At 42.2% G+C, this 115,195-nt stretch overlaps 2 protein-coding genes across 3 annotated transcripts; both read left to right on the top strand.

Moving 5' to 3' along the window:
• Nucleotides 1–15,599: 15,599 nt before the first annotated feature.
• Nucleotides 15,600–20,520, top strand: NOP10 (NOP10 ribonucleoprotein). Its single transcript, XM_060783013.2, has 2 exons — nt 15,600–15,758; nt 20,087–20,520. The coding sequence occupies exons 1-2, from the start codon at nt 15,705–15,707 to the stop codon at nt 20,225–20,227; spliced, it is 195 nt and encodes a 64-aa protein (XP_060638996.1). The 5' UTR covers nt 15,600–15,704; the 3' UTR covers nt 20,228–20,520.
• A 9,018-nt stretch (nt 20,521–29,538) lies between these two features.
• On the top strand, nt 29,539–112,002 carry SLC12A6 (solute carrier family 12 member 6). Of its 2 annotated transcripts, XM_067469794.1 has the most exons (26): nt 29,539–29,814; nt 33,777–34,936; nt 66,455–66,499; nt 75,740–75,837; nt 78,916–79,047; nt 81,134–81,280; nt 84,031–84,085; nt 85,511–85,641; nt 87,159–87,400; nt 87,668–87,882; nt 89,728–89,886; nt 91,704–91,802; nt 91,958–92,015; nt 92,830–93,004; nt 93,109–93,227; nt 93,307–93,405; nt 95,662–95,781; nt 97,318–97,422; nt 97,653–97,821; nt 102,007–102,202; nt 102,291–102,460; nt 105,138–105,269; nt 106,699–106,806; nt 106,916–107,100; nt 109,037–109,170; nt 110,492–112,002. In XM_067469794.1, exons 2-26 carry the CDS (start codon nt 34,690–34,692, stop codon nt 110,581–110,583), a joined length of 3,432 nt encoding a protein of 1,143 aa, XP_067325895.1. In that variant the 5' UTR covers nt 29,539–29,814; nt 33,777–34,689; the 3' UTR covers nt 110,584–112,002. The 2 variants fall into 2 exon arrangements, with proteins under 2 accessions (XP_067325895.1, XP_067325896.1); XM_067469795.1 differs by lacking the exon at nt 66,455–66,499.
• Nucleotides 112,003–115,195: the final 3,193 nt, after the last annotated feature.

Below are 115,195 nucleotides of genomic sequence, written 5' to 3'. Positions count from 1 at the left end.
TCTGACACTCTTTGGCACAAAATCTCTGTTTCCCAATTGCTGGTGCGAATGAGGGGCTAGGGAAGAAATGACTACAGATGTGGGCAGTTCTGTCTGACTGGTTCTCATGCCTTTGCTTCCAGAGGATGCCTTCATGGTCCGGCATGAAGCATCTTCTCCTTTGCCCTTACCACTGACCTCATCCTCTTCCTCAGACTGTGATGGAGTGGAGTCAGAATGAGAAGTGGGGTACATTGAGGGCTCCCTTTCTTCTTCAGTCAGTGCCAGGAGTCTCTTCTCTGTCAGCTGAAGGCAGAATGGAAAAGAGGGCATTATAAGCACAGCCTCCAGAATGCAATGGGCTAAATTTCACCCTAATGTTCATCTTCTGGGCATGTGTAGGATTTCATCTTTTGCAATTCACTACTAATGTCATATTATGAGCATGTGCAAAAACAGAGCAAATGTGGGATTCTGTACACAGCAAGAAATGTACCATATCCCCAAGTTATTTCATCATAATTCCCAGTGATTAATTTGATAGTTCCATTTAGGTGGTGACTAACATCGGGCAAATAAGATCAGTGCTATTGAGACAATGGGTTAAGGTTGTGGTTCTCGGCCTTCCTAATGCCGCGACCCCTTAATGCAGTTCCTCAAACTGTGGTGACCCCCAAACAAAAAAATATTTTAGTTGCTACTTCATAACTGTAATTTTGCTACTGTTATGAACTGTAATGTAAATATGTGATATGCAGGATGTATTTGACTACTGGTGGAGTTGGGAGAGGGGGGGATTAATTTTGTCATTTGGGAGTTGTAGTTGCTGGGATTTATAGTTCACCTAGAATCAAAGAGAATTATTTATTATTTATTTATTTGCTATATTTATATACCGCCCTTCTCAGCCTGCAGGCGACTCAGGGTGGTTTACAGTCAACACCAAAAACATAAAATACAATTAAAACAGTTAATTCAAATATAAAACCAGATAAAACAATCAATATCAAGAAAACATGTATTGGTTTGAGTCTCATAGTTAAAAGCATTATCCAATAGCGTTGTCTAGCCATTCCATTTCTTTTTTTCTATGTCTGTTATATTGCATCTGCAAACGCCTGCTCAAAGAGCCAAGTCTTGGCTTTCTTTCAGAATAATAAAAGGGAAGGGGCTGATCTAATATCCCTAGGGAGGGCATTCCATAGTCGAGGGGCCACCACTGAGAAGGCCCTGTCTCTCGTTCCTACCAAATGTACTTGTGACGAAGGCAGGATCGAGAGCAGGGCCTCCCGAGACGATCTTAACATCCTAGCTGGTTCATAGGAGGAGATGCGTTCTGAACTCCACCAATGATGGAACTGAACCAAACTTGGCACACATAACTCCTGTAAACAACAAAAAAGTACTGGAAGAGTTTGGTGAGCATTGACCTTTAATTTTGGAGTTGTAGTTCACCTACATCCAGAGAACACTGTGGACTCAAACAATGATGGATCTGGACCAAACTTGGCACGAATCCTCAATATGCCCAAATGTTAACACTGGTGGGGGTTGGGAAAAATAGAGCTTGACATTTAGGAGTTATGGTTGCTGGGATTTATAGTTCATGTACAATCAAAGAGCATTCTGAACCCCACCAATGATAGAATTGGGCCAAACTTCCCACACAGAACCACCATGACCAACAGAAAATACTGTGTTTTCTGATGGTCTTTGGTGACCCCTCTGATACCCTCTCACAATCCTGCAGGGGTCCTGACCCCCAAGTTGAGAAACACTGGGTTAAAGGGAAGTCCTACCATTTTTATTAAGCCAGCCAAATGCTGGCTTCTAAATAGGACTGGACAGTGAAGACTTCACATTATTCTGTCTCTGCTTGACTTCTTTCAACCTCATGTACAATAGATTGTTTTGACCCTGAGCTCCTTAGGTAGGAATTGCAATGGTCTGAGATCCAATGGCCATTGCAGTCTAAAGTGGCCACATGAATAGGGCAAAGTCATGGCACTGGAATGATCTCCTTTCCATGGTTCTTCAAAACACAGACCTTATACTCCTATTATACCTGGTTGGGTGTTAAGTTTAGCTCCTCCTCCAATTCTTCCACCAAAGCCAGGGGATCTTGGTTTTTCTCCGAAGACAGTAACCGAGACATGAATTGTGGATGGAGGACAGCTTCCACCTGTCAAAAAGGGGAAAAGGAAACATCATGGCTAACAGTTTACGAAAATCAGTCTGGACTTAAAGGGAGAAAAATACAGCTGTCTCAATTTGCTGTTAAAGTTCAGTAATTAATTTGCTAGGCAAATTGCAAGCTACTGTAGAGAATTGTTTGACTACAAAAGAATTTCCACCCTGACACAAGTCTCTCATACTATAGAAATATAACACATGGATACCATGGCTCCATCTTGTGAAATCCTGGGCTTTGTAGTTCCTTGGGGTATTTTCAATTCTTAGCCAACAACAAGTCCCAGGATGCCATACAAGGCAAATATTATAATCCACATTCAGCCATGTAAACTCACTGGGTTACTTTAGGCTAGGCCTGGCCTCCATGCCTTAGGGGAAGGCAGTAGCAAATCTCTGACTAAATCATGTCAAGAAATAATTGATATAATCACCGTGAGTTAGAATAGACTTGGAAACACCTAACAGCAACAGCAACAAATCAAGGCAACAGCTCATTACATGGCATTACATGTCTCAAGGTGTGGGTGTGGGTTTGCAATATCAATGATCTTTACAATTATTTTGCATATGTTCATAAACATTAGGGAGGTGCAATGCTGGCTCTCTAGATGTTGTTTACTTACAATATCCATCAGCATCACCAAATGCGAAGCACTACGAGTCCTAGAGTGCCTACCTCCAATATATACACATTGGGTGATTGGGGGCAGGGGCGGCTCAACCCATTACGCAAAGTAAGCATTTGCAGTATAGTTGATTTTGCCCAGGGGCGCTCTTGGGAGAAAATAGACCTTGACATATGCGAGTTGTAGTTACTGGGATGTATAGTTCACCTACAATCAAAAAGCATTCTGAACTCCACCAATGATGGAATTGAACCAAATATGGCACACAGAACTCCCATGACGAACAGAATATATATATATCAATGATTGGTGGGGGGGGGGGGCACCAAAATACTGTTTGCTTACCATTGAAAATTACCTAGGGCTGCCTCTGATTGGGGGCAAGTAGTTTGTTGAGTAACTTCCCTCACAGGACTGCTGAGAGACTATAATGGTTGGGTCCTCACACCCCACCTTCTCCACCTCCCACCTAACTATCCTTAAAGCAGTGTTTCTCAGCCTTCCTAATGCCACAACCCCTTAATGCAGTTCCTCATGTTGAGGTGACCCCAACCATAAAATTATTTTCGTTGCTACTTCATAACTGTAATTCTCATTCACTGGACCACATGTGGCACAAATACCCAATATCCCCAAATTTGAATACTGGTGGGATTGATTTTGTCATTTGGGAGTGGTAGTTGCTGGGATTTATGGTTAACCGATATTCAAAGAGCATTCTGAACTCCACCAATGATGGAATTGAACCAAACTTGGCACACAGAACTCCCATGAGCAACAGAAAATACTGGAAGGGTTTGGTGGGCATTGAGCTTGAGTTTTGGAGTTGTAGTTCAAATACATCCAAAGAGCACTGTGAACTCAAACAATGATGGATCTGGATCAAACTTTACATGAATACTCAATATGCCCAAATGTGAAGTTTTAGGAAAATAGACCTTGACATTTGGAAGTTGTAGTTACTGTGATTTATAGTTCACTTACAATCAAAGAGCATTCTGAACCTCAACAACAATAGAATTGGGCCAAACTTCCCACACAGAACCCCCATTCCTTGAAGGGACTAGCTGGCGTGAGCCTCCCTCCAGCCTCGCAAGCTCTCCCTCGCCTGGACATGTGCACCATGCTGCCACGTGCTGAGCATGCCTGCTCTCCCCTCCACATTGGAATCTCAGAAACAGCTCTCCTCCTGGTTGAGAAGCTGGCCAATCACAGCAGAGGAGGGCTTTTGGTGGGAGGATTCGACTTCTGTTTCCAAAATGTAAGGGAAGGACAGGTGGAGAAATCTTCAGCCTTTTCTGCCAATGGAGTTCCTAAGACCATCAGACATATATGTTTTTTGAAGGTCTTTGGCAACCCCTCTGAACACCCACCCCCACGACGACCCCCTTGCAGGGGGCCTGACCTTACAGGAAGGGCAAAAGAGGAAATATGGTTTATTGTTCCTCCAGAAAAATCTAAACTTATCACAATATTGTCCTGACAAACTCCAGGAATTGTGAATCCTTTGAAAACTCTCTTTCAGCTTTGTGGACTTTGTGTCTTTGTCTCACATTGAACTGGATTATCTGGCAATGTGGACTCAGATAATCCAGTTCAAAGTAGATACTGTAGATTTTCTGCCTTGATATTCTGGGTTATACGACTGTGTGGAAGGGCCCAGAGAAGCCAGGGAGATTTCATAAGACAATTTATGAAGCTCATCAGGCAGGAATTTCAAAATCCTCCTAAATCAAATTGCACTGCTGCCCTCTGCCGGGCTCTTGTTACCTTACAGACAAATTCTTCATCCTCACACAACTGGTCAATATACTGGGCCAGAGCAGGGTCTGGGAACGCCCCATCCTCCTGGCCTTGGGGGTCTTTGGATGCTTCTTGTTCTTTCTTCTCCTCGTCGTCTTCCTCCCAACTGGTGTCCAAGCCTTCCATGATCTCAGCATACTGGTGCACCGCCTCTGCAGGGATTTCCCGGGGAGCTCCTGTGGCAGAAGTGCTAGGTGGACGCCGCTGGCGACGCCGAGGCTGCCGGCTCTTGGAGGCTGATTTCTTGGGGATATAAACTTTAGGGGAGACATGGCAGGGTCATTATGGAGACAATCCCAACACACGCACATACAACCTTGGCTGGTGCAGTCAAACTATTGCTGACCAAATGCATACCTCCAACACTGCAAAATTGAGATGTTAGACACACACAATACTCTTGGAATAAGGAAATCATTTCTAAAAGAAAGGGAGATTTTATATTGATACAGAAATGAATCTGTCAGTCAGTTTCTCCACTGGGAGCTTTTGAGGGCCAAAGGTGTACATTATCCTTATTTATTTATTTATTTATTTATGACATTTATATGCCGCCCTTCTCACCCCAAAGGGGACTCAGAGTGCCTTACAAGATATATATACATACAATATATTACATATTAGCATAGTACAATATCAGTATTGTATATTACTATATTGTACTATACCATTATATTGTAATATTATTTGTAATATTACATGTAATATACATATATAATTGTAATATCATAGTATTAGTATTATATTGTATCACATTGTAATATTATAAATATTATATGTATAGGGCCCTCCAAGGTAATTTACCCGGCCCTCGCTCAGGGTCAACCTAAGTCTGAAATGACTTGAAAGCACACAACAACAACAATAGTCCTATCTCATCAGCCAAAAGCAGGCCCACACTTCCCACTGAAATACTAATAGGTTTATATTTATTGAAATTGTTCTTCATTTTAATTATTGTATTGTTTTAAAGTGTTTTTTGCACTACAAATAAGATATGTGCACTGTGCATAGAAATTCATTTTTTTCCCCAAATTATAATCCGGCCCTCCAACCGTTTGAGGGACTGTGACCTGGCCAGTGTAATGGTAGTTTGTAGGCCCCTGGTATATTATTATTATTATTATTATTAAATTTATTTGTACCCCGCGAGCATCTCCCGAAGGACTCGATGCGGCTTACACAGGCCGAAGCCACAAAACACAATACAATAGAAAACATAACAAGCAATAACAAAGCAAATCAACAATTAAGCAAAACAGCAATAACAATACATCAAGACATATTAAAACTGGTTCGGCCGGCGAAAGGGGTACAGGGTTAAAAGTGCTGAAATGGCAGGAGGGGCGTAGGAATTAAAGTACGGTGTGCAGCAATGTTAATTGTGCTAAAGTGCTACTAGGACTTGGGATGGGGATTCCTAATCCGAGAAGGCACAACGGAACAGCCAAGTTTTCAAATTCCTTCTGAAAACTGCTAATGTAGGGGCCTGTCGGAGATCTTTTGGAAGGGCGTTCCAGAGTCGGGGGGCCGCCACGGAGAAGGCCCTGTCCCGTGTCCCCACCAAGCGCGCTTGCGACGTAGGTGGGATCACGAGCAGGGCCTCCCCAGATGATCGAAGCGAGCGCGTGGGTTCGTAGATGGAGATGCGGTCACGCAGGTAGGGTGGTCCCAAACCGTTTAGGGCTTTGTAGGTGAGCACCTGCACCTTGAATTGGGCTCGGAAAATAAATGGCAGCCAGTGGAGCTCCTTAAACAGAGGGGTAGACCTCTCTTGATAATGAGCTCCAGTTAGCATCCTGGCTGCTGCCCGCTGAACCAATTGCAGTTTCCGAGCCGTCTTCAAGGGCAGCCCCACGTAGAACGCATTGCAGTAATCCATTCTAGAGGTGACCAAGGCGTGGACCACCCCGGCCAGGTCAGCCTTCACGAGGTATGGTCGCAGTTGGCGCACAAGTCTCAGTTGCGCAAAAGCCCTCCCAGATACCGCCGACACCTGAGCCTCAAGTGTAAGCGAAAAATCCAAGAGGACACCCAAACTGCGGACCTGTGGCTTTAGGGGGAGTGTAACCCCGTCCAACACAGGTGACCACCCTATACCCCGATCCGGTTTACGATCAACCAGGAGGACCTCTAATATTATATTATATTATATTATTAACATAGCACAAGAGACAAGGTGGAACTGTCCCCTGCCCCCCCTTTCACTCTGGCCCAGAGCGGCAGTTGGTGCTGCGGGGAGGGATCCCCAACTGAAGGACCTTAGGGCCCTTCCACACAGCTATATAACCCAGAATATCAAGGCAGAATAACCCGCAATATCTGCTTTAAACTGGATTGTCTGAGTCCACACTGCCATATATCCCAATTCAAAGCAGATAATGTGGGATTTTATTCAGCTGTGTAGAAGGGTACAAACTTGTCATAGCCAGTAAAATTTAAGCTAGTTAAAAGGCAACTATTTTTGCACATTTACATTTAAGGAGTTTAGAATAATGATTTAATCAGAGTCGGACAGTCTTATCTTAAATTACAGTTTTATGTAAATATTAAAAAAACATTTAATTTTATTGTTATCTATTTTTATTTTTATTTTTGAATTTCATCAGTAGCTGCTGCATTTCCCACCCTTGGTTTATACTCAAGTCACTAAATTTCCCCAGTTTTTGTGGTAAAATTAGGTGCCTCGGATTATGTTCAGGTTGGCTTATACTCGAGTATATACGGTAAGTATAATATTATCAATTATTTGAGAGAGAACCTTAGAGCTATGTAACTAGTTATGTTTACAAAATAAATTTCTAGGCACTATAAAAAATAAATTTAAGAAAGGATTGAGGGACTTGAGTATATTAAGGACAAAGAAAGATAAGGGGCGATGTGATAGCCATTCTTAAATATCTGACAAACTATCAAGTAGAATATTTGTTTTCTGCTGCATTCAAAAATGGATTCACATCACAATAAAAGAGATTCCTATTTAATATTAAGATGGATTCACCGGTGGTAAAAGCTATTCAATCATGAAACATACATATCAAAAGGTGGTGGACCTTCTGGGACTTCATAATCAGAGGTTAGATGGCCATTTGACAGAGACACTTGTATATTCCTACATGACAGGGATTTAGACTAGGATGCCCTTGGGGTACCCTTGCATATCCAGAATGCCTAATGAATAAGACTGTACCTTGCTGTTGCCCAGATTCAGGGGCAGGGGACATAGGTGGCTTGGTGGGCTTAGGAGCTGGAGCTTGGAACTGGGAGCAGTTGGCCAAGAGCTTCATCTTTTGGATTTGTTGTTCTTCTTCTGCTTCAAACTCCATGAACCTGAGAAAGACAAAGCCAGAGGACAGGACATTTTTCTTCTTCCATCTCATGCCATTGCTCCACATACGAGGGTTGAATGAAAAGTAATGCCTCCACCTTTGTTACTTGGGTTTGGATGGGAATATTTTAATAAATCAAACACAGAAATAATCCTTAGAATGTGCTCTTTAACTACCACTATTCACTTTTCCACATATTTATTTATCGTGTCAGGAGCAACCAGACAATTGTATTACATTTCTAACAGAACAAAACAAACAAACAAACAAACAAACAAACAGACAAAACACAAAGTTTGCAAGCTTGGTAGTTGATTAAATGTCCTTTGACCAGTAGCTGGCCACTTGGAGTGCCTCTTGTGTTGCTACAAGAAGGTCCTCCATTGTGCATGTGGCAGGGCTCAGGTTGCATTTCAGCAGGTGGTCAGTGGTTTGCTCTTCTCCACACTTTTCCACATAATCACCAGACAATTGGATACATTTCTGCTAACAATGAACAAGTTTTCTGAAGCCGCCACAGAAGAAGTCGACACTCTGTTTCCACAACCAGCGTCTCTCACACTTCCCTCATCCTGGGTACCCATCGTGCACAGATCTTCCGATAGCTAAGCAAAGCAATATTGAGATCCACGTGTCTCAATATTGTGAAATGCCGATTATGCTTGAAATTTCTTTCTGAGGGCTATGACGATCGTCCTGAATCAATCTGTCAACCTTTTGCATGTGACACTCAGTGGTTGCTGTCACTGGACGTCCAACTCTTTGTTTGTCATGCAAGTCAAATGTTCCCACCTCAACATCTTTAAACTTACTTGCTCAATGATGCACAGTACTCACATCAACCCAATCACCATAAACAGTTTGCATTCTCTGATGAATCTCCTTTGTGGTGACACCTTCTGCTGTCAAGAATTCAATGACTGCACGTTGCTTAAGTCACATTGACCAACCGTTTGCACAGGGTTCCATACTTTGCACTTTAACAACACAACCATTCAATGCTAAGGCTTCCAGTCAAATGGAACTGTAGAGGATCATCTACTGAACAAGCCAGTACCTGCCGCATACCAGTACTGCCATCTGTTGAGGAGTTATGAAGGTGGAGGCATTACTTTTCATTCAACCCTTATACAGATAAGCAACACCTTGTGGTGTGACATTAAAAGAGGAGCAAGGGTCAATACTCACTTTTCTGCCATCTCATAGAAGATCATGCGCTCAAAGTTGCTGCTGTGCTCCCACTCCTGTACGGCACGAGGCACTCCATCCTCCAAGGTCATGTCAGGACGAAGACGGGCCAAAGATCGGAGAACTGGGCTGTAGTGGTGGGATAATGAAAACATCTCACCCAAATTTTGTAATTCTGAAGAACAGCTTTACTGGGGATACCACTCACTTCCACATGATTCATGGCCTTCTCCAGCTTTGGCCATCATGACTCCCAGAGCATCTTCATCAGCCTTAGTTAAATGACCTGTTCTCACATGAGAGTATAACCTAGTGGTTACAGTGCTTAGATTTTTAAAAACTACTATTATTATACAGAACAATGAATAAAAAGGCAAAATGAGAAGGTGAACCCCAAATAGGTGCCAATTAATAATGCCAATTAATACTGTGTCGGCTTGAAATATCATTTTTCCTATAGATTGGCATCTGTAACCCTGACAAGTTTGAAATGCAAAGTGAAGCATAAAAACCACATTTTGGCATCTATTTGAAAACATTCCTTCCACGATCCAATTTAGCTCCATTAGCAGAATTGAAGCAAACAAGCCCCCTCCCTCCCAATGTATCAATTCAGGTTGTGGCCAAAGGCCCTTAATATCACTTGAAAGGGTGGCCTTTCCATCTCAACACAGTGCTTTGGATGACGCAAAGGTTCATCTACATCAGTATTTCTCAACCTTCCTAATGCTGCGACTCCTTAATACAGTTCCTCATGTTGTGGTGACCCCCAACCATGCAATTATTTTCATTGCTACTTCATAACTGTAATTTTGCAACTGTTGTGAATCGTAATGTAAATATCTGATATGCAGGATCTATTTTCATTCACTGGACCAAATTTGGCACAAATACCCGATATGCCAAAATTTGAATACTGGTGGGGTGGGGTGGGGGTTAATTTTGTCATTTGGGAGTTGTAGTTGCTGAGATTTATAGTAAACATACAATCAAAGAGCATTCTGAACTCCACCAACTCCACAATGGTGGATCTGGCCCAAACTTGGCACATATACTCAATATGCCCAAATGTTAACACCGGTGGATTTTGGGGAAAATAGACCTTGACATTTGGGAGTTGTAGTTGCTGGGATTTATAGTTCACCAACAATCAAAGTGTATTCTGAACCCCACTAATGACAGAATTGGGCCAAACTTCCCACACAGAACCCCCATAACCAACAGAAAATACTGTGTTTTCTGATGGCCTTTGGCGACCCCCCCTCAAGACCCCCCCAGGGGTCCTGACCCCCAGGTTGGGAAATGCTGAGCTACACTGTAGAATTAAGGCAGAACTACACCATTTTATAAGAGTTGTAATTGTACGAAGACTTTAGCCTTGTCTCCCAAAGAGTACTTGTGCGTCACCAAATTACAGATACTATGATTCCATGGCAGTTAAATTGGTGTCAACCTGCATTAATTCTACAATCCAGATGCACCCCAAGGTCAATGAGGAACTCAAGATGGACTAATAGATATTAATACTGCCTCACAGCCTGTCTACGTCCTTATTAGCTTTCTCCTGGCATATGGTCCTTGCCACCCAGAGTCTCACATGAAAAAACAGGCCAGAGCTTCGGCATCGGGCGTAGTGGGGAAATGACGTCTCGCCAAAGCCTTGTAGCGTTGCCAGCGCCGGTAATTTTCATAAACCCCCTTGGAAGTACAGGCAAAGGAAGTGTCATTGGAAGGCGGTGCTCGGGCAGGTGGCACAGTCTCCGGCACTCTTGGCTTCCTACCGCCCAGCTCCTCGCCAGCTTTGGTCAGCAACACTGTGCGAACGCCAGGACCTGGAAGTCCATCCCGGCGTTGGGCGGCCCAGCCCAGTGGCATCCCAGTGAGGAAGAACGTCTGAGTCCGAGGCATTTCCTCCGCACTGCCCACTATGGGTCCTTCTCTTTTCAGCTTGATGATCAGCTTGCTTCCTGGGGCATCGGCTGAGGTGACAAGTAGGGCAGCTCCAGGGAAGGCAGGCAGAAGCAGCGAGGGGGCACTAGGAGGGCAGGAAGAGAGGGCAGGGCCTGGAGGGTGGACCTGAGAAGACATGGCCTTAAGGGTGAAGGACCCTGAAGGAAAGAAGCTGGGGCCTGTCCTTGTACCGCCTGAAATTCTGATGTGAGAACGTTGGCAAAAAAACAAATTGGGGAAGAGGGATCTCTAGAGGATTCACAACACCACCATTTGGTTTCTAAGAAGATCCCACATTGTTGACGTGACTCTAAGGGCAAGGGTTGGATGATAACCATTCCAGAACTTGGACATCTTGAGAGTTCCATTGAAGGGAGGAAGTTAAAGTTTTTCTACAGACCTTTCCATGGTTTCTAGCTTCATACTGTTTTTTGAGCGCATACTATGGGAGATCATGAATTGGGTGAGTACATCTTACCACTATAATGAATGGGTGTTCCACTGGAGGTAAGCAGCATTCCCAAGTAGGACTTCCAACTTTTCTCCTGGGCTTTTAACAACTTGATGAGAGGAATAGATGATTGCTACAAAAAAGAAAAGGTCAGTAGATGATATATCCATACCATATTACATGTTATAGAGTGAGCCAAGGCACCCTTTCTGGGCATTGTTGGTTCTCCCTTTGACCGTGAAGATGTGTGGTGCATCTACTTGCTCTAAAACATGCCAGAATTACCTACCTCCCCTGATATCACGTCTCCCCAAAAATGGTGCCAAAGGTGACATGTGTCCCAAATGTGGTCAAAGACAAAACAGCAAGGGGTTAGCTACAGGAGTTGTTTATGACCACAGACTTGACTCGTGGTGTCTGCTCTGACATCGAGCAACTCATTGTAGGCCCAGTGTTATGCCACTGGAGGGCGAGGTACATCTATATTACAAGTTTAAACCAAGTTTAACTCTCATGGTGAATGTAATTTTGTGGAGATCGTTGTTATGCACCTGCAAGTTGACTCCAGCTTATGGTGACTCTGTTCTAGGATTTATTCAAAGGGGTTTGCCAGTGCCTTCCTCTGAAGCTGAGAGAGTGTGTCTTGCCAAGATCACAAACCGACTGAGAGAGGATTCCAATGGTGGTCTCTCCTTCCAACAGTAATATTATTTTAAATGGAAACATCTGGGAAACATTTAGAATAGGTTGCAGCAGTTTGCTTTAGCCTGAGCCCCTTCTACACTGCCATACCATCCAATTCAAAGCAGGTAATCTTGATTTTATATGGTAACACAGAAGGTGCCTTTGTCTATTGGGAAAGATTCTGTCTTTTCCTTTCCCACTTCTCAGGCCCCTTCTACATTGCAATATAACTTCCAGATTATCTGATTTGATAATCTGGATTATATGGCAGTGTAGAAGGGGCCAGAGTTATCTGGCAGTGTACTCTCACATAATCCAGTTCAAATTAGATAATCTGGATTATATGGCAGTGTAGAAGGGGCCTCAGTTAACTGAACGCAAACTATTTTTGACCTTTGAGCTCTCTTTGCATCAATTGAAGTAAGATGAAGACAAAGAGGGAAGAGAAAATGGGACATTTCAGAAGCTACTGGAATGACTGTGGATTAATTGGGGCCCCTTCTACACTGCCATATAAAATCCAGATTATCTGCTTTGAACTGGATTATGTGGCAGTGTAGACTCATATAATCACATTCAAAGCAGATAATGTGGATTATCTGATCTGATAATCTGAATTATATGGTAGTATAGAATGGGCCTGGGATTGTTCCTTCCAAATCAGGATAGTTTCAGAATATGGAATTGCACAAGTATATATTTTTTAAAGTATTAAGAAAAAGAAATGTCAAAAGCAAGCATTTTATAAAATTTTACTGTATTCTGTACTTTCTGTACCTGTAGGCCAAACTACAAACATTGAAGTTAAATGGTTAATGGATTTGTTCATATTTATTTGTTTACACTATTTATATTCTGCCCTTCTTACCCCACAGGGGACTCAGGGCAGATTACAATGTACACATTCAATACCAAAGACACACAACAGATATAGACAGACAGTCAGAGGCGATTTAACTTTTTCTGGTCACCAGGGGAGCTGTCTCTTTCATCGTCCATCTGCGACACTGATGAAGTACTTCCGCATTCCCCGCATGCTTTTGCTGGAGTGCTTTGCTGGAGTGTTTTTTATGGCCTTGTACATTTTGTTAAATTTGCCTCCACACACATAGGTGGTACCTATTTTTTCTACTTGACAGATGCAACTGTCTTTCGGGTTGCAAAGGTCAACAACAAGCTACACAATTGGTCGGAAGCTCACTCCGACTCAGGCTGGCTTCGAACTCATGACCTTGTCATCAGAAGTGATCTTAATGCAGCTGACACTCAAACACTGTGCCACAGTCCCGGTGCAGTGTCTTATTTGCTTGCTTTCTTTTCTCTATCCACTGTTTGGGACAACAAGCTGCGTCAAATAGAAACATGACCTGAGTAGATTTAGACAGAAAAAAGATATGTAATTTATATATAAATATGAAAAGTTTGTTTCTCCACACCCATCATGCAAAAAAAAAAAAAAAATCCTTAGGGATCTTCTAGACAAGAAAGAAATACAGTAGAGTCTTCCTTACCTAACATAAACGGGCCAGCAGAACGTCGGATAAGCGAAAATGTTGGATAATAAGGAGGAATTAAGGAAAAGCCTATTAAATGTCAAATTACAGTCAGAAGTCAGATTCAAAAAAGTTATAGTAGGAAAGTATCCATTCTACACAACCAATCAGAATGAGAGCAGAAAGAGGGAACAAAATAAATACATTCCAAACTGTCATTCAGGAGACATGGTTGAAAGGGAAGTCCCTCATCCTATACTAAACTAAGTGTTCCTCGTTGAGGACTTGAGACTTGGGCAGTGTGAGGCTGAATTCCAACACTGAGAATATAACTGTGTAAGAAATGTGTTTTCGCCATACACAGCATTGAGCCATAGCAGTTAAAGTGGTGTCAAACTACATTCATTCTACAGTATAGAGATGCACCCTAAGCTTGACTTGCCAAAAAAAAAAAACAAAGTCAAACTACGAGGGTTGAATGAAAAGTAATGCTTCCATCTTCGTAAGTCCTCAACAGATGGCAGTACTGGTATGCAGCAGGTACTGGCTTGTTCAGTAGATGATCCTCTACAGTTCCATTTTGGCGGGAAGCTTTAGCATTGAGCGGTTGTGTTGTTAAAGTGCGAAGTATGGAACCCTGCGCAGACAGTCGGTCAATGCGACTTAAGCAACGTGCAGTCATTGAATTCTTGACAGCAGAAGGTGCTACCCCAAAGGAGATTCCATAGAGAATGCAAGCTGTTTATGGTGGTTGTGTTGATGTGAGTACTGTGCATCATTGGGCAAGTAAGTTCAAAGATGTTGAGGTGGGAACATCTGACTTGCGTGACAAAGAGTTGGACGTCCTGTGACAGCAACCACCGAGTTTCACAAGCAAAAGGTTGAGATTGATTCAGGACGATCGCCGTATCACTCAGAGAGAAATTTCAAGCATAATCGCCATTTCACTAGACCGTGTGGATCACATTATTGCTTTGCTTGGCTATCGGAAGATCTGTGCATGATGGGTACCGGGATGAGAGAAGTGTGAGATGCTGGTTGCGGAAACGAGTGTCGACTTCTTCCGTGACAGTGTCAGAAAACTTGTCCATCGTTGGCAGAAATGTATCCAATGGTCTGGTGATTCTGTGGAAAAGTGAATAGTGGTAGTTAAAGAGCACATTCTAAGGATTATTTATGCGTTTCATAGAATGATAGAATCAAAGAGTTGGAAGAGACCTCATGGGCCATCCAGTCCAACCCCTGCCAAGAAGCAGGAATATTGCATTCAAATCACCCCTGACAGATGGCCATCCAGCCTCTGTTTAAAAGCTTCCAAAGAAGGAGCCTCCACCACACTCCGGGGCAGAGAGTTCCACTGCTGAACGGCTCTCACAGTCAGGAAGTTCTTCCTCATGTTCAGATGGAATCTCCTCTCTTGTAGTTTGAAGCCATTGTTTCTTGTCCTAGTCTCCAGGGCAGCAGAAAACAAGCTTGCTCCCTCCTCCCTGTGGCTTCCTCTCACATATTTATACATGGCTATCATATCTCCTCTCAGCCTTCTCTTCTTCAGGCTAAACATGCCCAGCTCCTTAAGCCGCTCCTCATAGGAGCCAAGCAACGAAGGTGGAGGCATTACTTTTCATTCAACCCTCCTACATTATTTCCAAAACAATTGGAAAACTTATTTAAAAACTGTTGAAAGGATTAGATGATGGGAGAATAAAAGGAATGCTAGATGAAAGACAGAAAGATGATCCTTTCAACAGGTAGAGAAACAGATTCCTTTTGCACGAGTGCATGTTTACAGTAGGAAAACTACAAATCCCAGCAGGCATTGGGCAAGAAAGGCGAAAGACTACAGCTCCCAGAATGCTCAGGGAAGTTTTCTTTTGTGCCTGTTCATTGGAGGATGGGAGGAAGAGGTGGAGTTTGTTTGCACGTGTTTTGCAGGAAGAGAAGGGAAAGGGAAATCGGTTTGGAATCCGAATCCTGTTGATAAGAATCGTTTGCTCCGGATTTTGCAGCTATGTTCCTGCAATTCTACTTGGATGAGCGAGGGGACAGGGTTTATACCCTCAAGGTAAGGGTTTTACATCCCTGGGGGTGTGTGAATGTTTGATTCTGGGTGCATCTGCACTGTGGAATTAATGCAGTTTGATACCACTTTAACTGCTATGGCTCAATGCTAGGAGTTGGAGTTGTTAGACTTCTATGCCAAAGAGTGCTGTTGTCTCACTAAACTAAGACTCCCAAGCATGGGCAAACTTGGGCCCTCCAGGTGTTTTGGACTTCAACTCCCACAATTCCTAGCAGCCGATAGGCTGCTAGGAATTGTGGGAGTTGAAGTCCAAAACACCTGGAGGGCCCAAGTTTGCCTATGCCAGTTCTATATCATTATACCACAGTCAGCCCTCCATATCCACAAATTTTGCATCCAAGGATTCAGCCTTTCACAGCTTGAAAATATTGCAAAATATCCAGAAAACAAAGCTTATTATTTGCCATTTTGCATATGGTAATTTCCAGTATAATTTAACCTTGAGTCACACCAACACAGCTGTATAAAATCCATATTGAACTGGATTATATGGCAGCGTGGACTCTGATAACCCCGTTTAAAGCCAATATTGTGTATCATCTGCCTTGATATTCTGGGTTATATAGCTGTGTGGAAGGACACCTAGAGATTTTAATTAAATCAGTAAATTATCAAATCCACAAATGTGGAAGGACAACTTGGAGTAAATCTTAAAGGCAAACGAAATCCATAGCTATAGGGAAACCATCAGAATGCCTCATTGTTGGGACTGTCTTCTATGGCAAATTCTCTCATGGCTAAACATTCCTGACTGTGAGAGCCGTTCAGCAGTGGAACTCTCTGCCCCGGAGCATGTTGGAGGCTCCTTTTTTGGAAGCTTTTAAAGAGAGGCTGGATGGCCATCTGTCAGGGGTGATTTTAATGCAATATTCCTGCTTCTTGGCAGGGGGTTGGACTGGATGGCCCATGAGGTCTCTTCCAACTCTTTGATTCTATGATTCTGTGATTTACTTTACTTCTAGGATCCTCCAAGCCAATGAGTGGACAGGTTTAAACGAGTCCATTGAGTCTGTAGCAATGGCAGGCTTACACCAATTCAGCGCCGTAATTGAATAGTTCCGATGTTTCAAAGATCAGATAATTCCCAGGTTCATCTATAAAAACACAATGGCTTGCCTTGTGTAGTACGTCCTGGGTTCCAAGTTTGCATGAAGTCTGTAAATAAATAGTTCAGATGGTTCAGCTGTCAGTTAAGGTAAAAGTTTTCCCCTGACATTAAATCCAGTTGTGTCCAACTCTGAGGGTTGGTGCTCATCTCAATTTCTAAGCCGAAGAGCCGGCATTGTCCATAGACATAGGGGTGTGGAGATGAGCACCACACCCCAAGGTCATGTGGCCGGAATGACTGCATGGAGTGCTGTTACCTTCCCGCAGAAGTGGTACCTATTTATTTATTTATATTTATCGTGTCAGGAATGAACCAAAACAGTTGTATTGCATTAAAAACAAACAAACAAAACACAAAGTTTGCAAGCTTGGTAGTTGTTTAAATGTCCTTTGATCAGTAGCTGACCTCTGGTGTTGCTGGAGGAAGGTCCTCCATTGTGCATGTGGCAGGGCTCAGGTTGCATTGCAGTAGGTGGTCTGTGGTTTGCTCTTCTACACACTCGCATGTGGTGGAGTCCACTTTGTGGCCCCATTTCTTAAGGTTGGCTCTGCATCTCATGGTGCCAGAGCGCAGTCTGATCAGCACCTTCCAAGTCGCCCAGTTTTCTGTGTGCCCAGGGGGGAGTCTCTCATTTGGTACCAGACATTGATTGAGGCTCTGGGTTTGAGCCTGCCGCTTTTGGACTCTCGCTTGCTGAGGTGTTCCAGCAAGTGTTTCTGCAGATCTTAGAAAACTATTTCTTTATTTAAGTCATTGGCATGCTGGCTGATACCCAAACAGGGGGTGGACCGGAGATGTCACTGCCTTAGTCCTTTCACTATTGGTTGCTACTCCCCGACGGATGTCAGGTGGTGCAATACCGGCTACACAGTGTAATTTCTCCAGTGGTGTAAGGAGCAGACACCCCATGATAATGAGCATGTCTCATTAAGAGCCGCATCCAATGGTGAGATGTGTTCCACACTGGGCATGCATACTCAGCAACAGAATAGCAAAGCACAAGGGCAGATGTCTTCACTGTATCTAGTTGTGATACCCAGGTACCAATTGATCTACTCACATTTGCATGTTTTCAACTGCTAGATAGGCAGAAGCTAGGGCTAACAGCAGGAGCTCACCCTGCTCAAACCGGCGTCCTTTTAATCAGCAAGTTCAGCAGCTCAACGGTTTAACCCACTGTGCCAGCTGTCGGTTATGCACCAATAAAAACACAATAAAGTTACTATCACACTTTATTGCTGAAATAGAGGGAAATTGATGCACAGAGTACAATGATTATAACAAAGAGCTTTGCAATATACACAGTGCAATAAATATTTGTGGAGCTTCCAGCAGCCAGTCAAAACTATCATTCTGAAGGCATTTAATTTTTTCATATTATTTTCAACCAATATTTATTTATTTATATATTTATTTACAGTATTTCTATACCGCTTTTCTCACTCCTAAGGGGACTCAAAGCGGTTTACACATAACTGGCAAAACTTCAATGCCATACATTGGACACTGACGTGATGCCAGTCCATAACAACCACAATAATAGAACAACAATTAAGCATAAATCATAATTAGACAGTACATAAGCAATCGTTAAAACAATAAATAATAAAAACAGTCTCGCCAGTCGTATTGTCATTCTAGTCCATGTCCTATAAACTCTACACACATCTAATCTACAAACATTAAAGAATGTTTTCAGTTCTCTGCTGAGCAGAAAAATTATTGCTAAAAATTTCTAGCAAAATGAAATTGTTCATGTCCTATAAAATACAGCATATACTAGCGTTGTACTTGCTCACATAATGTGATTAAATCATTGTCGTTTCTGAAGGTAATTCATGCACAGTACTGTTTTAACTGTGTTTGTTAATGTATTAATCTTAAGCAGTCTTAACCATTGTATAATTCACAGAAATCAATAATACACTTTAGCATAGAATATAATGTAGAATTACTTTATATGAGTTCTCCCTTACAATTAGTTCTGCCCCCTTATCTCACCCGGGGCTTTTTAAATCATTTTATGTACATGCGGCCCGCCCTCTGTCATTTTGTTATTATGTTTACTTCCTATGTTCTGTGTATATTGTTTTATATGCTTTGATGTTTTATTTTAATGTTATATTGTTTATTTTATTGCAATTTGTATTGTTATTTTGTAATTCTTGTTCGGGCTTGGCCCCATGTAAGCCGCTCCGATTCCCCATCGAGGAGATGGTGGCGGGGTATAAATAAAGATTATTATTATTCTTATTCTTATTTGTTCATATTCTGGTTTCTGCCCCCCCCCCCCCTCTGGTGGCACAGTGGGTTTAACCGCTGAGCTGTGGGACTTGCTGACCGAAAGGTTGGTTCAAATCCGGGGAGTGGGGTGAGCTCCCGCTATGGGCTCCAGCTTCTGCCAACCTAGCAGTTCAAAAACATGTAAATGTGAGTAGATCAATAGGTACCGCTTCTTCGAGAAGGTAACAGCACTCCATGCAGTCATGCTAGTCACATGACCTTGGAGTTGTCTATGCACCATGCCAGCTCTTCAGCTTAGAAATGGAGATGAGCACCACCCCCCAGAGTCGGACATGACTAAACTTAATGTCAGAGGAAACCTTTACCTTGATTCTGCTTTCTAGCTGACAACATGTTTATGGAGTAATGCTAGTCGAGATATTGTGGATGAGCTGTGAGTCATTGTTATATTTCAATTTATTTTGTAAAAAAATTATATTCCTCATGTCATATGATGTCAAGACGGGGTATGGTGAAATCCATTTAACCAAATGAAAAATCATAAAACAGTGAGAAATATTAAATAACTATTAAACAATGTAAGAAGTTGAATCAAGATAATGAAAATCAGTTCAGATTGTTTGAACCATTTTGAAACCATAACACACATACTGACTGGGAATATTTATTTATTTATTTATGACATTTATATGCCGCCCTTCTCACCCCAAAAGAGACTCAGAGCAACTTACAAGATATATATACATACAATATATTAAATTATTGGCGTAGTACAATATCAGTATTATATATTGCTATATTGTAGTACACTGTTGTATTGTAATATTATTAGTAATATTACATGTAATATAAAATATACAATTATATATAAAATATATAGTTCTTAGGCCTGGCATAGCTATGTTATGAGTATTATTTCCTCATAAATTGTTCTTCTTTTGCATCCTCTGTTTTGCAGAAAGTGGCTCCAGATGGCCAGCCGACATGCTCAGCCCATCCTGCCCGTTTCTCCCCGGATGACAAATATTCCCGACATCGGATCACTATCAAGAAACGCTTTGGTGTCCTGATGACCCAGCAACCTCGGCCTGTTGTGTAAAACTGTGAGCCGCGAATGCCAGCTGGAACCATTTGCAGCCTATCAAGACGAGATAAGCTTCTTCTGAAGCAGCCTTGAAGAAGCAGACACAGGAAACAACAACAGATAATGCTTTCTGCATTCCACTTTGTCCCTGGGACTTTTAGATTTCCAGTTCTGGTATTTTGAGACTCGGCTTCATTCCTGTTCATGAAATGCTTTGTGGTAGCCTATGCATTCAGATTGAATTCCTGAGTTGTACCTCTCTGTACAATCCTAAAAATAAAATAAAATCTTCCATCACTTTTCTTTCATATATACTTGCTTCTAGTATTTTTATTGTAGTTATATCCTACTTTTTGTCTTTCAAAAGCAGATAACAATGTTTTAAAAATGTACAAATTACAATCAGAAAATATAAACATTAAAATAGAATAAAAATATAAATATTAAAATAGAATTAAACATAGGTAAAGGTAAAGGTTTTCCCCTGACATTAAGTCCAGTCGTGTCTGTCTCTGGGGTGTGGTGCTCATCTCCATTTCTAAGCCGAAGAGCCGCCATTGTCCGTAGACACCTCCAAGGTCATGTGGCCGGCATGTATGGAGCACCGTTACCAGAGCGGTACCTATTGATCTACTCACATTTGCATGTTTTCGAACTGCTAGGTTGGCAGAAGCTGGGGCTGACAGGGAGCTCATGCCGCTCCCCAGATTCGAACCTGCGACCTTTCCGTCAACAAGTTAAGCAGCTCAGTGCTTTAACCCACTGTGTCACCGGGTTGAAGGTCTTTTTTTTTATCATGTCTGAAGTGACTTGAGAACATACTGCAAGTGACTTCTGGTGTGAGAGAACTGGCCATCTGCAGAGATATTGCCCAGGGGACACCGAGATGTGTTACCTGGGAGGCTTCTCTCATGTCCTCGCAAGCTAGAGCTGACAGACGGGAGCTCACCCCATCTCATGGATTTGAACCAGCCACCTTCAGGTCAGCAACTCAACCTTCAGGCCAGTACTTCAGCTGGCACAAGGGTTTAATCCATTGCACCACCATGGCTCCTAAAATCTACTAAAACACATAATAATAATAATAATAATAATAATAATAATAATAACAACACTTTATTTATACCCCGCTACCATCTCCCCAGGGACTTGGTGCGGCTTACATGAGGCCAAGCCCAAAATACAACAATACAACAAAATACAGCAATAATAACAACAATACAAGCCATTTAAAATAATAAAGCAATAACACATACATAAATGCCAATCAGTACCCCCTTTTCCCAGTCTTAAAAAATGTTCTTTGAAATACCATTGGAGTAGGAAGCTGAAGAAGACTAGATTTAACAAATTGTTTGGTGATTTTTGTAGGCTTAATAATATCTTCCCACTTCATCATAACTGCATTTACACAAGAGAATTAATGTAGTTTGATGCCACTTAAACTGCCATGGCTGAGTGTTGTTGCATCCTGCAGTCTTTGGCGAAGAAGATTCAAAAGACTTTGTAAAGCTAAAACTCCCACAATTACGTGGCATTGGGTCGTGATAGTGAAAGTAGTGTCAAACTGCATCCTTTCTACGATGCAGATTTACCCCAAATGCCCAATTTCAGGGGGAGGTAGCTGTGTAAGTCCGTTCCTGCAAAAAATGGCACGTTAAAAGCCAGCTAATGGTGTTCCGAAGAAGATTAAAAACTTGGATGTTCGAACAGGCATTTGGTTAATCAGTGCAATGAATGTGACGATTACAGGAATGGAAATATGGACGACGAATTTGGATCATGACTCTAGTGATGAGAAGCATTGTGTTGTTATTGTTGTGTAATACTGGATATTGTGCTTTTGTGTTTTAAATTGTATATTGTGACTGATTTTGCCCTTGTTGTAAACCGCGTTGAGTCACCAGTTAGGCTGAGAAACTGCGGTATACAAGTAAAGTAAAGTAAATAAATAAATAAATAAATTCATCAGAGATATGGAACATTGCTTCAGCAGATTAATTCCCATATAATTCATAAATAATTACTGTGGTAGCCTCATTTAATACATTTTGGAATCTATTTAGAATACCTTTTTAGAAAGCAAGTGTTACTTAAGCAATGCACTACGGATTTTATTTATTTATTTCAGGCATTTGTACCCCGTCTTTATCATCCCCAAGGGGGGCGGGGCTCAGGGCAGACAACCATTAGATGCCAAACATTAATTAAACAATCATAATTGAAACAACAATTAAAAACAATATAAACATTCAACATTTAAAATTTTAAATTCTTCCAGTTTAAAATCAGGATCCAAAATCAGTCCATTGCCGGTTGCATGTGTCGTTATTTATTTATTTATTTATTTACACTATTTCTATCTCACCCATTCTCATTCAAATCGCTGTACCTATTGCTCAAAGGCCAGGTTTTAAGTTTTTTCCCGAAATGTCAGGAGGAAGGGGGTAGATCTAAACTCGTTTGAGAGGGAATTCCACAGCCAAGGAGCCACCACTGAGAAGGCCCTGTCTCTTGTCCACACCAGTCGCACTTGCAAAGCTGGTGGGACCGAGAGCAGGGCCTCCCCCGATGATCTTAAACTCCTTGATGGTTTGTAGAATGAGATACAATCAGACAGGTAAACTGGGCTTGATTGAGTGCTGTGCATTATCTATATAAATTAAAATGTAATATTAGTTTGTGGGATTAACAGAACTCAAAAACCACTGGACGAATTGACACCAAATTTGGACACAAGACACCTAATAACCCAATGTATGTCCTTCACTCATAAAAACACGGAAAAACACAGCATAAGGGATTTAAAAAGCCAAAAAACCTCCCCCCAAAATTACATTACAACGCATGCGCAAAACCACACATATAGGCAAACACACATATACACACACATATATGCACACGCACACACAAAACACACAGAAAGGCAGAGGGAAGAAAGTGGGAGAGAAGGAGGGGAGAGAAAGAAGGAAAGAAAAAAGGGTAGAGAAAAGTAAGAGAAGGAAGGAGAGAAAGAGGGAGAGAACAGAAAGAAGGAGGGAAGGAGAGAAGGAAGGAAAGAAGGGTAGAGATGGAAGGAAGGAGAGAGGGAGGGAGGGAAGGAGAGAAGGAAGGAAAGCAAGAAGGGTAGAAAAGGAAGGAGTGAAGGAGGGAGAAAATGAGGGAGAGAAGAGAAAAGGAGGAAAGGAGAGAAGGAAGGAAAGAAGGGTAGAGATGGAAGGAAGGAGGGAGTGAAAGAGGGAAAGAAGGAGGGAAGGAGAGAAGGAACGAAAGAGAGAAGGAGGGAAGGAAGGAAAGAGACAAGGAAGGATGGAACCAAAGAGCAAAGGAAGTGAGAAAAGAAACAGAGAAGGAAGAAAGAAGAAAGGAAAGAAAAGGAGGGAGGAAAGGAAAGAGGGAGGGAAGGAAGGAAGGGTAGGAAAAAAGGAGAGAAAGAGGGAGGGAAGGTTGGCCACAGCAAAGTGTGGCGGGTACAGCTAGTTCCAAATATAAAGGGGTTCATGACTTCTGTGGCCTCAGCATTTGAAGAAGGAAAACTTGGGAGTTCACCAAATATGAACAATAATATAAACCTTTGTTCTCAGTTCGTTTGGCCTGTGCTTTTAAGGATGTCACTACTTTGCCCTTCTTTCTGAAAGACGATCTGCAGCCACTTCAAATTGTATCAAATGAAAGTGATGGCTTCCACTGGAAAAAAAAAGACAAAATAAGCATTATTTTGTGCATGTCAGAGAATATCAAGAAACAGTGGGTGGTAATGCTAGCCTTTTGCTTCAGTGGTTTATCCTTTTTTTGTCCAAATCAGGCCAGCATATCTTGTGATCTACTAGGTGAAGTAATGCTCATCAGTCATGTGCTGTAGCCTTTCGTGATTTTGATAAACAATTTTGCTATTTTCTCTGAGTGGAAAATCAAGTTATTAATTGGCAAGGCATTGCTACTGTATCACATGAGAAGATAATTTTAAAAAAAATCTTAGGAAAGTAGATAAAAAAGTTTAAAATCTAGGTTGTGCCTTTCCTTATATTACACTACAGTTCAGAATGACCCTCATATCCATTGGACCTATGGTTTTCACTATTGACCAAACTAAGACCTCTCTGTGCATTTTCTTGGTCTTCCAGTGCAACCTTATCATATTCCTGGGCCATAAGGCCTTCATTTCAATACAATTCACTAATTTGATTGTGTCTATCCATGCAAGAATGTATCCCTTGCATGTATTACATGTTGTATTATTTATGTTGCAATTCAGCCAAATGTGTCTTTCCAATTCCTAGTGACTCAGCCTAGGTTGGAACCAGAGAAGTAATATTAAGGTGACAGTTTAATTATTAATTCCATATTTTGTTATTTCTACCTCCCTCTGCATCATTTCCTGGGGATGTTTACGACTGCTCTGAGACCAAGGATAGCTCTTTAAAATGCCTCCTCCTTGTTCACATCCTGCCTGTAAAACCACAGAAGTGGGGAAGCCCATAAAAAGGCAATAAACAGTCTTCTGTTTATTTTGTGATGTGGAGGATACCTATCACAAGTCTGAATAGAGCACCTAACATGTCTTTTCATGCTGTTCAAAGTGAGAAAAACTTTTTTTTCAAAGAAAGCATGTAAACAATGGAACATACATCCTTCAGTAGGGAAATATTGAATGCTTGTGGCATGCTAGAAGCTGAATTATTCTTATAAATTAGGCATGGGCAAACTTCGGCCCTCCTGGTGTTTTGGACTTTAACTCCCACAACTCCTAACAGCCTACTATCTGATATAAATGATGCACATAGTCATTGCGTGACCGCATTTCTGTGTACGAACCCACATGATCCTTTCGATCATCTGGAGAGGCCCTGCTCGCGTTCCCACCCCCATCGCAGGTGTGATTGGTAGGGACGAGGGAGAGGGCTTTCTCGGTGGTGGCCCCTCGACTCTGGAACTCACTCCCCAAGGACATCAGGCATGCCCCAACTCTGGCAGTCTTTAGGAAGAGCCTGAAAACGTGGTTGTTCCAGTGTGCCTTCCCAGAATAAGGAAACTCCCAGCATTATGTCCTCTAATGCACTTTACTATGGATCTAGAAATGTCTGCATGCCCCATCCCTCTCTGAAAACTCTATCCTAGTTCATATTCATCTGTTAATGCTCGGCATTCTCTTTAAATTTTAATTATTGCATCTGGCCCAGCCATAGGTTTTAACTGTCGTTGTGTTATTGTTAATGTTTATTGCTTTTTTGTTATGAGTTTTATTTTATTGCTTTGTATTATTTGTTGTTATTGCTTTGTTATTGATGTGTTGTGGGCTCAGCCTCATGTAAGCCGCACCGAGTCCCTTGGGAGATGGTAGCAGGGTATAAATAACGTATTATTATTATTATTATTATTATTATTATTATTATTATTATTATTGCCCATGGGATGTAGGAGGCACACCTAGTTTCTTTCATTTCTGGCCCTAGTTTCTTTCATTTCTACTCATTTCTGAGTAGGCTAGAAGACTGCATGTCACCTGTATTTGTTTGTATTTTAACCAAATTTGGTTCAAAATATGGGGATGTTGGGACAGATCACTTAGAGTAGGGAGGAATGTGGCATAACTGATGTCCTCTGTGACTTCACAACCTCGGAGGATGCCTGGAATAGATGCAGATGAAACGTCAGGAGAGAATGCTTCTAGAACATGGCCATACAGCCCGAAAAACCTACAACAACCTTGTGTATATTTTGACAATTGAAACAGTTTTTATATCTGTACTAGCTATACCTGCTATGTGTTGCTGTGGCCAACCTTCCCTCGCTCTTTCTCTCCTCCTTTCTTTCTCTTCTTCCTTCCTTTCTTCCCTTATTTTCTTTCATTTTCTCCTCCCTTCCTTCTCTTCCTCTTCCCTTCCTTCCCTTTTCTTTCCCTTCCTCTTTCTCCCTTTTCTTCCTTCTCTACCTATTATTGGACTCCAACTCCCAGGAGTCCTCCCTTTTTTAATACGGGTAGCCAGATTTTGTTCCTTTTCATGGTTTCTTCCTTTCTGTTGAAATTACCCACATGCTTGTGGATTTCTATGTCAGGCTACGCAGAGAAGCCATTGAAACCCACAAGATTGTGGACAATTTCAACAGAAAGGAAGAAACCATGAAAAGGAACAAAATCTGGCTACCAGTATTAAAAAACTCAAAAATCACAACAGCAAAACAACAGAGAGGAAACCATCAGGCATCTCAAATCAAGGTGGTCAGTTGAAACATTCACACCTAGCTCCAGCAGACAAGAGTCCTTTGTCCCACCCTGGTCATTCCACAGATATATATATATATATATATATATATATATATATATATATATATATATCTGTGGAATGACCAGGGTGGGACAAAGGACTCTTGGTGGTCAGTTGAAACAGTCACACCTAGCTCCAGCAGACAAGAGTTCTTTGTCCCACCCTGGTCATTCCACAGATATATATATCAAATCACCTCTCAAAGAAAGATTCCCCCAGGCACTTCCAAGCCATTAAATGCTAATCAAGGTGGTCAGTTGAAACATTCACACCTAGCTCCAGCAGACAAGAGTCCTTTGTCCCACCCTGGTCATTCCACAGATATATATATATCAAATCACCTCTCAAAGAAAGATTCCCCCAGGCACTTCCAAGCCATTAAATGCTAATCAAGGTGGTCAGTTGAAACATTCACACCTAGCTCCAGCAGACAAGAGTCCTTTGTCCCACCCTGGTCATTCCACAGATATATATATCAAATCACCTCTCAAAGAAAGATTCCCCCAGGCACTTCCAATCCATTAAATGCTAATCAAGGTGGTCAGTTGAAACATTCACACCTAGCTCCAGCAGACAAGAGTCCTTTGTCCCACCCTGGTCATTCCACAGATATATATATCAAATCACCTCTCAAAGAAAGATTCCCCCAGGCACTTCCAATCCATTAAATGCTAATCAAGGTGGTCAGTTGAAACATTCACACCTAGCTCCAGCAGACAAGAGTCCTTTGTCCCACCCTGGTCATTCCACAGATATATATATCAAATCACCTCTCAAAGAAAGATTCCCCCAGGCACTTCCAATCCATTAAATGCTAATCAAGGTGGTCAGTTGAAACATTCACACCTAGCTCCAGCAGACAAGAGTCCTTTGTCCCACCCTGGTCATTCCACAGATATATATATCAAATCACCTCTCAAAGAAAGATTCCCCCAGGCACTTCCAAGCCATTAAATGCTAATCAAGGTGGTCAGTTGAAACATTCACACCTAGCTCCAGCAGACAAGAGTCCTTTGTCCCACCCTGGTCATTCCACAGATATATATATCAAATCACCTCTCAAAGAAAGATTCCCCCAGGCACTTCCAATCCATTAAATGCTAATCAAGGTGGTCAGTTGAAACATTCACACCTAGCTCCAGCAGACAAGAGTCCTTTGTCCCACCCTGGTCTTTCCACAGATATATAAACCCATTTTCCTACTTCCAACAGAACTCACTACCTCTGAGGATGCTTGCCACAGATGCAGGCGGAACGTCAGGAGAAAATGCCTCTAGAACATGTAGCAAAACCTACAACAACCCAAACATTTTTATTTACTTTTATAGGTTGTAGGCTTGGGCAATCCATGGTTCTAAATGGTTCTAAAGTACTTACAAAACTAAAGTTCTGGTGGTGAAAAATTTCAGAACTCTAACAAAACTTTCAAAATTTAATTATTATTTCATTATTGGTGATTTTAATGACAGAACCAATTAGGAACTGCCATTTATTATGAAATTTTGAGAGTTTTGTTAGAGTTCTGAAATTTTCACCACCAGAACTTTAGTTTTGTAAGTACTTTAGAACCATGGATTGCCCAAGCCTATAGGTTAGATAAAGGCCATCTATTTTTTGTAGGTGCTTTGAATAACTGTTTGTGTTTTCTCATTAACAGGGGACTCCTGCTCTACCCCACAACCTTTGTCTTGTGGGGTTCCTCAGGGTTCAATCCTGTCCCCCATGTTGTTTAACATCTACATGAAGCCGCTGGGCGAGATCATCCGGAGTTTCGGGGTGCGGTGTCATCTGTACGCAGATGATGTCCAACTCTGTCACTCCTTTCCACCTGCTACTAAGGAGGCTGTCGAAGTCCTGAACCGGTGCTTGGCCGCTGTGACGGTCTGGATGGGGGCGAACAAATTGAAATTGAATCCAGACAAGACAGAGGTGCTCCTGGTCAGTCGCAAGGCCGAACAGGGTATAGGGTTACAGCCTGTGTTAGACGGGGTCGCACTCCCCCTGAAGACACAGGTTCGCAGTTTGGGTGTGATCCTGGACTCATCGCTGAGCCTGGAGCCCCAGGTTTCGGCGGTGACCAGGGGAGCATTCGCACAGTTAAGACTCGTGCGCCAACTGCGACCGTACCTTGGGAAGTCTGACTTGGCCACGGTAGTCCACGCTCTGGTTACATCCCGTCTTGATTACTGCAACGCTCTCTACGTGGGGTTGCCTTTGAAGACGGCCCGGAAGCTCCAATTAGTCCAACGGGCGGCAGCCATGGTATTAACAGGGGCTGGGCGCAGGGAGCATACAACTCCTCTGCTGTACCAGCTCCACTGGCTGCCGATCAGCTACCGAGCCCAATTCAAAGTGCTGGTTTTGACCTTTAAAGCCCTAAACGGTTCTGGCCCTACATACCTATCCGAACGTATCTCGGCCTATCAGCCCACCAGGACCCTAAGATCTTCAGGAGAAGCCCTTCTCTCTATCCCACCTGCTTCACAGGTGCGGCTTGTGGGAACGAGAGATAGGGCCTTTTCTGTGGTGGCCCCCCGGCTTTGGAATGCCCTCCCTACTGAACTAAGATCAGCCACCTCGCTAATGGCATTTCGGAAAAAACTAAAAACTTGGATGTTTGTGCAAGTCTTCAATTGATTTTTGATGTGATGTTGTTTGACCATGGACTAGCAATCAAGGATAACGAATTGGACTACGATTTTAACGATGAGATCCGATCTGTATTGGTGGCCCAATACTATGTATGTTTTGTATGTATTCTTAATTTTAATCTATATGCTTAAAGTGAATTGTATATTTTAACATGTTGTAAACCGCAATGAGTCGCCGCATAGGCTGAGATATTGGCGGTATACAAGCGTACCAAATAAAATAAATAAATAAATAAATAAGTCTGTTTATGGCAACACCACTCTTCATTTACAGCATTTCCTTGGCCAGGATTAATACAGTATCCTCAATTGCCCCCTCAGAGAGTAAGAACTACAATTCCCAGCATCCCTAGCGCGTCCGTGGACCCTCTTTTGGCCGCCCCCCTCCCCTTTGTTTTCAAAGGGAAAATGAAGGGAGAAGCATCCAAGCAACAGTAGCGGCTCCTTGCTTGTGCGCATGCGCAAGAGGGAGAAGATGAGGACAAGCGAAAGCCAGGGGAAAGAAGAAAAAAAAAGAGAGAGTTCTGAGCCGCAGCAAGCAACCCGAGAGCAGCGGCTGGCCCGCGCGTGCGCACACGGAGGCGCGAGGGAAGCAAGCAAGCAAGCAAGCAAAGCGTGCGCGCGCGAGGCGCTCCTATTTAGAACGCCTGGGCAGAGGGAAAGCCAAGCTGCGCGCGCGGCTCAGGTAAACCCTTAACGGCTCCAGCCTTAACGGACTTTTCTCTCCCAGGGGCTTGCCTTCAGGGGTGGGCGGGGGCAAAGAAGGGAGCGAACGGAGAGCCCCGCGCATGCGCACTGCGCCCCCTTCCCCCCTTTCTGCATGATACACCTGTACTGTTCCCCTCTCTCTACCTTTGCTTTTCCCTGTCCTCTCCATGGTTCATCTCTTTATGGTTTTGTTTTGGCTTCTGGGGACCATTTCCACCCCCCAGTTCATTTTAAAACTAATAATTCTAACTTTACCTAGTATTTTTTTATTTTGTGTTGTATCCTATGTATTTTAATCTATGCATTATAACTCCTGAGAATGTGCAGAGTGCATGCCTCCTCAGTGATAATTGGGTTTTATATGTATTTTTTGACAGTGTTGTACCCCGCCTCGAGTCATGAAGGGGATAGCAAATTATTATTATTTTCAATAATCTATATAAGTACAAATGTAATGTTTGCTTATGAGATTAACATACCGTATATACTCGAGTATAAGCTGACCCGAATATAAGACGAGGCTTATATTCGGGAAAATGTATTGACTCGAATATAAGCCGAGGGTTGGAAATGCAGCAGCTACCAGTCAATTTCAAAATAAAACTAGATATCAATAAAAATACATTAATTTTAGTTACGAGACGTTAATGTGTTGTTATTGAGATGTCATTAGTTTGTATTTTATACTGTTAATGGTTTTAATATTGTATGTTGTTGGATGGCTTTTGCTCTTGTTGTGAACCGCGTTGAGTCGCCTACGGGCTGAGAAACTGCGGTATACAAGCAAAGTAAGTAAATAAATAAATAAATAATTAGACCGCACCTGGAATATTGTGTCCAATTCTGGGCACCGCAATTCAAGAGAGATATTGACAAGCTGGAATGTGTCCAGAGGAGAGCGACTAAAATGATCAAGGGTCTGGAGAACAAGCCCTATGAGGAGTGGCTTAAGGAGCTGGGCATGTTTATCCTGAAGAAGAGAAGGCTGAGATATGATAGCTATGTATAAATATGTGAGAGGAAGCCACAGGGAGGAGGGAGCAAGCTTGTTTTCTGCTTCCTTGGAGACTAGGACGCGAAACAATGGCTTCAAACTACAGGAGAGGAGATTCCATCTAAACACGAGGAAGAAATTCCTGACTGTAAGAGAACCCTAATAAGAATCTATACTGCAACAGAAACAACATAAGGAAAGGATAAGCTTGTACCTGAAGTAATCTATTAAAGAAAGAAACACATTTTGAAGGAGAATAAGTTTAAAACCTGTTTAGTGAAAGGAAGAGTTCTCTTAAGAGTTGTTTTATGAAATGTATTAATTGTAACCTGTGAAGAAATGTGCTTCTAAGAGCTAAGAAACATTGAAACTATCAAGCTTCTTCTATACTTCAATAAACTTGTTATAGTTTCTTCTAAAGTCAAGTCTCTGTTACAAATACGTCCAAGTTAAGCCACGCTACACATTGAAGAAAGACCAATTTAGTATTACAAGCCATTAGTTGTGTTATCAATTTAGTAAGTCCTTACAAAGTGGTGGCTCCTTTACAAACCGTTACAAACTGGTGGCCTCTTCATGGTTTAATACCCAGCATTTTTAATGTTGTGAAAGAAACTGTATTTGAGAAATATCAGTTTCTGTCATTGTCTTAACTACAATTTTGGAATATTTTAGAGATTTTTTTTTGAATACTCCTGTGTTTTCATACCCTTGGTTATTTTGTTTGTCTCTTTTCTTTGGATGCTCAAATTTTATGCTACTGTAATGCTAGATTCTAGTTCGAAGGAAAATTTGACACTTTGAATCCCATTTGGGAGGAAATTGTAGGTTATATGTGAAATGAGGAAGACAGAAAGGAGACTGAAGGAAAATTTGGTAACTTTGTGCCCCATTTGGGTGGAAAGTAGGATATAAGTCAAATGAATTTAAAAAAAAACCCTTTCATAGATACACCAATTTTGGTGCTCATTCTCACTCTTACATCATCATCTTGCTTGCCAGTGTCTTGTACATGTGCCTCCTTTTATGTGCTTGCTGTTTAAATTTGCTAAAGCAAATCCTTCTTTTTCTTTTAGCTTCCTGATTTCTGTGCATTTTGCTATTTTAAAAAAGACATCCTTACTGACTGACATTTTGGGTGCTTTAAAAGCAATAGTGTAACCCGTTTGGTCATATTTTTGGTGAATTCTTTCATCTTGAACCTATCCAAGTGCCCCATGAGATAACAAATGGGCTCCAAAGTATGGGAACCTTGTTGAACCCTGTGTAGAAATGACTCATGTCTACAGTTTCGTGTTTGTTTGAGACTATATATATATATATATATATATACACACACACGCACACACAGAGTGTATATATATATATAGAGAGAGAGAGAGAGAGCACACATTAGTATTGTCTAGTGGTTTGAGAATTGGACTATGATTCCGGTAAAGGTAAAGGTTTTCCCCTGACATTAAGTCCAGTCATGTCCAACTCTGGGGTGTGGTGCTCATCTCCATTTCTAAGCCGAAGAGCAAGGCGTTGTCTGTAGACACCTCCAAGGTCATGTGGCCGGCATGACTGCATGTATCTAAGGGTATATCTGCACAAGACATGGGCAAACTTTCAAACTTGGGCTTCCACATTCTAGCACTCCCTGCTAGGAGGACTGGCTGCCTGGTGATGGAAGGAAAGAGGAAGGAAAGAGAGAAGGATGGAAGGAGAAAGAGAGAGGGAAGGGAAGTAAGGAGGAAAGAAAGAGAGAAGGATGGAAGAAAGACAAAAGGGAGGGAAGGACGAAAGGGTGGAAAAGAAGGAAGGATGAAAGGGAGGAAGGGAAGGATGGAAGGAGAAAGAGGGAGAGAGGGAAGGAGGGAGGAAAGAGGGAAGGAAGGATGAAACAGTGAAAGGGAAGGAAGGAAAGCAGGAAGAGAGAAAGGAAAAAGAGAAGGAAGGGGTGAAGAGGAGAATGGAAGGAAGGAAGGGAAGGATAAAGGAAAGATAGAAGGAAAGAATGACAAAAAGGAAGGAAGGAAGGAAGGAGAGGAAGGGAGGAAAGAGGGAAGGAAGAAGAACAAAATGGTGGGAGGGAAGGATGGAAGGAAAAAGAGGGAGGGAGGGGAGGGAGGTAAGGAGGAAGGAAAGAGTGAACGAAGGAAAGATGGAAGGAGAAAGAGGGAGAGAGGGAAGGAGGGAGGAAAGAGGGAAGGAAGGATGAAGCGGTGAAAGGGAAGGAAGGAAAGAAGGAAGAGAGAAAGGAAAAAGAGAAGGAAGGGATGAAGAGAAGAATGGAAGGAAGGAAGGGAAGGATAAAGGAGAGATAGAAGTAAAGAATGACAAAAGGGAAGGAAGGAGAAAGAGGAAGGGAGGAAAGAGGGAAGGAAGTAGAACAAAATGATGGAAGGGAAGGATGGAAGAAAAAAAGGGAGGGAAGGGAGGGAGGGAAGGAGGAAGGAAAGAATGAACAAAGGAAAGATGGAAGCAGAGAAGGACGGAGGGGTGGAAGGGAAGGATGGATGGATGGATGGAAGGAGGGATAGGATGGGATGGGATGGTGAGAGAGAGGAGGACCTGAGAAAAGAGCCCAAGGGGCCGCATCCATCCCCTGGGCCTGGGTTTACCCACACGTGATCTGCACTGTACAATGAATGCAGTTTGACATCACGGGCTTAATGCTACGGAATAATGGAAATTATAGTTTGATGAGGTACTATTTGGCAGTGAAAGTTAAAGACCTTGTCTGACTACAACTACCATGATCCTATAGAAGTTAAAGTGGTGTCAGTCTGCATTAATTTTACATTATAGATGCATCCATGGAAAGCTACTGGGTGACCTTAGGCAAGCCATGCTCTCTCAGCTTCAGAGGAAAGCAAAGTCAAACTCTTTCTGAACTATTTGTGCCAAGAAAACCCTTGTGATAGGCAAACAACAACAGTGTTTTTGCTTTGTTTCTCCAGGATCCTAATATTCCCTCATGCGATTATCAGAGGCTGTTGATTTCCCTGCACTAGGCCTCATCCAACGGTTATCTTCTCCTGCCAGGACTTTTGAAACACCACCAAGAAGAGCCTGTGGAGTAATTCTCAATCCGTTGACAGGGACAGCACTATCTTAAGGAATCTGTTTTTACTGTTCTTGCATGGGACACTGTGATACACAGCCTCCGCCTTTTGAGATAAGAAGCCTTTCATTGTTTTCTGCAACAGGATTGTAAGGAGTATTTGCAACGAAAATTCACCCATCTTTTTTGGCATGTCCCTCTGCAAACACAGTGGATTGTGACCTTACTTTCACCAGGTACCCGGTAGCCTTTTTGCGCGCTTTGGGGGAAAAAAAATCTTTGCGCTCAGAAGCAATTACCTCTATGCATTTTGCTGTGCCAAAAATATTTTTGACCTAACAAGCAGGACTTTCCACCAGGGTTTTTGCCTCTTTGGGGTAAACATCAAGGACAGAAATTTAGTATAGATCAATTATAACCGCCTTTTTGCTTGGATCTGTAGGCTGCCTTTGGGAAGAGAAAAAAAAACCTTACCTCTGCTGCCTGATAAATGGGAATCTTTGGACTAATCACCCGTGAAAAATTTGCCTACAAAATCATGAGTGTTCACCATCTCACCAGCTCTGGTCATGCTTTTGGAAAATATACCTGATAATCATTGCTGTCTAGACACCACAGTGTATTAGTTGATTCGTCAATCAGTGCTAAGACATGAGTCTTTCTCTCAAGGGAGTACTTGGTAACAGGGTTGGCATCTTTGCCCATTTGAAAGCTCTTCTTCCTCTTACTACTTAGCGCTCCAGCCAGCGGCGGGTTAGAGTTATCAGGGCAGGCATACTCTTTCTGCCCCATCTGTTCCTGCTGCCGAGATGGCTTCGGTCCGGTTCATGGTTACTCCCACCAAAATTGATGATATTCCAGGCCTGTCTGACACCAGCCCGGATCTCAGCTCTCGCTCCAGCTCCCGTGTCCGCTTCAGTTCCAGAGAAAGTGTCCCTGAAACAAGCCGCAGCGAAGGTGCCAGTGACTTCTCTAGAGCGACCACATCACTGGCCACTGAAGCAGCCGAGCCAGCAAACGAAAAGGCAAACAGTCCTCGCACGGATGCGGCTGAAGGTATGTTGTATTGGGTGCAAGAGATAACATTGTTAGTGGAGAATGGCAATTTATCAGTGGCTTGGAAAGTAGAAGTTCAAAAAGGGGTACTTACATTGCGCTCTTCCAACAAAAAACAACAGAAGCGAAAGCATTTATTACAGCACGAGCTATTGGGGACTGTGGGATTTGGCTTGTTTCTTTACATATGTGCACACTTACTCATGCTGGCATCCTGAATTGAGAGGAAGTGATCTTGCTTTTGTTGCTTCAAAGACAAGATTTAAATTACAAGAGGCTGGATTCAAGTTACAAGTAAAGAGGCTCTGTCTAAACATTAATAACTTGTTTACTGTAAGAACTGTATGGAAGTAGACTGTCTCAAAGAGCAGTTGACTCTCCTTGGATGTCTTTAAACAAGAGTTGATGGTCACCTCCTTGGTGTGATTTAGTTGTGTAGTCCTGCACAATAGGGGGTTGAACTATTTATTTATTTATGACATTTATATGCCAGCCTTCTCACCCCGAAGGGGCCTCAGAACGGCTTACAAGATATATATACATAGAATATATTATATTATTACCATAGCACAATGTTAGTATTCTATATTATTATATTTTACTATATCATTATACTGTAAGATTATTAGTAATATTACATGTAATATAAAATATATAATTATAATATCATATTATTAGTATTATATTATATTACATTATAGTATTATCAATATTATATGTATTTATATCATATTATATTATTAGCACAGTGCAGGAGACAAGGTGGAGCTGTCTTCCTGGCCCCTGTCTTCACTTTGTGGCTCTTGTGGTCTTTTCCAACTCCATAATTCTGTGATCCTGTGATTGCAGACTTGCTGTGTATGCTCATGTACCAGTTGACCTCATGTGTAAGTCTAGGACAAGTTTTGGGGGCAAAATTAAGAATTTTGATACTGTTAGGGAAAATTACCCTAAAATATGCAGCATCCAAGACATAAACAAGATACAAAAGTTGAGCATTCTGCTAATTAGCGAGCAAAACATGTGGTGCCATGTGATGTGGCTGTAAAAAATTCAGAGCTTTGGAGGCAAACATACAGAGTCCAATCTTAAAAAATCACAAAAGGTTTATTTACAGTAATAAGAAATAACTGCATTCCTTAATAATCAAGAACTGGGTCTGAGCTACTCTAACACCCATCTCTTCTAAGGTTTCAAGAGGGAAAAACTCAGTAACTACATCTCTCCTGACACACAAGTAGAGAGAGATCTCAAAGCACACAACACATACTCGCCATACTAAAAGTGTAAGAAGGCAAAAATCAGATTTTAAAAGGCTGCAGTAGAAAAGCATCCATTTTAAACAACCAAATCAGAATGAGAGCAGAAACAGAGAGGAGAGAAGAAATTAGATATGTTCCAACTGTCATACAGGAGACATGGGGGAAGGAAAACCCTCAGACTATTGTAATACCGACTAACTTCTCCTCATTGAGGACGAGGCTTGGGCAGTGTAGGGTTGAATTCCAACAGATATGACCTGTGGAAAAGTCAAGAGTAATTCCATGGAGAAGAGAAAGCACCTCAGTTTTCCCAGGCCACCATCACCATTTCCATACCCAGACATTCAATAAAACCAGATACAGTGTCACAGTTGAGAAAATAGAGGAGGTTGGGGTTTCTTTTAGGTTCTTCTAGAATGGACTAAGCTCTTGCCATTTGCTGCTCTACTCAGAGAAGGAGATTACGACTTGATAAGAGCTAAGGTTCACATTGACAGGTAGATAAGCCGACCCAGGTTTTGGGGGTCTAGACTTATAAATGAGTATGTACAGTAAGCCCATTTTGGTTGGAATGTATAGGGCTATTGATTCACCCTTGCACTCCATCCAAAACCTTGTTGCGCAAGTGGGCTTATTAACAAAAGACTGTCCTCATAAATGTACACCAGAGTAACTTATTAGCAGCAGCATGACCAAGCATCAATAGCCCAAAGTGATAAAAAGAACAACAACAAAAAACACATACCAATGTTATCTTTTCCACAGGAGGCTTTTTTTATACTAAAACAATATGGTTACACTATTTACAAGAACTACATTTCCATAACACAAATAAGTTAATATATATAATTGAGATATTGACAAGCTGGAATGTGTCCAGAGGAGGGCAACTAAAATGATCAAGGGTCTGGAGAACAAGCCCTATGAAGAGTGGTTTAAAGAGCTGGAAGTTAGGACACGGAACAGTGGCTTCCAACTACAAGAAAGGAGATTCAATCTGAACATGAGAAAGAATTTTCTGACTGTGAGAGCCGTTCAGCAGTGGTACTCTCTGCCCAGGATTGTGATGGAGGCTCTTTATTTGGAAACTTTTAAACAGAGGCTGGATGGCCATCTGTTAGGGGTGCTTTGAATGCAATATTCCTGCTTCTTGGCAGGGGGTTGGACTGGATGGCCCATGAAGTCTCTTCCAACTCTAGGAATTCTATTATTCTAGTAGCTTTACATGCAGCAGCCTTCACACTGGAGCTTTCTCACACGAGGCTTCTCTCACACAGAGGTTTACCTCACACTCCTCAGGAAAACTCTAGCTTTGGCCCACAGACTCTAACAGGCTTCAACCTACTATTTCAGTGCTTGACTCACACTTTTGTAATAAAAAATACCCAGTTAATTTTTAATATTTATGACAAACCTTCCCACCACCTGGCAGCCATCACATCCTGAGAGAGACCCTAATTGGCTTTTGCATACTAATGGAGAATTAAGGGAGATGGAGGTGGTTTTGGCAGAGGTGTAAATATCTGGATGCTTTGAGCCTCCAGGGGAAGGTGGGTGAGTGCCATTTGAGAACGCAGCCTCATTTCTCTCCCTGGGACAAAGATGAGATCAGCTGCTTCTCCAAGTCCTGGACTACGTTCTTCCTCTCATCCTTCCCCACTTGTATGCAACAGCTGCCTGTTGCATCCAAGTGGGATGCTGAACTATGCACACACACAGGATATCAGCCAATCTCTGTATATATTTGGAGCAGGAATCATAGCCAAACAGGTCAAAGGGAAATTAAATGTAGAAAATAGTGATTAGCATTGCTCTATTCTCGAACTTTTATTGGAACTACAGATATTCTAATGCATTGTACATAAAAGCAGATATTTTGGATAATACTCTGTGCTCCCAATGAAATACATGCTGTAGAAAGTGTGCCACGGGGCTCTCTTATTTCTAGTCACAGAAGAGGACTTTAAGGTGTGTAGTCTTTGAACAATTCACAGCCTAGAAGTTTTGGGGAAGTTTTCTTCTTGCTTGTGCTGAGGAGACGTTGAAAGTTTTTTTCTTGTTGCTTGGGAAATAGGAAGTTGTGTTATGGGGGACAGAAGCTTTGAATTAGGTCTGTGTCGGGTCAGTCATGCATTTTGTACCACTTTCAGATGTTCTCAGAAATTGCTGGATTTTTCTGACATAGCTTTTTGAATTATCATGACTGTCTTGTGTCCTCCTTTTAGGCGAAGGGCTTGACTAATGGATTTCAAGCTACCACAGAGAGAACAAGTTACACCTTTTAAATGTATTGATTTCAAATTCTAGGTGCATCTCTCATCTTCTTTGGCCCCCTCTACACCGCCATACAAAATCCAGATTATCTGCTTTGAACTAGATTACATGGCAGTGTGGGCTCATATAATTTAGTTCAAAGCAGATACCATATATACTTCAGTATAAGCCAACCCGAATATAAGCTGAGACACCTATTTTACCACAAAAAACTGGAAAAACATATTGACTCGAGTATAAGCCGAGGACTGGAAATGCAGCAGTTACTGGTCAATCTCAAAATAAAAATAGATACCAATAAAATTACATTAATTAAGGCATCAGTAGGTTAAATGTTTTTGAATATTGACGTAAAACTAATTTAAGATAAGACTGTCTAACTGATTAAACCATTATTCTAACCTTCTTCAATGTAAATGTGCTTACGTATCCTTCCAATAATAATAAAGAGAGTAAAATAATAAATGTAATAAAAAAAATAATAGAATAAAATAATGGAAATGAAATAATAACAGTAATAATAGAGTAAAATAATAAATATAATAACAATAATAAATAGAGTAAATAAATGTAATAATAATAATAAATAGAATAAAATAATAAATGTAATAAAATAATATAGTAAAATAATTTAAATGTAATAATAATAATAAATAGAGTAAAATATTAAATATAACAACAACAACAACAACAACAACAACAACAATGACAGAATAAAATAATAAATAACTTCGACTTGAGTATAAGCCAAGGGGGGCTTTTTCAGCCTTAAAAAAAGGCTGAAAAACTTGCCTTATACTTGAGTATATATGGTAATTTGAATTATCTACTTTGATAATTATACGGCAGTGTAGAAGGGGCCTCTGTTTCTAAAACATAGGCAGAGGTGGTGGGGTGGGCTTTTTTGTGTGCTATGGTATATTTTTTAGGGTTATTGACATTGCTGATTAGTCCAGTTTTTTTCCCCCTTCGTTCCAAGAAATGCTGAGCAAGACTGATGGGAAATGACTTGAGAGAATTTCAGTTCCCTGAATCTTGTTGATTCCCTTTTCTAATGCTTTTTAAAAGCATTGCAGAACATCTAAGGTCAGGCTGAGCTTTGCTCAATCACCATTGACTCAAAGCCGCATCATCTATTGTAAGGCTTATGAAAGGCAACATTGAATCTTCAACAGTTTTTTAAAATGTCAGTCAAACTGCAGACCACTAAGCATCTTGTGATAGTTACTTTGTACGCATTTGCTTTTTTTTTTTTTTTTTTTTTTGCTTTTTGACAGACACCCAAGGAAGCACACTGAGTGATGACTTGCATCCATATGCATCCTTGGATTGTGTTGTTTGTGGGACAGTGCAAACAGGTCTTAAAAAAAATTATAGATATAAAAAAACCAATGTTGTCAAAGGCTTTCATGGCCAGAATCACTGGGTTGCTGTGAGTTTTCTGGGCTGTATGGCCATTTCCAGAAGCATTCTCTCCTGACGTTTCACCCACATCTATGGCAGGCATCCTCAGAAGATGTGAGGTCTGTTGGAAATTAGGCAAGTGAGGTGCATATATCTGTGGATTGTCCAGGGTGGGAGAAAGAACTCTTGTCTGTTTGAGTCAAGTATGAATGTTGCAATTGGCTACCTTGATTAGCAATGAATGGCCTTGCAGCTTCAAAGCCTGGCTGATTCCTGCCTGGGGAAATCCTTTGTTGGGAGGTGCTAGCTGGCCCTGATAGTTTCCTCTCTGGAATTCCCCTGTTTTTTGAATGTTGCACTTTGCTTACTATCCCGATTTTAGAGGTTTTTAAAATACTGGTAGCCAACTCTTGTTTATTTTCATGGTTTCCTCCTTTCTGTTGAAATTCTCCACATGCTTGTGGATTTCAATGGCTTCTCTGTGTAGTCTGACATGGTGGTTGTTAGAGTGGTCCAGCATTTCTGTGTTTTCCAATAATATGCTGTGTCCAGGTTGGTTCATCAGGTGCTCTGTTATGACTGACTTCTCTGGTTGAGTTAGTCTGCAGTGCCTTTTATGTTCATTTATTCGTGTTTGGGCAATGCTGTGTTTGGTGGTCCCTATGTAGACTTGTCCACAACTGTTGTACTAGATAGTGAAGCAGTGCTTTGCTTTACTGTGAATGTAAGTGGAGATGAGAGGGCAATTAAAAGGCTGTTTCTGAAGTCCCATGAACTCTTGGGTAAGCTTACAAAAAGGAGAAGACTGGAAAGCTTGGAGTAAACAACGTTGCTAGGAAAAAGAAAGAGGGGCCGACCAAGGGCAAGATGGCCAAGGGCAACACTGTATTATTATTATTTTTACTGACACAAAAACACAGCATGTCACAGCAAATGGGATCTATATGCTGGATTTCGTATCACAGAATCACAAGTCAAACACTTCCAAGCATCTTCCAATACATACTGTGTGATGTATTTTCGAATGATGTGCGCAGATCCAAATAAGGTAGCCTTATGCAGTTGACAGATCATGATTTTGTCAATATTTATTGTTTCCAAATGCCGCCTGAGAGCTTTTGGCATGGCGCCCAGTGTACCAATGACCACTGGGACCACCTGTACTGGTTTATGCCAGAGTCTTTGCAGTTCGATTTTGAGGTCCTGATAACAGCTGAGTTTTTCGTGTTGTTTTTCCTCAATGTGACTGTCACCTAGTATGGTGACATCAATAAGCCAAACCTTTTTCTTTTCCGCAATTGTGACTTCTGGTGTATTGTGTTCCAAAATTTTTTCAGTCTGGATTCGAAAGTCCCACAGTATTTTTGCGTGTTCATTTTCCACTACCTTTGCAGGTTTATGATCCCACCAATTCTTTACTGCTGGCAAGTGGTACTTGTGACATAAGTTCCAGTGAATCATTTGGGCCACAGAATTGTGCCTTTGTTTGTAGTCCACCTGTGCAATTTTCTTGCAACAGCTGAGGATATGATCCATGGTTTCATCGGCTTCCTTGCACAGTCTGCATTTTGGGTCATCAGCTGATTTTTCAATCCTGGCCTTAATTGCATTTGTCTTGATGGCTTGCTCCTGGGCTGCAACAATCAGGCCATCTGTCTCCTTCAGGGTTCCATTCGTGAGCCATAACCAGGTTTTCTCCTTATCAACTTTTCCTTCAAATTTGTCAAGGAACTGCCCATGCAATGCTTTGTTGTGCCAGCTGTCAGCTCTGGTTTGTAGTGCAGTTTTCTTGTACTGGTTCTTTGTCTGCTGTGCTTTGAGAAGTTTCCAATTATTGACTTCAATTAAAGCAGGTTCTTGGCTTTCCTTGACATATTCTGCCAGGGTGTGTTTTTCTTCTTCAACTGCTTGTTTTACTTGTAAAAGTCCTCTCCCACCAGACTTTCTAGGCAGATAAAGCTGGTCAACATCACTGCGAGGATGTAGTGAATTATGAATGGTCATGAGTTTTCTTGTTTTTCTGTCCAAATTATCCAGTTCTTCCTGCATCAGTTTATGATGCCAGCAGTGTATCTTATGATACACTGCTGGCATCATAAATATTATTATTATTATTATTATTATTATTATTATTATTATCTGAAAGAGTGTCACGGATGACAATAGAGCCAGTGATGCTTAGTCTCCAGTGGGCCTTCTATATTAACTATACCCAATGATTAGTAGTTGTTCTGTTCTAATGAAGCTTATCTCCCTCTTTCCTTTGCCCAGACAGGCTGCATGATAGAAATACTGACAAAGGACAGGAATTTGACCGCAGCACTTTCACTGAAATTCCAGCCAACAATAGCTGACCACCATGGTTGCAGTCCTACATACAAATCTGCCAGATATCTCCTGAAGTCTCATAGGATTTGTCTTTAATGTACATGTGAACGTACAGGTATATCAGTGGTTCTTAACCTGTGGGTCCCCAGATGTTTTGGCTTACAACTCCCAGAAATCCCAGCCAGTTTAGCAGCTGTTAGGATTTCTGGGAGTTGAAGGCCAAAACATCTGGGGTCCCACAGGTTGAGAACCACTGAGTTATATGTTTTGTTAGACTATCATCCATAGCTGAGTGAATTAGGCAGCTGTTCTAAGCTAGGCCAAAGGAACAGCACTAAATCAATGTAGGATTCTATTATGATGTACCATACACTTGGTATTCTTCATACCATTTGTGTAATGCTAGCATTAGGAACAGGACATGTCTTAATATAAAATTAGTGAGCTGTCACAGATTGTACAAGAACAACTAAATAAAATTAAGCTCCATTATTTGTTCATTTGAGTCATCTAATATCTTTTGCGAGCCTTGTAACTGGTGAGCCTGTTGCTGTTCCTCTTCCTTTTTTTCTGTGTAATAGACCGTAATGACATAATGGCATAAGAATAGCCATGCTGAATCAGATCAACTACTCAACCAGTCCTACATGCTCTCTACAGAATTGCCAACTAGATACCTACAAGGAAAATATATGTGGACATACCTTCTATTGGGATAATGGATTATGACCTGTTAGGATCATAACCTATTAGGAATTATGACCTGTTAGGATCATAACTTAGTGGGTAGTAGAGTTATGGAAGTGTTCCTATAGTTTATTGGGTAATGTATTGGGCATGTAGATATCTTGTTTCTATTTGATGCTTTCAGAAAATAACATGTTTGTTTACTCATAACTTCATGCATTTAAAGATACAGGCACAGTTCTTGTCAGGTTAAACTTTAAAACATTTCAGTTTTAACTTATTGTCTTTACAGTCTCTTCAAAAACTATATTGCTCTATACCAGTGGTTCTCAACCTGTGTGTCCCCAGGTGTTTTGGCCTACAACTCCCAGAAATCCCAGCCAGTTTACAGCTGTTAGGATTTCTGTGAGTTGAAGGCCAAAACAACTAGCGACCCACAGGTTGAGAACTACTGCTCTATACAGTTCTATTTCATAAGAGTCTACTTTCAAAGAATTCAAGCATCAACAGGTTTTCTAACTTCCTACACTAACATCTGACTGAAAAACAGACTTCTCTACTCAATCTGACTCAAGGTTCAACTGTCATCCTGTTGAAAACTGCATTCTAAACAGTCACATGATCTGCAGCCCCTCCCACTGCCTCAAGTATATAGAACTAAGGAAACTACAAATCAAATAAGACATACACTTCATACTATCTCCAGCACCTTCCTGCTCTATTCCCTATTAACTGTTGTTTAGAGGCATCCTGTGTGTGTATGTGTGTGTGTATATATATGTGTGTGTGTGTTTGTGTGTATGTATGTATGTGTGTGTGTGTGTGTATATATATATATATATATATATATATATATATATATGAAGCCTCTAATACTGGAGGTTATGGAGCTGTCATTACTATCATCTCACAACCTGGCTTTTCATGAATTAGGCTAAACATGAATTAGCTGAAACCATTTGAGTTGGTTGGTGTACAGTATCTTGGGTTAGTGAATATTATGACTTAATGACAAGCTGTGTGAAGAAGTACTGCTGTTTTCTACCCTAAACCCTTTGTCATTTAGCGTCATTGAATGATCCTAGGTTTTAGTGCTGTGCAAGGGGTAAATCTTATATACTTTCTAAAATTCTGCTTAATTTTATGTCTCCCTTATCTGGTACCTTTCCATTTGCCCCAAATAGTTTAACCTTTCTTCATATGGGAGTTGCTCCCAGACTCTTGATCATGCCAGTCCCTTTTAAATACCTTTTCAGGTTATGTCCTCTAATTTTAGGAGTGTTGTGTAATTGCTGCTGTTGTGGCTTCTTCGGCAAACTTTGCAGCAGTTGCTCTTCCTCTTTGTTCCTATATGAAATACCATATTTATGTCGTTGGTTGCCTGTGAATATATGTGCCCATGAATTTCATAGGCTTTTCTTAGGCAAAGAATACAGAGTGGTTTTCAAGTACTTTATGTAGCCTGTAACACTTACTTTTCTTTTTGGCAGTATCCCATATATTGGAGCCCCCGGGTTGAGAAACGGTAGTCTAATCTTTCAGCTGTAAGAAATAGTATGTTACCTTCTTCTGCTAGATGTTGTATCTAAGCAACATTTTCTTCCATTTGCTCTATTTTCCCCAAGTACACACCTACACAAATTCCCATTTCTATACATTGCCTTACACCAGTCATTTACATGCCTTGCAGATAATATTGAAGTTATGCCCACACTGTAAACCCAGGCCATTTGATAAGAATCGTGTTTCCCATTCACTGTTCGATTTTTCACCTGTAATTTTTTGTCACCGTCCTCTAGTAGTTGAACAACTTGTTTTTGTCATCCCAGCCCCTTTACAGTTGTTTGATAAAGCCTGCAAGCCTGTCTACCTACCTCATCACAATTTTCTATCTCCAGATACACAGATATCAAGAAAAATAAACTCTGCAGCCGGCCACCCTTCCAATGCCTCAGGGACTCTGTGTCCCAACTGCCTCATCTGGTTTATCTCCTGGGAGATGATGTCTTCCTATTTCAGTGATAAACTGAGCTGTATTGCTTTGTTCTTGTACGAAAAATATAGGTGACCAGTGAGGTTATGGTTTTTCAAGACAGAAATGAGCATGGGGACAGAAGGAAGCCAGTTTCTATGGAAGCAGGAGAATATGTGCCACGGTTCTTTGCCTACCCCTTTGCATATCTCAGTTCAAAAACGTCAGACCACATTGACACTTTCAGGTTGATGCTGTTGTTTATTTCCTATATAAATAGCTCCAGAGATGTCCTTACATGTGCAGATTTTGCTTGGCTGTACACCCACAGCAAGGGGACGCCATACAAAAAGCAAAGATATTTGGTTTGCAGAACTTGAAGGCATCTGTTTCCAGCAAATTCAGGTTTGCAAACATGTATATAAAGCTCATTAGCTGCTTTATATTTACTTCCCTATACATGTGAACAAAAATGCATATTCTCAGTTATTTGTAAAGCTGTTCCACACTGACATTATAGTGGTGTGCATTATTCACTGTCTTTGTGCTTCCATATAGTTGGCCCTCTGTATTCATGGGCTCTCCATCCATATATTTAACCCACCACAGCTCAAAAATATCCAGAAATTCACTGACCAAACCATTGCTTCTTGAAACCCATTGGTATCACTCCCCACATCCAAAACACCCTGATCCTGGAACACAATCACAGGCAGAGCTCCAACACTCTGGACACATTGTAGCCTGTCAACAATAGTGATATTGTTGCTATCCCTATTGTGCTTCCACATAGGAAACATTAGTTTCCTCAGCAGAGAGAGATCTTGGGAATCAATGGTGAGGCCCATTATTGGGGAGGCACATGCCCCAATGTGCTTCACAGAAGTGCGGGTAACATGCTTTAATATTATGAAAGCTGAAAACCTCAGGATTCTACTTAATTTCTTGGCTCACGTATTAAATGGCCTGAGCAAGACCACATAGACAGTAGCATCTGGTCTACTGCATTTCCTCTGTTTCTTTGTTTATTTCAGATAGCAATCTGATTTTATTCCCCCACCTCTTTTTTTTTTTGTTTACCCTTTTGATCTTGGAACAAGAAGCTCTTTTGCTGTCCTTGCCTACGCTCAGTTCACATCCCTGAGAGGCGAAAAGCTTCTCTTTTGTTTCTCAGATGTGTCCTTCAGCCTCCAGTTCCTGTCATGAGTTTGTGGGGTGTACAAGACTCCTTAGCGGTGCCTGTTGTACAAATGTTGTGGGTAGATTTGCTCTTCCTGTGCATTGCATCTAGAAAAATACGCAAATTCTAATCCAGACAAGAGGTTTAACTAGCTGTCGGGAAAGATGGATGCTTCATCCTTTACTAGCGTTTTTTAATACTATGAATTGTTATTGTGAGTTTTCCAGGCTATATGGCAATGTTCCAGAAACATTCTCGTCTATCGTTTTGCCTACATCTTAGTTGTGTTTTAGCAGTATACCTGTTTGTGCTTGTATTTGTATTCATTTTTCAAAATCATCTATATAAATAAAAATGTAATGTTTGTTTGTGGGATTAACATAACTCAAAAACCACTGGCTGAATTGACACCGAATTTGGACACAATACACCTATCAGGCCAATGAGTGACAATCTATATATATAAATTTGTTAGGGGCATCCATCGAGGAAACAAAACTCAAAAACCCCCCAACGAAACTTAACCAAAATTCCCATGCCCATAACACAACCCACAAGGTACAAACATATCTACTCAAAATGAAAAACAACACAACAACACACTCACAAAACGGCAAAACAACAAAACTCAAAAAAACCCAACGAAGCTTAACCAAAATCCCCGTGCCCATAACACAACCCACAAGGTACAAACATATCTACTCAAAATGAAAAACAACACAACAACACACTCACAAAACGGCAAAACAACAAAACTCAAAAATCCCCCAACGAAACTTAACCAAAATTCCCATGCCCATAACACAACCCACAAGGTACAAACATATCTACTCAAAATGAAAAACAACACATCAACACACTCACAAAACGGCAAAAGAACAAAACTCAAAAAAACCCCAACGAAACTTAACTAAAATCCCCGTGCCCATAACACAACCCACAAGGTACAAACATATCTACTCAAAATGAAAAACAACACAACAACACACTCACAAAACGGCAAAACAACTGAGCATGCGCATTGGCGCCCAGCCGCAAGTTCCCTGGCGCGCTCACATGGCCTTCCGGCCAACGTTCCCTCTGCGGAAACCATGCCCACTCCAAGCCCCGCCGCGCCGCTTTCCGCACACACACACCCCGCCGCCACACACACACACGCAACCCCACGCTCCATCACTCCCCCCACCGCCGCACACACACGCAACCCCACTCCCCCCGCCGCCGCACACACACATGCAACCCCACTTCCCCCACCGCCGCACACACACACGCAACCCCACGCTCCATCACTCCCCCCGCTGCCGCACACACACACGCAACCCCACGTTCCATCACTCCCCCCGCCGCCGCACACACACACGCAACCCCACGCTCCATCACTCCCCCCGCTGCCGCACACACACACGCAACCCCACGTTCCATCACTCCCCTGCCCCAATCTTACCTCCTTTTACTTCATGCCACCTCCAAACCCCACCCCGCCCCTTCCCGCCCTGTCAAAATCTAGGAAAGACAGGAAGGAAGGAAAGAAGGAAGAAAGAGAAAGGGAGGTAAAGAAAAAGGGGGAAGGAAGGAAAGTTAGAGGAAGAAGAAAAGGAAAGAAAAGGAAAGATGGAAGGAAAGAAAAGAGAGACAGCAGAAGAGAAAGAAAAAGGGGAAAGGAAGGAAAGAGATAGAGAAAGAAGAGGAGAAGGAAAGATGGGAAGGAAGGAAGGAAGGAAGGAAGGAAGGAGGGAAAGAAGGAGAGAAAGAGGGAAGATTGGCCACAGCAACACGTGGCGGGTAAAGGTTGTTATTTCTATGATTATTATGATGCTATTCTTCCTATGAGACCCTTTTAGAGGGAATGATGGGAGAGGTGTCAGGTCCCGGAGCCAATGCATTGCATTATTATTGTTATGATGGTGGTGAAATAAAAGGAAATAAAAAGTGAAAGAAGGAAACAAACAGGGAGGGAAGAAAGGCAAAGGAAGAAAGGGGGAGGGAATGAAGGAAAGAGAGAAGGATGAAACCAAGTAGTGAAAGAAGGAAAGAAAGAAAGAGGTAGAGAAGGAAGAAAGGAGAGAAAGGGGGAGGAAAAGGGGGAAGGAATAGGTAGGGACCTCTCTTTCATAATAGTCCAGATATCTACCTCAACTTTGATAAGTTTTACTATAGGCCACAGCAACGCGTGGCAGGGCACAGCTAGTCACTCATAAAAAAACTGAAAAACACAGCAGAAGAGACTTAAAAAGCAACCCCACCCAAAAAACAAAAAAAATAATACAACGCATGCGCAAAACCACATATATACAAAAATACACATATAAACAAATAGATAGATAGATAGATAGATAGATAGACAGACAGACAGATAGATACATACACATACACACACACACACACACACACATATACATACACACAAAACATATATACACAGACTGGGCCACAGCAACGCATGGCAGGGGATGGCTAGTATTTTATAAAAAGGAAGAAGTCAGGGCAGCCCCTTTGAAGACTAGCTAGCTTTGATGTGAGTCTTGTTGAGTTGCCTTTTTGACAGAACGGATGAAAGTCAGTTTCCAGTTTCAACAAATTCTGCATCTGAAAACATACCAAGAGGCTCTTCTCAAAGATTTACAGCCTGATATGCAGATAAATCCAAAAGGCAATGGGGAGAGAAGCTTGCATATCAACATTCCTGCTTTAAAGTAGAGATATATTAATGTGATAGGTTTTCAGTTTCGGCAATTGGAGCAATCAAAGAAAATGTTTACAAACCTCCGACCACTCTATCAGAAAATTGGCTCTTGTCACAGTGGAATTTTTAAAAGTATTTTATTTTGTTGAGAAGCAAATTCTATTTATAATTAGCTTGGGAACTTGGTGATGCTCGGGCTATTTGAAAAAGGCATGGCTTGTTTTGGGGTGTAAGGTAATGTGCATTGCAAATCATATCTTCCGTGGTCCATCTTTCCCCAAACCATTTATGGTCATGGGGGAACTCTGTGCCAAGTTTGGTCCACATCCGTCATCTGTGGGGGGTGCAGTGGTCTCAGGAAGTGAGTGAAGGTACTGCAAGTCCCTTCACCCATGGCAAGTTGGTCCAGATCCATCGTTAGTTGGGTTCACAGTGCTCTCTGGATGTAGGTCAACTACAACTCCTGTAAATCATGGTGAATTCTCCCCAAACCTCTTGTTCAGTTGGTGATCAAGGAAAGGGTAGGGAAAAGTTAAGGGAGAGGCAGTGGGCTGGGTTGTGCAAATTCCACAGCAATGGAAAGAATAAGGAACCCTGAGATGTCCATTCTGGAGGAAAAACAGAACATCTAGGATGAAATGTTGGGGGGTTGGACTGGATGGCCCATGAGGTGTCTTCCATCTCTTTGATTCTATGATTCTATGAAATTGTCCCCGAATGAAAGCATTCCTTGGGTGGCGGGCAGTATGGTGTTTGAGGAGGACAATAGCAGGGGTTGGGCTGCATGTTCATGGGGCCCGCTATAAACTGCAATGTCCTTTTGAGGAAGGGTGTCCTTTTGAGGGAGGGTGGCTCTTCAGCCCTATGAGTTAAAGTTGTTTATGGAGGCAGGAGGCTGTTTGTGTATAGATAGATAGATAGATAGATAGATAGATAGACAGATAGACAGATAGATAGATAGATAGACAGTAAGTTTTAAGTATAGGAAAAATTGTAATAATATTGTTTGAAATAAAAACAGAAATTTGCAAAACAATAATTCATTAAAGCAGTGAGAAATGGTAGTCATGTTGTCACGCATACGTTTCCTTGCTATAGAAACGAAAATGAATATAAATTAAAGCATGATATTGGTATTAGTGGGAATAATTTTCTTGCTGTGACTAAAACACCCCTGTCCCACTTAGAAGAGATTCTTTGTCTCGCCAATGATTCATGTCTAACTGGTTGAGGCCAAAGGGCTACTGATCTAATTAAAACCCGTGCAGTGGCAAGATTTACTGCGACCCGTATTATATAGGCTCCCTCAGCATGTGACAGTGCTGACCTCTGTCTCCTTTCCTCTCCACTCCAGGGCATAAGCTTAGGCCCATGCTTATAGAGCTGGGACAGAGATCAATGCAGGAAAACTGGAACAGCGAGGAACAGAACAGCAGATGAGGATTCAATCACATTGCAGTTGAGTGTATGCAGTGATTTCCAAATGAAGAGTCTGAAGAGCAAGCCGTTGAGTTGCAGGAATCCTGCAATTTCATGAAGATTACATCATTCAGAGTGAAATACAATTAGGGAGCCAGTGCGTTCAAATAATTTCACTACATGACTTTTTTTGCTTTCTTGAGGGCTAGTATTTTCCTTCCTTTCCGCTGAATTCTCTGTTAATTTTATAAGATGAGGGAATATAACCTGATAGTGATGGAAGGGGTTCTCCACTGACATTTGGCACAACCAAATGCATGTTAACAGAACATTCAAGACTTATATCAACCATAACGGATAAAATAGAGCCGCAGTGGCACAATGGATGCTGGCTGAACTGCTGACCAGAAGTTGGCAGTTCGAATTTGCAAGATGGGGTGAACTCCGGTCTGTCAGCTCCAGCTTCTCATGCAGGGACGTGAGATAAGCTTCCCACAGGATGGTAACACATCCGGGCGTCCTCTGGGCAACATCTCTGCAGAAAGCCAATTCCCTCACACCAGAAGCGACTTGCAGTTTCTCAAGTTGCTTCTGACATGATTAAAAAATGATAAAATTGGTTCGTTATTAGTCCTTGACGCAACTATCCAATACCTTTTGTAAGGTATTTAGATACTCCTCTCCCTCCTAGAAGAAGTATTTGGTGAAAGATTTGGTGAAATTTCCATTTGTTCTTTAACTGGAGATTTCTATGAGCTTTCATCTGTAGTAGTTTTGTCAAAACACACTGACCCTCCCACATGAATATTTTGCAAACTCATTGATGAAAATGATTTACATTGTGTTAATTTATTATATTCTATTCTAATTTCATTGTAAAACTTTGTTTGGGGGAGATGCCAGCTTGAAAGGCCATTCCAGGTCATTCTTATCGCTTTCCTGATCTAGTAATAAAAATAGATTTGCACACAAAAAAACTCATTACCTACCATATGGCTGGAACTATTTCTCAAAACATCTGTGTGAAGTACTTTATTCTATGTATTGTCAAAGGCTTTCATGGTCGGAATCACTGGATTTCTGTGAGTTTTACGGGCTGTATGGCCATGCATTCTCTCCCTACGTTTCGCCTGCATCTATGCATCCTCAGAGTTGTAAGGTCTGTTGGGAACTAAGCAAGTGGGGTCTCTATATCTGTGGAATGGCAGGGTGGGGAAAAGAACTCTTGTCTGTTTGTGGCAGGTGTGAATGTTGCAACTGGCCACCTTGATTAGCATTTAATGGCCTTGCAGCTTCAAGGTCTGGCTGCCTGTTGCCTGGGGGAATCCTTTGTTGGGAGGTGATTACCTGGCCCCAATTGTTTCTTGTCTGGAATTCTCTTTATGACTGTTGTACTTTATTTACTGTTTTGATTTTAGTGTTGTCGAATCAAGGTGGCCAACTGCAACATTCACACTTGCCTCCAATAGACAAGAGTTTTCTCTCCTACCCTGGACACCCCATAGGTGCCTAGTTTCCAACAGACCTCACAATCTCTGAGGATGCCTGCCATAGATGCAGATGAAACATCAGGAGAGAATGCTTCTGGAACATGGCCATACAGCCCTGAAAACTCACAGCAACCCACTCTTTTATTCTAGTTGCTTAATACCCTTTACTCAAATCCCACATTGAGTGTAAAGTCTTTAGTATAACCCTTTACACACAGATGTTGCTAGTTAAATAATAATAACAATAATAACATGTTGCAGCTTAAGTCTCCCTTAGCTGGAAATCCAAACTTCAGAACCCTCCAAAAACAAACTTTTTGCCACCATCCGTCTTAAATGCTGTGGCTGCGGTGTTCCTGCTCATTCATCTCTCAGTTCCTCAGTCCTTTCTTTTTGCCACCAGCCACTGTCTTCAACCTTAAATGCAGTGGCTGTGCCACTTCTCATTTGTCTCTCAAGACTCCTAAATAACAAACAAGCAAGAGTTCTGCATCTGCCATCTCAAAGGCGGAAGCAGGTTGCTGATGGCAAAAGCATAGGCTGAGGATCTGTGAAAAGGTGAGAGGTGTGGATTTGTGTTTAGCGCTGCACTATAGGCATTGAATTGTTGTCTGCTGGTAGCCGCCCTGAGTCCCTATTTGGAGGTTGAGAATAGGATGAGATATAAATGTTCTAAATAAATAAATGCTTGGATTCCTGGCATTTCACAGATTCTCATTCACTCTCCACCCTCATTTGTCATACATGACACAAGTAAAGAATGAGGCATGACACACCATTCCGAAAAGGGACTGTATTAAAGAAAACAGGAAGACGAAACATTTATTGTCTCAAATATTTTGGCAAAATGGTACTCAGTTTGTGTTTAGGTCAGTTGTGTTGGAGAATGCAAACAATAAGAGAGTGTGTGTGTCAACTGCAAAATAAGATGCATGAATCTGATTGGTTGGGCAATGCACAGAGTGATGGCTGAGCCTGGAACTTTTGGATACTGTTGCATTTTCAGGCTCAAGCTATGCAGGTGCAGAAAAAGAAGAGAAGAGCAGAGAGAATCTCTCAGAAAGGACATTTAGTGAGTTGATACCAGGAAACCATGAAAATGAACAAAATCTGGCTACCAGTATTAAAAAAACTCTAAAATTAAAACAGCAAAACAGCAGAGGGAAAACAATCAGGGACATCTAATCACCTCTCAACAAAAGATTGCTCCAGGCACTTCCAAGCTATGAAATGCTAATCAAGGTGGTCAGTTGAAACATTCACACCTAGCTTCAGCAGACAAGAGTCCTTTATTTTTATTATTTTTTATTTCACGTATTTCTACCCCGCCCTTCTCAACCCCCAAGGGGGGACTCAGGGCGGCTTACAAAAGGCACAATTCGATGCCTACACAATAATACAGATAAACATATATAAACAGCAATTAAAACAGTTATAAGAGTTAAAAACAATCAATTATATATCACATTCAATAAAACCAATCTCATGCTCAATGTTCGCCAGTTCAGAATCCATAAATTCATTCCACATTGTCCATTCCATTCTTTGTCCCACCCTGGTCTTTCCACAGATATATAAACCCATTTTCCTAGTTCCAACAGACCTCACTACCTCAGGACGCTTGCCATAGATGCAGGCGAAACGTCAGGAGAGAATGCTTCTAGAACATGGCCATATAGCCCAAAAAAACCGACAACAACCTGATCATATTGTACATGTGTTGTTCCAAACTAAGAAGAATAAACTCCATGTTCTTTACTGTTCATCTGTGTGGCATATTTTCTTTCCCTGGCAAGACAGTGTGTGGGTTGATCAAACGTGAACTACACGTGGCTTATTTTACATTACGCCATAACTGGGGGCAGTGAAAATCAAATTCTGGTTTTCACGTTTACATTTACTTGGTTTCTAATTATGACTAATTAAATTTGAAATATTGCCCGTTCAATGCAAGTTTTAAATCATGATGAAGCAGCATGTTCAGCAGCCAGATTGGGAAGCTCTCCTGGTACAGTAGTTCTCCACTGCCAGATCTCATTGATCGGTAGCTGTACAATAAACAGGGAGAAAGGTCGCAGACATGAATGAAGGTTATACTCTATTCCCGTCCCCCACCCTCTCCAATGGATGGCATCTTTCCAGACTGTGCCTCAGCATTTTTTTGCCAGAGCTTGCTTTCAGAGTGTGCCTGTCTTGATCCATCAAAGGGAGCCATGTGTGATCGTTGTTGGTGCCACTCTCTTAAATCCTGCATGTAGGTCTTGTGTTAGGCTGAGTGTGCAGCAGTCTCAGGCTCCCAGTTTAGCTGCTTTTTAAGTTGCTTATGGCATTGGGCCTAATCTTGAGGGGATAAATAGCACGGGAGAGATTGCTTGGAAGCAGAACTGGAACAACTGGAGCTTTCTAGATTTGGCTTATGGCCAATACTCTTCTGACCCACTAGACTGATGCTGCTTTTAATAAACAGGTATTTGGAGTACCAAAGGTTGTACAAAGACACAGAAGCGATGTCAGTATTTGAGTGAACATAAAGAACACAGAGCAGGGAGGTCCAGATCTGATAAAATATATGTTCTGTGGATTCAAGAGAGATCCTTTATTGAAGACACAGATCTTGACAAAAGTACATGGGAAGAAACATCATTAGCTTGACAAACAGAAAGATGGGGCCACTCTCAGACAAAGTCACCTATTCTGTTCTCTTTCTCCTTTCTCCTCGGACCCCATATTTCTGCTTTGACCAAAACTAGTGGTCATATCCAGAAGTACCAACGTTCCAGCCTTTTCTTCTTCCTGAGTTCTAAGTAACAATTTCCTCTGCCCTTCTTGAATATGGAGTAGAAGCTCCTACTCTGCCAGCTAGCCTTTTTGTTCATTTCAGAACCAGGAATAAATGCTGGGAAGTCCTGTCCACATTCTAGTACTTTGTTTTCCCAACAGCCCTGTTATTTCTTGAAGGCTTTTCCCTCTCTTGATTTCAACTCAACTTGAAAATGGCCCTTCGGAAGCCAGGTAGATTTGGGAAATTATCACCAAGTTTCCATTTGCATTTGCTGGTTAATTTATGGTTTTACACTAGCGTTTCTCAAACTGGGGGTCGGGGCCCCTGGGGAGCCATAAAAGGGTGTCAGAGGGGTCACCAAAGACCATCAGAAAACATATATTTCTGATGGTCTTAGAAACCCCTTTGGCAGAGAAGGCTGAAGATCTCTCTGTTTGTCCTTCTCTTCCTTTTTGGAAATAGACAGCTAATCTGTCCCACCAAAAGCCCTCCTCTGCTGTGACTGGCCAGCCTCTCAGCCGGCCTCTCAGCTAAGGGGGAGGGCGGTTTCTGAGACTCCCAAGTGGGAGAGCAGGTGTGTTCAGTGCATGGCGGCATGGTGCACATGTGTGGGTGAGGGAGAGCTTGCAAGGCTGGAGGGAGCATGCGATGTCAGTGAGTCCCTTCAAGGCATGGAGGTTCTGTGTGTGTGGGAAGTTTGACCCAATTCTGTTGTTGGTGGGGTTCACAGTGCTCTTTTATTGTAGGTGAACTATAAATCCCAGCAACTACAACTCCCAAATGTCAAGGTCTATTTCCCCCAAACTCCACCAGTAGTCACATTTGGGCATATTCGTACTAAGTGTGATCCAGATCAATCATTGTTTGAGTCCACGGTGCTGTCTGGATATAGGTGAACTACAACTCCAAAACTGACCAAACCCTTCCAATATTTTCTGTTGGCCATGGGAGTTCTGTGTGCCAGGTTTGGTACAATTCCAAAGTTTGGTATGTTGATGGAGTTCAGAATGCTCTTTGATTGTAGGTGAACTATAAATCCCAGCAACTACAACTCACAAATGACAAAATCAATATCCCCTCCCCCCCCCCCCCAACCCCACCAGTATTCAAATTTGGGCATATCGGATATTCGTGCCAAATTTGGTCCAGTGAATGAAAATACATCCTGCATATCATATATTTACATTACGATTACATGACCAAGGACCACTTTGACCAGGGAGCACTCTCCAACATTAGTACCAAAAGGTTACAATCTGTTTTTGGTCAACTTTAGATTTGGTTTGGTTATTTGGGGTGCTGATTCAGAAAATTGCATTGGATAGTCCACATCAGGTCTAGTTTCTGATACAGAACATAATACCATCCTGTAGTTGCCATCTGCTCACCTACAGAAAACCATATTTAATAAGCCTCAGCACTAGAAGTGGGGTTTTGTAAGACCAGTCACTCTCATTGTAATGGTGAGGCCGCAGACCATATTTTAATTCTTGTGGGCCACTGTTGATCCACGGACCATACGTTGGGAACCACTGCTCTAAAGAAAACGCATTTTGCTCAGATTGAGCTATTCTGTGATGGAGATGGAATTCTTTCTCTTGCTTTCCTTGAGCCTGTTTGAGGACTCATTTCTTGTCCCACCGGCAATGACCGTACAGCTCCGCCTCCATTGCTTCTATTCTTGGCACGCTGATTCTTAATTACTCATACCATTTAGGTTTTAATAACATCTTGCTTCCTGCCTCCAGGTGCATGGTCTGGAAAGCTCCTCCTAGCTTTATAACTTCCCATTCTGCGTAGATAGAGAGCTGTTGTTGCAAGGCTGCCTTTCACCTCCAAATGACAACAGGTTACTCAATGGCTTCAGATGAAGAATGCCTGAAAATCAGTGTTGTGTGGCTGCCCGCTTCCCTCCTTGCTGTCCTGATGAACCGAAGGCACACACAGAGGAGATAATCCTCTTAGCGCCAGGGAAGTAAATACGCTTGCTGGCATGCGTACACTTGGACACACGCTCCCTTTCTCTCCCATACACACCCGGCGGAGGCGTGCCTCCCTTACTTTCTGCACAAGCACACACCCTATCCCTCCCATTCCCTGGGGGTTGCCTGTCACCTGATCCACCAGCGCTTGCCGTTCTTTGTTTCCTGGGAGAAAGTTTTGCCTTGAACATGCCTCAGTTCACTGTGACCAAAGTGGAGGATGATGAAGAAGAGAGAGAAGCTGAGGAAAGCGGGCCGAAAAGAGGCAGCACAGGGCAGATCCGGAAAGCAAGTGAGACTTTGGTGTCAGGTAAGGTAGTTAGACAGGACTCTTTTTTTTTCCCCCTGGCATGACACCACCACCTCCCACGTCTCTCCACCATCTTCCTTCCTGAAGCTGTTTCATGTGGAAAGCTTTGGAATGAAGAAGGAATTTTCAGTGGTGTTTACTCATTTTGTAGTAGCTAGCTAGCCTTGCTCCCTCAATAGCTTTTGTTTCCAAGCATACTATTAGACTGTACATTGTGTTGGCGACTGTACATTCCTTTGCATCAACCCCGGTGCCCATTGGCAGTCCCAATATTTCCGTCATTTGAGTGCCCATCCCTCCCACCTGGCCTTAAATAACCCACGGATGGCTTCCTTATTCAAATTCTTTGGCTTGACCTTTCATTAAACAATAACTGAGTGGAGACGGACTGCTGAAGTGGAACAGCAAAATCATCTAGTACAGTGGTTAGAGGCTACAATGGTTGGCTCCTCACACCCCACTTTCTCCACCTAACTATCCTTAGAACAGTGTTTCTCAACCTTCCTAATGCCACGACCCCTTAATACAGTTCCTCATGTTGTGGTGACCCCCAACCATAAAATTATTTTCCTTGCTACTTCATAACTGTAATTTTGCTACTATTATAAACTGTAATGTAAATATCTGATATGCAGGATGTATTTTCATTCACTGGGCCAAATTTGGCACAAATACCCAATATGCCCAAATTTGAATGCTGGTGGGGTTGGGTTGATTTTGTCACATGGGAGTTGTAGTTGCTGGGATTTATAGTTTAAATACAATCAAAGAGCATTCTGAAATCCACCAACAATTGAATTGAACCAAACTTTGCACACAGAACTCCCCCGACCAACAGAAAATACTGGGAGGTTTTGGTGGGCATTGACCTTGAGTTTTGGAGTTCTAGTTCACCCACATCCAGAGAGCACTGTGGACTCAAACAATGATGGATCTGGACCAAACTTTGCAGGAATACCCAATATGCCCAAATGTATCAAATCAAATCATTTATTTCGGTCATTGACCAGCACAGGAAACAGAGTCACATTTTCATACAAACTTGGTATGCTTGGTACATTAAAAATATAAATATTACTACTGAAGCACAATTTGGGTGAGGGAGCAGAGGGGAAACAAGGTAAAAACATACAATGCCCAGATCTATCACCAAATTGTAGATTCAGGGAAAAAGATTACTGGACACACAGTTAACTTTTGGGACTAGTCATTCCCTGACGGATTTTGTATGCTGCTGCACAGAACTTTGCAACATTGTAGGTTGTAGCTGAATTAATATCTGCAAGTAGCATGGAGGTATAAAATTGTCCCGAATGGCCTGGGTGCTTGTATATCAGAGGTAAGATAAGCCTGACAGGGATATCCCGGTAGAACGGGCACTGAAGGAGCACATGTTCTATTGTTTCTACTTGACCCGAGTCACAGGGGCAGAGTCTCTCTGGGAAAGGGATGCCCAAATGTAAACACTGGTGAAGTTTGGGGAAAATACTCCTTGACATTTGGGAGTTATAGTTGCAGGGATTTATAGTTCACCTACAATCGAGCACATTTTGAACTGCACCAACGATCGAATTGGGCCAAACTTCCCACACAGAATGCTCACTCTTTCGTGACCCCTCTGACACCTCCTTGTGACCCCCAGGTTTAGAAACACTGATCTAGTAGGTAGAATCCCATGAGGCTAAAAGCCAGATCTTGTGAGATTTGCTTTCTGGGATCTGTGTGGTTGCAACAGGCAATCTAATCATCTTGGCTTCTAGTTTTTTTTGTTTTTGTTTTAATCTCTGGGATAAGAAAATAATCTAAAGCAATGGGTGGGCAGTTCTGAGGTTGAAGTTCACACGTTCTCTTGAGGTTTCTGAATTCTCTTGAGAGATCTCACACCTCTGAAGATGACTGCCACAGATGTGGGCAAAACGTCAGGAGAGAATGCTTCTGGAAGATGGCCATACAACTCTGAAAACTCACAGCAACCCATCTTTCTCCTTTGTTACTTGACAGGCATTTTGCTTTCCTTGTGCTCTTCTGTATACAATACTTGTTTTTGGTATGCAAATACTCAATTGTGTGAGTTTCCCATTTACCTGTGCAATTGAATCCTGCAGTATTGGCTCTTCTGTTCAGGCTCCCATGCAATAAACCATTCTTCTTTCAGAAACCTCTTGAAATTTTCCACCACTCCTTTCTCTTTCTCTTTCAGTTAGCGAGCCAGCATTTTATGGCTAATGAAGTGATTCCTTGTTAGGTCTGTTTAGCGGTCCCGCTTATCAGGTTTTGTTTTCTATTTCTGCATGCCTTGGAGTTCATCCTGATATCTGATATCTCTTTCTTATATAGTCTCGATTTAATTTCATAGCAATTCACACATGGGAAGAACTAAATATGTTCTTTGTATATATTTATGATTATTTTAATTGCAGCAATGCTATTCAAATCTGTGGAACCGTGCCTGTTTGCAATGGTGGTAAACAAGATTGTAATCAGTGGGCACAAATAGGATAGTAGTTAGTTGTTGAAGGCTCTCATGGCCAGAATCACTGGGTTATTGTGAGTTTTTCGGACTGTATGGCCATGTTCCTGAAGAATTCTCTCCTGACGTTTCACCCACATCTATAGCAGGCATCCTCAGAGGTTGTGAGGTCTGTTGGAAATTAAGCAAGGGAGCTTTATATATCTGTGGAATGGCCAGGGTTGTAGAAAGACCTCTTGTCTGTTGGAGGCAAGTGTGAATGTTGCAATTAATCACCTTTGCATTGCAAAGCCTTGCAGCTTCAAGGCCTGGCTGATTCCTGCCTGGGGGAATCCTTTTTTGGGAGGTTGGGAGCCCAGAAAACTAACAACAACCCAGGATCGCAATTGCTCACACATTAGGGGAAAATATGGTGGTTCCCATTATCACAAAACCCGAGAAAGACTGAGCTACAGGATAAAAATCTTAATAGTCAATGGAGTAACAGATGTCTGGAAATTGCAGGTGTTGAGAGTAGCCATGTCTGTTTTTCCTGTTGGTTCCACTTTCCCATTTCCAGATAGGCCTTGATCTTTGCCTGAGAGGAATGAACTTGGACAACTTATCTTCAAATTGTTGTCCTTCTTTTAGCACTATCAAGACCTTGGATATGTTAAACACATTCTTTTTCTCAGGGATTTGTTCTCTGGTGGTGCAGTTGTATAGATAAACATCATTTTATGTATGTTGTGTGAGAATCTACTGGTTGTGTCCTTGATCTTCTTGCATCCTATTCTGTGAAAGAAAGCCATCTTCAACCCTGTGAATGGGGTGGTGATACAAAGTCGGTGTGCCTCTATATATTGCACATTCTTGCTATCGATATAGAGATGATTAATATCATTGTTTTATCTCACTATTTCTTACAACCACCCAACAAAATAGTTTATGTTATTCCCATTTTTTCAGAGGGAACAGCAGCCAGGAGAAACTGATTTTTCTCAGTGTTACACATTTCTTTTTCTTTTACCCAAAGTAGAGATTATAACCCAGTATGAACCAAAACTTGTGTGTTGCCCTCCAGGCTCTGGATGATGGAAACATCAAATTACTGTGGTGTTCGAGATAGACTTCACAGATTGAGGATCCCAACCAGTGGCATGGTTAACACAACAATAGTGGCTTCTCAATCTGTTGCAGCCTTCTTCCGTCTTCACAGCCATTGTAACGTGTCATGTTATCTTCCGCCTGCTTCGCTGTTGAGGTCTTTGGGTCTTCAAATTTTTCTTGATCTGGTTCTTCCCTTGTGGCCCTTCCTGGGAATATATGACTCTGGTGGTTATGTCTGCAGATATTTGGAACACACAAGCCCCCTCACCATGACAAGGTGACAATTCATCGACAGTCCTTGCCACAAAAGTCAACATTGACGCTAAAATAAAACCCTGCCTGAGCTCTGCAAGTGCAGCATTTTTTCAAATGAAGCAGAGAATGTTTGAGGATTGGAACATCCATAGGGATACCAAGGTGCTTTTTATAAAGCTATTGCCCTCTCAACCCTATTATACGCCTGCGAAACGTGGATTGACTACAGACATCACACTCAAAAACCTGGAATGATTCCATCAGTATTGCCTCCAAAAAATCCTGCAAATCTCTTGGGAAGACAGGCAGACAAATGTCAGTGTGCTGGAGGAACCGAAGACCACTAGCATTGAAGTGATGCTCCTATGCCATCAACTCTGCTGGACTGGCCACGTTGTCTGAATGCCAGATCACTGTCTCCCACAGCCGTTACTATACTCCCAAATCAGGAATGGAAAATGGAATGTTCGCGGACAGGAAAAGAGACTTAAAGATGGGCTTAAAGCCAACCTTTAAAACTATGGCATAGACACAGAACTGGAAAGCCCTGGTCCTTGAGCGCTTTAACTGTCACAAATGGAGGGCAAAAGGGAGAAACGTGCCAAGAGGAAGGCATGTCAAGCCAACCCTGACCGGGACCACCTTCCACCTGGAAATTGATGCTCTCACTGTTCAAGAACATGTGAGTCAATAATAGGGCTCTACAGACACCTACGTATCCACAGCAAGACCCTACACTTGGAAGGCCATCATACTCACACGAGAGATCACCTAAGTAAGTAAGTAAGTCCCCATAGTAACCTATGGATTTGAGAGCTGTACCATAAGGCTGAGCGAAGGAAGATAGACGCCTTTGAACTGTGGTGCTGGAGGAAAATTCTGAGAGAGCCTTGGACCGCGAGAAGATCCAACCAGTCCATACTCCAGGAAATAAATCCCAACTGCTCACTGGAAGGAAGGATATTAGAGGAAAAGATGAAGTACTTTGGCCTCATAATGAGAACACAGGAAAGCTTGGAGAAGAAAATGATGCTGGGGGAAATGGAAGGAAAAAGGAAGACGGGCCGACTAAGGGCTAGGTGGATGGATGTTATCCTTGAAGTGACTGGCTTGACCTTGAAGGAGCTGGGGGTGGCAGGGAACTCTAGCATGGGCTGGTCCATGAGGTCACGAAGAGTTGGAAGTGACTGAACCAATAAAAACATGAACCAAAACTTTGTTGTTCTCCAGCCTCTGGATAATTGTTGCTGTTCATTTGTTCAGTCGTTTTCGACTCTTCGTGACTTCATGGACCAGTCCACGCCAGAGCTCCCTGTTGGTCGTCACCACCCCCAGCTCCTTCAAAGTCAATCCAGTCACTTCAAGGATACCATCGATCCATCTTGCCCTTGGTCAGGCCCCTCTTCCTTTTTCTGGATAATGGAAACATCAAATTGCTATGGTCTTAGATATCGACTCCTGGTTTTTCTTAACTCATAAGGAACAAAGCCTAGTAGGGTGGAGGACTTAGTGAGACATTCCTCATTACAGATCGGAAAGAAAGGATGGCATGGACTATTCTAATGTTCTGTCTTTTGCTACCATTCACCTCTATAAAAGAAAAGAACCTGTGATGAGGATTGATTTTGATATATAGAATCGTCAGCTAGTCTATGAAATTAAATATATTTGCATTGCTCATGATTGCATGGAAGAAGCGAACATAAGGCATGCATCCACAATAGGATGGTAGCAGAGCTACCGATCTGCCAGCTGTTTCATTGGACTTCTGCCACTGCCTGAAAATAACACACACATTTTGTCAATGAGTGTAGGAGTTAAAGGCAATGCATCTTGCTCTCAGAAAAGACAGATGCTCCGTTAGCTAGTGAGAGCTGCAGCTGGCATGTGCCTTGTGTGTGTGCTTACGGAAGATACATGGACCATAATGGCAGTGCTGATAATTTGATTTAGATCTACCTGGCAGAGCTGGCTGGTCTGGCAACTCTCATTTAACTATATATCCAAGGCTCAGACCTTTCAGCACCCGCTTGCGTCTTCCTTCTGATGCCACCTTACAGATGTTAGGAGCTGGATCATCTCTGGTCATATAATACTTTGGGAGGATGAGAAAAAATGAATTCGGAAATCTAGGATTCTGATTTATACACACACTCCAATCTTGAGCAATAATATTTGAAGCTGGCGAATGGACTCTTTATTTATAGCTTAGCTTATTTGAAGGGCTCTGAGTAGGTTGTAGCACTTACATAACAGGTGTGACGGCCAGGAAACATGACACATGCAATGCTACTGGAGTCGGAGTCTTCCTCCGCATGTTCAGCCCCCCCTCCTTGCAGAGCCTGGCCTAAATAACTGTCCCCATGGGGAAAATGGGAATCATAAATCTGGTTCCCTGCCACCTGCATGCAGAAGGGGATGAATCTGGGATCTTGCCAAGTATCTGTGCAGATCACTCTTTCATGCTGGATATTCAGGCATATCTTAGTAAACAAAGCCCCTGACAAATAAGCTCCTTTTTGTGAAGCCTTTATGCCTCCTTCTTTCTTCCCGTTTTTGTCCATCGTCTGGCTGGAAGTTTCCTAAGGGCATCAGCATTAGGACAATGGTGAAGGAAGGCTGGAGAAACACAGGGCCTCTTTGTTAGGTTGCGACAGCATGTCTGCACTAAATGATGCAATAAAGCCTGTGCTGAGAAAGAATGGGATCCTTCTCGAAATGATTATTATATTATGTGTTCCTGTCTACAATAAGCAAGAGAAACAGGTGTCTCCAGAAGCCCTCATCGAACATGTATGGACCACAAAACAGAGAGAAAAGGAAAACAGATAGGACTGCCACACCAGCTATCTTCAGCATATTAAAATGGAGTGCCAAAGTGGACATTACAGTATAAGAAAAATGCAGGTTGGTGAGAAAAAAATATCTCTGGATGTATTCTGGAGAAAGCTTTCCAGTGATCTCTAGAAAGATCAAAAGTTGATGTATGAAAGGAGTATCTGATCTTGTTTCATTTGACACATCCAAAAGATGAGTCGTTCATATTGTTAGCTCTCCAGAAAACACTTGCTGAAATGCATTGAACTACCGTATTTTCCGGCGTATAAGACGACTGGGCGCATAAGACGACACCCAACTTTTCCAGTTAAAATATAGAGTTTTGGATATACTTGTAGTATAAGACTATCTCTCTTCGAACGCACACCAAATATTTTTTTTAAAAAAACATCAGATTTAATTTCAATATGGTTGTTCTGTCGCGCGCTGGGCATGTAATAGCTGTACTTTTCTATAGGATGTATACTTTAAGACCAGCGGGAAGCCAGGGGTGCCTCAAAGAGAGGTTCTCAGGGATTTTTCTGAAGTGATGGTCTTTAGAGTCTTTAATGATACAACAAAGTCTTTATTATGGAACAAACAACAAATCTTCAATGGTTCAAACAACACTTCAAGGCTTTCTTAGTCTAGTCCTCAATGGGCTGGTACCTGACTTTGATTAACTAAACTTTCTCTGTAGGAAAAACCCCTTTTAATCTCTCCCAGGCTGCTTTCTATCTATGCCTCATCGGTGTGGGATCTACTACCGATTCCAAATGCGTCTGGGTATCGAGTAGACCTATCAACCAAGGCTTGAAGATATTTCAGCTGGAGTTCCGTGGATCTGTAATGCTGTTCTCCCTTCGAGAATTCTTAAAAACTTCAGGGCTGTTCCCTCTGATGCTGTGAGGCTGTGAGGCTGTGAGCTCTCAGCCAGAGCTTTTGGGACCTTTCTCCTGGAATTTCTGCTTCTGTATCCCCGGATGTTACTGTTTTTCCTGGATGGTTATTGAGAAAGGAAGCTTTTCTACAGGACGAGCTGGTCTACGTCCTATAGCTTAGCTACCTTGTGTGAGACTGCCCAAAAAATTGTTCCTTTCCCTCCCAGAGCCCAGAACAAGGGGCGGAACCAAAGCTTAATTATGATGGACAGGAAGCCTGCCCTATAACTGCAAAACAGATAACAGAGAGAAAATAAAGTTGGAGCTTCTGGTACAGCTGTACCAGCACAATGGTAATTTTCCAATTACCATACCTCCTGCTCTGTCTCTCAGATCTCACACATGTGCGCCTGCGCCACTTCACTGCAGTCCTCAGATCTCGATGGTGTCGGAAATGCCCAAATCCCTCCAGTATCTGTGTAATCTCTCTTTATCCCAGGCAAATTGAATCCTTTCTCTCCAGACAATGAACAGGGACAATGCCCTCTGTGTTGGTCTGCAGACCCAGCAGACAAAAGATGGTTCTACTTCTGGAGGGCACACCATGTCAACAAGGCCAGTGGAATTTTGGTCTGCATAAATAGGAGTATAGTGTCTAGATGCAGGGAAATCATTCTACCCCTCTATTCTGCCTTGGTCAGATCACATCTGGAATCACACATGCATCCAATTCTGGGCACTGCAATTGAAGGGAGATTGATAAGCTGCAATGTGTCCAGAAGAGGGTGACTGAAATGATCCAGGGTCTGGAGAACAAGCTCTATGAGGAGTGGCTTGAAAAGCTGGGCATGTTTAGCCCGCAGAAGAGAAGGCTGAGAGGAGACATGATGAGGGCCATGTATAAAATATGTGAAGGGAAGTCATAGGGAGGAGGGAGCAAACTTGTTCTTCTGTCCTGGAGACTGTGGCGTGGAGCAATGGTTTCAAACTACCTGAACATTAGGAAGAACTTTCTAATTATGAGAGCTGTTCAGTAGTGGAACTCTCTGCCCCGGAGTGTGGTGGCGGCTCCTTCTTTGGAGGCTTTTAAGCAGAGGCTGGATGGCCATCAGTCAGGGGTGCTTTGAAAGTGATTTTCCCACTTCATGGCAGGGGGTTGGACTGGATGGCCCACGAGGTCTCTTCCAACTCTAGGAATTCTATGAATGCTAAGGCTATGGCGGTGAAAGTAAAGCTTTATTATTCTGTTTGATCTTCATCAGCAGGCCTCACTTCCATCTGTCTCTTCTAAATTATCTGTTGGCTGTTCTAGTATCTCGCAAATGTTCGCTTCTAGACTTCGATGACTGTGGCATATTTGATTCATTTTTGCCCGCCTCTAACTAGACCCACTGGTCTTAATCTTCATCATGACTTTCCATGCAGTATATGGCTGCACTGGGAAGGAAATGCTAAATAGCAGAACTCTGCATTTTGGTGTCAATGCCCACCAAACCCAGTATTTTCTGTTGTTCATGGGGGTTCTGTGTGCCATGTTTGATTCATTTCCGTCATTGGTGGAGTTCAGAATGCTCTTTGATTGTAGGTGAACTATACATCCCAGCAATTACAACTCCCAAATGACAAAATCAGTCCTCCCCCCTCCCCTCCCCAATCCCACCAGTATTCAAATTTGGGTGTATCGGGTATTTCTGCCAAATTTGGTCCAGTGAATGAAAATAAATCCTGCATATCAGATCTTTATATTACGATTCAAAACAGTAGCAACATTACAGTTATGAAGTAGCAATGAAAATATTTTTATGGTTGAGGGTCACCACAACATGAGGAACTGTATTAAGGGGTTGTGGCATTACGAAGGTTGAGAAACACTGTCCTACACAAAGGCTGAAAGGTTCCCAAGGGGAAAAAAAAATCAATGTATTATATTTCTATTTGGCCATTATCTCTCCCACTGCATTATAAAGTGTTTTCAGCTGGGAGAGGAAAGGAAGGGAGAAAGTGGTGTTTGAAAGGTTTTTGCGCATTCATGGTTCTTTTCCCCTTCTGACTTTGAAACTGAAGCATCCAGCTACATGATCTTCCTACATTTTTGTGGGTTGAGGGGAAGGAAAGTCATTTTTTTAATCCTGGGAGGCAAGAAAGGGAAACCCTGCCCTATCATTTTATTCCCCCCGGTCACTCTTTATTTGGCAATTCATTTTATTTCCCGTTTTCTGTTTTGATTTTTCAGATGTGAGTCAAACTTCCATCACAGGGGAACAGTATCAGCTCTTAGGTACAGTATTGCAGAGGATTCTTGTGTGTGTTTCGGTTTGTGCAGAGTATACGTCTGTGTTGTCTGTTGTCAAACGATTGAAAGGTCGGTGTATGTATGTACACACACACAAAGTTACTCCTATTTCCTACAGCTATGTTAATGAGTGGAGAAGATATTGACATCTCTTGTATATGAACTTCTAATAAGGGACATGATGTCTCTACTATTGCCTGCTTGAAGGCACAGATGGTTTTCATCGTGTTTCTGAGCACAAAGTATCCGTGGCAAAAGTGTGCAATTCTGCTTTTCCCACTTTGTTATTTTATTAAGTGTTAACAATATGACATTGTGGCATAACATAAATATTGGTGAAATCCTGCATCACGCTGCAACTTTGCTTCCAGAAACATTATGTCCCTATAATGGGTTTTTTAAATAAGTGGTACTACAAAACCTTTACTTACTTTGTATTTTTGCTAAACTATCTCTATCTGAACATTTCTAAAAGTTCATGTCTCTCTTCAAAGTCCATGGATAGCCTTCTCCCCCTGCACATACACACAATTTGGGAAGGAGACACCCATGAGAGAAAGGTAAAGGTTTACCCCGACATTAAGTCCAGTCGTGTCCGACTCTGGGCGTTGGTGCTCATCTCCATTTCTAAGCCGAAGAGCTGGCGTTGTCCGTAGACATCTCCAAGGTCATGTGGCCAGCATGGAGTGCCATTACCTTCCCGCTGGAGTGGTACATATTGATCTACTCACATTTGCATGTTTTCAACTGCTAGGTTGGCAGAAGCTGGGGCTAACAGTGGGAGCTCACCCAGCTCCCCAGATTCGAACATGTGATCTTTTGGTTAGCAAGTTTAGCAGCTCAGCGGTTTAACCCACTGCACCGCCGGAGCGGTACATATTTATCTACTCACATTTGCATGTTTTCAACTGCTAGGTTGGCAGAAGCTGGGGCTAACAGCGGGAGCTCACCCAGCTCCCCAGATTCGAACATGTGACCTTTCAGTTAGCAAGTTTAGCAGCTCAGCGGTTTAACACACTGCACCGCCGGAGCGGTACATATTGATCTACTCACATTTGCATGTTTTCAACTGCTAGGTTGGCAGAAGCTGGGGCTAATAGTGGGAGCTCGCCCAGCTTCCCAGATTCGAACATGTGACCTTTCAGTTAGCAAGTTTAGCAGCTCAGCGGTTTAACACACTGCACCACCGGAGCGGTACATATTGATCTACTCACATTTGCATGTTTTCAACTGCTAGGTTGGCAGAAGCTGGGGCTAACAGCGGGAGCTCACCCAGCTCCCCAGATTCGAACATATGACCTTTCAGTTAGCAAGTTTAGCAGCTCAGCGGTTTAACCCACTGCACCACCAGAGGTTCCCATGAAAGGAAAGGGGCAGATAATTTTTATTTTATAAGCCATCAATTTTATGGACCATAACTTTAATAGTAAAGGTCAGCTAACAATGTCGGACATTGTTCAAATGATCACTTTAGGATATGGAATACTTTTGGTCATGGTAAATGTTTGTGCAGCATTTGGGTTACATGTGAAGTCTTTTCACTGCAGTGTAGCTGATTGAGGATCCTTCCAAACAGGCCCTATATCCCATGATCCAATCCCAGGTTTTCTTCTTTAAACTGGATTATATGAGTCCACACTGCCAGATAATCTGGGATAAACAGAAAACCTTGGATCAGATCCTGAGATATAGGTCCTGTCTGGAAGGGCCCTCAGTAGTTACACTGCAATGAAAAGACTTCACATGTAATCCAAATGCTACACAAACATTTGCCATGACCACAAGCATTCCATATCCTAAAGCAATATTTTGAACAATGTACAACACAAAGATCAGCCTGGGATAACTGACGGTGTAAATAGGAGCAATGTTGTTATCTCTGGTATGTTGAAATGGGCCTGTCAGATGTTCCCTAAACACTGTCAGCAAGGTATGTGGCTGAAACATATGGAAACTTTTTGTTCCTGTACACTGACCAAGGTTATTGTAAGTTAAAAATTCAGAAGAGCCTTCTACCTGATAGATGTACAGTTAGCCTTCCATATCTATGGGTTCTGCACCATCCATGACTTCAAAATATTTCCCAAAAAGGGAAAACTTTGATTGCAATTACCATTTTATACAAGGGACATTTTACTACACCATATATAAAAGTGAAAATACATGTATAATAATAATAATAATAATAATAATAATAATAATAATAATAATACTCCTGGCCTCACAATCATGGAATAAAACAAAGTATTGATCAATGTATTGTTGAAGGCTTTCATGGCCGGAATCACTGGGTTGTTGTAGGTTTTTTCGGGCTGTATAGCCATGGTCTAGAGGCATTCTCTCCTGACGTTTCGCCTGCATCTATGACAAGCATTCTCAGAGATAGTGAGGTGACCTCACTACCTCTGAGGATGCTTGCCATAGATGCAGGCAAAACATCAGGAGAGAATGCCACTAGACGATGGCCATATAGCCCGAAAAAACCTACAACAACCCAAAGTATTTATCATCGATGTTGCAATCCCAGGCGACAGCAGAATTGATGAGAAGCAACTGGAAAATCTTACATGATATGAGGATTTCAACATCGAACTGCAAAGACTCTGGCACAAGCCAGTAAAGGTGGCCCCAGTGGTGATCGGCGCACTGGGTGCAGTGCCTAAAGACCTTGGCCTGAACTTAAAAACAAGCAGCGCTGACAAAATTACCATCTGTCAGCTGCAAAAGGCCACCCTACTTGGATCTGCACTCATTATTGGCTGAAACATCACACAGTCCTAGACACTTGGGAAGTGTCCGACGTGTGATCCAATACAACAGCCAGCAGAGTGTCTGCTGTGGATTAATTTTGTTGTGTTTCAAGTAGTAATAATAATAATAATAATAATAATAATCTTTATACCCCACTACCATCTCCCTGAAGGGACTCGAGGCGGCTCACAGAAGCACTACAAGTGCTGAACATAAAATAAACAATACATAAATATATAGACTATAATAGCATAAATTTAGAACAGCATATTTATTTATTTGCTATATTTATATCCCGCCTTTCTCTACCCCGAAGGAGACTCAAGGCGGCTTTACAAATGGCAACTATTTGATGCCTTTAGAGAACAACAACTGAATACATTTAATTAAGAATTTAAATTTTTAAATTTTTAAATTAGAATTAAAAAGCACACTAAAGCATATAGACATTATAATCACTATTAAAATCAGGCCATCCACAGTCGTAATCTAGGTCCATTCTGAATGTCATTGCATATATTTTGTAGTTATTTTTGCACTGTAGTTAATCTTCAAAAACTTGACCCCAGAACCAGGTTTTTACTTTCCTTCTGAAGGCCAGGAGGGAGGGAGCTGCTCTAATATCACTGGGGAGGGAGTTCCACAGCCTAGGGGCCACCACTGAGAAGGCCCTGTCCCTCGTTCCCACCAGACGCACCTGTGCAGGTGGTGGAACTGAGAGCAGGGCCTCCTCTGACAATCTTAGCAAACATACATAAAAGGACATATAATATGTATGTTTGTTCTTCATAGGCTTCACATGACTTGATGGATCTGGACCAAACATTGGTACACATACCCTTCGTTGTGCAACATAAAATTCTGGTGGTGTGTAAACTAAAAAAATTCAACCCTTTTGTTGTATACCCTTGATTTTTTAAATGGACCATGGGCCTCATGCTGTAGCGATCAGGCGCAACCGCAATATTGTAGTATATAGAAAGGCCCCAGAAGGAGAGAGGACAAATGGAAGAAGGCTAGACTACAGCATCTGCTGGAAGATACTATGAGTCCCCTTTAGAGAGCCTACCAGCAATGAGGAGCCTCTCAGAGTTCCAGAGCTTTGCCATGGAGACTAAGGGAGGTCTTGTCAGAGGACCAGGAAAAGATGGAAGTGAGCTGGAGAAAGAGTTACAAGCTGGATAGATGCTTGTAACGAAATGCAAAGATACAGATTGAGGGACAAAGCCTGGCTCAAGAGCAGTACGTGTGAAAAAGATCTTGGGAGTCCTCGTGGACAACAAGTTAAACATGAGCCAACAATGTGATGTGGCGGCAAAAAAAGCCAATGGGATTTTGGCCTGCATCAAGAGGAGCATAGTGTCTAGATCTAGGGAAATCATGCTACCCCTCTATTCCGCTTTGGTTAGACCACACCTGGAATATTGTGTCCAATTCTGGGCACCACAATTCAAGAGAGATATTGACAAGCTGGAATGTGTCCAGAGGAGGGTGACTAAAATGATCAAGGGTCTGGAGAACAAGCCCTATGAGGAGCGGCTTAAGGAGCTGGGCATGTTTAGCCTTAAGAAGAGAAGGCTGAGAGGAGATATGATAGCCATGTATCAATATGTGAGAGGAAATCACAGGGAGGAGGGAGCAAGCTTGTTTTCTGCTTCCCTGAAGACTCGGACGCGAAGCAGTGGCTTCAAACTACAAGAGAGGAGATTCCATCAGAACACGAGGAAGAACTTCCTGACTGTGAGAGCCGTTCAGCAGTGGAACTCTCTGCCCTGGAGTGTGGTGGAGGCTCCTTCTTTGGGAGCTTTTAAACAGAGGCTGGATGGCCATCTGTCAGGGGTGATTTGAATGCAATATTCCTGCTTCTTGGCAGAATGGGGTTGGACTGGATGGCCCATGAGGTCTCTTCCAACTCTTTGATTCTATGATTCTATGAAAGGAGGAAGGAGGGACTCCTCCAACCCAGCTTCTGTGTTTTGGGACATCAGTAGAAGAGGAGTGGTAGTGGCCTCTGAGTGGAAGGAAGAAGACATACCAAGGACTTGAACATCCACAGATATTTAGTGCCTGCAAGGAGTCCTAGAACTCCCCATCAGATACCAAGGGCTCATTTTAGTACATCACCTGGTAGAAAACTGTGATGCTTTTGAGCTATTTACTCCACTCTTCCAAATCATTTTAATTTGTCCATTTGTTTTTGCCATCTGTTAATGTTTATCTTTTCTTTTACTGTGATAATTATTAATACTGTTGCATCTGAAGTCAGAAGGGAAAGTAACATCTCTAGAACTTGATATCTATTTTGTTCTGGTTAGCAAGATGAACAGGGCGGGGTGTTCATTCCAGTTAAAGGCAGATGCCCAGATTCTGTGCCTCAGGGTTGTGAGGTAAGGCAATAAATGCTGTCTTTATGCTGTTGGGACCAAGCTTGCTTTTAATCTACTTCCATTAAGAAGAGCACCCAGCAATACCCAGAGGCTTTGAGTTTCTTTGTGGAGAGAAAAAGTGGTGTATAAATAAACATACCGTATATACTCAAGTATAAGCCGACCCAAATATAAGCCGGGGCATCTAATTTGACTACAAAAAAACTGCGAAAATGTATTGATTCGAGTATAAGCCGAGGGTGGGAAATGCAGCAGCTATGGGTAAATTTCAAAATAAAAATAGATACCAATAAAATTACATTAATTGAGGCAGTGGGTTAAATGTTTTGGAATGTTTGCATAAAGCTGTAATTTAAGATAAGACTGTCCAAGTCTGATTAAACCATTATTCTAACCTTCTTAAATGTAAATGTGTTTACGTATTCTTCCAATAATAATAATAGAGTAAAATAATAAATGTAATAATAATAATAATAATAATAATAATAGAGTAAAATATTTTTTTTATTTATTTATCGTGTCAGGAGCAACTAGACATTTGTATTACATTTTTAACAAAACAAACAAACAGACAAAACAAAGTCTGAAAGCTTGGTAATTGATTAAATGTCCTTTGACCAGTATCTGGCCACTTGGAGTGCCTCTGGTGTTGCCGCAAGAAGGTTCTCCATTGTGCATGTAGCAGGGCTCAGGTTGCATTGCAGCAGGTGGTCTGTGGTTTGCTCTTCTCCACACTCGCATGTTGTGGATTCCACTTTGTAGCCCCATCTCTGAAGGTTGGCTCTGCATCTCATGGTGCCAGATCACAGTCTGTTCAGCGCCTTCCAAGTCACCCAGTCCTCTGTGTGCCCAGGGGGAGTCTCTCATTTGGTATCAGCCATTGGTTGAGGTTCTGGGTTTGAGCCTGTCACTTTTGGACTCTTGCTTGCTGGGGTGTTCCAGCAAGTGTCTCTGTAGATCTTAGAAAACTATTTCTTGATTTAAGTCATTGACGTGCTGGCTGATACCCAAACAAGGGATGAGCTGGAGATGTCTCTGCCTTGGTCCTTTCACTATTGGCTGCTACTTCCAGGCGGATGTCAGGTGGTGCAATACCGGCTAAACAGTGTAATTTCTCCAGTCGTGAAGGGTGCAGACACCCCGTGATAATCCGGCATGTCTCATTAAGAGCCATATCCACTATTTTAGCAGTGTGTTCCACACTGGGCATGCATACTCAGCAAAAGAGTAGCAAAGCGCAAGGACAGATGTCTTCACTGTGTCTGGTTGTGATCCCCAGGTTGTGCCAGTCAGCTTTCGTATGATATTGCTTCTAGCACCCACCTTTTGCTTGATATTCAGGCAGTGCTTGTTGTAGGTCAGAGAACGGTCCAGAGTGACTCCTAGGTATTTGGGTGTGCTGCAATGCTCCAGTGGGATTCCTTCCCAAGTGATGCTCAGAGCTCGGGATGCTTGTCTGTTCTTAAGGTGGAAAGCACATGTCTGTGTTTTAGATGGATTAGGGATCAGCTGGTTTCCCCTGTAATAGGCAGTGAGGGCACCTAGAGCTTCGGAGAGCTTCTGTAAAATAATGGAAATGTAATAATAATAGAGAAAAATAATAAATGTAAAACTAATAAATAGAGTTGAATAACAGATGTAATAACAACAACAATAATAGAGTAAAATAATAAATGTAATAACAATAATAGAGTAAAATAATAAATGTAATAATAATAATAATAATAATAATAGAATAAAATAATAAATAACCTTGATTTGAGTATAAGCTGAAGTGGGTTTTTTCAGTCTAAAAAGGGGCTGAAAAACTTGGCTTATACTTGCGCATATATGGTAATCATCACCATCATCATTATCATCATCTATTTAGCTGCACATCTAAGTTTGAGTTGGGGACAGGAGCAAAATGTTAACTCACTTAAAATCAATATAAGCTGGTGTTTGTAGTTTGGAGACTGGATAACAGCTTTCTGGATATGAGTGGAAAGGAGTTAGGTGGAACTGAGGACAGCCAATAATTTGAGATGGGAAAACCATATTCTGTTCATGGCAAGCTAATTCTACCTGTGGCTCTTTTTAAAAATTCCATGAATAACCAATTTAAGAATGCTTTTAGTTTTCTGTTGTGATCATCATCACACTAGGTCTTTGTCTTCAGAGCAGTAATTTGAGAGAAAACTTGAGAACATAGGATCCAATTGCAAAAGCGCTGTGTATGAGCCATCCACTCTATTGTATTTATGACAGCTCTGTGATTTTAAAGAGTGCTCTCCCTCCATTCCTGGCTAACCGGCTTTTTAGAAATGAAGGGCTTTCACAACAAGAACCCTTCAAGAAGCTCAGTGTGTCAATCCACCCTCATTTGGCATGCAAAATACTTCTTAAGTGCATGCACTTTTAATAATGCAGATTACCTGTCGCCCTGTGTTCATTAACCTTTTCCTTCCTGGTACATTTCTAAGTAAATGTTACATTTGAGAACTGTGTGCCTCCACTTAAGATGGATGGAAAATGGTTTTGCAGGTACAGTTTCAAAACAAGGCTTCTTTTTATTGTTGAAGGCTTCCATGGCTGACATCACTGGGTTGTTGTGAGTTTTCCAGGCTGTATGGTGATGTTCCAGCAGCATTCTCTCCTGACGTTTTGCCTGCATCTATGGCAGGCATCCTCAGAGGTTTTGTGAGGTCTGTTGGAAACTAGGAAAATGGGGTTTATATATCTGTGGAATGTCCTAGTGGGGAGAAAAAAACACTTGTCTGTTGGAAGCAAGTGTGAATGTTGCAATTAATTACCTTGATTATTTATTTATTTATTTATTTATCAATTTTATATACCGCCACTCCCCGAAGGCTCGGAGCGGTTTACAATATACATATGTGATACATTACATTTAAAATCAAAGAAAAAATTCAATCAGCAAGATTCAAATGCCAGCCTAAATAAATAAGTTTTACAAGCTCTACGAAAAGATAGTAAGTCTCGGAGAGCTCATGTTTCCGCTGGCAAGGCACTCCACAGGTAAGGAGCCACCACCATGAATGCTCTACGCCTAGTAGACATCAGGTGAAAGGTCCTAAAATTGGGAACTTCAAGGAGATTCTGATCTTTCAAGGCCTGGCTGATTCCTGCCTGGGGGAATCCTTTGTTGGGAGGTGTTAGCTGGCCCTGAATTCTTTCTCCCTGCCTGGAACTTCCACAGATATATAAACCTCCCTTGCTTAGTTTCCAATAATTACCTTGATTAGCACTGCTAAGCCTTGCAGTTTCAAGGCCTGGCTGATTCCTGCCTGGGGGAATCCTTTGTTGGGAGGTGTTATCTGGCCCTGAGTTCTTTCTCCCTGCCTGGAACTTCCACAGATATATAAACTTCCCTTGCTTCGTTTCCAATAGACCTCATAACCTCTGAGGATGCCTGTCAGAGATGTGGGCAAAATGTTTGGAGATAATGCTTCTGGAACATGGAATGTCTACAAATATACAAACCATATCTAAAATCATAACAGTAAATATAGAACAACACTCAAAAACAGGTGGATTCCAGACAAGGAACAATCAGGGCCAACTAATCACCTCCCAACAAAGGATTCCCCCAGGCAGTAAGAAGCCAGACCTTGAAACTCCTAGGCCATTAAATGCTAATCTAGGTGGCTAATTGAAACATTCACACCTACCTTAAACAGACAAGAGTTCTTTCTCCCACAGTGGACATGCCACAGATATATAAACCTCACTTGCCTAGTTTCCAACAGACCTCACAACCTCTGAGGATACCTGCCGTAGATGCAGGCAAAACGTCAGGAGAGAATGTTTCTAGAATATGGCCATACAGCCTGGAAAATTTGCAACAACCCAAGGCTTCTTTTGTCCATCCTTCCATCCTCCAGAAACAAAAAGCTCCAGAATAGAAGAGCTGTATGATGTGAAGTTTCCTTGCTTATTCTCTGTGCTTCAATGATTGCATAAAGCAAGGAGAGATGGGTGCAAAACTCTTCTCAGTGTTTTATGTCCAAACATCACCCTCTTGAAGCATTGGATGTATATGTTGCGTGTGCTTTACCTCTCTTCACCAAGCTTTCCCTTGTTTCAGATCCTGGGCACAAGAAGGATGCTGCCAATGCCTATCTCAACAACATCAACTATGAAGATGGAGATGAATTCTTTGATAAGAATTTGGCCCTCTTTGAGGTGAGATCATCGCTGTCTCCTGGGGGACTTGTTCTTCTTGTTTTCTACCTTCTCTCCTTCCACTAAAGCCATCGCTATCGGTTTCCAGCTTTCTTTATACCCTTGAACCCATAGATTTGTTGTGCCTGATTTCCAAAGTTGTACATATTTTCTCAACATGGGGATCGGGACCCCTGGGGGTGCGGTCGCAAGGAGGTTTCAGAGGGGTCAACAAAGACCACCAGAAAACATATATTTTTGATGGTCTTAGGAACCCCTTTGGCAGAGAAGGCTGATGATCTCTCCGCCTGACCTTCTCTTCCTTTTTGGAAACAGACAGAGAATCCTCCCACCAAAAGCCCTCCTTCACTGTGATTGGCTGGCCTCTCAGCTGGCCTCTCAGCAAGGGGAGGGCTGTTTCTGAGACTCCAAGCAGGAAAGGGAGAGCGTGCATGCTCGGCACATAGCGTGGTGCGCATGTGCGGGCGAGGGAGAGCATACGAGGCTGGAGGGAGGCTCTCACCAGCAAGTCCCTTCAAGGCATGTGGGTTTTGTGTGGAAGTTTGGCCCAATTCCATTGTTGGTGGGGTTCAGAATGCTCTTTAATTGTAGGTGAACTATAAATCCCAGCAATTACATCTTCCAAATGTCAAGGTCTATTTTCCCCAAACTCCACCAGTGTTTACATTTGGGCATAATGAGTATTTGTGCCAAACCCTTCCAGTATTTTCTGTTGGTCAAGGGAGTTCTGTATGCCAAGTTTAGCCCAGTTCTGTCATTGGTGGGTTCAGATTGATCTTTGATTGTAGGCGAACTATAAATCCCAGCAACAATATAACTCCCAAATGTCAAGGGGTTGCCAAAGACCATCAGAAAACACATTGTTTTCTGTTGGTCATGGGAGTTCTATGTGGGAAGTCTGGCCCAGTTCTGTCATTGGTGGGGTTCAGAATGCTCTTTGATTGTAGGGGAATTATAAATCCCAGCAACCACAACTCCCAAATGTCAAGGGGTCGCAAAGGACCATCAGAAAACACAGTATTTTCTGTTTGTCATGGGAGTTCTTTGTGGGAAGTTTGGCCCAATTCTACCATTGGTAGGGTTCAGAATGGTCTTTATTTGTAGGCAAACTATAAATCCCAGCAACTACAACTCCCAAATGTCAAGGTCTGTTTTCCCCAAACTCTACCAGGGTTCACATTTTGGCATATTGAGAATTTGTGTCAAGTTTGGTTCCAATTCCATCATTGTTTGAGTCCACAGTGCTCTCTGGATGTAGTTGAACTACAACTCCAAAACTCAAGGTCAATGCCCACCAAACCCTTCCAGTTTTTTTTTTTTGTTGGTAATGGGAGTTCTGTGTGCCAAGTTTGGTTCAATTTTATCCTTGGTGAAGTTCAGAATGCTCTTTGATTGTAGGCGAACTATAAATCCCAGCAGCTACAACTCCCAAATGACAAAAAAAAATTGCCCCCCTAACCCCACCAGTATTCAATTTTTTGGGGTATTTGTGCCAAATTTGGCCCAGTGAATGAAAATACATCCTGCTTGTCAGATCTTTACATTATGATTCATAACAGCAGCAAAATTGCAGTTATGAAGTAGCAATGAAAATAATTTTATGGTTTATGGGGATCACAACATGAGGAACTGTATTAAAGGGTTGTGGCATTAGGAAGGTTTCGAAACACTATTGTAAGTGCATACAAAAGTGCAGGAACAATGCTTGTTTTTTCTTTTCCGAAGGATATTTCTAACCCCTACCACTTAAAAGTAGCTTTGATGAAATTTCTAAAAGCAAGAAAATAATCCAGTGTAGGCTTTAGTCATTAAGCAGACTTCCCTCATCCTTTTGCCATCATTATGGGACAAAAACCCTGGTTTCATATTTCCCTCCCACTTTCTTAGAAATCTTATGGGAATAAATGAGAGCCATATAATTACTTTCATAGCCCATCCCAGCCTATTTCTTTTCTTTTTTCCCCATCTTAATTTGCCTTCCTTTCCTTCCTTCATTCGGCATACCCTTTTTTCATTATAGCTGCCTTCCAGTCTCGGTATAGCTTCCTCAGTGAACTTGTGCCTTATTTCTTTTAAGGAGATGTTTCATAGGAAGCTGCCTTCATGTTGGGTCATTGTGTCTTTTCTAGGCTGTATGGCCATGTTTCAGAAGCATTCTCTCCTGACCTTTCGCCTGCGTCTATGGCAGGCATCCTCAGAGATTGTGAGGTCTGTGGGAAACTAGGAAAATGGGTTTATATATCCGTGGAATGTCCAGGGTGGGAGAAAGAACTAAAATCATAACAGTAAATAAAGAACAACACTCAAAAACAGGGGAATTCCAGACAAGAAACAGCCAGGGCCAGCTAATCACCTCCCAACAAAGGATTCCTCCGGGCAGTAAGAAGCCAGACCTTGAAACTGCAAGGCCATTAAATGCTTTTCAAGTTGGGCAATTGAAACATCCACACCTACCTTGAACTGAAAGAGTTTTTCTCCCACCCTAGACATTCGACAGATATATAAACCCTTGTCTCCTGTGCTATTCTAATAATAAAATATAATGTAATATGATATATTTTATATACATATAACATTTATAATATTATAATGTTATGCAATGTAATACTAATAATAACATGATATTATAATTAGATATTTATATTACAAGTAATATTACTAATAATATTAAAATATAATGGTATAGTACAATATAGTAATATTTGATATTGATATTGTACTATGCTAATAATATAATATATTGTATGTATGTGTGTGTATATATATATATATATATATATATATATATATATATATATATATTGTAAGTCGCTCTGAGTCCCCTTCGGGGTGAGAAGGGTGGCATATAAATGGCGCAAATAAATAAATAAATAAATAAATAAATTTTTTCCTAGTTCGCAACAGACCTCACAACCTCTGAGGATGCCTGCCCTAGATGCAGGCAAAACGTCAGGAGAGAATGCTTCTGAAACATGGGTATACAGCCCGGAAAACTCACAACAAGCCAGTGATGCCAGCTATGAAAGCCTTTGACAATACATTGCCTTCATGTTTATTGCCATCCTTCCCACTTTGCAGGAGGAGATGGACACTCGGCCGAAAGTGTCCTCCTTACTCAACCGCATGGCCAACTATACAAACTTGATGCAGGGAGCCCGTGAACATGAAGAAGCAGAGAATGTCCCCCCAGGGAAGAAGAAGCCCACCAAGGTAAGGAGCAGGATGACTTCTTGATGGTGCGGAAGAGGGAGAGAAATGAGAGATGGAAATTATTTTGGGTTGAGAGAGCAAAAAGCTGGAAGTCAGGGCTGAAAGAAGTTGGGTGGTCCTAAGCATTGGTAGTTCCTTTTCCTGGAGTATCAAATTCTTGCAGTATTCCTTTCTGCTTGGCATGGATTCTAGATACGGAAACATGACAACACGAAACCAGGTTGAGAACATCTGGATTAGAATTAAGTGAGCAAGGTCTGAAAAAATGTAGTTATGAGGGTCTACTATAGACCTCCAAACCAAACTGAAGAACTGGATGAGACCATGCTTGAACAGATGACCAAGCATACAGAAAGAAGAGCTGTAGTAGTATTGGAAGATTTCAACTATTCTGATTTTTGTTGGAAGACAAGCTCTGCCAAGAGTCCCAACAAGTTCCTCACTTGCATTTTGCAGACAGTGTTAAGTGGAAGAAGCAACAAGAGGATCAGCTATTCTGGATTTGATCCTAGCCAAACATGAGGACCTGATAAAAGGAGTGGAAGTGGTTGAATCCCTAGGTGGGAGTGACCATGTTCTCCTGGAGTTCATGGTACAGAGGAAAGGGCAAACTCAGGGTAGTCAGGCATGCATTCCAGATCTTAGGAGTGAGGTGCTGTAGTGTTCCATCCTGGGCTCACTCCTGTTCAACATCTTCATTAATGACTTAGATGAAGGGTTAGAAGGCAGGATCATCAAGTTTGCAGATGACACCAAATTGGGAGGGATAGCCAATACTCCAGAAGACAGGAGCAGAATTCAAAACGATCTTGACAGATTAGAGAGATGATTGGCCAAAAATAACAAAAGGAAGTTCAACAGGGACAAATGCAAGATACTCCACTTAGGCAGAAAAAATAAAATGCAAAGATACAAAATGGGGAATGCCTGGCTCGAGAGCAGTACATGTGAAAAAGATCTTGGGGTCCTCGTGGTCAACAACTTAAACATGAGCCAACAATGTGATGCGGCAGCTAAAAACGCCAATGGGATTTTGGCCTGCATCAATAGGAGTCTAGTGTCTAGATCCAGGGAAGAGATGTTGACAAGCTGGAATGTGTCCAGAGGAGGGTGACTAAAATAATCAAGTGTCTGGAGAACAAGCCCTATGAGGAGTGGCTTAAAGAGCTGGGCATGTTTAGCCTGAAGAAGAGAAGGCGGAGAGGAGACATGATGAAAGCTATTCATAAATATGTGAGGGGAAGTCATAGGGAGGAGGGAGCAAGCTTGTTTTCTTCGGCCCTGAAGACTAGGACGTGGAACAATGGCTTCAAACAACACCTGAACAATAGGAAGAACGTCCTGACTGTGAGAGCTGTCCAGCAGTGGAACTCTTTGCCACAGAGTGTGGTGGAGTCTCCTTCTTTGGGGACTTTTTAATAGAGGCTGGATGGCCATATGTCGGGGGTGTTTTGAATGCAATTTTCCTGCTTCTTAGCAGGGGGTTGAAATAGATTGTCCACGAGGTCTCTTCCAACTCTATGATCCTATGATTCTGTGACAGGGGTTGATTGTACTTTTCCTGCATGGAAGGGGGTTGGACTAGATGGTCCATGTGGTCTCTTCCAGCTCGCCGATTCTATGGCTGTCAAGACATTTTGAGACCCTGGCTTCTCAGATGGGCAAAATATTCAGAATTGCAGGCCAAGCTCTGAAGCATCTGAGTAACAAGGTTTTGCAGTTGTGATGCATTCAAGTTATTTCTTACTTATGGTGACAGTGGAGTTGCTGTTGTCTTTCTTTAATGCTGAGTGTGTAACTTGTCCAAGCGTCACCCAGTGGGTGGCCAAGTGAGATTTTGAACCCTTGTCTCCAAGAGTCCAATACTCAGTTCCACCATGTGGCTCTGAGTATTTTTTTTCCAATTCTGAGAACAGGATTTCAGTTTTTTTAGTGTCATCATTTTCCCCCCACTAAGATAAATTGAAGTGATTTGATAACGTGCAAGCATGTTCATACAGTTGGGTAGAAAGAGTAGAAAACAAGGGAGGAATAAGAAAGTGTGGATGATTGATATTTGAAATATTCCTGCTTTTTATTCCCCTAGACTCCACAGATGGGCACGTTCATGGGCGTCTACCTGCCATGCCTCCAGAACATCTTTGGGGTCATTCTCTTCTTGCGACTCACTTGGGTAGTGGGTACAGCTGGCATCCTGCAAGCCTTTGCCATTGTTTTCATGTGCTGTTGCTGTGTAAGTTCCTCTCTCTCTTGCAGCTTAAATCATCTCCTAATACAGACTTCGTTATCCAATGTGGATAGGAAGAACCTCATGGAATGGGTTGGGGAAGGACAAAAGATACCAACACTTTTCTGCCTTAAAGGGCCACAGCGGAAATGTTGAGACAGTATGCATAAGATTGGAACAATCCTATTGGGTTACTCTCAAGAATTTTGAAACGTGTTGAACCAATGACAATTTGTATTGCTGAAGGCTTTCATGGCTGGATTCACTGGGTTGCTGTGAGTTTTCCAGGCTGTATGGCCATGTTCCAGAAGCATTCTCCCCTGACATTTCACCCACATCTAAGGCAAGTTTCCTCAGAGGCTGTGAAGTTAATTATTTATCATATTAAAAGTGAACTGATTGTACAGTTGTAATGTATTTAAGAAACACAAAGTTTTAAAAACTTGGCATTATATTAAATGTCCTTTGAACAGTAGCTGGCCACTTGGAGTGCCTCTGGTGTTGCTATAAGAAGGTCCTCCATTGTGCATGTAGCAGGGCTCAGGTTTCATTGCAGTAGGTGGTCAGTGGTTTGCTCTTCTCCACACTCGCATGTTATGGACTCCACTTTGTGGTGCCATTTCTTAAGGTTGGCTCTGCATCTCTTGGTGCCAGAGCTCAGTCTGTTAAGCGCCTTCCAAGTCTCCCAGTCTTCTGTGTGCCCAGGAAGGAGTCTCTCATTCGGTATCAGCCATGGCTTGTGATTCCAGGTTTTAGCCTGCCACTTTTGGCCTCTTGCATGCTGAGGTTTTCTGCAAGTATTTTTGTAGTCTTAGAAAAGTATTTCTTGATTTAAGGTGTTAGCATGCTGGCTGATATCTGAACACAGGATGGGATGGAGATGTCAATGAACCAAAGGTGGTTCAGTGCGGCTAAACAGAATAATTTCTCCAGTGGTGTAAGGCGTAGACATGCTGTGATAACACGGCATGTCTCATTAAGAGCCACATCCACATCTTTAGCATTGTGAGATGTGTTCCACACTGGGCATGCATAAGTAGCAAAGTAGAAAAGCGCAAGGGCAGATGTCTTCTCTGTATCGGGGTGTGATCCCCAAGTTTTGCCAGTCAGCTTTCATATGATATTGTTTCTAGCACCCACTTTTTGCTTGATATTGAGGCAGTGCTTCTTGTAGGTGAGTGCACAGTCCAGGGTAACTCCCAGGTATTTGGGTGTGCTGCAATGCTCCAGTGGGATTCCTTCTCAGGTAATCCTCAGAGCTCAAGATGATTGTCTGTTCTTAAGATGGAAAACACACATATGTGTTTTAGATGGATTAGGAATCAGCTGGTTTTCTCTGTAATAGGAAGTAAGAACACCTAAAACTTTGGAGAGCTCCTATTCAACCGTTTCACAGCTCTCTACTTGAGCGGTGATGGCACAATCGTCAGCATAGATGAAACTGTCTGTCCCTTCTGACAGTGGTTGGCCATTTGTGTAAATGTTAAGCATTGATGGAGCAAGCATGCTCCCTTGAGGCAGGCAGTTCTTCTGTTTTCGCCATCTGCTTCTCTGGCCCCGAAACTCACCAAAAAAACTCCTGTTTTGTAGCAGATTTCCTATGAAGCGGATGAGGTCGTGGTCCTTTGTGATATTATCAGTTTTTTTTTCTCAGGAGAAGGCAATGATTTGCAGTGTTATAAGCTGCTGGCAGGTCTGTGAAGAGAGCTCCTGTAATCTGCTGCCTTTCAAAACCATCTTCTATGTGCTGAGTCAGGTTCAACACTTGTGGTGTGCAGCTTTTGCCTTTTCTGCAGCCAGCTTGCTGTGGAATCATGTACAGTCTCTGAGGATGCCTGCCAGAGATGTGAGTGAAACGTCAGGAAAGAATGCTTCTGGAACATGACCATACAGCCTGGAAAACTCACAGCAAGCCATGATTCTTATTCCTCAACTTATTCCTCCTCTTTGAGTCTACACCAGTCTTTTATTGCTCATTGTAATGAAAGGAAGGAGTACTTGCACTCTGGCATCTTAATTCGCCATAATGGTATCAGCTGAGAAATGTTATTAAGATACACATCACTTTGACTTATTCTCATGTGAAACTGAGTAGAAGGGAAAGCGGAATTGTAACACTAGGATTGTAACTTGTAAAATAGATTCAACAGAAATGATATCTGTAGTCTTGTCACACAGTAATAAGAATAAGGAGAAGGATATATTGTGTCCAGTTCTGGGTGCCGCAATTGAAGGGAGATGTTGACAAGCTGGAATGTGTCCAGAGGAGGGCGACTACATTGATCAAAGAGAGCAAGCCCTATGAGGAGCGGCTTAAAGAGCTGGGCATGTTTAGCCTGCAGGAGAGAAGGCTGAGAGGTGACATGATGAAGGCCATGGATCAAAATGTGAGGGGAAGTCAAAAGGAGGAGGGAGCAAGATTGTTTTCTGCTGCCCTAGAGACTACAATGCGGAACAATGCCTTGAAACTACAGGAAATGAGATTCCACCTGAACATTAGGAAAAACTTCCTAACCGTGAGAGCTGTTCAGCAGTGGAACTCTCTGCCCCAGGGTGTGCTGGAGGCTCCTTCTTTGGAGGCTTTTAAGCAGAGACTAGATGGCCATCTGTTGGGGCTGCTTTGAATGTGGTTTTCCTGCTTCTTGGCAGAATGGGGTTGGATTGGATGGCCCACGAGGTCTCTTCCAACTCTATGATAATCTTTGTCTGTTTCTCATCTCAATCCCCCTGCTGTCAATTCCTTGTCTTCTCTACAGACCCTGCTGACAGCTATCTCTATGAGTGCCATTGCCACCAATGGAGTTGTGCCTGGTGAGTATCCTATTTTAAATACCCGCCTCCTCCTACATATGGATGTCTAGCAGATATAATCATTCTGGCGATTCCTGTTGAATGCGTCTTCCCTCTGAAATTAATCCAGTACTTCCTAGGAAAAGATTTTTCAGTAGTAGTACCCTCCTTATGGCACTCCTATTCTATGAAGGTGCACTTTGTACCATTATTGTTCTGTGGTTTGGGCCAAGTCCCTTCTGTTTTCATGCCTTTAATGACCTCTAATGGTGTTTGATATATTTTCCAATAGCCTCTGGCAAACTCCCTTTTGTCTCTGGCTTATTGATTTTATCTTTTTTGTTTGTCTGATTGGATCTGAGTGTGTTACTGTAAGCTATCTGGAGGCTATGCTGGGGAAATTGTGCTATCAGATAAATACAGTCTACTGAAACAGGATTAGAGTGTGTGTTGTTGAAGACTTTCATGTCCAGAATCACTGGGTTGCTGTGATTTTTTTGGGATGTATAGCCATGTAACACCTTCCAATAAGTGATTCCACCTGGCAGGAATCAGCCAGGCCTTGAAGCTGCAATGCTAATTAAGGTGATTAATTGCAACATTCACACTTGCCTCCCTTGCTTAGTTTTTAATATACCTCGCAACCTCTGTGGATGCCATTTATTTATTTTTACAGTATTTATATTTCGCTCTTCTCACCCCACAGGGGACTCGGGGCGAATTACAATGTACATATACATGGCAAACATTCAATACATGGCAAACATTTAATTATTGTAATTTGTTATGTACTGGCTTCATAATGGGGCCCATTGTAAGCCGTCCTGAGTCCCCGTTCGGGGGTTGAGAAAGACGGGATAGAAATGCAATAAATAAATAAATAAATAAATAATAATAATAATAATAATAATAATAATAATACCATAGACACACAACATATATAGACACACCCAGAGGCTATTAACATTCCAGCTTTTGATGAGGGTATTCTGGCCACCAGGGGAGCTGTCACCTCATCGTCCATTTGTGACAGTGATGAAATACTCATTCTTTGCATGCTTGCTGGAATTTTTATGGCATCGTAAATTACTTAAATTAGCCTCCCTGCATACGTGGTACCTAAATTTCCTATTTGACAGATGCAACTGTCTTTTGGGCTGCAAAGGTCGACAGCAAGCTGGTTGGGAGCTCACTTTGACCCAGGCTGGCTTCGAACTCATGACCTTTCTATCAGTAGTGATCTCAATGCAGATGACTCCCAGCCAGCTTCGCACAGTTCTGGTACAATGTGGGTGAAACATCAGGAGAGAATGCTTCTGGAACATGGTCATACAGCCTGGAAAACTCACAGCAACCTAGTGTTAGAGTGTGTTTGTAGTGCAAATAGTAAAACAGGTCTGATTCATGCCACACAATACCCTGCTTCTCTTTGTCTTCTCTTTGAAGCTGGTGGATCATACTTCATGATTTCGCGAGCGCTGGGGCCTGAGTTTGGAGGAGCTGTGGGACTCTGCTTTTATCTGGGCACTACCTTCGCAGCTGCAATGTACATCTTGGGGGCCATAGAAATTTTCCTGGTAAGAATTCAGCCTGCTATAAGATCATTATAGACATGGGCAAACTTCAGCCCTCCAGGTGTTTTGGACTTCAACTCCCACAATTCCTAACAGCCGATGCCCATGCCTGGTGTAGATGAACCCCAATGATGAAAAACCTTGCAACTCATGGGATGTCACATTGAGCATCTTGTTTACTCCTGTTTTGGATTCAAATAGTAGGGAAAGAGATCCTACCTAAACATTAAGAAGAATATCATGAGAGTAAGAGCTCTTTGACAGTAGAATATTCTGCCTCAGAGTTGCTTTCTTTGGATGGCCATCTTTTAGGAGGGCTTTGATTTGTGTTTTCTGTCACGAGCAGAGGTTGGCCCGGATGGCTCTTGGTGTCCTATCCAAAGCTATGGATCTATGATGATGATCATGATGTCCCATGATCTGTTTGTTTACATTGTCAAGTCTAAGATATTTATTTCTCGCATTTTTATCCCATCCTTCTCAACCCCCGAGGGGGGGACTCAGTATGGCTTACAATGGGTCCCGTTACGAAGCCATTACATAACAAATTACAGTAACAAATTACAGTAATGTACATCTTGGGGGCCATAGAAATTTTCCTGGTAAGAATTCAACCTGCTATAAGATCATTATAAACCCACATTTAAACATAAAAGCATAATTAACAATACATAAGCCATCATTAAAACAGTAAAATAGTCCCATCAGTCATATCGTCATTCCAGTCGCATTCCCTTAAAGTGCCGCTTGCATCTATTGTCCAAAAGCCTGGTCCCAAAACCATGCCTTTAATTTCTTTCGAAAAGCTAGGAGGGAGGTGGACGATCTTACCTCAGTTGGGAGTGCGTTCCATAGGTGGGGGGCCACCGCCAAGAAGGCTCTGTCTCTCGTCCCTGCCAGGTACATTTGTGCTGTTGACGGGAGCGAGAGCAGGGCCTCCCTTGATGATCTTAGGTTTCGAGGTAGGACGTAGAGGTGGATGCGTTCGGACAAGTAAGCTGGGCTAGAACTGTATAGAGCTTTATAGGTCAGAACCAGCACTTTGAATTGGGCTTAGATAGCTTTAATTGATATGCCTAATCCATCGCAGCCTTAACATTTCCTATTATGGGGTATCGGGAAAGCCCTGCTTCCACAGGAAGGATCATCAGCCCTGCTAATCACTATAAATAATAATAATAATAATAATAATAATAATAATAACAAGAAGAAGAAGAAGAAGAAGAAGAAGAACAACAACAACAACAACAACAACAACAACAACAACATAAAACTTAATTTATATTCTATCTTCTCTCCCCGAGGGACTCAGCGTGGATTCACAACAAAGATGGCAAACATTCAGTGCCAGATCCAATGTTTTCCTTGATTCAATCTATCCATTTGGAACCTGGCCATTCTCTTTTAGGACTCCCTTCTACTTTATTAAGTGTTGTCTTTTCAAGGGAGCCATCCTCATGCATTGCCTACAGCTGTTGTCCCTCCCCAAACTGATATGTCTGCTTCTTGTCTCCTCTCAGATGTACATTGCCCCCGAGGCAGCCATCTTCCACAGCGAGGATCCACTGAAGGAGCCAGCAGCCTTGTTGAACAACATGCGGGTGTATGGCTCGGCCTTCCTGGTGCTGATGGTGCTGGTGGTGTTTGTGGGCGTGCGCTATGTGAACAAGTTTGCCTCTCTCTTTCTCGCCTGCGTCATCGTCTCCATCCTCGCCATCTACGCTGGTGCCATCAAATCCTCCTTCGCACCTCCTAATTTCCCGTAAGTTACTCATTTGCTCAGAGAAGATTAGTCTCACCTTCACTTTTCATCAACCTACCAATTAATGTTGGGAAATCCAGTTCTGCTATGGTGTTTTTAATTTTCTATTCTTGGCAAGGAGACCTGGTAGACGGTTTGGCAAGACCACGGAGTTCTAAGTACGTTTACACTTCCATAGAGTCAGGACTCTGTAGCTAGTTTATATGCTGGTTCTCCACCAGTGTAAACTCCATTCTACTCATTTTTCTGTGTCTCCTCACTATCCAGTGTCTGTATGCTGGGGAACCGTTCCCTCTCCCAACACCAGATTGACAAGTGCGCAAAGACGGAGGAGCGGGACAACATCACAGTACACACTCGCCTATGGGATTCCTTCTGCAACTCCACCAAGCGCCTCAATGCCTCCTGTGATGATTATTTTCTGCACAACAATGTTACCGTTATTCAGGGTATTCCAGGATTGGCCAGTGGTATTATTACTGGTGAGGAAAATCTGTTATCTTCTGTCTCAGTCTAGCACTATGTTTCTCATTGTGAGATGACCCAAAGGTGTCCTGCATGTTGTCATAATAAGGCAGAAGTGCAGAATCTCTAGGGCAGTGATTCTCAACCTGTGGGTCTCCAGATGTGTTGCTCGAAATACTTGCTAGGGGGGCATGGAGGCATTTTCTAGAGTTTTCTTCCTCCAGGCTTAAGAGAAGACATTAAGAAAAACTACGAACTAGAAATAGCTTCTGTTTACTTACTGTCCTTTTTAAAGAAAACCCTCCTCTTCTGGCCCTAAAATATGGGAAAATGCATCCTACATCCCATATAAAGTATTTGACAGATAAAAAATATATTTCCTTGTAGGTAATATGGTTACTTATTTATCGTGTCAGGAGCGAACCAAAATAGTTGTACTGCAGACAAACAAAGAAACAAAACACAAACTTTGCAGACTAGGTGTTCTATTAAGTGACCAGTAGCTGGCCACTTGGAGTGCCTCTGGTCTTGGTGCAAGAAGGTCCTCCATTGTGCATGTGGCAGGGCTCAGGTTGCATTGCAGCAGGTGGTCTGTGGTTTGCTCTTCTCCGCACTCGCATGTCATGGATTTCACTTCGTGGCCCCATTTCTTGACGTTGGCTCTGCATCTCAGGGTGCCAGAGCGCAGTCTGTTCAGCGCCTTCCAAGTCACCCAGTTTTCTGTGTGCCCAGTGGGGAGTCTCTCATTTGATATCAACCATTGGTTGAGGTTCAGGGTTTGAGCCTGCCACTTTTGGACTCTTGCTTGCTGAGGTGTTCCAGCGAGTGTCTCTGTAGATCTTAGAAAATTATTTCTTGATTTAAGTCGTTGGCGTGCTTGATGGGCCGGAGATGTCACTGCCTTGGTCTTTCACTATTGGTTGCTACTTCCTGGTGGATGTCAGGTGGTGCAATACTGGCTAAACAGTGTAATTTCTCCAGTGGTGTAGGGCGCAGACACCCTGTGATAATGAGGCATGTCTCATTAAGAGCCACATCCACTGTTTTAGTGTGGTGAGATGTGTTCCACACTGGGCATGCATACTCAGCAGCAGAGTAGCATAGCACAAGGGCAGATGCCTTTACTGTATCTGGTTGTGATCCCAGGTTGTGCCAGTCAGGTAATATAGTAAGGGTATGGCTATTCAATGGTTGGTATCATCCCTTAGCCATCCACAGTTACCCACCCCATTGCTGGGTTCAGTCAGCATCTCTCAGCTTAATAATAACAATAATAATCTTTATTTATGCCCCTCCAACATCTCCCCAAAGGGGACTCGTAGCGGCTTACATGAGGCCAGGCCCAACAATTCAGTACAGAAACATGAAATATAAACAACAAAATAAAATCACAGTAAAAATAAACCAATCAAATAAAATAAATAATACAAAATAACATAATAGAAAATCAAACACAGTGGGCGGGCCAAATGACATAAAATGATAAAACTCTGGATGACATAGCAATGAAAAGTGCAATTTGTAAAGAAGGAGCTCGTAGGGGGCTGAACAGTGGAGTTAAACTTTCAATAGGGTGGGTGAAAGTGCAATATGGGGAGAAACAGTGTAGGTGGAACAACAAAAATGGAATATATAATCACTCTCCAAAGACACATCGGAAAAGCCAAGTCTAGATCTCTTTTAAAGGCTGCTAGGTTGGGGGCTTGCCTAATCTCACCAGGTAGCAAGTTCCATAGCCGGGGGGATTGTTGAGCAGATAGTGAGAAGAAGTTTGCTTAGTATGCTTAGCTTCTCAGAACTGAAGAGAGAAAGGAGGATGCTGATGCTGTGGATGATGTTGATGCTGATAATAATAATTTCAGAGAACCTTTGGAGCAGCTATCTGATGAAAGGAGAGATCATTGAGAAACCTTCCTTGCACTCGGTTGATGCGGGAGGAGCCCTCAATCAGCAGTACGTGCTGGCTGACATCACAACCTCTTTCACCCTTCTTGTGGGCATCTTCTTCCCCTCTGTCACTGGTAAGAGCGATGTCGTAACTAAAAATTGTTCACATTTCTGCAGAACATCAGAAAAGTAGGCAACTGATGCTGAATCTGACAATATTATCTTCTTAACACATCTCTTGTATCGATCTTTGTGGCTGAAATCTCTTTGTCTAGTTCTTAAACTGTGGTTCAAGGAGGCCTTAAGACAAGCCTACCATTCAATCGTTCCTTCCTTCTGAGTTTCCAGTCTTCCTGGAGGCGTGGGTGTGAGATGGTGCCAGAAAACGTCAGGCAGGGCATGAGGCTACGGGAGCTCTGGACTTGGGCTGGGCCTACCTCCTTGCCTGCCCCCTTCCTTCCCTGCCCCTCTCCCCGACTTGGATTTCTCTACCTGCCTTTTCTTGGCCGTCCAGCAGATGGCACTGTTTTTAATGCAAAGCATGTTTTTACCTGTCACAGGTGTGACATCTGTATAATCGTAGGTATGTGAAAACATGCAAACCTTCACCTATTTGAATGCTACATTGTGCCCAAATTTCGAAGCAATCGGTGAAATATTTGGGGAGATTTGAGGTTATTCACAAACAGATATTTACATTTTTATTTATATACATTATTATTATATAGACCAGTATTATTATTCATACCGTTGTTGTGGTTGTTGTTGTTATATTTCTTCCCTTATGAAGAAATACCCCGTTGCTTACACAGCGTTCCAGATTGCACTCAGGGCTATACTCTAGGATGTTCTGGGGCTTGTGGGGGTGTGTTCTATTTTGTACTGTGGCACATCTTGCTGGGAGTCAGCTGCATTAAGATCACTACTGACCAAAAGGTCATGAGTTCGAAGCCAACCTGGGTCGGAGTGACCAAAATTGTGTAGCTTGTTGTCGACCTTTGCAGCCCGAAAGACAGTTGCATCTGTCAAGTAGGACATTTAGGTACCACTTATGTGGGGAGGCTAATTTTAACTGATTTACGAGGCCATAAAAATCTCCAGGAAGTATGCAAAGAATGAGAAAGCGACAGCTCTCCTGGTGGCCAGAAGCTGGAATGTTAAATAGCCTCTGAGTGTCTGTCTATATATATTGCATGTCTATGGCATCGAATGTTTGCCATGTATATGTACATTGTAATCCGCCCTGAGTCCCCTGTAGGGTGAGAAGGGTGGAATATAAATACTTAAATAAATAGACCAGGATTATTATTATTATTATATGGGCTAATATGTATATAGTTAAAAATGTAAATGTTTGTTTGCTCAAAACCTTAAATCTCCCAAAACACTTCACCAACTGCTTTGAAATATTGACACAATGTAGTATTCAAATAGGTGCCTGTTTTTATGTTTCCACATACTTCCTATTATATCGATGTCACACCTGTGACAGGTAAAAATATGGAACAACGAAAAATATTGTATACCCACAAGCATTGTGAAATCACATATATTAGAAACCACCTCTTTATCTTTTTTTTCTTTTCCATTTAACCAGTCTGGGCCACAGCAATGCGTGGCCGGGTACAGCTAGTACAATATATAATATAAAGACATTTCTTTGGACTCCTTGAGAAACTTTTCCTTCAAAAAGGGCTCTGCACCTAAAAAAGTTGGGAGAACCTCTGGTCTGGAGGAATGAGGCTTACCCCTTCTTGAGGTTACATATGGGGTGAGCTTCAGCCTCTTTAGAAAGGTTCTGTTGGGGGATCTTTACAGTAAATCAATTATAGAATTTGATTTTCTTGAGCTCCCAAATTTGGGTTTCCTCATGGCTTTGTGGTTTCACAGGTGTCACCATTTCTGTCTTCACCTATCAATAAATGATTCACCCAATGTTTTATCTTCACAGGAATCATGGCTGGATCAAATCGTTCTGGGGACCTGAAAGATGCCCAAAAATCTATTCCCATTGGTACCATTCTGGCCATCCTCACCACTTCTTTTGTGTGTATCCTTCTCAGAAAATGAACAAAGCAACATAGAGTCAGTAAGAAAGAGAAATACAATATTGAGGGTAGCTTGTGCATGTAAAGCAGAGTGGGTGCTCATTTACTTTATGCTGGGCAAAAATCACTTACTATCCTTAATGGTTCGTCACGCCAGATCTTAGCAATGTAGTACTGTTTGGGGCTTGTGTGGAAGGTGTTGTCCTGAGAGACAAGTAAGTAGTACTGACTTGCATTTCCCTAATAATGCAATCCCAAAATACGAGGGTTGAATGAAAAGTAATGCCTCCACCTTCATAACTCCTCAACAGATGGAAGTACTGGTATGCAGCAGCTACTGGCTTGTTCAGTAGATTCTCCTCTACAGTTCCATTTTGGTGGAAAGCCTTAGCATTGAATGGTTGTGTTGTTAAAGTGCAAAGTATGGAACCCTGCACAGACGGTCACTCAGTGTGACTTAAGCAACGTGCAGTCATTGAATTCTTGACAACAGAAGGTGTCACCTCAACATCTTTAAACTTACTCGCTCAGTGACGTACAGTACTCACATCAACACAATCACCATAAACTGCTTGCATTCTCTGATAAATCTCCTTTGGGGTGACACCTTCTGCTGTCAAGAATTCAATGACTGCACGTTGCTTAAGTCGCACTGACTGAAATCTGGGATTCCAGGGTCAACACTGAGTCCAGGATCACCCCCAGACTGCAAACCTGTGTGTTCAGGGGGAGTGCGACCCCATCAAACACAGACTGAAATCCCACACCCTGAACTGCCTTACGACTGAGCAGGAGTACCTCTGTCTTATCTGGATTTAGTTTCAGCTTGTTGGTCCTCATCCAGTCCATTACTGATTACAGACACCATTCAAGACCAGAACAGCCTCCTTGGCATTTGGTGGAAAGGAGTAATGTTCTCTTTATGGATGCAATGTTGGTGACAGTGTTGGAGGCAGTTGTGTGTTTTTACTGCATGTCTCAACCTCAGGGAGGCAGCAGATGGTGTTATTATTTGCCTTTATTGGATAGGTTTGGTGACTCTGTGAAGGGGAACCTAGTAGTGGGGACGCTGTCCTGGCCTTCTCCATGGGTCATCGTCATTGGTTCGTTCTTCTCCACATGTGGAGCTGGGCTCCAAAGCCTCACTGGTGCACCCCGACTGTTGCAGGCTATAGCCAAGGACAACATTATACCCTTCCTGAGGGTAAGAGCAACATCATTACATTGTCTCACCAATCATTAAAGCACACTATTGTTCTGAGGAGCTGGTATCTAACCTGTGTGGTCTGTCTCCTTTACACATGCTAGGTATTTGGCCACGGAAAAGCCAATGGGGAGCCTACCTGGGCTTTGCTCCTGACAGCAGGCATTGCAGAATTGGGGATCCTGATTGCCTCTTTGGACATGGTTGCCCCTATTCTTTCCATGTAAGTGTTGATATCTATTATGGGTTGGGATTCCCAGGACACACGCCACCACTGACTCCATTTGCTATTTTTCTCTTAGGTTTTTCCTAATGTGTTACCTCTTTGTCAACCTGGCCTGTGCCTTACAAACCCTGTTACGTACCCCCAACTGGAGACCACGCTTTCGGTATTACCACTGGTAAGAATAATGGGTAGAGGGAGAGGGAAAAATAATACAGTACTTATAAGGATGTGATAGGAGGTAGACCTGCAGGTTTGGTACTCAGTCATACCAGGAGAATGGGGTCTGCAGGTTAAATGGAATTGGAGAACGGAGTGTTTTTTGGGTCTGACTCAGTTTAAATGTAGGACCAGAAATCGTCATTCTAAATACCTCATCATGCCTTTAAGCAGCAGAAAAAACTAATTGTAATTCTATTGGCCTTTAATACGTGTTGGAAATCAACCCCACACTGCCCAAGTCCTCAATGAGGAACAATTTAATTAGTTCAGTATTGTTGTATGTCAGCCTGTGATTGTGTCTGATGTTCATGTTAATGCTGATGTTCATGATGGGAATGGGAATGATGTTTCTGATGGTGGCTTTGGGGATGACAGTTTGCTTGGGCTTGAGTTAAGCTCAGACAAGAGCTGTTTCAGGAAGCTGTTTCAGGAAGAGGAAAATTCACAAGGCCACATTCTTGGAAGAGGCCCTTCACAGCTTTTCTCAGAACAACTGTCTGAAGACTATTTGTCAAGTGCAGAAAATAATGAGATCTCAGAGATGATAATGAGAACTTAGACAGAAAGCAAAGTTTCTCTAAACAGACAGTCTTCAAAGACTCGGACCCTCCATTTGCTTACAGCAAAAGAAAGATAACAAACAATTATTTGGTAGAAAGCTCAAGATAAAAGCTTTCCTTTCAGTTTTGGAACCTGGAGAAGCCTTATATTGATGCATGGCAAAGAGTTGCCTCATTCAGGTCAACGTTGGAATTTGATCATGTTCTTGTTTTCAAGTGCTCTTAGTTTCATGTACCAAGTTCTTGCCAAGCTCCAGCTTTGTGAATGAGATTTTCCTGCTGTCTAGTTTCATGAATTCAAGTGCCTAGTTTCATGGCTTTTTATGTACTTTTGGATCTTGTTTTCCTTTGAAGTTTATGGACTATTTTACTTGTATTGGGCCTTTACAATGTTTGCTATTTGTACTGCTTTGCCTACATATATCCTTCAATAAACTCCTTGCTGATTTTACCAAGTTAGTGAAATCAGATCATAATTTGATCTTCAGAGGTGTTTCTGCTCTGGTGTATGACAAGTATAGAGTAAAGGTTTTCCTTCCCCCATGTCTCCTGAATGACAGTTGGGAATATATATTTCTAATTCTCTCTTTCTGCTCTCATTGGTTGTTTAAAATGAATAGTTTTCTACTGCAAGCTTTTTTAATCTAACTTCTCCCTTTTTACACTTTAGTATGGAGAGTATGTTCTCTAGGTTCTTGTGGTTTTTTTCGGGCTATAGAGCCATGTTCTAGAGGCATTTCTCCTGACGTTTCGCCTGCATCTATGGCAAGCATCCTCAGAGGTTGTGAGGTCTGTTGGAAGTAGGAAAAATGGGTTTATATAACTGTGGAATGGCTGGGGTGGGGCAAGGAGCTCTTCCCTGCTGCAGTTAGGTGTGAATGTTTAGCTGATCACCTTCATTAGCATTTGAAGGCCTGCCTGAGCCTGGGAAAATCTGTTGCTGGGAGGTGTTAATCTGTGCCTGTTTTTTTCCTCTCTGTTGTTTAGCTGTTATAATTTTAGAGTTTTTTAATACTGGTAGCCAGATTTTGTTCATTTTCATGGTCTCTTCCTTTCTGTTGAAATTGTCCACATGCTTGTGGATTTCAATGGCTTCTCTGTGTAGTCTGACATGGTGGTTGTTGGTGTGGTCCAGCATTTCTGTGTTCTCAAATAATATGCTGTGTCCAGGCTGGTTCATCAGGTGCTCTGCTGTGGCTGACTTCTCTGGTTGAAGTAGTCTGCAGTGCCTTTCATGTTCCTTGATGCGTGTCTGGGCAATGCTGCGTTTGGTGGTCCCTATGTATGTGCTCTGTGCTTTGAGATCTCTCTCTGCTTGTGTGTCAGGAGAGATGTAGTGATTGAGTTTTTCCCTCCCTTGAAAACTTAGAAGAGATGGGTGTTAGAATAGCTCAGACCCAGTTCTTGATTTATTGAGAAATGTAGTTCTTATTATTGTAAATAAACCTTTTGTGATTTTTAAAGATTGGACCCTGCATGTTTGCCTCCTAAGCTCTGGATTCTTTACAGCCACATCACACGGCACTTCACGCTCTGCTCGCTAGTGAGCTGAATGCTCAACTTTAAGTGTCCTGTTTAATTTTTGATGCTCTGAATAATTTTAGGGTAGTTTTCCTTAACCATAGGGTCCTTCCCTTTCTCTCTCGTTGCAGGGCACTCTCCTTCATGGGCATGAGTATCTGTGTGGCTCTCATGTTCATTTCCTCCTGGTATTATGCCATTGTCGCCATGGTGATAGCTGGGATGATTTACAAATACATTGAATACCACGGGTGAGTTCCATTTTTGTGTTTGGAAGCCCTGGGATCCGGGACCCACCTTTGCATAGCCTCCTTTTCCCTTGAGTCGAGATCCTTCCTTATCCCTGTACTTATCCACCCGGTCTGTAATGGGAAGTGTGCAGAATCTTTGGTTTCTCTGTCCCAGTTTGCACTCTGGTTGAAATCGTAAGGTGAAAGTGTGGGTTGTGGGTTTGTGGCTCTCATTTGGATTTCAACTCCCAGGAGTAAATTGATGCAGCTAAAATCCTTGGGATCTTCCTCTTCACTGGCAGAACAAGCAGGATCAGGATTTTTGCTGATCTCTCTCCCTAATGGGAAAACTGTAATCACTGTGGGTTGTTGTAGGTTTTTCAGGCTATATAGCCATGTTCTAGAGGCATTCTCTCCTGATGTTTCGCCTGCATCTATGGCAGTGGTTCTCAACCTTCCTAATGCCATGACCCCTTAATACACTTCCTTGTGTTAAGGTGACCCCCAACCATAAAATTATTTTTGTTGCTACTGCATAAGTGTCATTTTGCTGCTGTTGTGAATCGTAGTGTAAATATCTGGTATGCAGGATGTACGTTTATTCACTGGACCAAATTTAGCACAAATACCCAATACGTCCAAATGTGAATACTGGTGGGATTGGTGGGGGGATTGATTTTATCCCGTGGGATTTGTAGTTGTTGGGATTTATAGTTCACCTACAATCAAAGAGCATTCTGAACTCCACTAATGATGGAATGGAACCAAACTTGGCACACAGAACTCCCATGACCAACAGAAAATACTGGAAGGCTTTGGTGGGCATTGACCTTGAGTTTGGGAGTTGTAGTTGACCTACATCCAGAGAGCACTGTGGACTCAAACAATGATAGATCTGGACCAAACTTGGCACGAATTCCCCGTATGCCCAAATGAGAACACTGGTGGAGTTTGGGGGAAACAGACCTTGACATTTGGGAGTTGTAGTTGCTGGGATTTATAGTTCACCTACCATCAAAGAGCATTCTGAACCCTACCAATGATTGAATTGGGCCAAACTTCCCACACAGAACCCCCATGGCCAACAGAAAATATGGTTTTCTGATGGTCTTTGGTGACCCCTCTGACACCCCCTCACGTCCCGACCCCCAAGTTGAGAAACACTGATCTATGGCAAGCATCCTCAGAGGTAGTGAGGTCAGTACCTCTGAGGATGCTTGCCATAGATACAGGCAAAAACATCAGGAGAGAATGCCTCTAGAACATGGCCATATAGCCTGAAAAATCTACAATAACCTAGTGATTCTGGCCATGAAAGCCTTCGAGAAAATGTAATAACTTTCATAGATATTTTGAATCAAGATCTCTGTGAAAGGCTGAACGATTCAGAACTCAGCGGTAGTGAGGGTGGGAATCACAACACTTCATCTCCCTTGTGCATGATCACCTTTGGCCCTTTTACTCCACCCCTCAATGGATTCTGGAAAAGGTGGACCGTTATGTGATTTGCTCCCCTAAGCTCCGAATTTAGCTGAACGGTTTGTGCATCCCTCCCAGGGCTGAGAAGGAGTGGGGAGACGGCATCCGTGGCCTGTCCCTGAGCGCAGCCCGCTTTGCCTTGCTGCGCCTTGAGGAAGGGCCACCCCACACCAAGAACTGGAGGTAGGGAACAAACATGCTGCTTCTTGACTCCGCCGCCTCGTTGTGGGGTACGCGAGGCAGAGACTTCTGCACGTGTGTGTATGTATCTCTGTCTCTATGCATTCGTGTGTGTGTGTTGCGCTATCAACTGCTCCATTTGTGTTTGTGGAACTGCGCTTTGGTGTAACAGCCTAAACTCATCCTGCTACTTCACCTTCATATGTGCATCTTGGGCATCCTTTTCTTCCTAGGCCACAGCTCCTGGTGTTGCTAAAGCTGGATGAGGACCTGCACGTGAAGCATCCACGCCTGCTCACCTTTGCCTCCCAGCTGAAAGCTGGCAAGGGCCTCACTATTGTAGGCTCTGTCATGGTGGGCAACTTCCTGGAGTGCTACAGTGAGGCACTGGCTGCTGAGCAGGTGAACCTTTGCCGACGTCCCTTTCAACTTCGTTGACTTTGTTTGGTTAAATAAGACGGCTTAAGCCAGTGGTTCTCAACCTGTGGGTCCCCAGGTGTTTTGCCCTACAACTCTCAGAAATCCCAACATTTCTGGGAGTTGAAGGCCAAAACATCTGGGGACCCACGGTTGAGAACCACGGCTTAAGCCCTAGTGCTACCTGCCGTCCAAACCAACTTCATGAGCTTTATATAGTTAAATAAGATGGCTTAAGCCAGTGGTTCTCAACCTGTGGGTCCCCAGGGGTTTTACCCTACAACTCCCAGAAATCCCAGGATTTCTGTGTGTTGAAGGCCAAAACATCTGGGGACCCACGGTTGAGAACCACGGCTTAAGCCCCATTGCTACCTGCCGTCCAAACCACCAGGCTTGGAAACCCTACCTCTTGGTCTCAAACACACAAAGGCTGTCTATGGTTCATTAAGTTTTCCATTAGTCAGGAATCACAAGGAGTGTCAGTGTCTAACTTGTACCTGAGCAGCCACAGATCAGCATTCCAGTACTGTTTTACTATTTACAATATAATATGTCAAAATTATATTGTACATATAGTATTGATCATAATATTGTAATACAATATACTCCTAATAATAATATAATATAATAATTATATATTATATATTACATATACATTACTAATGATATTGCAGTATAGTGGTATAGTACAATATAGTAATATATAATACTAATATTGTGCTATGCTAATAATATTTTATATTGTATATACATATAATATTGATAATGATATAATGTAATACAATATAATACTAATAATAATACAATATAATTATTGTATATTATATATTATATGTAATATTGCTAATAATACTGCAATATAGTGGTATAGTAATATATAATACTAATATTGTGCTATGCTAATAATATATTGTATGTACATATAATATTGATCCTAATGTTATAATACAATATAATACTAATAATACAATATAATAATATAATTACATATTATATATTACATGTAAGATTACTAATAATATTGCAGTATAGTGGTATAGTACAATATACTAATTGATAATACTTATATTGTGCTATGCTAATAATATAATATATTGTATGTACATATAACTTGTAAGGTGCTCTGAGTCCTCTTTGGGGTGAGAGTGGGTAGGGTAATAATATAGTAAATAAACAAATACTGTTGTCTAACAGCAAGCAGCTCTCCACAACCTTGGAAGCCTTGAACTTTCCAGGCTTTGCTAACTAAAATCAAATGAACTGGAAAAACTGGATAAGTTTGAACTGGCTTCGTACAAAATTCTTCCCCTGTGATTGGATTCAAAGCTCCTAGCCCTAGTTGTTGGAGCGGATCCTGGACTATGACCAACTAAAACCCAACACAGATATGCGTATTTTTCTTAAAAGAGGAGTAAGCGGCAGAAATAATTAGTAATTGAACATTTGAAACAGTTTGAAATATAAACTGGTACATTAAGCAGTGGTGCTTTAAACTATTTTCCTTAGACTAGTTTTCTTCCAGCATCAGAAGTGAGTTGCTTAAAAGTAGTGGAGAAGTAAAGTGTGGGAGGATCCCAGTCTGGATCCTTTTCTTCTTAGAGATGAATCCTTACAAAGTTTGTTTGTGTTGGATCTGGTCTTAAGCAGGTTCTTCTGTTCTAGCTCTAAATATGGCCCTACCACACCCAAACCTGCTTGTGTGGGATGGATGGCATTCGTCTTGCTAGAATCAGCCAAGCTGTAGGACAGATGAATCCAGTCTGCAACTCATACCCCATCTACATGTCCATATGATACAGTTTGAAATTGCATTATATGGTTAGCATAGACCAGGCATGGGCAAACTTTGGCCCTCCATGTGTTTTGGACTTCAACTCCCACCATTCCTAACAGCCGATAGGCTGTTAGGAATGGTGGGAGTTGAAGTCCAAAACACCTGGAGGGCCAAAGTTTGTCCATGCCTGGCATAGACTCATAATGCAGCTTAACCTAATGGAGCTACATTATATGAGTCTACACTGACCATATAATGCCATTTCAAACTGCATTATATGGCGGTGTAGATAGGGCCTTGGTATCTTTGTTTCATTTAGGATGGAAAGCATATATGAAAGATGTCTTGTTCACAGACCGCTTTACTTTAAAAGATACGCAAATATATTTATGTCTCATTCTATAGCAGAACTGAATCTGAATTCTGTTGGCTACCAATACAAAATCTACTAGTAGTATTATTTTTAAAGACTGGCTCGCTGTTAGTTTTCCAGACTATGTGGCCATGTTCCAGAAACATTTTCTCCTGATGTTTCATCCACATCTATGGCAGGTATCTTCAGAGGTTGTGAGGTATATTGGAAACTAAGCAAGGGAAGGTTTATTTATCTGTGGAATGTCCACAGCAGGAAAAAGAACTCTTGTCTGTTGGAAGCAAGTGTGGATGTTGCAATTAGTGTTGCAAAGCCTTGCAGCTTCAAAGAACGGCTGCTTCCTGCCTGGGGAATTCCTTTTTGGGAGGTGTTAGCTGGCCATGATTGTTTCTTGACTGGAATTCCCCTGTTTTCAGAGTGTTGTTCATTATTCACTGTCCTGATTTTAGAGCTTTTTTAATACTGGTAGCCAGATTTTGTTCATTTTCATGGCTTCCTCTTTTCTGTTGAAATTGTCCACATGCTTGTGGATTTCAATGGCTTCTCTGTGTAGTCTGACATGGTGGTTGTCAGAGTGGTCCAGCATTTCTGTGTTCTCAAATAATATGCAAGTTGATTCATCAAGTGTTCTACTATGTCTGAGTTCTCTGGTTGAGTTAGTGTTATATGTTGGCCTGTTCAACCTGTGATTGTGTCTGATGTTCATGTTGATGTTCTTGATGGGAATGGGGATGATGTTTCTGATGTTGGGCCTGGGTCTGTCGGCATTGGGGGTGAGGGTTTGCTTGGGCTTGAGTTAAACTCAGAAGAGAGACCTGAGTTGTCTCAGGAAGATTCACAAGGCCATATTCTTGGAAGAGGCCCTTTACAGATTTTCTCAGAACAACTGTCTGAAAATGATTTGTCAGGTGCAGGCATTAAGGAGGGAGAAGATAATGAAAGCTTGGTCAGAAAACAAAGTTTTAGTAACCAGAGACAAAGTCTTCAGAGACTGAGACGATCAGTTCATCTACAGCAGTGGTTCTCAACCTGTGGGTCCCCAGATGTTTTAGCCTTCAATTCCCAGAAATCCTAACAGCTGGTAAACTGGATGGGATTTCTGGGAATTGTAGGCCAAAACACCTGGGGACTCACAGGTTGAGAACCACTGATCTACAGCAAAAGGGAGATAACAAACCTTTATCTGGTGGGAAGGTCAAAAAGAATGCTTTCCTTTCAGTTTTGGGATCTGAAAAAAGCTTTAGGAGAGAGTTGCCTCAGTCGGGCCATTGTTGTTATTTTATCATGGTCTTGCTTTCAAGTGCTCTGTGTTTCATGTATCAAGTTTTTGCCAAGCTTAAGATTTGTCTATGAGATTTTCCCACTGTCTTGTTTCATGGATTCAAGTGCCTAGTTTCATGGATTTTTATGTTCTCGTGGACCTTGTTTTCCTTTGAAGCTTATGGACTATTTTATATACTGAATCTTTATTGTTTTGCTATTTTTTTCTGCTTTGTCTACATATATTCTTCACGAAACTGCTTGCTGATTTTATCAAGCTGGTGTGGTATTTAAGGCCAAAGGTGTTCCTGCTCTGGTGTACTACAATTAGTCTGCAGTGCCTTTCACGTTCCTTGATTTGTGTTTGTGTAATTCTGCATTTGGTGGTCCCTATATAGACTTGTCCACAGCTGCATGGTATACAGTAGATTCCTGCAGAGTTTCCAACAGACTTCACAACCTCTAAGGATGCCTGCCATAGATGTCAGCGAAACATCAGGAGAGAATGCTTCTGGAACATGGCCATACAGCCTGGAAAACTCACAGCAACCCAGTGATTCTGGCCAGGAAAGCCTTCGACAGGAGATTTTTAAAGATTGCTCCCCAAATGATGCCTCTGTGCCCATACTGTATTCTTGAAATACAAGTTTTAAGATGTGATCTCTTCCCCAGATTCCATTTAAAGGTGTCTTCCCGAAGCTGGGATAATGAGGAATCATTTACCTGTTGATGTCTTCTAGCCCTCTTTTGTCTATTGTTTCAGACCATCAAACACCTGATGGAGACGGAACGGGTGAAAGGCTTCTGCCAGATTGTGGTGGCTGGCAAGGTGCGCGAGGGCACCTCCCACCTCATTCAGTCCTGTGGGCTGGGTGGTATGAAGCACAACACTGTGGTGATGGGCTGGCCCAATGCCTGGCGCCAGAGCGAGGATGCCCGGTCTTGGAAGAACTTCATTGGTATGGCGACGGAGGGTTAAATGTGAGAAGGATGGTGGATCACAGCCTGTTGACCCATTCTTCCTGACTTTACATTTCTACTTTTCAGGCACTGTCCGGGTGACTACAGCTGCCCATCTGGCCTTGCTTGTGGCAAAGAATGTGTCCTTCTTCCCCAGCAACGTAGAGCCCTTTTTGGAGGGGAACATTGACGTCTGGTGGATTGTGCACGATGGCGGGATGCTGATGCTGCTCCCCTTTCTTCTTAAGCAACACAAGGTGTTTTTGGGAGGCATTATTGTGGAAGGGAATTGGTTTTTGGAAAAATCTTATTCATTATCTTTTTGAAAAAATAAATGATGTCATATCCTTTTGGCAAATGTGAATCTCCATGAACATCTGGAGACCACCTTTAGAAAACCACTAGTCAAGGAAAGGCATGACCTTGTTAGAAGTCAGTCCTTTGAAAAAGTGATGTTCACAAGCATTCATGTAATGGCACGCAAGTAACTCAGCTGTTAAACTGATACACCATGTCTTTGAACTACCAGGGACAAAGGCATGCCACTGCACAAAAAATATATACTTAGCTAGCAGATTTTGAAATGTTTCTTTGAAGTTGAAGTTGAAATTGCAATTGCCCAAAACATATATTCTCCCTTGAAACCTCTTAGTTTAAAAATATGCAGAGAAGGAAAGAAAGAAAAACAAAGTCTTCTTTAAAAAGTAAAGTACTAGGGTTATCCGGATTGTAAGGTTACAAGGAGCCCCCGGTGGTGCAGTAGATTAAAGCGCTGAGCTGCTGAGCTTGTTGACCGAAAGGTCGCAGGTTCGATTCCAGGGAGTGGTGTGAGCTTCCGCTGTCAGCCCTAGCTTCTGCCAACCTAGCAGTTCGAAAACATACAAATGTGAGTAGATCAATAGGTACCACTCCAGTGGGAAGGTAACGGCGCTCCATGCAGTCATGCCGGCCACATGACCTTGGAGGTGTCTATGGACGACACTAGCTCTTTGGTCTAGAAATGGAGATGAGCACCACACCCCAGAGTCAGACATGACTGGACTTAATGTCAGGGGACAATCTTTACCTTTTAAGGTTTCAAGATTTTTTAAAAACACAAAGAATGAATCTATTTTAATAAAACATGGATTATAGCATAGGTATTACATTATTTTTCTACATAATGACCATTTAATTCAATACATTTTGTCATCTGTACGATGAGTTTTTTGATGCCTGTGTCATAGAAGTCTCCCGCCACCTTTTTCAGCCAGTTCGTCATTTCAATTTTCACTTTGTCATTGCCGGAAAAGTGTTTTCCAACCAGATGTTCCTTCAATTTAGTGAACAGATGGTAGTCACTGGGTGCAAGATCCGGGCTGTGGGAGGTGGTGGCTTTAAACATCCCAACCAAATGAAGTCAGCAACTCTTGTGTTGCATGAGCAGTGTGCAGATGAGCAATGTCATTAAGGAAACAGACAAAAGGGAAACGGTATGAGGACGCTCATATCTAACCTTCACAATACCAGTCAATGAGCTACTAACAACTGGCACTGCTCCTTTGCTTCTGCTGACTTCCTGCTACACGGAAGTGATACCAACTTCCCTCGTGAAAATTCCTAGTGAGCGCTACATGCTTTGTAACCTTACTTTCCGGATAACCCCGTATCTTGTTTACTCACAAACATCTTGTATTAATTCAACAATTTTATTGATTAGCCCAGGAGTCCTCAAACTAAGGCCCCGGGGCCGAATGCGGCCCTCCAAGGTCATCAACCTAAGTCTGTAACGACTTGAAAGCACACGACAACAACAACAACAACAACAACAACAATCCTATCTCATCAGCCAAACGCAGGCCAACACTTCCCATTGAAATACTAATAAATATAGATTTGTTAAAATTATTTTCATTTTAATTATTTTATTGTTTTTAAGTGTTTTTTGCACTACAAATAAGATATGTTCAGGGTGCATAGGAATTCATTCATGTTTTTTTTTTCAAATTATAATCTGGCCCTCCAACAGTTTGAGGAACTGTGACCTGGCCCTCTGTTTAAAAAGTTTGAGGACCCCTGGATTAGCCAGTTGGCCTTATCAAAAACAGACAGTGCAGACACAACATGCAACATACATCTAGTCCTCTTAACATAAAATACAAATATACAAGTAGCCATAGATATATGCACCAACTATCCTCGTCTCCCCTACACTGCACCCCAATCTGATCAATGTAATCTTATATTAATTCAGTATACAGGCACATTTTTTATTGAGATAGGATGTAATTTCTCTGTGATGAGAACACAGGGCATCATTCTTAATCAATAGTCCATAGTCTTTAGGTATACATCTTATGAACATCCAAACTGTATAACTGTATCACTGCTTCTCAAAGCAAACATATAGTAAACTATTCCTACATAAGTCCAAAAGACATCTGTTTCCATTGAAGTCCATAAGTATACCGATCACAAAATGAAGTTTTGTCTGAACATACTCAGTACAATTGCATGTCTTTTACCCTCCCAACCCCACACACATATCAAAGAAGTACAGTCAAACTGGCCAAGCAGTATATACATACAATACAGGTTAGCAAATATATACGTTAAAAACAAATAGTGAAGATTTGGAAGTATTGTTGAAGGCTTTCATGGCTGGAATCACTGGATTGTTATAGGGGTTTTTTTGGGCTGTATGGCCATGTTCTAGAGGCATTCTCTCCTGACGTTTTGCCTGCATTTATGGCAAGCATCCTCAGGGGTTGTGAGGTCCTCACAATCCCTGAGGATTCTTGCCATAGATGCAGGTGAAACATCAGGAGAGAATGCCTCTAGAACATGGCCATCCAGGCTGAAAAAACCTACAACAGCCCAAGATTTGGAAGGTTGCTATTTCCAACAATAAGGGGGGGAAATCAAGCTGACTGATTCTGTTTCTTCCATTCCAAGGTGTGGCGTAAATGCAAAATCCGCATCTTTACCGTGGCTCAGCTGGAGGACAACAGCATCCAGATGAAGAAGGATTTGGCAACCTTTCTATATCACCTCCGCATCGAAGCAGAGGTGGAAGTGGTGGAAATGGTGAGACACGGAAAATCGATGTAAGGAATGAGGAAACAAGGATAAGTTGAGAGTCACAAGAGATTTTCTCTTCCTTGGGTCAACAACTTAATTTGGTGCTAGACAATAGAGGGCAAGGCTTGTGAGACCAGTTGGTGGATAGAGAACAATAAAGTCTAAAATGTATTGAATCCCACAATTCCGTTGATGTTCTCCAAAGATAATAAAGAAATGCCTTTTGTTAGCATTCCCACAAGTTCTAAGGTGAATTTTCTCCTTCAGTAGACACAAGGATTACATAGTTTCACATTTCCTACCATTTTAAGGAGCTGTTCATAGAATCATAGAATCCTAGAGTTGGAAGAGACCTCATGGGCCATCCAGTCCAACCCCTTGCCAAGAAGCAGGAATATTGCATTCAAAGCACCCCTGACAGATGGCCATCCAGCCTCTGTTTAAAAGCATCCAAAGAAGGAACCTCCACCGCACTCCGGGGCAGAGAGTTCCACTGCTGAACGGCTCTCACAGTCAGGAAGTTCTTCCTAATGTTCAGATGGAATCTCCTTTCTTGTAGTTTGAAGCCATTGTTCTGCATCCTAGTCTCCAGGGAAGCAGAAAACAAGTTCGCTTCCTCCTCCCTATGACTTCCTCTCACATATTTATACATGGCTATCATGTCTCCTCTCAGCCTTCTCTTTTTCAGGCTAAACATGCCCAGCTCTTTAAGCCGCTCTTCATAGGGCTTGTTCTTCAGACCCTTGATCATTTTAGTCGCCCTCCTCTGGACATATTCCAGTTTGTCAATATCTCTCTTGAATTGTGGTGCCCAGAATTGGACACAATATTCCAGGTGTGGTCTAAGCAGAGCAGAATAGAGGGGTAGCATTACTTCCCTAGATCTAGACACTATGCTCCTATTGATGCAGGCCAAAATCCCATTGGCTTTTTTTGCCGCCACATCACATTGTTGGCTCATGTTTAACTTGTTGTCCACGAGGACTCCAAGATCTTTTTCACACGTACTGCTCTCAAGCCAGGTATCGTCCCCCATTCTGTATCTTTGCATTTCCTTTTTCCTGCCTAAGTGGAATATCTTGCATTTGTCACTGTTGAACTTCATTTTGTTAGTTTTGGCCCATCTCTCTAATCTCTCAAGATCGTTTTGAATCCTGCTCGTGTCTTCTGGAGTATTGGCTATCCCTCCCAATTTGGTGTCATCTGCAACCTTGATGATCATGCCTTCTAACCCTTCATCTAATTCTGCTTTATAAGCCCCGGTACTCTGCATTCTTAGGGATGTTGGAAATTCCACATACCTGCAGAGCTGCCAAATGTTAAACTAGAGAGAAATGTGGGAATGGTTAAGGTTAGGGGAAGTCTGATAGGTCTAGCTAGAAGTAAAATGAGTATAGCCTGGCTCTCTGTCCTCATTTTTCTTCCCCCTTGGCAGCATGACAGCGACATCTCTGCCTATACATACGAGCGCACGCTGATGATGGAGCAGCGCTGTCAGATGTTGCGGCAAATGCGCCTGTCTAAGACCGAGCGAGACCGAGAGGTGAGTTATTCCCGAGACACATGATGGGAGGGAACAGGTTGCAGGAAAAAAACACCCAGCAGTTTCTGTTTGTTCCTTTACTGCTTTACCTGCAATAATATTTTCCTAGGCTCAGCTTGTGAAGGACAGGAATTCTATGTTGCGGCTGACCAGTATTGGCTCAGATGACGACGAAGAGACGGAGACATACCAGGAAAAGGTGCACATGACATGGACCAAGGACAAGTACATGGCATCCCGTGGGCAAAAGCAGAAGACGCTGGAGGGTTTCCAAGATCTCTTAAACATGCGGCCGTAAGAGACACTTGATATCTTAGCCCTCTTTGCTTGACTCCTTCCCAAGATCTCTTGCTTTCTATGGGCTCCTCTTTGGTAGTGATACCGAAAATAGCCTGTATCCCCTGGTGGCAAAGTTCTGTTATATTTTATTTATTTACAGTATTTATATTCCGCCCTTCTCACCCCGCAGAGGACTCAGGGCAGATTACAGTGCACATATACATGGCAGACATTCAATGCCATAGACACACTACATAGACAGACACACAGAGGTTGTTTAACACTCCAGCTTTTTTATGAAGGTATTCTGGCTATCAGGGGAGCTGTCGCTTCACCGTCCGTTTGTGACACTGATGAAGTACTTCCTCATTCTTTGCATGCTTGCTGGAGATTTTTGTGGCATCGTAAATTAGCCTACCCACATAAGCGGTACCTAAATCTCCTACTTGACAGATGCAACTGTCTTTTGGGCTGCAAAGGTCGACAGCAAACTACATAAATTGGTCTGAAGCTCACTCCAACCCAGGCTGGCTTCGAACACATGAACTTTTGGTCAGTAGTGATCTTAATGCAGCTGACTCCCAGTCAACTGCGCCACAGTCCCGGTGACAAGACTGTTGGGGAGTGGGCTTATTAATAAAAGACCTCCTCATCATGTACATCAGAGTAACTTATCAGCAGCAGTGTGACCAGCACCAGTAGCCCAAAGTGATAAAAAGAACAAAAAACACACAGACCAATGTTATCTCTTCCTTAGGAGGCTTTTCTATATATCAAAATAATATGGCTGCACTAAGATTAAGCTTTCCATAACACAAGTTATTTATATTTCTTTCTTTGCTTCCATGCTGGGTTTCTTTCTCATGCAGATAAAAGCTTTGCTCTCACATAGCCTTTTCTGACACTGAAGCTACACAGGAGCTTCACACAGTAGCTTTTTACACACAGCAGCCTTCACACTGAAGCTTCACACATGAGATTTTCAACCTGGAGCTTCTCTCACCGAAGCTTCTCGCACCAGGTTTTCCTCATACTGAGGCCTACTAACACTGAGGCCTCGTACAGAGGGCTCTTTCAGACTGAAGCCTCTCTCACACTGAGGCGAACTAACACTAAGGCCTACCTCATAGTGAGGCCTACTCACACACTGAGGCCCTTCTTGCACAGAGACCTGTCACATACTGAGAGCTACTAAGCTACACCACACTTTCTTATATTGAACTGCAGCTTTTGCTGAGTCATTGCATCAATTTAATTCTTTCAGTGCTTGACTCACAATTTTGTAATTAAAAATACCTAGTTTTTTTTAAAAAAATTCTGACAAAGACCACATGTGACATCTTGTTTCTTGTCCAGCAACCATGGTGGGAATTGCAAGAAAGATGCTTCTTTATTACTCCATCATAACTATTATTGGTTTATGTATTGTCGAAGGCTTTCATGGCCGGAATCACTGAGTTGTTGTAGGTTTTTTCGGGCTATATGGCCATGTTCTAGAGGCATTCTCTCCTGACGTTTCGCCTGCATCTATGGCAAGCATCCTCAGAGGTTGTGAGGTCATCCTCAGAGGTCCTACCTCTGGTTCTACCTCTGAGGATGACCTCACTACCTCTGAGGATGCTTTCCATAGATGCAGGCAAAACATCAGGAGAGAATGCCTCTAGAACATGGCCATGTAGCCCGAAAAAACCTACAACAACCTATTATTGGTTTTCGGTTCATATCTTCAGAAGTTTGTTTTATTCTTTTTGCTCCGAGTCCCCACTGTCTGCCAGCATAGTCTTTGCAAGTTGACACCTTTTGTATCCTCCATGTCCCAGTGCTCTCTGCCTTTTGTCAGATAATGGAGGCGTGCAGTTCCCATCCCTGTTGTCAAACCTCCTGCAAAGGTGTATCCATACATATGCATTCAATTTTGGTACTGATCCGTCTCTTCCTATCCCCATTCCAGGGATCAATCCAATGTGCGGCGCATGCATACGGCTGTCAAGCTCAACGAGGTCATTGTGAACAAGTCCCATGAGGCTAAACTAGTGCTGCTCAACATGCCTGGTCCACCACGCAATCCTGACGGCGATGAGAACTGTATCCTTCTTTGTCTTATGCAGACCTTGGGGTCTATGGCTATGCAGCCTGTCATGTTTTAGTAATTTTTTAAAAATAATTTTTATTGAAAAGATTTACAATTACATAAAAGAAAAACATAGGGGTTAAAGAAGGGTAAGGATAATAAGGGAACAGTGAGGGAGTAGAGGAGTGGTGGGGGGATTGTCGGAGAAGGGTCGGGGGAGTGAGAAGATGGGCTGGTATAAGTGGGGTGGGAGAGGAAGGGTGGTAGGAAAGGCAGGGGGGATTTGGCTTCCTGTCTTCTAGGTTTTAGGAATTTTTATTTTATTTATTTACAGCAGTTATATTCCACCCTTTTCACCCCAAAGGGGACTCAGGGCAGATCACAGAACACACACACAACAAACATTCAGTACTGTTCAACAGAGAAGACAGACAACAGATAGAGGTGTTTTTTTCCCCCCAGCTTCGGCGTCTGGGAGGTTGTGCTTGATTCTGGCCATGGGTGGTGCTGTCGCTCCATCCTCTATGATGAAGAACCTTGTTCACAAACTTCCTCCGATCGTTGGCATTTTTTTTTTGGTATTTCCTTTATGGTGCCATAAAATACCTCCCCACTTAAGTGGTGCCTAATTTCTCTACTCACAGCTGTTTTTGAATTGCTTAGGTCAGGCATGGGCAAACATTGGCCCTCTAGGTGTTTTGGACTTCAACTCTACTGGCTGTTAGGAAATATGGGAGTTGAAGTCCAAAACACCTAAAGGGCTGAAGTGTGGAGAAGAGCAAACCACTGACCACCTGCTGCAATGCAACCTAAGCCCCGCCATATGCACAATGGAGGACCTCCTTGCAGCAACATCAGAAGCACTCCAAGTGGCCAGATACTGGTCAAAGGACATTTAATCAACTACCAAACTTGCAAACTCTGTTTTGTCTGTTTCTAAAAAATTTGTTAAAAATGTAATACAATTTTCTGGTTGATACTGACACAATAAATAAATAGTTCAAAGCCTGGGTCGAAGTCAGGTGCTCACTCCGACCCAAGCTTCGAACTGCCAACCTTTCAATTGGTAAGATCTATTGCTGCTGCCGATTAACCAGTTGTGCTAAAGCCTGGCCCCCCCAGCTGTGCTAAAGCTGTGCTTTTTAAAGACTTTTAAAAACCCACTTTTTCATGCTCTTATCTGGGGCGCAAGAGAGATGGGATGTGCTCTGAGGCCTCTCTAACACTGAGGCCTACTAACACATGTTTATTTCAGACTGAGGCCTCTCTTAGACTGAAGCCTGTTGGGCAACAAACAGCTGCAGTTTTCCTTCCTTGACTCTCCTCTATCCACAGATATGGAATTCCTGGAGGTCCTCACAGAAGGGCTGGAGCGCGTGCTGCTTGTGCGGGGTGGTGGCAGCGAAGTGATCACCATCTACTCCTAGAGGCATGGGAGGCTTTCCTCCCAACGGACTCGGTTCTGTCAGATTGACACCTGCTTCCTGCCTGTTACCACCTGCTACTTGATCTCTCCAGCAGAGCAGCTAGCAGCGTCACGCCTCCTTCGCTTTCTTTTTCCAGTTGCAGTTGGGGGGGTCTTAAGATAGGGTGGTTTTTCTCCTTTTGGAGGAGGGAGTGTTGACATTCCCCCTATCCTTCCATGAGGTTACAAAGGTACACATTAGGAACTACTTAAGCTTTTAGACTCGAGCGGAACATGGCTCGGCCTCTTGCCAAGACGTAGAGGAGCTAGTCAGTCGGGTCCTAATGTTGCTCGGGGCGCGAAAGGAGCCAAAGAAGGAGGGAGAAACTCATGCATTGGTCTCCTAGTTGTTGCTGGAACCCTCTGCTAACCTTTACAAGAGTATTTCAACAGAACGGACACTGTCTATTTAAAAAAGGAGGGGATGGGAGATGCTGTTTGGAGAGCTGGCAGCAACGAGATGCCGCCTGCATCATGCCATTCTCTTGTGGTCAGTGCCAAAGTCTTTCTGCTTTCTTTCCCTCTGAAAGCAAAGGGAGGGGCGTTTAGAAAGATGGAGCTGACTTCTTGTACTTATCCTCCACCCTCGACCCTTATGGGATGCTGAAATCCCATTGCACTCTTTGTCAAGGCATGGTGAAGAATGATAGATTCCTGAAGCCAGGGTAGAAGTGGCATACTGGTGATGGCACCTGTCCTGCCAGTTCTTCTCCTCTGTGGCTCCCATTCTCCTCTCTGGGCAAGGACGCTCAGAGTCTCGGTGTTTGCAGATGTTTTGCAGAATGACTGAAAAGCAAAAGAAACTGCACTCATAGTTATCATGCAGAGGAAAGTATCTTTCCTAAATTCGGACAGGAGGCAAAACAGCAATATCTTCTGACTTGCATAACTGTCAACAGCGATCCCCTCTTCCCTTCTGCCCCCAAAGTTGGGAAAGAGGGTCACAGCTCTTTCTATACCAAACTATTATGCTTGCCTCTTTTTAGAACAAGTGTCTCAATAGCGAGGCCCTACAACTTGTATTTTGTGAGTGCTGAGAGTGAGTCCTTCCTCTCCTGACGTGGGCAAATGGCCTCGTCTGTGTTGTCCCCTTCCGTTTCAATGATGGATGTCTAAATTTTCTCAATCCCTTGCTCAAGAATCGCGTACAGGGACCACTCCTTTGAGATAGCCTTAAAGCAGACGGATCTCTAGCCTCTCCTCATCGTTTTTATTTTTAAAGGGAATTTCACATACTTTTCCTCACCTCTTTTACTTTGGGGGAGACTTTTAATTTATTGGGGGTGTGACCTTGTTTACATAGCATCAGGTTTTGGGGGTGTGATTATTATTATTATTTTTGGCTTCCTGAATTATGTAAAGAATAAACATTTTATATATAGTTTCTGGTTTCTTTGTCGTTTTGAATGACCACAAGGCATTTGGTTCCCGTACATCACGGGTCCTCAAACATTTTAAACAGAGGGCCAGGTCACAGTCCCTTAAACTGTTGGAGGGCCGGATTATAATTTGATAAAAAACACAAATGAATTCCTACACACACTACACATATCTTATTTGTAGTGCAAAAAATAATACAATAATTAAAATGAAGAACAATTTTAATAAATACCAACTTATTAGTATTTCAATGGGAAGTGTAGGCCTGCTTTTGGCTGATGAGATAGGATTGTTGTTGTTGTTGTGTGCTTTCAAGTTGTTTCAGACTTAGGTTGACCCTGAGCGAGGGCCAGGTAAATGACCTTGGAGGGCCGTATCTGGCCCTCAGACCCCTGCCATAGATAAAGGTAAAAGTTTCCCCTTGACATTAAGTCTAGCCGTGTCCGACACTGGGGGGTGGTGCTCACCTCCATTTCTAAGCCGAAGAGCCGGCGTTGTCCATAGACACCTCCATAGTCATGTGGCCGGCATGACTGCATGGAGCGTTGTTACCTTCCCATAGAAGTGGTACCTATTGAGCTAATCACATTTGCATGGTTGGCAGAAGCTGGGGCTAACAGCGGGAGCTCACCCTGCTCCCCAGATTTGAATTGCCCATCTTTCAGTCAGCAAGTTCAGCAGCTCAGTGGTTTAACCATACAGGTTAATATTCTCATGATCTTCATGACTATTAATTGAAAAAGTCCTGGTACATCACCATATTTTACAGCACTGAAGGGGGTTAGCTTGACACTCCGTTGTTGGTGGGAGGCTATACATTTTTGGAAAAAAATGTATAGCCAAAAGCAGGCCTACACTTCAAATTGCCTCAGTAACTTTATAGCGGGAGCTGGAATCTTGCAGCCTTTGTGAGCTTCACTGGCATCTCCAGTTCCCCAAAACCCTTTCAATATTAGTAGCCACTTTAACCCAGATCTCAAGGGAGAGCAAAATAGCAAATTTTCATCCAGAACTGCCAAAAGGCTGTATCTTGGCAGCCACCTCTGCACAAAAGTCAACATTGACAGTAAAATACAACACTGCCTGAGCTCTGCAAGTGCAGCATTCTTCAAAATGAAGCAGAGAGTGTTTGAGGATCAAGACATCCACGGGGAGACCAAGGTGCTTGTTCATAAAGCTATTGTCCTCCTAACCCTGCTATATGCCTGCAAAATGTGGACTGTACAGTCACTCAACTCCTGGAACAATTCCATCAGTGTTACCTCTGGAAAATCCTGCAAATCTCTTGGGAAGACAGGCAGACAAATGTTAGCATGCTGGAAGAAGCAAAGACCAGGCGATGCTCCTATGCCATCAACTCAGCTGGCCATGTCAGAATGCCTGATCACTGTCTCCCAAAGCTGTTGCTCTACTACCGACTCAAGAATGGAAAACGTAATGTTGGTGGACAGGAAAAGAGATTTAAAGATGGGCTTAAAGCTAACCTTAAAAACTGTGACATAGATTCTGAGAACTGGAAAGCCTTGGCCCTTGAGTGCTCTAACTGGAGGTCCGCTGTGACCAGCAGTGCTGCGGAATTCAAAGAGGCACGAATGGAGGGTAAAAGAGAGAAACATGTCAAGAGGAAGGCGTGTCAAACCAACCCTGACTGAGGCCGCCTTCCACTGATGTCCTCACTGTGGAAGAACATGTGGGTCAAGAATAGGGCTCCACAGCGTGTCTTCTGCTAAGACACTACACTTGGAGGGCCATCATCCTCAGACTACGAGGGATCGCCTAAGTAAGTAAATACTGGGACTCTCCAGAAGTGTGCCAATCCCCTGCTTTAGAGTATGAAGAAAATTGCCAGAAGCTAAATGAGTCCTATGTGGAAGGGTGTGTTGGATGAGTGTCGGTAAGCCACTGCAAACTAAGTTTGATCCTGTAGTGTTTGTTCAGATCACCGGTTTCAAGAAATCAAGCCAAGAACATGAATGGATTCAATAGTCCTTGCTCCGTGAACATGCTAGTTTGAGTTCATTCCTACCTTTTGCAGAAGGCAAAAGACAATTCTTGAAAACACTTATGTCATCAGAGTTCAGGGGGGTCTAGCCCAGGGCTTCTTAACCTTTTCCACTTTGGACCCCTTTTTGCTTCAAAATTGTTTACGTGACCCAGGTAATAAAAAATAGGTATAGAAATCAAAGATTTACTGATAACAGCTTGCTAAACAGCTAAAGCATGTTGTCAAAGGCTTTCATAGCCGGAATCACTGGGTTGCTTTGAGTTTTCCGGGCTGTATGGCCATGTTCCAGAAGCATTCTCTCCTGACATTTCACCCACATCTCTGGCAGGCATCCTCAGAAGTTGTGAGGTATATTGGAAGCTAAACAAGCGGTCTACATATCTGTGGAATGTCTGTTGGAGGCAAGTGTGAATGTTGCAATTAATCACTTTGATTATTTATTTACAACATTTATATGCCGCCCTTCTCACCCCGAAGGGGACTCAGAGCGGCTTACAAGGTATATTTACATACAATAGATTATATTATTAGCATAGTACAATATCAGTATTATATATTACTATGTTGTACTATACCATTATAATGTAATATTACATGTAATATAAAATATAATATTGTATTATTATTATATTGTATTACATTATATTATTATAAATATTATATGTATATACAATAGATTATATTATTAGCATAGTACAATATCAGTATTATATATTACTATGCTGTACTATACCATTATATTGTAATATTACATGTAATATAAAATATAATATTGTATTATTAGTATTATATTGCATTACATTATAAATATTATATGTACATACAATAGATTATATTATTAGCAAAGTACAATATCAGTATTATATATTACTATGTTGTACTATACCATTATATTGTAATATTATTAGTAATATTACATGTAATATATAATATAATATTGTATTATTATTAGTATTATATTGTATTACATTATATTATAAATATTATATGTACATACAACAGATTATATTATTAGCATAGAACAATATCAGTATTATATATTACTATGTTATACTATACCATTATATTGTAATATTATTAGTAATATTACATGTAATATAAAATATAATATTGTATTATTATATTGTATTACATTATAATATTATAAATATTATATATACAATATATTATTAGCATAGTACAATATCAG

This window comes from Anolis sagrei, chromosome 6 (genome assembly GCF_037176765.1).
Source record: "Anolis sagrei isolate rAnoSag1 chromosome 6, rAnoSag1.mat, whole genome shotgun sequence".
In the NCBI taxonomy this organism is placed as follows: domain Eukaryota; kingdom Metazoa; phylum Chordata; class Lepidosauria; order Squamata; family Dactyloidae; genus Anolis; species Anolis sagrei.
The sequence above is the reverse complement of the archived record's forward strand: the minus strand, read 5'-3'. Positions and strand labels throughout refer to the sequence as shown.

Excerpts from the sequence above, each read along its gene's own strand:
- SLC12A6 (XM_067469794.1), top strand. The coding sequence starts at position 34,690 with ATGGCTTCGGTCCGGTTCATGGTTACTCCCACCAAAATTGATGATATT. Across the intron at positions 84,086-85,510 it reads CACCAATGGAGTTGTGCCTG|CTGGTGGATCATACTTCATG; the intron begins GTGAGTATCCTA and ends TTCTCTTTGAAG. Across the intron at positions 109,171-110,491 it reads TCCTGACGGCGATGAGAACT|ATATGGAATTCCTGGAGGTC; the intron begins GTATCCTTCTTT and ends CTCTATCCACAG.
- NOP10 (XM_060783013.2), top strand. The coding sequence starts at position 15,705 with ATGTTCCTGCAATTCTACTTGGATGAGCGAGGGGACAGGGTTTATACC. Across the intron at positions 15,759-20,086 it reads ACAGGGTTTATACCCTCAAG|AAAGTGGCTCCAGATGGCCA; the intron begins GTAAGGGTTTTA and ends TCTGTTTTGCAG.